At 38.6% G+C, this 144,179-nt stretch overlaps 2 protein-coding genes across 8 annotated transcripts; one reads left to right on the plus strand and one right to left on the minus strand.

Moving 5' to 3' along the window:
* Window positions 1-9,014: 9,014 nt before the first annotated feature.
* On the minus strand, window positions 9,015-63,085 carry cnot7 (CCR4-NOT transcription complex, subunit 7). 7 transcript variants are annotated; one of them, XM_028802048.2, is made up of 7 exons: window positions 63,035-63,085; window positions 61,464-61,687; window positions 58,083-58,276; window positions 56,496-56,657; window positions 46,479-46,623; window positions 26,061-26,171; window positions 9,015-10,420 (listed from the first exon to the last, which is right to left on the minus strand). In XM_028802048.2, exons 2-7 carry the CDS (start codon window positions 61,578-61,580, stop codon window positions 10,289-10,291), a joined length of 861 nt encoding a protein of 286 aa, XP_028657881.1. In that variant the 5' UTR covers window positions 61,581-61,687; window positions 63,035-63,085; the 3' UTR covers window positions 9,015-10,288. The 7 variants fall into 7 exon arrangements, with proteins under 7 accessions (XP_028657881.1, XP_028657880.1, XP_028657883.1 ...); XM_028802047.2 differs by having other exon boundaries at window positions 62,934-63,075; XM_028802050.2 differs by having other exon boundaries at window positions 63,032-63,052.
* A 204-nt stretch (window positions 63,086-63,289) lies between these two features.
* vps37a (VPS37A subunit of ESCRT-I) lies at window positions 63,290-120,642 on the plus strand. The gene is made up of 12 exons (XM_028802052.2): window positions 63,290-63,696; window positions 76,005-76,079; window positions 82,954-83,071; window positions 88,815-88,915; window positions 99,793-100,006; window positions 100,713-100,783; window positions 100,951-101,078; window positions 101,383-101,441; window positions 112,063-112,131; window positions 117,420-117,563; window positions 119,956-120,051; window positions 120,340-120,642. Exons 1-11 carry the CDS (start codon window positions 63,587-63,589, stop codon window positions 120,034-120,036), a joined length of 1,170 nt encoding a protein of 389 aa, XP_028657885.1. The 5' UTR covers window positions 63,290-63,586; the 3' UTR covers window positions 120,037-120,051; window positions 120,340-120,642.
* Window positions 120,643-144,179: the final 23,537 nt, after the last annotated feature.

A 144,179-nucleotide genomic window follows, 5' to 3' on the forward strand; every position in this document is an offset into this window, starting at 1 on the left:
AGTACATTACACAAGTTTGCTTTTAGTTCAGAATGGAAGATGGGGTATACATTTAGCAAGCTAAAACAGAACAAAGCAAATCATGTCTTAATGCAGGGGTCCCCAACTCCAGTCCTAGAGGGCCCCAGTGGCTGCAGGTTTTCATTCTAACCCTTTTCTTAATTAGTAACCTGTTTTTGCTGCTAATTAAATTCTTTTGAATTCATTTTAATTGACTTGCTCTTGAAGACTCCAACCCCTTCTAATTAATTTTCCTTAATCAGAAGCCAAACAATAATGAGATACAAAATTAGCCAAAACATGACCAGCAAACTGGTGTTGATCATACAATATCTGAAAATAAAGAAAGATGAAGGTCTCAGGAATGTTGATCTTCTCAGGTCCTCAAAACATTTTAACAGTGCTCTTAGAAAAGAGAAAATCAACCATTTTGGAAACGTCTGCTATTGCACAATGAGAGCAGCAACAAGCCATGGAATTAAAGAACGGGTTTAATTAACGACAAGAACTGGCACCTCATTAAGAAACTGGTTGGAGTGAAACTGGATGGCGTTTCAGACCCTGACTTAGTTGGTCTTCTGTTGGCTCCCTCACTTCATATTTCTGTTTGGGTGCCTGTAAGAAAGTTAATGCTTTAAGTAAAACTCATAGTTGTGTTTGCTTAATTTGAACAGAATAGTATTTTCTCTCATAGCTATAGATTATGATATACCCTTTACCCCCTGTAGTTAACGTAGAACCTTCTTGGCTATTTCTGTATTACAGTGTGTTAATTAAGTCAGTGTGGAATTAGACTCATTGCTATCATGGACTTGTAAGCCCATTTGCAGTTTGTCAATTTGATAGGCACACAGTTTTCTGACCGTTTAGAAATAGTTTGACGGTATCAGCAAACAGAGAAATGATCAGGGCCACTTAAGGAAAGAAATGACGAAATTTAGGGGAACAAATTAAATTGACAGGAAAAGGAGTTCAATTAGCAGCAAAAACTGGTCAGCAGTTGAGAAAAGGGTTAGAATGAAAACCAGCAGCCACTGCGATCCTCCAGAACTAGAGCTGGAGACCTCCACCTTAATCCATTCTGAATTAATTCTCATCATATGCCTGGCACTTTCTTTGCAAAACAAATGTCATGCTACATAGAACAATCTGAACCAACTAAAATTTAACCAAAATCTGCGTGTGTACAAAACTTAGCCCAGCTTCCCCTTAGCTATAGAGGGCCTACTCCAACCACCCAACTTCTAACCCTAATTCCTCCTTTTCCAATAGTTAAAATCTCCCATTAGCACAGGGCTTTCTGTGTTTGTTTAAAGGGTGGTACACAAATGAGCCCTAAATGAGGCTCTTACAAAAATCAAACCAAAGCCAAGATTTACTTGCATTTCAAACTCCTGCTCCTGTAAAGCAGATGAAACAGAATAAAGTAGGTCAATAAAAATACATTTAAGCCCTAGGCTACATATTGCATTACAGACAACATGAGTGTATCGAATTTAGATTGACCCAGTTTTTACTTGAGTTTAAATTAACTATTTATCTAATGATCTACTATTGATCCACTTGTGTTCGTCATTGAAATGCATGTTGTCCTGTTTTATATGATTTTAAAAGTATTATATTCAATGTTTAAAAGGATGCTGTATCATTTTTAATATTTTAACCAAAATCAGGATGGTCCATAACCACCCTTTTGGTTATCCCACTTCTGGAATCAAACCCCAGGCCTTGTTCTCACAGTTGACAACCTAAAATATGATGTCCTATAGCCCTGGCCATGGCTGTTCGTTTGTCTGTCCAGGATTTTAAATCACCTGTAGCTCACAAATTGTTTGACCTATTGACCTGAAATTTGGTACACATATACAGTGCATCCGGAAAGTATTCACAGCACATCACTTTTCCACATTTTGTTATGTTACAGCCTTATTCCAAAATGGATTAAATTCATTTTTTTCCTCAGAATTCTACACACAACACCCCATAATGACAACGTGAAAAAAGTTTACTTGAAGTTTTTTGCAAATTTATTAAAAATAAAAAAATTGAGAAAGCACATGTACATAAGTATTCACAGCCTTTGCCATGAAGCTCAAAATTGAGCTCAGGTGCATCCTGTTTCCCCAGATCATCCTTGAGATGTTTCTGCAGCTTAATTGGAGTCCACCTGTGGTAAATTCAGTTGATTGGACTTGGACATGATTTGGAAAGGCACACACCTGTCTATATAAGGTCCCACAGTTGACAGTTCATGTCAGAGCACAAACCAAGCATGAAGTCAAAGGAATTGTCTGTAGACCTCCGAGACAGGATTGTCTCGAGGCACATATCTGGGGAAGGTTACAGAAAAATTTCTGCTGCTTTGAAGGTCCCAATGAGCACAGTGGCCTCCATCATTCCGTAAGAAGAAGAAGTTCGAAACCACCAGGACTCTTCCTAGAGCTGGCCGGCCATCTAAACTGAGCAATCGGGGGAGAAGGGCCTTAGTCAGGGAGGTGACCAAGAACCCGATGGTCACTCTGTCAGAGCTCCAGAGGTCCTCTGTGGAGAGAGGAGAACCTTCCAGAAGGACAACCATCTCTGCAGCGATCCACCAATCAGGCCTGTATGGTAGAGTGGCCAGACGGAAGCCACTCCTTAGTAAAAGGCACATGACAGCCTGCCTGGAGTTTGCCAAAAGGCACCTGAAGGACACTCAGACCATGAGAAAGAAAATTCTCTGGTCTGATGAGACAAAGATTGAACTCTTTGGTGTGAATGCCAGGCGTCACGTGTGGAGGAAACCAGGCACCACTCATCACCAGGCCAATACCATCACTACAGTGAAGCATGGTGGTGGCAGCATCATGCTGTGGGGATGTTTTTCAGCGGCAGGGACTGGGAGACTAGCCAGGATAAAGGGAAAGATGACTGCAGCAATGTACAGAGACATCGTGGATGAAAACCTGCTCCAGAGCGCTCTTGTCCTCAGACTGGGGCGACGGTTCATCTTTCAGCAGGACAACGACCCTAAGCACACAGCCAAGATATCAAAGGAGTGGCTTCAGGACAACTCTGTGAATGTCCTTGAGTGGCCCAGCCAGAGCCCAGACTTGAATCCGATTAAACATCTCTGGAGAGATCTTAAAATGGCTGTGCACCGACGCTTCCCATCCGACCTGATGAAGCATGAGAGGTGCTGCAAAGAGGAATGGGAGAAACTGGCCAAGGATAGGTGTGCCAAGCTTGTGGCATCATATTCAAAAAGACTTGAGGCTGTAATTGCTGCCAAAGGTGCATCGACAAAGTATTGAGCAAAGGCTGTGAATACTTATGTACATGTGATTTCTCAGTTTTTTTATTTTTAATAAATTTGCAAAAACCTCAAGTAAACTTTTTTCACGTTGTCATTATGGGGTGTTGTGTGTAGAATTCTGAGGAAAAAAATTAATTTAATCCATTTTGGAATAAGGCTGTAACATAACAAAATGTGGAAAAAGTGATGTGCTGTGAATACTTTCCGGATCCACTTTATACTACGTGATGTCTACTAGCTTTCGGGTGATGATTGACCTCCAAGGTTAATCCTCTTTTTATTTTTATTTTATTGTAGAATCAACTCTCGGCAGCGGGCAGCAGGGTGGCTGTGCGGCGCATGCATACGGACACCATTCTCATCCCTACCACCTTCGCCGTCACTTCCCCTACCTCTTCATATCTTGAATCATTCTTGTGGCAGATTGAAGACTTAAGTGCCAGCTTAAGTGAAAAATTAAAGAAAACATACTAAGTAATTGCAACACAAACACTGACTTAATCAGTTTCAACGAAAGAAGAGAAGAAGCGGGCTGCTTGGGTGGAGAGAAGAAGAGCTGCTCAGGAAGTAGCAAGCGCATCAACCTCTGAGCAAACGAATGCTAAACGTACAGAGACAGAGCATAAAAACTATGCATGCTCAAGTCAAGTGTATTCACTGCACGCTATCGTGCAGTGCACCGTTACTGGTATTTCCATATTTACATAATACATTTTGGAATTTATAACAATTCTATCAAAATTGTGTTTGCTTATTTTCTTTATCCAGTACCAATCCCTCCGGAATGGCCTCATACACCATAGCAGATATTCATTTTACCTTCCAAGTTGGTCTTCATCAAAAAATGTATGAAACACCACCACACTGATGTACAGTCTCCTCTGCACTTCTTCAACAGCCTTATCATGACAGCCCGGGTCCATGAAAACTGAAATCATCTCAGCCAGTGGGTGAATCAGCCCAGAACAGGGGTAGGCAACGTCGGTCCTGGTGAGCCGCAGTGGCTACAGGTTTTCATTCCAACCCAACTGCTTAATTAGAAACCAATCATTGCCAATCTCAGACCTTATTTAATTTTATGGCTTGTTAGTCTGTGCAATGTAAGGCTCTTATATCGTAGATTTTTTTCCTTTCCAAGGATATCATCCAAATGATATGAAGCCTAAAACAGATCATTTTCAGTCTGTCACATTTTTCTGTTAAGTGTTTTATTAAATCAAACAGTGCATGATGAACACACACAGATGTAATTGGAAAAAAGCTAGCTGGAGAACTGCTGGCTGCTTTGTCTTTTACATCTTATTGCTAATAAGGAGCAATTAAAACACTGAATGCAGCAGTTTAAGATTGAAATAAGCAATTAAGGTTGGAGAACCTTAACAAGCGAGACCACTAAAATGAAGCATCAAAATGTCACTTAAGCAATATGTGCTTCATCAGCAATAATTGAGTTCTCGTTAAGGAACCGGGTTGTAACAAAAACCTGCACATACTGCGGCTCACCAGGACCGACATTGCCTACCCCTGGCCCAGAAGAAATGTTTGACGAGTGTGTGTCTGGGGAGTGATAACTGCTAGGCCGCCTCGTGTTAGCATAACAGACTTCAACAGAGTGTAGAAGTTCTCTGCTTTACGGACAAGCACATACAAGCCATTATTTTTGTAACATTGCCATCACATAACCTTCTTTAAACTGTGTACAGATATAAACCCCATTTCGATCAGGTTTGGATAGAAATTAATAGGACTTATAGAATTTTTAGACTTGAATGATACTAATAAGTTCATACTTTGGGCTCTGAGAGGGAAAGAATTTAAATGTATCAACACAGATGGACTTTGCCAGTAAGCTTTTTAGCTAATTACGACAAAATGATGGCGCTCATGGCCACCGTTTTGAAGCTCAAACTAGATGACCTGAAGAAAGCATGCAACCCACTACATTATGTCTAGACAAGACCCTCTGAGTTGGTGCACGATACGTTTTAAAGTGATGATGCTAGGATTGATGCTCTGCATTTCCAATGGGTTTTCTCAGTTGCTGGTGGCAATTCTTGAAAGTTAAAGCCTCAGTGAAACTACCTGATCAGTCCAACTTGCTGTCATTTCCTTTATTAACTTCTATTAGGGGTGGTGGGTGCTCAGGGGGTTAAAGGAAACTCCACCCAACAATGATATTTCGATCACTTGTTTGTAGTGATGGCCAAGAAAAATGTTAATCTTATGTTTTCATGAAGAAGAGGAATTACAAAGTTTATAATACAATGGGCTTCAATGGAGACACATGGAGGGAGGAGGCAATAACAGCAGCAAACAATTTTAAATTCTCCATGAAACCACATTGTCAGTGCACTTTTTTTTATTCTTCATAAGTCAGACCCCTCAATGCTCTTTTTTTATATAAAAAAACCATCTTTTTTTACCAGGGGTCTCATTTATAAAACTTTACGTGGATTTGAATGTGAAAATGTGTACACCAGACAAGAAGAAAATGTGAACTGCAAAAAAAAAAGAAAGTCTGATTTATAAAATCAGGCACATTATGCACATTTTAAGCAATTTATCCTTTATAAATCATAGTATGTAAATATATATATATGTGCACACTTCCAGACCCCAGCCTTGCTGCCACCCTGAAACAACCATATAAAGACAATGCTAAAAAAAAACAAAAAAAAAAACTCTGTACACATTTAATCACAATATTGCAGGACTTTGATTAGTTGGTAGAGCAGCCCCCCAGCTTAGACATCGAGACGTCAAAGTCCTATGTGACAGCCTGTCCTCTGTGTTCTGTCGGAGAAGGGCAAAAGGTGCCAGCCTCTGAATGGGTAGGCACTATCACCTGGCACATGTAATGATCTGATTGATGTTACAATGAAAAGTATAGTCAACTGTATATGAAAAACTGAGGGTTCAGCCAGATACAGTATTTTAGTGTCAAAGCCAGCCATCATGCCCACTGTTTTCCGGTGCTATTTTGCTTCAAAATAAACAAAGTATGGAATCACAGATGGCTTGTGCATTCCTGGAAAGTAACTGTTTACAGTTAGCAAAAGCAGCCTCCTTCTCGCTAGGTGCCCTTATTGAAATGAGTGCAGTAAAGTGCTCCAATTACGTTAGAAAAATCATACATGGCTGCAAATTGCCTTATGTTGGCAGAAACGTGTTATGTTTTATGTATGTACACTCACGTCATACAAAAACAAAGTAGGACCTAGTCATTTCTCTGGGAGCTAGCTGGCCGACAACAGGTAGTCCCATATAAACTGATAAAACAACATAAATAAAATTATTCAGGGAAAATATTCAGCATTGGTCCATATTTATAACTTTTGAGGTTTAACAAGTTCCTCAGGTCAATGGCTCGGTGATATGAATTATACATGTGAGTGGTCAATTAGTTGGTTTAGCAGTATTTCACTGCTTAATCAAGCGCGTCTACATTTCTCAGTTTCTCCGAAATACCACAGATGCATGGGCCAGAGCGGCCATGAATATCTGCATGCTTTCATGTCAAGTCTTCTTTTGTAAATCCCGACATTTGCGAGGAAAGGTGCGTTCACACATTTTGATCCTCTTTTTCTTTTATAAATCTAAGCAATGGTCTTTTGTTTGTAAACTCCATACTGGACTTTTTAGAAATACAGTATAACTACTGGATATGTCCTTTTTAGTATCATAAAAAAATACAAAACTACAGAGGCCAAGAAGGCCTCCACACCATTCCCTCTCACCTCCCCAAACAAGGTTGAGATGCAGTACTTGAGACTTGCAGTCACTTAACATTCCAGACAGTTATGTACAGAAGAATTAGTCAATTATCTATTGTATTTCTGTATGTCTATTATGCTAAGTGAAACAGTATTATTCCAGACATTATCAATTTAAAAACAAAATTAATTTATTTAAAAAAGACATTTTCATATTTAATAAAAGAATAAACTTTTTTCATTCTCAGTATGCAAGAAAGAGATTGTCCTTGATGTATTCTGTCACCTTTCATCCTTCTCTGTATTCAATCTGTAAAATGAGACGCTCTCAGTCTGGCCAGATATGCAAGGCCAAAGCATATTCATAACTGGTGTGTATGAGAATTAATGCCATTATTTGTATCTTTTGTGCCATTTTGTATTGCTATTGCATGTTTCTGTTCTAATGGGATGCACCATTTCCTATATAGTTTCTAGATTTTAACCAGAGAAAAACTGAAGTTTTGATTTTTGGTCCTTCCGAGGTTTCTGGTATGACCGCTAGTAGTCTTGGTCCAGTGGAATAGTACTGGACATCATCACCTAGAAATGGGGGTGTTACTTTTGACAGCAGTCTTAAACTGGACAAACAGATTCAACTGGAAAAAGCAGTTTTTAACAACAGAATTTGACTGTTGGCAAAGGTAAAGCCTTTTCTTTGTTTTTCTGACTTTGAGAAGGTCATAGATGTTTTTATTTCATCCTGCCTGGATTACTGTATTTCTCTCTACACAGGGGTCAGGCAGTCCCTTCTGTATTGCTTATAGCTCATTCAAAATGCAGCTACTAGGCTTTTGATGAAGACTTGGAAGCATGCACACAATACTGGCCTCTCTTCATTGGCTACGTGTTAATTTTAGAATCAAATTTAAGCTTTAAGATGCTTGTTAATAAATCTTTAAATGGTTTAGCACCAGTACAGTATATCATACCAATCGTCTTAAACCATTTGTCCCGTCTTGGTCTTTAAGATCATCTGACCAGTTGCTACTAATGGTACCTCAGACAAGACTGAAGCATAGGGGTGATCGTGCATTTGCGCTGGCTGTTCCACGGCTCTAGAACGACCTACTGCTGCAGATTAGATCTGCTCCGAATTTGAACATTTTTAAATCCAGATTGAAAACATATCTTTTTTCCCTGGCTTTTAATTCAAATTAAAAGGTTTGCTGGTTTATATTTTATGTATTGGATTATACATTTGATTCTATTATTTACTGTATAACAATATTAATAACTTGTCAACAAAGCAGACATTCCATTGTTATTCAGTAAGTTAGAATATTGTACCGGTGTAGGAGATAATCAACGGCTAAGATGCTACTGTTATTAGGACTCTTACAATATAATTATGTTTTTCTGCTGCCCCTAAAGTATGCATTGTTTAATATATGTAAAACATTTTGCAATAAAACCTTTAGAGATTCTCGTTTTGGTAATATCTGTATATGTCTGAGTCAAATACAATCATTGATTAAAATATTTTTTCTACTAAATGTAAGTTAGAGACTTTGCAGAAACAAACTGGTTAACTTTCCTAATATTTCTTTACTAATCTACTGCCGATGTTTTACTCTTTAGCTTCAATACAGTTATCATTTAAAGCAATGTACAAAAATAGTTTAATACAGCATCAAGAACACAATCTTTCAATTATATTTTCAGATAATAAAAGAAAACAAACTTTAAATAAAAAAGTCTCAATATACATAAAAACACTGTTCAACTTAGCTCAAAAGTACACACACTACACATCACTTTTTACTGAAGATTGTCAAAAACGTACCCAAACAAGACTGCACCTTTAAGGCATTTTGTCAGGCACCTGCTTCTTTGGGTCATCTGTTCTGAGGATGTTCCCTGCTTAAAAATAATAACTAAGACACATTTGGTAAACTGGCTGTGAAGCTGAATGACAAGCATGTGAATATTTATAATACATCTGGAATATTAAAAAAGACTACATATAAGAAAACAATTCTGAAGCCTTTATTTACAAAAGCTTTAAAAACAAATGCCCTTTCTTGACAAATTTCTTTTCTTTTTTTTTTTTTTTAAAAGGGACAATCAAATTACAAATGGGTTCTGGAAAGGGGGAAAAAACGGATTGGTGGTAAACTGAGGATTCTGAAGAGTTTCCTGTTCATCCCTGGTGGTATACATACAACATTCATGCAATCCACATTTTAAAGTAAATGTAATTATTGGTTACATATGAATTTTGAAAAATGCATTTCCATACATGCAACAATACAGGAATAACAGTGGGGGAAAGCATTATAAACAGCACTGCACTTTTTTAGCATTACAAGTAAAAATGATTCCCAGCCAAAATGTCTGCATTAAGATCTGATTAAGATCTGCACTAAGAAATATTGTTTCCTAAATTAATAAAACCTTTTTTAGTAAAACCCTACAAAATGTACAAGTTTATTTTTAAATAATAAAAAATAGATGTTAACTGACAAACATTTGGATTTACCTAATATACCTCTTGTGCAAAGTTCTAGTTTTGTTATGGAAGCATGTATGTAGTTTTTTTTTTTTAGTTATTATTAACCAAACTGATAGAAACACTGACATCGAGGTTTAAATGTGGGGATGAAATGTCAGCACAAAAAAAAAAAAAAAGGAATGAGTACACATGTAGGTGAAAAAGCAGCAGATACAACACAAAATGGGATTTGCTTTTTTTAAGGCAAAACTTTGGAAGATGAATTTAACTAAAACATATTTGAGTTCTCCCTAAAACAAATCGAGGGGCAGAGAATGGTTAAGCAGAATGAAGAAAATGGCCACAAAAGTAGATAAAATACAGAATGTAGGCTGATGTATAAAGTGCATATTTGCATGGTCCTCCTTTCTGAAAAACTAAAAGATAACACTTTTTTTAAGTGCTACACATGAAATGAAATGAGTGAACAGCCAATTTATAATGATTGCCAAACTAGAGAAATCTGAACCAGATGGAAATCAAGGTATTAGCAATTTGCTATCTTCCTTTCAAAATACATTTGAATACCTATGAACAAATAACAAAGTTTACTTTCCGTCTTTCTTTGCAATAAAGTCTGCAGCAGTAAAATAATTGTAATTCGTCTTGCTGTTTAACATTCTAAAAAGAAAGAAAGGAAAGAGAATATGCAATGTTATAAACAAAAGGCCTTATTTTCGCATCCTCCAGAAATAAAGTTAAAATGAAATGAGCGAAATGCAGCCTTGTAAGTGTAAATCCATCATGTCATGATTGTTGTTTGTTAGCCTCTTCCTCATATGCATTGCCAGTGCCATTCTGAACATAGGATGAACCTGAACCAAGACCATATAAATGGCCACAGTACTTTGCATCATCAATATGATCCTCAAAGAACATCTGAAAAAGGACAAAAAAGTACAGTTACTGCATGTTTCATACTAAGCTTACATAACTGTATAAGGCTTAGCCGACACAAATATACAGTTAAACTAAATAGGTATGAACTGCTTGCAGAGGAAGCAGACATTTTACATTCCTTTATTTTGCATTCATCTGAGAATATAAAGCAGCATGTTTGTGATGGATGTTCTGCTTTTTTGCAGAATATTACATAAATCTTGTCCTTTATTACTACTTATGTCCCCAACTAACTAAACATATGTATGAAAAACATACCATGAGTTTCCACTTGTTACATTAATCTACTGCTATATACAACAGATTACAACAAAAATTAAAAAAAAATCGAAATGAAATAATGAAACACACATAAAAAAAATCAGTCAATACGCCCTGAGCACAAAACCTTTTATCACTTCTGCAAAAGACTCAAAATTACTCAAGTATTTTCAATGCACATTTAGTGAAATGAATCAATGTGCAAATATTTGTGGCTTGCAATAGTTAAACTCCTAATTGTGCCAATAAAAACCAAGAATACTCACTGCATTGATGAGCCTTATTAGATTACAATTAATATTGTAATTGTATTGTATGAAATTAATGCAGCCTCAGGTTGCAAAAGCAGTGCATTGCTATCTACCCAAATTGCCAAAACATTTTTAAAACAAAGAATACACTTTTTGTCAGTTTTAATGGATACTGTACTTCTGGATACTACACACAAACCGTATCAAGGCTAAACAAATAAAGTATAAAACACCTAAGCTGTATGCATTTTTTGGTTTTTATGTTCAGCATTTTTTATGTGTTCTAATTTAACTATCCTGTATTTGTAATGTTGTATAGTGTATTGTGCTTGTAAGTGGAAATGCACTTAATATAAAACATAAGAAATAAAGTGAACTAAGTTTCTTTTTTTTCCATTTTGTAATACCGTGTGAACATTTCTTGTAGTAAAATGGGCAAAAACCAGGGCAGAATGAGTCTGTCTTAAAAATAAGAATCTATGAAGAGGATGGTACATCTGACAAGTTTACCTCATAAAAGAAGAAAAAAAGCTGAAGACACAGTGAAAAATGTACAGCAAAATGCATGAAAGACTATTCACTTTCTAATTTAATTCTTTTATATTTTTGGGTGGTGGGGCTTAACCTCTAAGTCAGTGATTTCCAACATGGGGTGCAATTTGATTTTTTTAGGGGGGCAATTCGAGAATTTAGGTATGTTAATTTATAAAATGAAAAAACAGAAATTCACTGTTAAAAATGATAGAAAAAAATAAAGAAATAATTTTTATTTTTTACAGAGACATTTGAATATTTACTGTATATAAACATAGAAGGGATGGTGAAGAACCCTTTCATTTATGATTTTACAACCGGCTTGGGTTTTTCTACTTCGAAATCATTTTTACCATTAAAATAATATGAATTGTAACAATGATTATAAAATTTTGCAATATACCAAAAATATAAATTGATCAAAACATTACAGAAAAAGCTGTCATTAAATTTATTTTAAATTTATGAATATCATGTCTCTTATTATATGTTTTCAAAACTGTATTTGCTGTATTTTCATATTACTTCATATTATATATATATATATTTTTAACAATTTCTTAGTGATTTCTTTGTCAGTACTGTACTTCAACTATCCTTTCCCTCTTTTGTTTCCATGTTCTTCAGAAGCTTGCTTAGACCAAATTAATGACATTATGGACTTCCTCCACATGAGTAGGAGTTCACTTTTTTTGAATACGTAATAATAAGAATAAGGTATATGTTACAGTGGGGGCCATCATGATTTTAGAGAGGCCTAGGTGGGGCATGAACAAAAAAAACGTTGGGAACCACTGCTCTAAATGGATGTAAGACCTTAAGAATAATCAAATAAAACCACCACAACCACTACGGAGAAAAAACAAACTTGTTTGCCATCTAGTGGCTTAAAACAAAACTAAAACTCAAAATAAGGCTAACTTCTTGGGCATAACACAAAGTTTCAAAGTCCTTAATTAATTCATTCATTATATTAAATAATTTAATTTATTCATTTAAAGCACCCATATAATCAAAATAAATAGTCCCAGGGCCCTGATGTACAAATATTTAGGGAGAATAAAAATCTAATTTTTTAAAAGATGTACAGATCCAGTTATAATTACTGAAGGGTAATTCTTAAATACCTCAGAAAATCTACTAAAATGTTATATTGAGTTTAGTTATATAATAATAATCTTAATATGCTTGTTTGATTAAACATATCCTTTAAATCAACACATATTGAAAGTTGTCATATTTCCTCTTCACCTTGTGCAATGTTCAAGAATTAAAGAATGCATTAACACGAGACAAGATTTGGCCCTGCTTATAAAATTGTGTTCTCTGTAATATGAATCGATAATGTACATCATTATAATCACTCAAGGAAAGGAGAGTGATGTAAAAATACATTAAAAAATAAAACAGAACATGTGTTGGATTACCGAGTGTCACTACAAGTGTAGAGAGATTGAAGAATGCATATATTTCTGGGAGACATGTTTATCAAAAACATACAATCAGGTCCATACCAGAATGAAATGAATGACATTTTGGAAAGGACTACAAAAAGTCTAGACTAGAATAATGCTGACGTACTGTAGCAGGACCTCAAACATAGTGCTGTAATATACTGATCAAAAATTTAATAAAACTACACCTGCGTGGTTAGGCACAGAAAGGGACTACTACTCAAAATAATCTTTGTATGGATTGCTCTGTGCTTTCGTCACCACTAATTATCATCATTGGATGAAACGGGGGGTTGGGTGGGCTGACAAAGATGCAAATGTTTGGCAAAATTTAAAAGAGAAGTTGTTTTAATGTCTTAATGAGTTCTTACTTTTTTTATTTTATCCTTCAATTAAAATAGACACTTCTTGTCAGATATATTTATTGATCATCAAGGGGAAATTTACATATGGAACCAATGAAGCACATGATAAGGCAGAGAAGCTTATGTGTTGCCCCTATACACAATAAAAATCAACACCTTATTTAACCTATGCAGTATTCAACAAACAGAAGTCTCAATGGACTGTGATATTCAGAGGTAATGATAATGGATTTATATACAGTATTTTGAACTATGTTGCCCCAAAATGTAATCTTTCAGCAAAACTCTTTTATAGGCAAATCAGAAGCAGTGACAAAAGCAAACTACCCACATTCCCTCATTTTTCATCTGTTATGTACCCTTGGGGTGATACTGGCTAGTTTGGACGAAGACTGACAGCATCTCCCAAGAATATCAAAACATCTCAAGGTACGATGGCAAGGGGATCTTTAAATCAAAATGTTACAAATGGAACCTAGCCTTTCATAAAATAGATTCTAGTTCAATATGCACTAAAGCTCACCACAGTTCCACTAAAAATTGTGCATTGTTTACAAATACTGTATCTTGTCATATCACTTGGTCACATTTTGGGAATGACATACTCTTTAAATTGTTTTGGGCCAAAATATCTGTTCACCTCTCAGACAGCCTTGAATTTAAAATCACTACTAACACCTTAGCAACAATTTTCCAAGCAATGCAAGATGTGATAAAGGCATTAACATACTATTTACACAAATACATATTTGTCTCAACTGAAGAATTCCAGTCAACTTTCTGTAATTCAGTGTGAAACATTTTTTTACATTAAATCAAGCAGGAAAAAATCAAGTTAACTTTATGATGATCTGTTCAGAATTCTTTCACAATATGGCAAGAACTCATGATGTAATCATGCAGGGCTTGTGCAGTGATGAACCTTTATTTTATTTACATAAATTATTGTATTTATGTTCTTTTCATTTGATAGGATTATGTTTTGTTATTATGTTGTGGTTGTGTAAAAAAAAATCCCAAACTACAGTGCAATGTCTTTAATGACAAAGCCGCACAACCACCAATTTAAAATGTAAGCATCCATAGAAGATTTAAAGGTTTACAAGCAATCGGATTGGTATTAAAAAAGAGAGAGAGAGCTGCTGTCTACTACATTTGAGGTGTTAAGAACAGTTGCTGAGGAATATTCAGAGCCATCCCATCAGACTGAAAGGTTCAATTGTGGCTTCTCCCACCTACACCTGCAAACTATATGCCTCATCTCCCATTCAGGGTACTTTAATCATACCACCTATCTACTCCTCTAAGGAAAATTCCATAAACAGACCCCCGACAGTATTATCAGAAAGGCTATGTAAAAGATATACTGCCAACAGTCATTACATAGTGGACAAATTAAGTAGTCTATCAGACCTTTAGTACTGTTAAAGTTAGTCTGACTGGAAATTTTGTTACCTTAGTGTAGCACACTACCACCAATTGAAGGCCCTGGGGTCATGTCACATTCTTTTGATGAATCCTCTCAAAAAATGCACAGTTCATTGTTTTCTCAGTGATGGCGTCTTGATCAGGTTCTTTTCCAGCAAAGAATCCCTTATCGTGACCATATTTGACAATGGTAGTGGGTATGCGTATAGCGTGAGGATTTTCTCCACAGAAAGGAGTACAAGATATCCATAAAGTTCCACTTTAACACTAGAATTATCAGAGTCTACGAAAAAACTCGTAGATTCGGCCCACCTTAAAACCGTTCTCACCTCTCTTTAGTCTTCTAAATGTGCCGATTAACACAAGCAGCAAGCAGTCGGGTATTCCATCCCCCACCGCCGCAGAACGTTCACTAAGTTTTCCCAGCTCATGCCTTGTTTGATTATCTGGGAGTGACTGAAGTGCTGGAGTTTTAGAGTGGAAATGATAGATCGCTATTTGGAACACACGCATTTCATGTGTGTGCCGTTTCTACAGTAATCTGTGTAAACCCATTTTTAAAACAGAAACATTTTTCATATTTTAGTAGTAAATGACAAAATGTAGGCATAAACTATATAATGTATGAAGCCTGAAGTCCAAAGATCAAGTAAATACTTTCACAAAAGATTCAAATAATAGACAACAGCTTCATTGGCATAGCGGTAAGATTTGCTGACTTGTAATCAAGAGTCCCTGGTTCGATTCCCACTCACTCCTATATTTGCCATTTTCAGTAGTGAGCTGCCCCTTTTGTTAATATTATACAGTACACACATACATTTGGTTTGCGTCTGTAACACACGGTGTGCATTTACATGACTTGTAAAAGTTACCGGTTTTTTTTTTTTTTAAACTTTTATTCTCTCTAAATCACGATCACGATACATACTACCGCCCACCAACTCAGGGATCTGACGCTGTTATTTTTCATTTGAAACGGAATAACTGGAGATGTGAGTGGTGTTTTGAGACAATGGAACTGGACATTCTCTCATCTGGAGGGATAAAAGCTGACACACAAACGCTGGCGAATCTGCCTTCTTCGTATCTCACCGTCACTTGATTTTTTTTTATTTTTTTATTCGGTTTTATTGAGTGTTCCTGCTCATGCTGAATTAGTGTGCACCTTATGGTGTATGATGTCAAAAAAACACAGACGTAGGTATATATGATATTTGGAATTATTCGTTTTATGACCTTATATTAACATTATTCATATTCATTCGCATAATATCTTGCGGTCTGTAATCAGTGACTGCATGTTTTTTTCCCCCAATCTTGCCAGTCCCCACATGTTGCTGTATGCGGTTTCTTTTGTACTCCAGGACTTGCAGAGGATAGAATAGTACAGAGCAGTAAGTTCAGCGCTATATGCAATCATCAGATTCAAATGTTAACTGTTCACACACACGCAAGGATCGTCTTTCCTACATTTACAATGTGTGTACCTGTTACAATGTACACGCTTCTCTCTATGCTGTGGTTCCTATTACACACCTGAAAGAAAGAGACAATATATGTGAAAACATCATCGCACTAATGCAATATTATTTGAAAACGAACAGTATCAGATCGAGTGTGGATTTATGTTGCCGCTATTACTGAAAGAAAAAAAAGATCAACATGTGCGTTGATCCTGCAGCATTGAATGAGCTCACGCGAAATAACCCCAATCCCCCTGATCTGACTCTAAGAAACAGCGCAAGTACAGACGCAAACCAAGTGTGATCAAGAGTCCCTGGTTCGATCCCCACTCACTCCTATATTTGCTGTTTTCAGTAGTAAGCTGCTCTTTTTGTTAATATTATACATTACACTGGCGTCCTTCAACATCTGCAATAAGATGCTGCAGATTTTCTATCAGACAGTTGTGGCGAGCGCCCTCTTCTACGTGGTGGTGTGCTGGGGAGGCAGCATTAAGAGGAAAGACGCCTCACGCCTGGACAAACTGGTGAGGAAGGCAGGCTCTATTGTTGGCATGGAGCTGGACAGTTTGACATATGTGGCAGAGCGAAGGGCGCTCAGCAGGCTCCTATCAATTATAGAGAATCCACTGCATCCACTAAATAGTATCATCTCCAGACAGAAGAGCAGCTTCAGCGACAGACTGCTGTCACTGTCTTGCTCCACTGACAGATTGAGGAGATCGTTCCTCCCCCAAACTATGCGACTCTTCAATTCCACCCGGGGGGGTAAACGTTAACATTTAACATATACAAAGTTACTGTCTTTTTTTCACCTGCATTATTATCATTCTTTAATTTAATATTATTTATTGTATCAGTATGCTGCTGCTGGAAAATGTGAATTTCCCATTGGGATTAATAAAGTGTCTATCTATCTATCTACACACATACACTTGGTTTGTGTCTGTGCTTGCGCTGTTACTTAGAGTCAGATCGGGGGGGGGGGGGGGGGGGTGTTAGAGCGCGTGAGCTTATTCAGTGCAGCAGGAACAATGCACATGTTGATCTTTTTTTTTCTTTCAGTACATGTGCCTTCCCTCTTTATTTATATATCTAGTGACTTTTCTGCCTGTCTGTCTCTCTATTATGAGGTGCTCTGTCTGTTTCTGTGTGTTATGGATCTTAAAAATAACAGTTATAAGGACTCTTGTTCATGTTAATTGCAGTCTCAATTATTAAAAAATATTTTAAAAGGAGCATCCCACATGAAAATATAACGATCTCATTAACTGATAGTACATACCAATTTATAAATTTTATGTCCGTTTGAAGTTAAAAACACTTTCTCCTCAACGGGGAATCGAACTCAGTTCTCTGATGGACAGTAAGCCTGCTGCGCTCTGAGACAGCAAATCTTACCGCTACGCCACGGAAGCTATTGTATTGTTCTTGAACCTTTTGTGAAAGTGTTTATTTGATGTTTGGACTTCATGCTGCTTCACACATTCTATAGTTTATGCCTACATTTTGTAAAATTTATTACCAAAATACGAAAAAGTTTCTGTTTTAACAATGTGTTTACACAGATTACTGTAGAAACGGAGCACACATGAAATGCGTGTGTTCCAAATAACGATCTATTATTTCCACTCTAAAACTCCACTTCACCCCCAGATAATCAATCAAGGCATGAGCTGGGAGATGCTCGTGCACGTTCTAAGTCGGTGGGGGAATGGAATAGCCGTCTGTTTGCAGCTTGTTTTTATCGGCACATTTAGAGGACAAAGGACACTGGTGGAGAGGTGCATATGGTTTTAAGGTGGGCCGGATCTACGAGTTTTTTCATAGACTCAGGTAATTCTAGTGTTAATAAACATATAAAGTGAAAATTGTTCAAGAAATCTTGAGGATCATTTAGGTGCATTTTGGCAAACATAAGACGAACATTCAGGTTCTTATTTGTCAGCAGAGTGTTGCACCTTTTTACATGCATAAAGTGTGTAGCGGTGCCACATAAATATAATATGTTTTTCTGCTGTCGATCGGGTGTTGTGGGGATCTTTCTTACATTCTGAGATTGACAGCAGTGCCCCAGAGGTGGAACTTCCGGTTTCTTGTTTCTTTTTTTTTTTTTCGGGGAGTGATTTCCATAAAGCACACCGTTTAAAAGAGAGGAGAGGAAAAGAAGACGAGGGGGAAAGAAAATCGGAAAAAAAACATATCAGCTACTGCACGGGCCACGTGACGAAGTCCAGGAGCTCCTACAGTCCTGCCAGAAGTGCGGAAGTTATTTTTTTTGGCCGGGGAATTGAACGTTCCACTATTTTCTACAGACTCAGGTGAGCTATATCGAAGGACTTACTGTATTGTATCATGGTGCAAGACTGACTGTATATCTTTTATGGCGAAGATTTGATTGCTGCTAGGAGTCCGCAATTGACAGAACTCCTTGTTTCGCCTGCCGGCATCAGGGGGGACAGAACTGTGGACTTATTTACAATCTCTGGAAGGGGAACTGGGGGAAGGAATATTGTTATTGTATATATACAGTGGGTACGGAAAGTATTCAGACCCCCTTCAATTTTTCACTCTTTGTCATATTGCAGCCACTTTTAAAATCATTTAAATTAATTTTTTCCCTCATTAATGTACACACAGCACCCCATATTGACAGACAAAAAAAAAGAATTTTTGAAATTGTTGCAGATTTATTAAAAAAGAAAAACTGAAATATCACATGGTCCTAAGTATTCAGACCCTTTGCTCAGTATTTAGTAGAAGCACCCTTTTGAGCTAATACAGCCATGAGTCTTCTTGGGAAAGATGCAACAAGTTGTTCACACCTGGATTTGGGGATCCTCTGCCATTCCTCCTTGCAGATCCTCTCCAGTTCTGTCAGGTTGGATGATAAACGTTGGTGGACAGCCATTTTTAGGTCTCTCCAGAGATGCTCAATTGGGTTTAAGTCAGGGCTCTGGCTGGGCCATTCAAGAACACTCAGAGTTGTTGTGAAGCCACTCCTTCATTATTTTAGCTCTATCTTGGTCTCATCAGACCAGAGAATCTTATTTCTCACCATCTCAGAGTCCTTCAGGTGTCTTTTAGCAAACTCCATGCGGGCTGTCATGTGTCTTGCACTGAGGTATGTGTAGAGACAACCAGGCACTGCTCATCACTTGTCCAATACAGTCCCCACAGTGAAGCATGGCGGTGGCAGCATCATGCTGTGGGGGTGTTTTTCAGCTGCAGGGACAGGACGACTGGTTGCAATCGAGGGAAAGATGAATGCGGCCAAGTACAGGGATATCCTGGACAAAAACCTTCTCCAGAGTGCTAAGGACCTCAGACTGGGCCGAAGGTTTACCTTCCAACAAGACAATGACCCTAAGCACACAGCTAAAATAACGAAGGAGTGGCTTCACAACAACTCTGAGTGTTCTTGAATGGCCCAGCCAGAGCCCACATGGGGTGCTGTGTGTACATTAATGAGGGAAAAAATTAATTTAAATGATTTTAGCAAATGGCTGCAATATGACAAAGAGTGAAAAATTGAAGGGGGTCTGAATAATTTCCGTACCCACTGTATGTATATATTTGTAGCACCACATAAGGGTTATTTAGGGTTGGAGGGGGGGTGCATATGTAAGGGGTTGTATTCTTTTTTATGTAATGCATTCCTCATGTGATATTTGAGATTGACTATTAGTTTTTTGTGGGCTATAAATGCTTTGGCATTAGGGGACTGAACTGTGTAGAATAAGGGGTATACGGGAGATTTATTGGGGTGTGATATTGGCCTATCCTTTTATCATCTGCCGTCACTTAGGACGGGTTAGTGGTAGCGATTGTCTCGTGTCAGTGTGCAGGACGAATTGTTACAAGTGTCTTATTCGTAAATGGTGTTGTACTAGGCTGACTGACATCAATATTTTTCTAGATATTTTCAGCATTTTTTTTTCCAAATCGTGCCTCAGTAATCTATAAACTGACATTATGTTCTGATTCATATTAGGATAGACATGTTCACAATCTTTATTCAATTTATTTATATTTACGGTAATACGGAATAATCCTATAGATTATACACTGAATTTAAATTTATTTTAGCAAATTTTATTGCCTTGCTGCACTGCATATGTGTTTGAATTATTGACAAGATATCAGAATACAAGCTATACATCAATAAACAGAATGCATGCTTTCAGCTAAAATGAAGTGAACTCGGCTTCAGAGTATTTCAACTGAAATTGTGATAAAGTTCACTGCACATGGTGTCTTATTATTACAGTAATCCCTCGCTATATCGCGCTTCGACTTTCGTGGCTTCACTCTATCGCGGATTTTATATGCAAGCATATTTAAATATATATCGCGGATTTTTTGCTGGTTCACGGATTTCTGCAGACAATGGGTCTTTTAATTTCTGGTACATGCTTCCTCAGTTGGTTTGCCCTGTTGATTTCATATAAGGGACGCTATTGGCAGATGGCTGAGAAGCTACCCAACCAGAGCACGTATTATGTATTAAATAAAACTCCTCAAATATATTGTGAGCACAGGGGCTGTTCGCACCCCTAGAAGATACGGCCACTCCTCAAAAAACACTGAAAGATTACCTTCACATTGCTCTCTTCCTTGCTGGGCTTAAATGTGGCTGTTTTGTCAAGCGATATGCCTCCTGCATGGTGCTTCGCATACTTAAAAGCTCAAACAGCACGTATTGATTTTTGTTTGTTTTTCTTTGTGTCTCTCTCTCACTCTCTCTGACATTCTGTGCTCCTGACGGAGGGGGTGTGAGCAGGGGGGGCTGTTCGCACCACTAGACGATACGGACGCTCCTCTAAAAAAAATGCTGAAAGGCTACCTTTACATTGCTCCCTTCCTAGCAGCTGCGTTGTCCGGCGGTGCTTCGCATACTTAAAAGCCAAACAGCCCTATTGATTTCTGATTGTTTGCTTTTTTCTCTCTCTCTCTCTGACATTATCTGCTCCTGACGCGCACTCCTTTGAAAAGGAAGATATGTTTGCATTCTTTTAATTGTGAGACGGAACTGTCATCTCTGTCTTGTTATGGAGCACAGTTTAAACTTTTGAAAAAGGGACAAATGTTTGTTTGCAGTGTTTGAATAAAGTTCCTGTCTCTCTACAACCTCCTGTGTTTCTGTGCAAATCTGTGACCTAATCGTGACAATATAAAAATAACCATATAAACATATGCTTTCTACTACTACGCGGATTTTCACCTTTCGTGGGGGGGTGGGGTGGGGGGGGGGGTCTGGAACGCAACCCCCACGATAGAGGAGGGATTACTGTATTCTGAAACACAAAAGCAGCTAATCAAATATCATAGGATGGCTTACCAAATTTCTTAATATGGAGAAACATCTTACCCAAGGAAGCCAGTGCTGAGAGGTTTTTTTTTTTTTGATAATGTACAAAGCACTGTGGCTGCTAATGTACTCACATCTGTGAAATTGGCTTTGATGTCATGTTTCTCTCAAACACTAAATATCAAGGTCAATGACATGTATCTTAACTATAGCAAGAGGCTATGTGGTTCTGCCTAAAACATTGAGACTCTCTGTTTCTTTTTTGTTTTTGTTTGTTTTTTTTTTTTTTTTAAGATATTGTTGTGAGGGCTAACTAATACTTTCCTCATATGGTAATTCACACTTGCCTGACCAAAAATAAAAAATCATGGTACAGTGATCCCTCGCTATATCGCGCTTCGCCTTTCGCGGCTTCACTCCATCGCGGATTTTATATGTAAGCATATTTAAATATATATCACGGATTTTTCGCTGCTTCGCGGGTTTCTGCGGACAATAGGTCTTTTAATTTCTGGTACATGCTTCCTCAGTTGGTTTGCCCAGTTGATTTCATACAAGGGACGCTATTGGCAGATGGCTGAGAAGCTACCCAGCTTACTTTCTCTCTCCCTCTCTCTCTCTCTCTCTCTTGCACTGACGTAGGGGGGTGTGAGCAGGGGGGCTGTGTGCAGCTGCTTCCTGAAGGACATGCTGCACGGAGCTTCGCATACTTAAAAGCTCAAAGGGCACGTATTGATTTTTTTTATCTGTCTCTCTCTATCTCTCTCTATCTCTCTTCCTGCTCCTGACAGAGGGGGTGTGAGCTGCCGCCTTCAACAGCTTTTTACCGGCAGTGCTTCGCATACTTAAAAGCCCTATTGATTTTTTTTTTGACTGCTTGCTTTGCACTCCTTTGAAAAGGAAGATATGTTTGCATTCTTTTAATTGTGAGACAGAACTGTCATCTCTGTCTTGTCATGGAGCACAGTTTAAACTTTTGAAAAAGAGACAAATGTTTGTTTGCAGTGTTTGAATAACGTTCCTGTCTCTCTACAACCTCCTGTGTTTCTGCGCAAATCTGTGACCCAAGCATGACAATATAAAAATAACCATATAAACATATGGTTTCTACTTCGCGGATTTTCCTATTTCGCGGGTGGCTCTGGAACGCAACCCCCGCGATGGAGGAGGGATTACTGTATCAATACAGACAAACACATTTGAAAGGAGGGCTGTTTGCAAATATTTTTTGTGCCTGTGTTAAATGGCATGCATCATAAAATGATACAAATTAACACATTCAAGGTGCAGCAGAAAACACACAAACCGTGCAGCAACTGCTTCAGCTCTGCTTGTAAGCTGCAACATCATGACTGCAGCACTCCACTCACTGGTAGCAACACACACCAGTGTCTCAATGTGCAAAATATGAAGATCATAATTCTTTTTTAAGCAATTACAACTAAATAAATGCAGCAGAGAGATGCTATTTTTTCTATTTTGTGTTCACAGGGGCTAGCCCAGTTCAGCTAGGGGCTAATTTCTGGTTTTGTTTGAGTCAGGTGAGCAAAGGAAGCTCTTGTGAACTTGTTTGTAACACTGCTCCTTCAGCTTCCCTTTGCAGGCTTTGCAACTTTGAAAAGATATGTGATAACAAAAAAAACCTTGTTTCTGCCTCTTTTTAATTTATAAAAGATTTGAAACTGAAAAATATACTCAAGATAAGAAATCAAGTTTGCATAGTTTTAAGATACTGAAACAAAACTGGATTATAAAAGGTTAGATTCTTACAATGTTAATAGCTGAACATTAATGATGATAAACTTTATAATACAGGAATGTACATCAGAGGCTTTGATGGACGTCTTTGAGAAAATATTTTGTGAGTCACATGGTGAGGACATTGTGGGACTCAACCACTGTATCACATATTATATCAAGTTCTGTGTGGATAACAAAGTTCCTACAAAGACAATATGCTGTTTTCCCAACAACAAACCATGGATCATAAAAGACCTAAAAACCAATTGAAGAAGAAGAGGGCCTTCAGGTCTGGAGATAAGAGGGAAATCAAACTGTGCAGTCACAACAATACACACAGCTCTGTAAATGGAAAGCTCACTACAGAGACAAAAATTTTAGCACAAACTATAGCAGAACAAAGTGAAGAAATGTGGAATGGGATGAGGACCATCACTGGCTACAAGTAGTCTATAAAACCTGTAGAAGAAGGGAACAAGAATAGAGCTAATGAACTGAACCAGTTCTTCAAAAGGTTTGACTCACTCTTGTCAGTCCAGGCCTCCCCCAACACTGCTAGCCTTTGTGTGCAAGCTGTGAAGTTTCCAGAATCCAAACTTCCATCATTACCCTGCACGACCTCCCCATACAATGACATCACACCTGTAGTTTTCAGGCCCCTTCCACCTCTTGGACTGTCTTTCTCTGCCAAATACAAAAGGAGAGAGCTGGGGAACCTCTGCATGAACAAGTCTGCAGGGCCAGAAAGAATCAGCCCCAGGGTACTGAAAAAATGTGCCATCCAGCTCTGTGGGGTCTTTTAGCACCTGTTCTCTCTTTTCTTGAGTTCGCAGAAGGTTCTGCAGCTGTAGAAAACATCCTACGCAGTGCCAAACAAAAGGCACTCAAGTAGTCCCAAGGACTTCAGACTTTTAAGAGGGTAGTCCTGAAACTGCTATGATCCCTGGTTTCAGAAAACCTTGTTCCCCTGCAGTTTGCTTATCAGGCACATACAGGTGAGGTATGAAGGGCACTCTGATCTATATGGTCCACACAGCCTACTCTCAATTGGACAAAGCAGATACCATAGTCTGGATAATGTTCTTTTTCCATTTTAGCTGAAAGCACACCATTTTGTCTCATTGACGGAATAAAGCTAAGGACAATACATCTGAACACTCCCAGAATCTCCTGGGTTATGGACTACTTGACCAACAAACAGCAGTTTATGAGGCACACAGACTGTGTGCCAGACATGGTGGCGTGTAACACTGGCACACCAAAAGGAACTGTCAGTCTACATAACACACTTCCAGTATAAAATCATCGCACCTACAGAAATTCTTAGATGACTCCCCCACCGTAGGCTGCATCAATAATAAGGACAGGTCTGAGTACAAGAGGCTTATGGTGGTCTTCATCTTGTGATCCAAATATAACCACCTGCAACTCAACATCAGCAAGACAAAACAATTGGTAGTGGACTTCCGGTGTGCCAAAGAGCCTGATGCCAGTCACCATTCAGGGTGAAGACACTGAAGTGAAGCTGAGCTACAAGTACAAGGGGGTTCAAATAAACAGCAAAGTGAGACTGGTCTGACAATACAGTGGTGCTGTACGAGAAAAGCTAGAGCAGAACAAACATCAGAAAAACTTGCTCCATCACATGAATAACCCTGGACACACTGAAAGCTGTTATGGAGAAGAGGATGGTGGCAAAATTGGATAACATCATGAAAAATCTCCTCTATCCCCTCCAGGAGGCGCTCTCTTGGAGCACTTTTAACCACAGGCTCATTCCAACACACTGTGCTATGCAGAGCCTCTGGGGATCTTTTCTGTTCACTGTTATCAGGCAATTCAGTGCTTCCTCCTGATATCCCAAACTAAATGCTTATACATTAAGCTAATTTTGCAATTTCTTTAAATTTACATTTATTTATCTAATTGATTGCATGGATAACTGGCTTTGCCCTACAGCTACCCAAGTCCATTCCTTACAAAAACTGTCTGTAATCACTGCATACCAACATAGATTTACTTTCAATATACTACAACATTCTTCCTTACAAATAACATATGGAATCCTAACTACACATTATGCTCCAGACAGAATTAAAAAACCCTTGCCTTGGCTAATCATTCCCCTATGGTTTAATGATTATTAAGGGTTTTTAAATATTCTTAAAACACAGCATTTGAAAGTAATGTCTTGGTGGCACCCAAATTACAAAACAATAGGTTAAGACTAGGTTTTATTGTGTTGCAGTGTTAGCATTTCTGCCTTGCAATGAGGATATCAAGGTTCATGTCCCAGTTCCTCCCCAAGTGGAGTTTTTATGTTGTCCCCATGGACTTTATCTCGGGGCCTTGTTTTCCTCAAACCACAATCTAAAGACATGCAGGTTAGGAAGATTGGTAATTCTAAATTAGTGGGTAGGTGTGTGACTGTCTGTATGCTCACCTTGTCCTCTGCCTTGCGCTTACAACACTGCTAAGCATAAAGTGGGTTTAGAAGATGGATGGATGGATAAGGACTGATAGTGCATAAGGAGAAGGATAGGCTGGATTGTAGGTTTATTTCTGGCTGACTAAAGATTGGAAAATTTTCAGAGGCTACTTTACCATTCTGTTAATAGCTAAATATACAGTTTATCATACTGATCAATATTTCTTGCAAAAATAGCAAAAAATAAATAAAATTAGAAAAGCTTTATGTTCCGTATTTCACAACCAGAATAAATAACCCTTCATGTTTATCCAATGAAAATGATTTACTACATGATAATCTGTCATGAACAATACAAGAAAACTAGAAGTTCCAACTTACCTCTCTCATTTTAAAGAAGGCCATGCCCGTAAGTAGAGAGTCTGAGCCAGCTTGGTGCTGCGGCCCTATTCTCTCTAATTCTAACTGCTCTGCAACTTCTTGCAAGCCACCCTTTTTAAAAATACAAAATATGACAATTGATCAGAAAATAAATTGAAGCTTCAAAGAAAAAAAAATCAAACAACTACATTAACAAAGTAAAATTCCACCTTTAAAATGTATCTTACATAATTTATTGATGCAAGAGAGCAGTATTCAAAAATTAAAAATAAAGGTTTTTTGTTTGGTGTCATCCTAAGGTGTCAAGTAATTTTGAGTATGTAGTATAATACGGTAAAAATTCAGATTTAGTTTGAATTTTGCTGCTAAAGTGCAATAAAATAGCCATTTTAAAGGCTTTTCTGATTTAACTACTTTTTAATACAGAATTAAAGAGCAAACTCAAACTAAATGAAGACTAGAAGCAGATCACACCAAAGAGGATATTGCACTCTGGATTCCATCTATGATTTACAGTCCAAATTGGTTATAGTTTTCTAGACTGCTAATGTCACCTGCTACTACAGGTATGCATATGACAAACAGGACCATATTTGAGAACCCCCTACAGTGAATCTATTTAGCTTGAATCCAGAATAAGGAGAAGCCAGGTTTGCTGTAGTTTTTGTTTCTTTTATTTTCACTTTATTTTTCTTGTTTGTACAATACTTGCATGAGGCAGAGCCCAGAAACAGGCAACAAAACTGACAATAGTCTGATTATCTAAAAAAGAATATGATAAGAACAGGCTATAAAAACCTCTTCTGCTAGTCAAGCAGTACCAAATAGAACATAAAGAACATTTTCAAGACAACACTGCATAATTTACATTACAGTCAAAATGGAAACAATATTTGGGTAATAAGGGACCCAAGAGTTTACTTGTAATCTGAAATAAAGAGACACCAGGCCTTAACTGTTTTATTTTCACTACCAAGGTTCCTTGAATCACCTGAGAATTTTGAAGCTTGTTTTGTTTCTGCTCAGTATGTGCATTCTGTACAGATCTCAGACGACCTTTCAAGACGCCGTGACAGCATCATAGTTCATAATAAGGTTCAGATTATGAGGACATGCTGGAAACAAGACTACTGAAAGTACTGCTTATCAGAGCAGTGCTTTTAAAACTTTGGCACAATGGGTAACATTTGTTTTGTTCAGTATTTTTTTTTATGAATAATGCAGCTGTATGTGCACTGGACTGCAGACAAAGTCCAGTTTTTATTATGTGATTAAAAAAAATAACACAGACAAAGTACAGTTTTTATTATGTGAATAAAAAAAACCTTTAATATTAAAAAAGACAGACAAAATTATAGACACAGATGCAAAACACAATTTCTTTATTAAAAACAAACATTTAACAGATGTGCTTCTTGATGCAAAGAGTTTACTTTTTCATTTGTTTATCATTGCACCATAATTTAGAAGTTATAAGAGCAATAATAAATTTACTAAAGTTATTCTTTAGCCTCTGATAACCGCTTTAAAGAATTTTTCCACCTTCTTCCTTACCAGCCTGCTTTAACTGCTCAAGATTTAACTGCATGACTGGCCCAATTCAGGCTTTGTCCTGGCAATTTCATTGGCTTTTAAGATCTGGACTTTGACTCAGCAGATTTGAAATATTTAATTTCCTCATCTTAATACATTCTTTGGTAGGTCTGACATAATATTTATGATCATCATTATTCTGTAAGACAAATAGCTCTGTCAACTTCATGTTTTGGACAGGTGGTCGATGGTCTGCTCCTCAATATTTTGACATGATTTATGATGCCTAGTTTCCCCATTTATGGTAAAATGCCAGTGTCAACAGGATGAAAAGCAGACATAAATCATGACTCTCGCCCTCTCGTGTTTGTCAAAAACCATTCTTCCAACATTTTGCAGGTATGTTTGTAAGCTTAGTGTTATTAATATTCACATCCCAGGGAGCCTTTCCATTAATTCCAGCCACAGCATAGTAGATTGGAAGTCCTTGGATAATATGCTCTGAGATTACTTTGGATGAGACTTCTTACAGCTGTAATGGTCATACTAAAGAGCACTTGCAAAAGTCATCCCAACGTCTTCAGAGAATAGGCAAGCACGGTGTGTTGAATAGGTCTGACCAAAATTACTACTCAGTTTCTTTTATATAGGCTCAAACACAAAATACCCTGGTGACTGGCTCTTTAATTGGGTACCTAACCACTTCAGCTTCTGATTATTTAAAAACAATTTTTGACTCTACTAATCAACATTAAGGTTTATTTAATTCTGCAAATGAGTCAATTCTAATTTTTCCTTTTACTGCATGTATAAATTTAACAATGCATAGAATCACTAAATATAAACCATTTCACTTAACCATTTAAGACCAAGATGTGCACAGGACATCACCATATTTCAAAGTTGTTTGCATACAATGTAATAAACTCACAAGTTAATCAAAAGTAATAATAGTGCTTTTACATACCCAAAAGTGTCTTATTTCAAATAAATCCTAAGTTTCCATGTTGTCTGCTCTCTTTCATTATTAACATATGCAATTTGCACACATATACCCTTCGGAAAGCAGTGCATCACAGCCGAGGTTAGTCTGATTTTATCAAATATCCTTCTTACACTGAGCTACTTACAGTGAAAGACTCATTACCACTGGATAGCTGAGTTTCAGAACATCCTAAGGATGTATAGTTGCCAATGATGGGTTTAACACTAGAATTACCAGAGCCTATGAAAAAACTCGTAAATCCGTCCCACCTTAAATCGCGTCTTAAATCCGTTTGCACATCTCCGCCAGAGTCTTTTGTCATCTAAATGTGCTGATAAACAAAAGCTACTAGCAGCCAGCTATTCCATCCCCCCACCGACTTAGAATGAACTTCTCCTAGCTCATGCCTTGCCTTGATTTGATTATCTGGGATTGAAGTGGAGTTTTAGAGTGGAAATAATTCTAGCGTTATTTGGAATACACGCATTTCATGTGTGTTCCGTTTCTATAGTAGTCTGTGTAAACACATTTTTAAAACAGAAACGTTTTTCATATTCTAATAGTAAATGACAAAATGTAGGCATAAACTATATAATGACAAAATGTAGGCATAAACTATATAACGTATGAAGCCTGAAGTCCATATATTAAAGAAACACTTTCACAAAAGGTACAAATAAGAGAACATGTGCGCTTTTATTCAAAAATATAACTGCACAAAAAAAAAAAGCCGCGTTAGCATGCCACATTGACACTCTTACTACAACTGCCGCGGTGGCGTAATGGTATCAGTTCCTGACTGGGAATCAGAGGGTGGCGAGTTCGATCCCGCACGGCTCCACTTCGAGAAATGAACTGCTCTCATTCTTACAATTTTAGAATAACAACATAAATTTGATTTCAGTCTGTAACAGCCGGTGTAACTTATGATACTGCTGAAGGTTAGCTTTTTTTTTTTTTTTTTTTAATTCACTTTTCATTCTCGCAGTCGCATTCAGAATCAATCCATACAACCCCATCTGACACAGCTGGTTTCACAGAAATAAAAGTGCACTTTTATTCAAGACTATAACCGAAGAATAAAGAAAGCAAGTTACAGTTGGTGGTTGATACGACAGCTTGCGTGGTGCAATGCTAAGAACTGCTGATTTCAAGTGACGGTGAGATACGAAGAAGGCAGCTTCGCCAGCGTTTGTGTGTCAGAACCCTTTTGGGGTGGGGGGGGCGGGCGGTAGTATGCATCGTGGTACACTGCAGACCTATAGCGCGTCTTTATGTCAGATGGGGTTGTATGGATTGATTCTGAATTATTTCCACTCTAAAACTCCACTTCAATCCCAGATAATCAAATCAAGGCAAGGCATGAGCTAGGAGAAGTTCATTCTAAGTCGGTGGGGGGATGGAATAGCTGGCTGCTAGTAGCTTTTGTTTATCAGCACATTTAGATGACAAAAGACTCTGGCGGAGATGTGCAAACGGATTTAAGACGCGATTTAAGGTGGGACGGATTTACGAGTTTTTTCGTAGGCTCTGGTAATTCTAGTGTTAAACATATGATACACGTGCTTGAGCCACGCTATGATATTCCGTCGCGCACTTACTTCAGTGACAATATCGTCCCAAGTATGCATGAGCAGGAAAAGTCAAAAGTTATGGCTGAACTGTCCCAGGCATCTTCTGTGACCCTAACTACAGACGGGTGGACCTCCAGGGCAACAGAAAGCTATGTGACCGTGACCGCTCATTACATCACAGCGGAGTGGGAGATACGAAGCCCTGTACTGCAGACACGCCCCCTCTATGAGAGTCACACTGGCACAAACCTGACACACGTATTGACGGAAGCAGTGGCAGAGTGGAGGATAGAGAGGCCCAATACTAATATCCCAGTCACAACAGATAATGCCAAAAACCAAATAAATGCGGTGAATGAAGCAAGACTGGGCCCACAGATAGGGTGCTTTGCACATGCAATTAATTTAGCATCCCAAAAGGGAATGAAAGTGTGTAAGATGGACCGCCTCCTTGGGAGGATCAGGAAGGTGGTTTCCTACTTCCACCGAAGCTAACAGCTGCTCATGTGCTTAAGACCAAGCAAGTAATGCTACAGCTGCCTACTCATAAGCTCATACATGATGTCACAACAAGGTGGAACTCCCACTTATGATATGTTGGAGCATTATCTTGAGCAGAAGGCAGCTATATACTCTGCACTAACAGACAAAACCCTGAAGAAAAATGCCAGAGACATCGTCACCTTTTCTGATCATGATGTTAAAGTGGCAGAGGAGGTCCTCCAGCTGCTCAAACCACTCAAAATGGTTACAACTCTGTTGAGCACTGAAACTGCACCATCTGTGTCCATGATCCTGCCTCTGAAAACAAGGATCCTACAATCCATGGCCCCAAGTGAGGAAGACAGCACCATCACAAGAGATGTCAAGACTGCCATTACAGAGGACCTGAAGCCCAGATGCACTTCACCACCAACCCTACAGGACTACCTTCACAGATCTACTGAACTTGATCCAAGGTTCAAGTCGCTGTCTCACCTAGACCTTGCCCTACGCCTGAGGACATACAGTGATTTCACTACTTGTGAGCAGTCTTGGCACTGAAGACTGTCAAGAGGTAAAGAAAATAAATATTTTGAAATTATATATTTTTTATGATAACATTTTTAGTTAAGTTTATTAAGTTATTTATTAAGTTATTGCCACATTTTAATGTCTATGGAAAAAAAAAAGTTTTAATCAATAATGTAACTTTCCCTGCAGCACCAACAGGAGCAGACACATCCCCTCCTCAAAAGAAGTCGGCAATGGTGGAGTTTTTTGGTGAGACCTTTGCACAGAAGGACATGGTCAGCAAGGCTTTTGCTGACACCATCAAAGAGGAGGTGGTATCCTATGAGGCAGCAAGTGGCATTCCAGTCGATGGTGATCCACTGACTTGGTGGAAAAGCAACGAATGTAAATACCCTCACCTTGCCACAATGGCAAGACACCATCTTGCTGTGCCTGGCACTTCAGTGCCTAGCGAGAGGGTGTTCTCAACAGCAGGGGACATAGTTACAGCAAAGAGATCTACACTTTCCACAGAAAATGTAGACATCCTCATGTTTTTGAAAAAAAATGTGAAATTATAAGCTCAGGTTTGCTTTGCTTTCTTTCTTCTTTTTTGATGATGTGGACATAAGCTAGTTTTTATTTCTCTCTCCATGTTCAAAGTAAGAAGCAATGATGCCTTAAATTGCATTTAAAGTTGTTTTTTATTGTGTCCACATTAAAGGAAATATCATGCCCTATATTGCACCTTAATTTGTATTTATATAATTAAGCGTAATGAGTCTTGAGTTGAATGTTTTTTAATAGGCAAAAAATACTTAATTAAAAATTTGTCTTTTTTTTTTTTTTTGCTGATCCGAAAATTGATCCAATCCGTGCCTTAAAACCGTGATCCGAACCGTGAGTTTTTTGATCCATTGAACCACTACTCAAGATTATGTTTGATTTGTTAGTACTGCTTTTAGTTTAACTCTGAAGCACTGCAGCATGCAGTTTTAGGGCTCATTTATACTTCACGCTCAGAACTCATACTCGTATGCATCATGGCTGCCATGTGTTCCCAGCGCTCATTCGACGCATCCTCTGAGGAGGTCCTCAGAAATTAACGCGACGCGTGTGCGAGTTACAGTACCAGCAAAAAGTCGGGGGGCGCAGTGTGATAAAAGTTGGAAAGTGACGTCAGAGTCTCTGTTTACTATCTACATGTGACAGAAAGCCTCTATTCGGATCCTACAGGATCGATGTGTGCGCTTCTATGTTTGATGAATGGTTCGATGTGGTGAAGCAAAATGCCGACATACAGATACATTCGTGGTGCTTTTATATTCAAGCGTTGCATATTCTCGATTGTAATGACATGATACATTTTAAAAGTCTCACATACCTTTTGTGCCGTCTTTTTTTTTTTTTTTTTTGCAACTTCACAACAGCAACATAATGTACAGCGCTGTATTTGAGCCACACAGAAAAAAAAATTAAGGACATGATGAAAACATGTATTTTGTGATTAAAGTGGAAATTTCGGCTTTAACTTTAATCTCGAAATGTCCACTTTAACCTCGTAGTTTACTTTATCATTAAAGCAGACCGTCGTAAACATCATCCCAGTTTTTAATCGTTATGAGCTTCTTGGACTTCGTCCTGACCTGACAACAGCGGCAAGCAGCAATAGATCACCACACAGAACACATTAAATGTATTATATTCCAACTCTCTGCACAATTTAGATTTATACTTGATATCACTTTCATGATGAAATGCATTAAAGTATGTATGTTACATTTTACAGATAAATCATTAATTTTGTTTAAATAATGAGTACTGTTAATAACTACACACATGGGGGTGACACGGTGGTGGAGCGGTAGCACTGCTGTCTCACAGGGAGTCACGTCGGCTGGTATTCCCTGCTTGGAGTTTACTTGTTTTCCTGCTGTGTTTCCACACTGTGCTCCAGTTTCCTTCCAAAGATATGCAGATTTGGGGATTTGGTGCAGCTAAAATGACTCCAGTGTATGTGTGTGCTTGTATTCACCTTGCGATGAGCAGAGGCCCCGTCCAGGGATTGTTTCTGCCTCGTGTCCAATGCTTGCTGGAATGGACATATCGTTGGATTGATGGATTTAATCATTGAACATCCTTTTCAGAGATATTACGGTAATGTGTCATCGGAATTTAATGGGTGTTCCAGGCAATTCACAACACAGAGAAGCCGAGCCTGTTCTCACCATGATATCTCACACGGCCACCTGCTGGATTCCTCCAGATTTACGTAAAGTATGTGCACAAATATAAACAGTAAAATGCTTGCGTATCAGGAGCGTCCGCTGCAGCATGCGTCGCATGAAGTATAAACCCAGCCTTTACAGTAAATGCATCATGGGTTCAATTACCATACCCAGAGATTGTCTGCTGCATATTCTCCCTATATTGTATAAAAATAATAATAGTTATAATATGTGATGACTTCAGCCATGTGACTTTGGAAATAAAAATGGCAAATTTATATCAGGGAAATAATAAGCTGGACCTGCTGTATTCAAATGTTAAAAGATGCCTCAAGTGTAATCTACTGGCCCCTTTAGATAACTCTGACCACAACCTGATTCATCTTATTCCCAGATACAAGACTGTTATTAGATGGCAACCTGTTACCCACCAGAACAGTGAGGAATTGGAGCCTAGAGGCTAAAATGGCTCTGAATGACTGCTTTCAAAGGATAGAATGGGGAAATGATGTATAAGTCACATGGGGACAATATTGAGGGACTCTGTCATTGCATCACACACTATATTAACTTCTTTTTAGACACAGTGCTACTGAGAAAGAGTGTTGAACTTTCCAAATAAGTCCTGGATTAACTAAGGTGCCAAAAGGTCTCCTGAATGAGAAAAAGACAGCAATCAAATCTGGCGACAAAGAGGCTCTGAAGGATGTACAGTGTGCACTAAAGAAAAATCTGAGTGAAGGAAAGGATGCTTACAGACCTAAAATAGGAAACAAACACACTCGGAAAAACATGAATGATGTGTGGAATGGACTGGGTATAATTATTGGACTCAAAGCAATCCAGGAATCGGGTGCTAGAAGGAGATGTGAACAAAGCTAATGCCTGAACCAATCCCACTGCCACTTTCTTCCAATGACCAGTCTCCCCACACCATCCCTACTACATCAACAAATCCAGTCACATCAACTGGAATGTTCTGCCCATCATTATAGATGCCTTGTATACCATCCATCCATCCCTGTTAAGGAGTAAACTCAGAGATACGCAAGTGGATGAGCCTATGGTGTCCTGGATAATGGACTGTTTGGCAAACTGCAGTTTGTGAGACTCTAAGACTGTGTTTCTGATAAGGATGTGAACAACACTGCAGCACTACAAGGAACAGTCCTGTCTCCTTTTCTCTTCACTCTATACACCTCCGAATAATAATATACATATCAGGTCACGTCACTTACAGAAATTCTCTGGATGATTCTGCACTTGCAAGATACCTTTACTGTCACTGTACAATACAATGAAATATTGTTTATGGTGTGTACAGATAAAAGGGATGAGACACAGTATAGGAGTCATGCGTAGAACCTTGTTTCTTGGTGCAAATAGAATTATCTGCAACTTAACATCAGTAAAACCAAGGAACTGGTTAGTGACTTGCTCCGCATCAAAGAGCCTCTATGTCTGTTCACTACTAAGTGGTGGATGTAGAGGTGGTCCACTCCTACAAGTACTTGGCGGTCCACATTAATGACAGGTTAGACTGGTCTCAGAACACAGAGGAACTATATAACAAACAGCACAGCAGGCTTTTTCCCCTTAGGACACTGTTTTCCTTTAATGTGGAAAATGACATCCTTCACATCTTTCATAACTCTGTGATGACCATGTGATTTTATACACTGGTGTGCTGGTCTGGTAACATCACTTCAAGAAAGGCCCATTGAATCAACAAGGTAATTAAAAGGACAACCTCAGTTATAGGACATACTGTGGACCCGCGTGGAGGTAGGAGAGAAGAAGACAACTAAAACAAAACGGAGTGCCATTACGAAAAATGCTGCACATCTTCTCTTTGACACACTAAAATTGAGTATTTTCAGCCAGCGAAATTTTCAGCAGAAGTGTGTCAAGAAACTCTACTGGAGCTCCATTATAACAACAGCAATATGTCTGCATAATGCCTCACTGCGATTGTGACAACCTAGTCAGAAATCTTCTTTCTTTTAGATTTTCTTGCTTTATTGTCATTCTGGTGTGTGGGTGTGCGTGTGTGTGTGTATGTGAATATGTATTTATTTATTTACTTATTTATTTACCCATTTATGAATTTATTTATCTATTTATTTAAAGCCAAATCTCCCTGTAGGGACAAATATAGTCATTTCTAGCTATCTATTAGTTTTTTCAGCAGTGCTCTTTAAAGTTCAAGTTCAACTTGAAGAAGATCTGCAATGTTTCTTGGCATACCAATGATTAATTATTACCATACTTGTGCTTCTGGAACTTTCATGGAAGAACCCCACTTTCTCCCACCCCTGCCCAATCGAATGTCACTTGTATTATGCCAGCAGCATTAAAAATATATCAGGAAAAAAAAAAAGTTACTCACAGTAGAAAACACAGTAAACCTCACCCTATGACACCGAAGGGTTGGACTTCATCGTAAAGCATTTTTTATCCGGTTTCTAATCATGTGAACTTCACCCCTTGCTCCCCCACCAATGCCACCAAGGAAGACAGAAATGAGAGTGATTACAACAGGGAAATAAAACTGAACAGTGGTCATGGGGGTCAGGGAGGACAACTGAAAATGGTATAAAAAGCCTTGCAAGGTTGTGTTAGTTCCTTTAGTGGTGCTGCAGCAAAAAGTTGGGGACAGATTATACCATGAACAAATCTCTTGCTAGCAGGTGATGGTCTCCTTAGACTCAAAAGCGACTGAACCACTGGTTTAAGTGTACAGTGGAACCTCGGGTCACGAACGTCTCAGACCACGTACAAATCGGGTTACGACCAAAAAGTTCGCCAAACTTTTGTATCTGTTCACGACCACACACTCAGGTGACGAGTGTGTATGTGCCGATGATTTCTGCACGTGTTCAGTCTCTCTCTGTGCATTCCCTATGCAGCGAGCGAGCGAGAGAGAGAGTGAGAGGCCAAGCAGAAGAAGTAAACATTACAGAAGAAGTAAGTAAACATTTAGTTTACTATTACACTGTGCATTCTATGGTATAATTAACTATTTTTGTTCTTAAAAATCTTTAAAAAAAATATATTTACATATAGCTCGTACGGTCCGGAACGGATTAATTGTATTTATATATAATCCTAGGGGGGGGAAATTACTTCAGGTCACGACCAAATCGGGTAGCAACCAGAGCTTTGGAACGAATTACGGTCGTGACCCGAGGTTCCACTGTATCTGTATTTATTGCAAGCTCTGTGATCAGGGTTGCATGTTTCCTGCTGGACCCAGGCTACCAGCAAAGGCATTGTATCCACTCCCCTATTCCAGCACTGGAAGAATCTGGTATAAAAATGTACTTTATGTATGTACTTAGTTTATTCCAAACATGAAATGTAAGATAAACAAATAAATAATGCACTGAACTTCTGTAGGGCAACTGCAATAGAAGGCAGGAGATGATGGGTGAAATGCAGCACAAAACCTCTGATTTATTTTACAAAATGCAAGCTTCTTAAGTGGCAAACAAAACTGTTCCAAGGAATGGCATGAAAAATAATTTTAAAAGTAAAGGTTTGGATGAGTACATAGTTATATGTATATTAGGTCTGCAACAACTAACCTTCATAATCATTAATAACCACTTATTAAAAATGTTGGAAACAATCACTTTAATCAATTAGCTGATTACATCATTACGCCGAGTACTTTGCAATTGGTGTCACTACATTATTCAGTTGAAAAAAGTCGGATTATAAACAAGTGCCAGAAAAGACTGTGTGACCTAAGACTAAGAATTTGGGAGCACTTTACTCTGAACTCAGAATGGCATGTGAGCACAACGAAGATGCACAAACATTTCAACATACTGTTACAGGCTCTGTGGCAAAGGAAGACTCTCCGTCATCAATGTAAGTTGAATGTTACTTCAGCTTTATGTGATACAGATATATGAACTCAAATGTTTGTTAGGCATAATGAAGTGACTTTCACTTTGAAGTGGGTAATAATTTGAGTCATAGTCCAGCCCTCTACAATGCGAATAAAACACTAGCATAAGCGACAGAATTTTATTATAGGTGACAAAAAATATGTATAATTAGTCACTAGCTAGGAAACACTCAAATTTTCACTTGTTATATTTGGGTGTTTTTTTTTTTTTTGGTCACTCTACTAAATTATGCTGCTGCATTACAGGCTTGCAAACACATGTAATACACATAAAATGGTGGCGAAACTTAACTCCCTGTCCAAGTAGAAACTATTTTTTTCAGTTTCATGTGCAAAGAGAATGAAAAACTCAGTGACAGTGCACTGGTGAATCCAATAGTATTTCATCAGTGATAGAAAGGTGTATCGCTCATTCAGAGTCAAAAGACAGGAGCAGGGTAGAAAAGTGTAAGTTCCAGCCTAGTTGCCTAACAGAATTCAACTGACTTTTATACAATCTGGAGGAAGATGCAATGATGTGCAAGTACTGCTGCAACAAGCCTAGTTTAGCAGGAAAAACAGATATTATGGCAGGATCACACAGTTTCAAACAAACAAATCTCACCGCAGACTCCCAACAGGAAATGACATGCAGCAGGGTGCGACAGTGTGTTGGCTTCAAGCAAATATACCAAAGAATCCACAGTGGTAAAAGGTTTCCAGACACAAAAAAAGATAAATGATGAAGCGAAAATATGAACTTTCAGTTAAAATAAACTCTGCAAATAGCAAATTTCATACAAATTAAGCCACTTGTTTTGCTGCAAAATGAAAATAGTCCTCAACATAAGGCAATGATGTTTGTTGTGCTAATTTTAAACATTACTACAGACAGAATAAAAAAAAAAAACAACCACCAAACAAAAAGGGACTAATAAAGTCATGATGGTGCAAAAGATTCTTCTGTAGTGGTCAAATATTTACATGATGCTTTAACAGTAAACCGTCTCTTTCACAAGAAATGAAAAAAATAAATAAATAAATAAAACCCTTAAAACTTAAATTACGTTTCATTTTAAAGTGTTGGTTTAATGCGATTCTGAATATAAAAGCCATAGTTAATTTATTGAAAACTGTTGTGTTTTTAAGGATGTTGTGTGTGTTCATTGCACAACCAGAGCCAGAGCTCCTACTGTTTTATTCCAATTTATTATTTTCAATGTATTATTATATAAATATTATATAAAAACATAAAAACCTACATTTTGTTTAAAATATCTACAAGTAGTTAATTTTTTTAAAATACACATTTCTGAAAAATTTATACAAACCCGTTTATTTGGTGAAAAGTTCCATATCATGTGCTTTATGTGTTTAATTTTAAATGAATTTTCTTTTACAATCCAATTAATCACTTAATTGACAAAATAATCACCAGATTAATTGATTATCAAAATAACCATTAGTTGCAGTCCTAACATATATAGTTTTAAATTGTGTACTTGTTTCGTCAGAGTGATACAAGATGTTTTTGAGTAAATATAGATTTTTTCCTAAAAAATAAAACAAAATGTAACTGCAACTGCAATACTTGTTTCAAGAAATAGTGTATGTTCAAGAGACTAAATGTTCCCATAAGGGATGATATGTTTTCAAACAGGGGACACCTTGTGCCTAAACAGTATAACTTTGCAAACCTATAGGATGTAACATCTAAACTTGGTACAATGATAGCTGACAGATTGGGGTACATAAGAAACTTGATACTAGGGTTGTGTATCATAAAATGGCTTAGTTATCAAAAATATAAATCTATAAAATATAAATCTTATGTATAAAATCCGGGTGGCACGGAGGTGCAGTGGTAGCGCTGCTGCCTTGCAGTAAGGAGACCCGGGTTCGCATCCCGGGTCCTCCCCGCGCAGAGTTTGCATGTTCTCCCCGTGTCTGCGTGGGTTTCCTCCGGGCGCTCCGGTTTCCTCCCACAGTCCAAAGACATGCAGGTTAGGTGGATTGGCGATTCTTAATTGGCCCTAGTGTGTGTTTGGTGTGTGGGTGTGTTTGTGTGTGTCCTGCGGTGGGTTGGCACTCTGCCCGGGATTGGTTCCTGCCTTGTTCATTTGTGTTGGCTGGGATTGGCTCCAGCAGACCCCTGTGACCTTGTGGTTAGGATTCAGCGGGTTGGAAAATGGATGGATGGATGGATGGATGTATAAAATCCAATTTTTTGGAAACGAATCCGTAAAGCACCAAATTTTTTGTGTTATTTAGTTGATACTAGTGTAAACAAATATTTTTAATCATATAAATACTTTCTTTCAAAAATCTGAAATGTTGTACAGTATGTCCTCTACATACAAACGAGTTCCTTTCCTAGAGCATGTTTGCAAGTCAAATTTGTTTGTAAGTCCAGCAAAGTTAGCCTAGGCACCCAATGAACAAAATATATCTCCCACAAACCTCAACTCCTATAGAAAATATGTACATATACAGCTATTTGTAAATAAGAAAAGTGCCTTTAAAAGTTAACATTTAAATTTTGTTATATATTTCTAGTACATTTTAACAACTAAAAATTATTTTTTTAATTCCCATTGTTTTCCATCAGCTGATCTCAGTAGATTTGCTTAACGCTACTGAACAAGCCTATGTATGCAGACCTATACCTCTCTCTCCTCAATTCTTATGTTATTTGTGCTGTATGTACAGTACAAATAGCTTTTAAAAGTTAATATTTTTACTGTAAGATTTTTGAGACCCCAACAACCCCCCCCCCCGCCCCCCCCCCCCCCCCCCCCCCCAAATGTGCTGTGTGCCACAACTCTGTTAAAATTGGAAGGGATCAGTTGTCTGCTGCCGGTGCAACTGCAAGCTCGCAGGCTCTCCGAGCAATCCATCTGTCATCCACTGGTTGATGCGGGGAACATTTAAAACCAGCTGCTGACCGTGCTGTGTGCTCACTGTCTGTTTTGTCACTTATGCATTAAATCTTTTTGCTCTTTTAATCTGAGAAGGGAGCGACTGTAAGATGACAACAGTGTCACTGCGTGCATGATAGATTATCTGAGAGTGCTTAAGACAATAAAACGGATCTTTATTAGAAATTTGGACTCACCTTCTCTCTTTTGTAAGTCTGTGACCCACATATTATTTACATACAATATGTTTGTATTGATTTTGAGTACATTTTAACAACAAACAACCAAGTTCTATTTTGTTTTTTCCTCCATGATTTCAATTAGCTGATTTTGGTAGACTCGCTTACAGCTAGCTAGCTGGCATATACAGCAAAAATATGTTCCATGATCCACAATCTTGTAATTGTTCTTTAGAATCGTGCCAATGGTGCATGTTATACAAACGAGCGACTATGACCATCTTTTCACATCGCTCTACTCTCTCAATTATTTTCACTTTTGTTTCAATTGTTATTTTCTCTTGCTTCTTTGCAGTACATCACTGCTGCTTTAACAATTAATTACAGACATGTTGGGCTTGAAATAAAGTGTGTTAACATCTTTAGCACAACCACCTGGAGAGGATGCATGCATGTGACTGAGAATGTAAGCAATAATAGCGTGGGCTTTGCACTCCACATAGTGGCAGACATACAAACTAATGTATGTGCTGCCTCGAAATTTGGAGTTACAGTACAATTTTTTTTATTTTTCACTTATTTAAATAATTTTTAATTTAGTGGACAAGCATGAGCACATCTTTGAAAGTTCGTAACTTGAAGGTTTGTATGTATTGTACTCGCTACTCTTCAGCCATTTGCAGCTCCTTTATTACAATAAACGAGTAGCAGTCGTTGATTTTTAGGTATGTAATTTAGGAGTAATAATGCCAAAACACAGTCCATAAGGGGTCAAAAACACAACAATTTGTTTTATTTAAGAAAGATATAATATGAAGTTCATAACAAGATAAAAAAAAATCTACAATACAGTTTTACTCATTTCAAGCTGGACTGCAAATTGGTTATACGATGGGAGCACCTTTAGACACTGCCCGTAGGCAGAAACTGTTTGATTCATTGGGGGCTTTCCCTTATTAGGTTATAAATACAAAAAAGCGGGCAGCCTTCTCCAAAATGAGTGTGTCATACGAATGCATTCTAAAAATATACTGGTGCAGTTAAACGTTAATAATGTTGGCAAAGTATTAAAGCAATCACAAACAGATGGGGCTCCATGTTTTTTTTTTACCTAAAGAGATGACATGTGTCATTTGATGAGATTAATATTATAGATGTCAGACTGTGGTGTATTATTCAACAACAGCTTCAAAAACCTTTATGTAATGTTCCCACACAAAGTAGATACATAGTCTGAATGCCTATATAAGTTTTATCTATTTGAATGAGCATGTATGCCACTGTTTTAGTGGCTACCTGTAGACATAGTGTGCTAAAATATAAAGATTGTAGTAATGTTTATAGGAAGAAAAAAACACAAGGAATATAGTGCATATAGATGCCATGTTCTAGACAGTAAACATTTAATTAAACAATGAATATTTATCTTTCAAATAAACATCAAAAAAGCACTAACTGACACAGCAGCGACAGAGTAACATAAAAAAAAAGACTGACTTTTTTTACTGAAAGGCTTATATTTGTTTCTTATCTGGTAATGTAGTTCTCATTCCTGATAACTACTCCTCCCGGCTTTACATTTTAAAATGTTATTATTGCTTAGTGTCCAAATATACATTGGTGTGTACTGCTCCCACTTTTTCAATCAAAATCATCCACTTAATTATGAGAGAAGAATCACTGAAGACAGAAGAGACACCAAAAACTGTTACCCCTAAAATACTAAGGCCTTGTTGCCTTACTAACTATGTTATCTGACTTTACTCAGGAAATTTCTCAAGACTATGGGCCTTAGTTATAGTGCTGAGGGTTAATGGGATGTGTCACAAGTGAACATTACAGAGCACATATCTGTATACAATATTTGTCACCCCCTCCCACAGGGCTAATATTACTAGTAAAATGGAGCTTCTTAATCTTGAGCATACCGTACCATAACATTTTCTAAGGCCACTTAATTCCAAGCAGGGTTATGGGAGAGCTGGAGCAAATTCCAGCAAGCATAGGACACAAAGCAGGAAAAATCTCTGAACGGGGTCCCAGGCCATCACAGAGAGAAAACACCCCCTCCCCCCTCCCCCCCAGCTAATCCACCTAATTTGCATGTCTTTGGACTGTGGAAGGAAACCAGAACACCAAAAGGAATGCAGACATGGGAAGAATATGCAGACTCCACTCAGGGAACTGAACCCTGGTCTCCTTACTGCAAGGCAGCATCGCTGCCACTGAGCACATTCCTGCCATAGACCAATCTTTGCCTTTTCTAGTGACGTGGCACGTTGATGGTCACTGCAAAACAATTTTAGAAGAAATTGTATACTTCTGAATTCAAACATGTAATCAGTGGGACTAATGGAAATTTTGGATATAAATATACTTTCACCGTGTAGCATATCCTGTAAAAATGGTAGCTTCAGTCATATTTGAATGTAACACTTTGGTATGTAATCTTGTACCGTTACAAAGTTTGAAGGGTTTAAATTAACAGCAATATACACTTGATCGTGCCATCTTATTACATACAGAATTGATGTTTACAGGCTGCACATGTATGTATCCCAATGAATGAATTTAACATTTTAGGTACTGTACAAAGAACAACAGGTTAAAAAAAAAAGAAATAATATTTTGAACTATGTACAATGTCCATCTTCTCAATGTTGTGTCTGTTGAGGACCCCTTTACTGAGCTGTGCAAATGTTTAAACTGACCAAGACATGCCAACACTAATGGCTGGTATACATTTTGCTGGACGGCTGGGGCTCTTGCCCAGCCGGGACACTCGGAGGATGAACGGACCGGGAAAGAGACAATACTTCCCCTGGGATGTGATAGGGCAGCCCCCCTGGTTTGCATCGGGGCCAAGGGATTGGAGCTTGGAAGCTCAACCCTATTGGGGACCATGGCCACCACCAGGGGGCGCCTGGACAATCCCAGAGCCCTGCACTGCAGCACTTCCGCCACACCAGGAAGTGCTGCTGGAAGAGAATCCGGGAGCACGTGGAGTGCTTCTGTGTACCCATGCAGCACTTCCGCCACACCAGGAAGTGCTGCAGGAAGATTGTCGGGGAGCACCTGGAGCACATCCGGTTGAACATAAAAGGGGCCACCTCACTCCATTCTGGGAGCCAGAATTGGAAGGTGGAGGATAGAGCATGCGAAGGGAGAAGTAAAAGCGGCAGAAGAGAGAAAAGTAGAAAGAATAGAGAGAAAAGAAGAAAAGGACTGAGCTATTTCTGGTGATTTTGCACTGTGCTATGCAGAAAATAAAATAAAAAGCGTGAGCTTTTTTTAAGTGTACCTCTGGTGTGTGTCTGTCTGTGTCGGGCTGGTTGGCTGGCACGTCCCCATAGTGTTGTCACACTGGCATAGTCGGCAGGATTCCAGGCTGTATTGTAAGGCAGGGACCTGGGAAAATCTTTGTGTGACGACCCGAAACATCAGTGCGAAGCATGCGCGCTCCCCCATCACACACACGCTCCGCAGCAGTGGCTCACCTTGCAGACCGCCAAGGGCTCACGGAAATCACCGCGCCTGCCAATGTGAAGAAAGAAGGTGAGGCATAACCTGAAGACCGCGGGGAATCTGAAAAAGCCAGTTGTCGGCTAAGGGATTGGTTTGCTTGAACAAACTGCCAGGCAAGGGAAGCTGCCTCTGGGAGACAGGATCCAGGAGGTAGGTAACCGACCCAGGGACTGTTTGCCCTGGGAGTGTTGTAGTGCTGTTCCGTGTGCCTACCTCATAGGGGGAGACTGCCCAAACACGTATTGCTGGCCGTAGGATGCCAATTGCAGGGATGACGACGGGACGAGGTCCCGCTGTTCAAGGAGAAACTGCGGCTGACAGGAGAGCACCTGAAACCTTATCCCAACGGAAGTAACATGTCAGAGGAACGGGTGGTGGAGAGCCAAGAAACTTTTCTGGAAGCAGGTAAGAGGACGGAGGGTATGTACCGGGATCCCACCGCCAAAGTTGTACAGGTGGGGATGTTGAACCTCCACCCCCTTCCCCGAGAAACACACAACAGAGCCTGCATTGGAGGCGCAAGACAGTAATGGCTCCCGACTAGTGGATTCGGACAAGAGAAACCAGAGTTCCCTGCCGGTTGAGGATATTAACTTGTTGTTGGCTGCACAGGAGCTGGAGGCTATCCATCAAAACCATGCAGTCTTTGTTGCAAGTCCCGAGTCTGCTGCAGCAGACGATTGTGGGGCTGGAGAAGAAGGTTGATGAGCTCCTGTCAGCAGTGCAACAGTGGTTGAAGCGGCGCGGTGCTGGATTCTCCAGCCAGAAAGATGTGGCAGTACAGGTAGGGGAAACCTGTACCATATATGGAAAAGCGGTGCAGTATGAAATGGCACCGATAGTGGTCAGTTCCGGTCGTCAAGTAGCCGCTAGCCTGACAATGGATGCAGCTGTGATGGCCAATTGCATAGTGGGGGTGGAACTGGTGGAGGTGCGTGCGAGGAGCCGGCTTGTAAGTGTCGGCTGCCAGAGCGCACCGCCCCAAGTGCTGATGGCAATCTCGCTGAAGTCCATGGGGGCACAGACAGCATGGGGTCTCTTTTTATCCCAAAGGAGACCCAGACTGTCGTTGTGCCCCAGAACAGAAGGAAGACTCGGTGAAGGAAGACTGGATCTTCCAACAAAGTGCAGCGTGAGCCAGTGTGCTCTCCTGCATTTAAGGGCCGCTCTCTGCAAGGGTGGAGAGAAGTCCCGAAGCTGGCTGGGGACAAGGAGGAGATAGAGTTACATGTCCTGTTTCCAAGTCTGAAGGGCACGGGGACTTGGAGGGAAGCGCCGGTGCTTTAACTGCCAAAATAGAGGTCACGGGTGGAGATGCTGTGTCTCCCTGCCCTTTTCTGAGTTTTCCTTTTCAGGGCGGACCCGTGAACAAAGTCATGCTGGTGCCACGTCCTGCCAGATGGCAGCCCTCGCAGGACGGATCGCTTCGCCCTACGAGCTTCAGCGGAGGGAGAGGCAGTGTGGCGGACAGCTGGGGCTCTTTCCCAGCCGAGACACCTGGAGGATGAAAGGACCGGGAGAGAGATAATACCACCCTTGGGACACGAGAGGGCAGACCCCCGGCTTGCATCAGGGCCACGGGATTGAAGCTTGGAAGCTCAACCCTGTTGGGGACCGTGGCCACCACCTGGGGGCGCCTGGACAATCCCGGAGCCCTGCACTGCAGCACTTCTGCCACACCAGGAAGTGCTGCCGGAATAGAATCTGGGAGAACATGGAGCTGCTTCCGGGTGCCCATGCAGCACTTCCGCCACACTAGGAAGTGTTGCAGGAATATCATCAGGGAGCACCTGGAGTGCATCTGGGTGAACATAAAAGGGGCCGCCTCACTCCATTCGGGGAGCCAGAGAAGGGGGGTAGAGGACAGAGCTTACGAAGGGAGGAGTAAAAGCGGCAGAAGAGAGAAAAGGAGAAAGAATAGAGAGAAAAGAAGAAAAAGGACTGAGCTATTTCTGGTGATTTGTGCACTGTGTGCTGTGCAGAAAAGAAAATAAAAACCTGAGCTTTTGTAAGTGTGCCTCTGGTGTCTGTCTGTGTCAAGCTGGGTAGCTGGCACACCCCCGTAGAGTTCTCACAACATATAGTTTGAAGTGGGCCAGTACACTGTACCAGCAGTTTTCTGTTTATGCTTTCAAATCAAAGTCCAGGGAGTCTACCAGAACATGGGGACACCAAGTCTGACGTCCAAGGGAACCCTAGTTCTCTTCAAAACTGCATGTATTTTACCACCATGCCATCCCCGTAACCCCCGGTTCTTTGACATTTATGTACATAATAGTGCTTGACAATTAACTCCGACTTGAATTTGACTGTATTTTATACCACACTGTGAGAGGTAACAAAGAAACCTATAGAATAAGGAGTACTGTACATACCCAGCATCAAACAACTTTAGGATGTTATTTAACAACTAAATGTGCTAGGTAAAATAAATGCAGATTAACAATTAAATACATTTTCTGGGGGCTCACTTAATTAAGTAAGCATAGCTTTAAAAATAAACACAAAGAAATAACCACTAAATAATGTACACCTGTAAGATGTATCCTATAGCTGAAAGAGTAACTTGTATCTGGTGACACACCTACCTTGAGGTTTTTACAGCTCTTCATGAGGTACTTCACATCATAAATGACAGGAAAAAATAAACGGAGGATCTCAAAAAAGTCCAATTCTTCCTCTGGCAAATTGGAATTGGACAGGATTTTGACTAGGTACCCAAAGTCATAACCACTAAAAGGAAAGTAATATTTTAATAGTTAAAAGAACAGCAGTTTGATTAATAACTCCATTCTTGAAATTGAGGAAATACAATGCTGCATTTTTGAAATGTACACTTGAAATAAAATCTCTGCAATTATGTATGAAGTATTTACTCAAAGGCCAACATTGAAGGTAAGTACTAGAATTTTGGTTGCACCTTTGGCATCAAAAATATTACAAACAGCAAAAGAAAGGTTTAAAATCTGTGCACAGTATTTCTATACGGCAATTTCTGTGTTTAAATTTTTTTATAGTCTTGGAAGAATTTAAAATCCTAATCCTCATTTAGACTTCTCATTTGATTTCACACAGGAAACTTTAAAGTTGGGACAAACCAGACCTGCATATTGTTACAAAAAGAGCTTTAAAGAAAATTTTAAAATGGAAATATACTGAATTATCTTGGAATAGCACTAGGGTGTTGTACTGTGTTAGCCATTATGGATGTTGTGAGAAGTTAAGCAAAATGACACCATGCAGGCATCTGAAGAAGGGGCCGGAGTTGCCTCGAAAGCTTGAAAATTGTAATCTTTCTAGTTAGCCAAAAAAAGGTGTCATTTTGCTTAACTTCTCACTACTTGGAAGAGCACAAATTCAACAACACATATATAATGCTTGAATTTGTATTTTTATTATTGATTTTACGCAGTATGTTTCAGGTACTGGAAAGAAAATTTAAAAGAATAAATTTAAAACGTGCATACGTTAAAATTTGGCGATTCATGAGGACATCACACTTTATAAACTTTATTTTGAAATACCCCAAGATTACAAAGCTTCATTTTGTTTTTTGCTACACTGGGAGAATCTCCCATCTCTGCCACAAATTAAATTTGATATTTATGCATCCCAATGCTAGTTTAATTAAATAATAGTTGGGTAACTACTTGATGAAAATACCAGTATTTTAAAACTGTTGTTAATGTTAGCACTTATATACACACTGTCCCAAAAAACATATACACACTTTCCTACAATATCCTAGAAAATCTGTTTGGCAAGCGGCTCATGAGATAGGGATTTCAAAATCGAGCATCCATTTTATTTTGAAGTACACCCATTGGAAAAGTTTTATTCTAACATTCATCCACATCTTTAATGAAGATGTTCCTGACTGGAGAATTTAACTTTGTGAGAATATACATTTTTTTGGGATACAGGTACAGTATTGTTCACTTGAATAATGCAGGTACTTCAATAAAAGCCACTGAATGGGCTTTCTGTTTTTGCCATGGTATCAAAAAGGAATCGGGTATCATAAAATTTCACAAGTACAGGTATTATGTACAAGAATTCTGGTATTGTGACAGCCTTAGTTCCAACCATTTTCACAATTAGGAGGGAATCATTTTACCTTGAACTGATCTCATTTAATTAGCTGGACTTTTTTTCTCTTCTCTTATTGTGAATTCAGAAAAGCAACACAGTGTAACTTTTACATTTGTAAGACATTTAGCACGTTGAATCTACTAATGTGTAATATTTATTGGGCAGCAAACAATTCTACCCTTGTAAAGAAAATCTATCTTGTCCTTGATACAGTATATACTAAGGATCCCCTTAAGTGACACAGGGAAAAAAATTAATTTAGATGGGTTAAAAAAAAAAAAAAAAGGGAGAAATATTTGCAAAATAATAAGTGTTTTAATTTAGTGCCCAGATCCAGGGGGAAGACATATTTCTGATATTTTATTAACCAAGCCTATGAAGCCCACCTATTTTAAGAATGTTAGAATATTCACATTATGTGCTCATTATGGATGAAATGAGCACTTTAAAAATGGTTGTACTTTACTGTTGAATAAAGACAAATAAGTCATTGTGTTGTGTAAAGACTCTATTCTTGTTCCGGACCAGTTACAAATGCAGTAACTTCACTAATACAAGCTATTGTTTCTTGCACAATGATTTTAATACAGATGTTTGCATCTTCTGCTATGGATACAATGTTAAAATATGGGGAATAACTTTCTGTAATCCATTACACACATAATGCTGTTAAGTAGCTAAAAAAATTCAATGAAACACAATGCAGTCAAACACAAATATGGTTTTAACAAATATTTATTATATGCAGAAAAAATAAAAATATAAATACTCCTTTAAACTGTCACAAAAGGAAAAAATGAATCTGGATTTGAGCTCATTTGCTTTTACCATCAGTTTATATTCATTTAAAATTTGATAGTAATTTCCCACACTGATGTTTTTTTTAATTGATTTTTAATTGTTGTCTGATGTATATGGAAATGTGTCAAAAATGTAATGATTTTTTTCATTGGAGCAGTTAACCAATTTGTGTTTTGTTGACAACTGTTGCTAGGCCAAGATTTGTCAATGAAACACAAATTGGTTCACTGCCATGTATGGAACTCCTACCGCAACTCTGCGGTGGCTAGATACTGCTTGGTGATTTCATATCCTGCAAGTACATTCTTATCAGTTTTTCTAGTGTATCTTAAAAACAGGACCTTTCTTCCAAAAAATAAGTACTGGAAACTGACAACAACAATGAATGTCATGAGGAGTTTAATAGGGCAAATTGGAGTAATAGATGGACAAATTTCAGCAGATTTGTTTGTAGAAAGTAGCTCACATTACATTTCTAGGTAAGTGTAGCTACCCTGTTTTTAGTTGCTGGGAAAACAAATTCTGTTTGTAACTTTCCAACTTTTTTCTCCTCTATGAAATGATTAACTATGGAAGAAAGAAAGTCTAATACCCATCAAGCTGGGAATTCCATGTAATTCTGAGTAGTTTCTAGGTATACTAGAAAGTAACCCAAAAAACAGACTTTTGTCATTGTCACCAGTACTTAAGTCATTACCTTCTGATGCTTGTAACATGTCTTTTAAGTAAACTCAAGGTCAATATGTGTCAATTATGACAGGACAATGCTTTTGTCATGTTCACTTTCAAACAAAAAATCTGTATAGGGTTCAAGTGACAGAGACAGTGGCAGTTCTTCTAGGGGCAAAGCAAAGTAGTTGTTTGGCAGGTGTGTTACATGAATATCTAAATCACATTATACTAAAGCCGGTATGTAAACCAAGCTTGTATTCAAAATTATACCCTGCATCTTATTCTTTTGCTATCTAGAAGCTTGCTGTTTTTTAAGTCTTCAATCCAAAATTTTGATGTGAGATGATGCATACCACCATCGTTTATATCCATGGTGACATTAAATTTAACAGCTTCACCAGCCATCTTTAACCTTTAAGCAACATGGTGACCACCAATAATAAGTACAATTACGAACATCTTAGAACAGTTACCTTTCCAAAGGTAGCTGTTTCCAAAAGCTATACATAGAAAATGTTAATATTTCCAAACAAAATCTTAGGTAATGTCAACAGGAAAAACAGGACGGAAAACTTGGAAATATCAAGATGCAAAACTACTGTGATCTTAATGAAGGGTTTCTGAAAAACTCTTTTTTTGTCTAACCTAATCTTGCCCATTTTAATATTTGAGACCCATTCATTATTGACTACCTTGGATAATCTTAGCTAATCGTCATAGTGAATTGTGAATTTCCCCTTGGGATTAATAAAGTATCTATCCATCTATCTATCTATCTATCTATCTAGTGGGGTTGGAAGGCGTATTGGTCAACCTGGGAGAATCATTGCCTATCTACAGAGTGGGGTTTTCAACTTGGAGAATCACTGCCAATCATTAGATATGTGGGGGGTACCTCCTTGGACAATTGTGGACAATCAAAGTGTTTAGGGGGGTTTCCCCTGGCAGAACCAAGAACGATCATCGCATTAATCAAGGACTATAGGAGCAATGTTATCCCACCGCAACCCAATTCACACAACCATCCATGACACACCACCATTAAACACAACAGTAACTTGCCCCCATAGTTTCAGAAACCCAGTCCTAATGGCTTTAAAGTCAAATATTGGCTGGTTCATATTTTATACAAAGTTTAAATGAACTTATTTCAGCAAAACAAAAGCAATTTAGCACTGTGCAAGGAGGGAAATAGCTACTGAAAGAAGGAAAATTCTAAAATTAACAAAGGTAAAAAACATTGGCACCTCTGCACTTTTTAATAAATCAGATATTGCTCTAAAAACATTTTAAGCTAAGAACACCAGGTTTCTACCATACTATTTCACTATTAACACTGCAGAACTAGACACAATAGAACACGACTTAATATGTGGTAGCACACACTTTGGCGAGAATAACTGCAATTGAGTGCTACTTTCTAAATCTTTCTACTGGCAAGCTGAATCACCCTTCTTTAGCAAGATGCTCCAGTTATCCATACTGCAGTTTTCAGATCTCTCCATAAGTGATCAAAGGAATTTAGATCTGGACTATTTTCTGGCAACTTTTTCTGTCCAACATTTTATCTTTAATCATTCCTGGGTATTTTCTAAAAATTGTTTCAAATTACTATCCTGCCAGAACACTCATAATCCATATTCATGTAGACCCAGCATTCTGACACTGGTTTCAATATTTCAGTCCAAGATGCCTTACTAATCATCTTGTTTCATGAGGCCATGCACAGACACCCACGTCCAAGTCACCAAAGCAGCATGAAAACATTAGCCCACCTTCTACAAAATTGACAAGAGAGATGGTGTTCTTTTCTTTGAAGTCTTCATTTTTTTCTGTTAACAAAACCACGTTTATTCTTTACCATAAAGATCTCATTTGGTCTCATCTGTCCAAAGGACATTTTCCCAGTAGGATATGGAATTCCTCTGGTGCGTTTTGGCAAACACTAGTTTGGCTTATGTTTCACGGTGAGCAGTTAGGTTTTTTCCAGGGTCTCCTACCATGTAGCCCCCTCCCACAGCATTGGCAGCAGATAATGCAAGTTAAAACTCTTGTGCCTGACGATCAGTCTGAGTCTATCTGGTGACTGAGGCTCTTTCATTTCAAGATTTTTGCAGGTGGACACATAGCCTGTCTTATATTACAATCACCAGCAACTTATCAGAGGTGAGTTTACTTACGAATTAAAGGAGAATTACCTGCTTTAAATCTAAATATGTATTACAAGTTCTAAAATCTTCCAGCACTTTTGTCTACTTCATTTTAGAATTTCTGTGTGGTATAAGATTAGATTTAGTATTTTTTTTTTCAAATTTTTTGCGTTGTTCCACTGCTAACAAAAGAACCATGGTACATATGCAACTGTCAAAGCATTTACAATTTTCAATAATTAAAAACTGGAGCATTATTTTTGCACTTTATTTATATTTTTTTTTTTTTAAAGAAACAATATTTTTTGTCATGAAACGTGTGATTTTGGTATAAAATGTGGTGAGAAATGCACCCCAAGGCATATGAACTGAAAATTGCAGGGTTTATGTAGTATTTACTCCTAATCTGGCACCTACATATGTCACAACCTTCAACAATATGTGGTTTTATTATGCCACATAGTCTTTTAAAAAAAATAAGAGAAATGTCTGTTGGATTATGAGGTTGTTTTAAGAACATTTGTCAAGTTAATGTCAATCACTTGAAATTTGTGTCTGGAATCGTATTTTATCCATAAACCAAAACTCAAATGCATCATAGACACAGTTATTAATACTGTACTTCATGCTCTTTATGTTACTAAATTAAAATGAAAATGAGGGACTCCTTTTTGTGAAATAGAATGACATTAACTGCTCTACACATTATATTTCCATTCATATTTATCAGTTGCATAAGTACACTTTTCTCTTAATTCTGAGGAAGCACTTAGATCAATGTACACCTGCAGTGTTCATGGTGGTCCTTACTCCTGAACACTAAGAGGGTGTAATTATAAAATTACAAAAATGCTAATAAATATGACCAATTTACAATTTATAGTATCAGTAAATACCAACATGGGCAAAAGTATTAAATATCATTCCACTATTAAAAAAAAAAATAAAAATAACAATTCTCTTTGAAATAAGTTGAAACTGACAAAAGTAATTGGCATTCACCACTCTTTATTCCATGTTACATAGAGTAGACACTTTAATTTTAATTTTGGACTTAGCATATTATTAAAAAAAATAAAACAAATGAAAATAGCAAAGACAAAATTAATGAAACCCCTTAGACATTAAAAGATGCAAATGAACTGTAATATCTCAAGAAGACTAATTACTCTGATTAGAAATACATGTTCCTTCAAGTTTAAGTCTGAAGGTTTTAAATGTAGTGTACCACACATAAAAGTGTCTACTTGGGCAAAATAAAAATTTTCAAATGCATACATCTACAACAATAGTAGCATTATATCTTAATGAAATTATGACTTGATTACTAATACCCTTTTAAGGTTAACCTGCATGCACCCATTTTTTGTGGTTGTTCTTTTTTTCAACTGAGCAACACATGGCTGGAACAGACAGCTCTGGAGTCAAGACCACAACAATAATATTACATTTTAGTTTAACATTAACTATTACATTCAACAATTTAAATTGACAACCAAAATAAATTTCACACAGTGAAATAAATAAATAAAAAAGGAGATTTCTTTACAACATTTTTAATTAAAATAATGAAATCTCTTCAACACTCACTGATGTAGAAACTACAACTGAAAAGTGACACCTGCTGCACAAAAACATAAAGCATACACAGCAATACCAAGAGCAAAATGAAAAAAAGCCCACTTGGGGAAAAAAAGAAAGACAAAGTACAGCCTTCAGCTCTCTTAACCTGTATTATTACAGTATGTGTGTCACGGCAGGGTATGGACACATCAAGTAATCCCTTCCCAAATTCCTTTCTCAAACCCCTAATCATGCATGTTTTTTTCTGTTTAAAAGTTTAAAATAGCTGGCAGACCTACTGAGAACCAATCAGCTCCAAGTTTTTTCCCCTGCTTACTGCATCCATTGGCTGTAGGCCTTAAGTATAGAATGGATCCACCAGCTGACAGAACAGCAATATGTTCAACGAAATTTCACAAGCAATAACAAATCAATGTATAAATACATACATATGCTACATGAACATACCTTTGTGATGATTATTACATTAGCAAGGATGTCATTAATATGGTCATTTTTTTACACTTAGATAATTTGTCAGGATGTAAAACTAATGTGAAAATGGTGCTGAACACTGTTTTGCTATGCACTAAATACAGAAAAAAGTTTTGGAATACTTAAGCATTGGAAATAACATACCACAATGTACTGCAATTCCACAACACACAGATTTTATATACTGCTTGCAAATTCACATACACACACACACATGCCCCTCTTAGATTATATGCACTCCCGAAGTACAGTAAATGAGGGGAATTCTGTAGATTGGGAGGATTTCAGTGTAGACTTTATAAAAAAATATGATAGTTATGCATTTAGCTTACCTGATTTATCTTACCAGGTGCATGCACTATTTATTCACTAGCATTCTCTTTCAGTACTTATAAAATATATATATAAAATAAATACTTCTATTTTATAAATTCTATCAGTGCCACATGAATTGGACAATGCCAAGGTTATCTGGGATAAGTTAATTTGAACAAATGATTTAATGCTACTTTAATATTTGTTTATCAAAAAATAATAATAACTGATTTGTGACATTTGTCGTTTGTTTATGCTGGAATCAGTATGTGTAGGAAACATCAGCTGGATAAAAACACTAACTAAAGAGCAAATTAAATCAGTGGTTAAATGTTAAAAAAATTCTTATGCTTGAATTTTCCACATTTTTCTCTCCTCCTTTACATTTGTCCCAACTTTAACTTATCATGTGAATTCGAACTTGTTAACTGAAGTAAGAAGTAACTTGTTACTTAAGAATTTATGACAAACAGACTTTATTCTGTTATTTTCAAGATTGCTTACATAAGTAATAAGACTGTTATGGTTTATGCCTACGTAAACAGAGGTGGACCGACCTTACCTACAGTAAATTACTGCACATTTAAATAAGTGATCGGATTGTTTTTACTATGTTAATTACATTTTATTTGTTATACTAATAAATAATTTAACTTCAAAAACCTAATTTGATGACCAAAATTTAGTGCTTACTGATTTGTTTTCAGTAATAAAGTGTGCAGTTTTAGCAGACCTGTTAACTACGTGTATCTATGATTATATAATTTGCATTAATGCATTACAAGTTGGACTGTTAAGGAGAGTTTTATCTTGTGCTTCAGTGCATCATGAACTGAGCCATAAGCAGGTTTGGTCCATATGAAAGTTTTGAAAGACTACATTTTTGGAACAAACATATAAAACAACCTATTCAGTCACTGCAGTAGACTAGCCACAGGTACAAAAAAACCCACTTTATTTGAAACTTGGCTATATTTCCACATGCTACAACTGTAACTGACACTGCCTATGTGGATGTTTATGTGCCTACTCATTTTCTCCCACATTTCTAAGACATACAACTTATATTATCAGATCACTTAAAATTGGCCATAGGGGATTAATTGTGGATATGTGTGAAATGGCACCCTATAGTAGATGGGGTCCAGCCTTGCAGCTAGTGCACTAGATAATCCAGTCCTTAAAAGACTTATGTAAACAGCATCACTTTCAGATGAATGTGACATGCGCCACTTGAAAATAAACCCCTATCACAAACCTAAGACTTCGATTCTCTACACAGATTTATACAATTCAAGAAGCATACCATGGTTTACATTCCCTCTTTTTTAACTGTAATACATATAAGAAACTCAGTCAAGGCCACTTGTGAAGGCTGAACACAGTAAAACTAATTAGTGACTTTCCCCGTTAGATTTTTCTGTTCTGCCAGAGGCAAGGAAGCATAATTTCACTGCTCACCTCTCTTTTATTCAAATTGATGCACATTCAGAATGTAATTGCTTCACAAATTAAAAACATAAATTCTGTAATGATCAGTGAGAGCTCCCGTAGCTTTATTTAGCAGAAACCTTAATCTAAGGCATCTTACAAAAAAAAAAAAAAAAAACTAAAAAACACTGTATAATAAAATGTATATAAGTGATTATGAGTAAAGCACAAAGGTTACACAGCTTAGTCTGATTAATACTAATCTAATAAAAGTGCAGGTGGTGGATGCTAGATTTAATGAGGCCTGAATTTAAACATTTTAAGGCACAGGACACTAGTTTTTCACTGAGTGGAAGCAAACCATCAATGAATAACATGCCTTTAAAAATTGTCTTTTTTTTTTTTTAAGCAATTTCCAGTTGTTACAGAATTGTAATAGAATTAGAATCAAAGTTTTAGCTACACCTCATTGTGTCCCTACAATCTAATGTCCAGACTCTCATTTAGGAGTTCTGTAATTAATCAGCATGTAGATACCCACACACACTCTGCTAAATACAATTTGCAAAATCATTTAATGCTACTGCATTTTCAGCAAAAGAGGAACCATACCCTCCTATTATAGTCCTCGGATTACACCACAGTCTTTACATTGCTACTGATCTGGCTTTTACATGACTGGTATCCCAAGAAGCAGAACATTAATATATTAGAAAAGTTTTCAATTTTCATATTTTACCTGTTTAAAAAAAGAAAAAAATATTGTACTCTTCATATTGTGTAAGGTGGGCTTGTAATATGAAAGCTATCCAAAAAGGAAACCATACTATATAATTTAGCAAAAAAAGGAATGAATAAATTATTTTGTAACTGAATATATGTGCATGAATGCACATATTACAATATTGAACACTTGGCAATATTTGGCATGTTTATTTAGTATTCATCCTGAAATATTTTAAACAACATGAATAATATAAATTATGGGAATTTAGGAAATTTGTTATTACTATGTATAGGGTAAATGGTAAAGAAAACAAAATTATATTCATCTAATTATTACTATTATAACATAAAACAGCTTACCTATGAAAAGACAGCCATCTGACACCATCACAGAGTACTACACCAGAGGTCATTAAAAGCTCTGCAAAGTAAAGTGTTTCAATTCCCTCTTCTTCATGTTTTTTAAACTGTATACCAGATGTTGTTAGAAGCTCTATAGAGTCTTGTGCATACATGTCCTCTCTATAGCAAAAATATTTTAAAAATCTAATTAATAACAAATACCCAAAATGATTAAACAAATCAATCTTTGTTGTCCCCCCCCAAATATCAAGTCTGACCAGGAAGAACTTAAATATTAAAGCATATTGTAAATTATTGTACTACCTAGTTGGTCCCTGCTTAAGTTAATGACATCCTAAAAAATAATTTTGCGAAAGTGAATGCAAACATTGCCTAATTGGGTTTAAAAATACAACATATTGCATTAAGGCAAAAGAAATATTAGATCACAGCGTGCAGTAGAAAAAAAGGATGTAATGTCAGATGGGTGCACAGTGCTTACAGCTTCAAAAGAAAGATAAGAAAATGAAAAAAATAACTACACTTACATGCTTCTGTTTATAAAAGTAACTTGCCTGCTTAAATACTACCTCTATATGCACTTGTATTATCCCCTTATTGAAACAAATAGCATAGTTAAGCCGAAAATACTTCCTTCTATGCAATATTTTCTACATCTAAAGTATCATTCATGAGTCTTACATATAACTTATCAATGCTCTAAATATATCAACAACTTTTACCTTCAGAAACAGTTATGCACTTTAGGAAAAGTCCATTTTAATTTTCCCATTAAACAAACTTTATACAATCAATACTCGACATATTTAAAAAATAAGATTTTTAAAAAGTGAAAGAATTCTAAATTTACTATTTTTTCATGCACCATTTTATTGAAATTGGAAGAGTACAAAAAGAACATTTTCTGATTTTGTATACTGTGATGCATATTTGACTGACCAATATTGGATTATTCGTGTCAGTAGCAGCATTCTCTAAAACAAGTTAGCGTGTCAGTAGCAGCATTCTCTAAAACAAGTTAATGTATGTACATCTTGGTGGCCAAGACAATCTATTACATATTACATTGTTATGGCTACAAACTCATTGTACAACTCTTACAAAATCATTACATTTGCAATTGTTACAACTGTAGAAATCAGACATTCAGTAGCTTTTATGTTATTTTGATCCTTTGACTGCTTTGGTATATTCACACAAAAACATCTGATAAAATTTCAAAAATCTGCACAAGATTTCAGTTATATCTTTCATATCTAATACATACTGGTTACAAATATTTTCAAATATGGTTGAAATATTTTTGCTTTGCTTTCAATATTTAAAAAATATTTCTCTTTAACAACATGAAGTTCAGGGAAAATAAAACATACCGTTAAAAACAGAACAAATTAAAATAAAATGTTAAATGATGTTTTCTATAAGACAAACAGAAAAGTACAAAATGTAGGCTTTTCATTTAAATGACTTATCATTTAGGAATGACCACCATTTATCTCAAGCAAATTTGACACATTTACCTCTATAAAAATATTATATAAAGAAAATCTTGTCTGTAACAGATTTAAAAAAGAAAATGCTTACGTGAGGTTAAATTTAAAATTGAATTGCCATGTTGAAGTGCCAGGTGGATACTCGCCCTGCTCATTCATGAAAGTGAGTCCCAGTTGAATTATCTTTAACAAATCTACATTACATCTCAGTAATTGGTATTGGTAGTCAGCATTGCTTCTGAATTCTCCAATTGGCCTTGCTACTACCCCTGGAAACTCTGTGTCCTTTCAAAAAAAAAACAAAAAAAAACAAATTACAATAATAATTACAATTCCAGGGCGAAATAAAACCACAAGAACAGTTTTGTTTTTGCGTGTGTGCCTCTGCACCATTAGTGATTACAATGTACTTTTTGGTATGCTATCAAGATGATCAATAGATAGAAGGTTGGTTTTGGCAATACTGATTGAACTACCTGATTGTATGATCAGTAAGCAAATTAAAATTCTGTATTTTATGTATCAAAATGCACCTATATCTATTATCAAATGTATCTTTGATATCAACAAAACCCTTAAGAAAATTACAATACCACTCAAATTTACCAACACTGACTAATTATTTAAATTTTTTCAGAAGATATATTATGCACTACAGACAATTTGTTTACTCTCACTCTAATGCATTGAGAGCCATTGGATTATAAAACAAATGTTCCGCCATATTGTAAGAGCAGAAGCAGCAGCAGTAACAATTCAGTATTTGCAACAAATCTTGTTTCTGTTTGAAATGGCACATAGCTCTCTAGAGTAAGAAACTTAGCCGTCTTCATTAATTTCAAATTGTGGTGTGTGTCTTGCTCTACTGAAGTCCACATGTCCCTTTTTTTTAATGATGTATAAGGGCTAGGCCAGGAGAGAACAAAAAGAAACGCCATCTAAAACCAGCCACCTCAGATCATGGCTATATTGTGAATTTCCCCCTGGGATTAATAAAGTATCTATCTATCTATCTATCTATCTATCTATCTATGATGTTGTATTTTGGACTGCACTTTATAAAGCAAATATCAAGAAAGCAGGGTTTTTGTTGCATAACAGCAGATGAATCCTCTTATAGAGAATTTCTGGAACATTTTCAATTTCAAAACTATTACTGACAAATTGTACTTAAAATTATTCACAGGTATAGAGCAATTTGTGCAATGAAACACTGGCATCCCATTAACTGCACAACCTTGTTTATTGTTTGGACAGATCTCAATTCTGTACCCTTTGCATTCAAACCTTTAGGTTTTAGATTTCACTCTTATAATAGCCATTACAGTAATCCCTCGCTATATCACGCTTCGCCTTTCGCGGCTTCACTCTATCGCGGATTTTAGATGCAAGCATATTTAAATATATATCTCTGATTTTTTGCTGGTTCGCGGATTTCTGCGGACAATGGGTCTTTTAATTTCTGGTACATGCTTCCTCAGTTGGTTTGCCCAGTTGATTTCATAGAAGGGACGCTATTGGCAGATGGCTGAGAAGCTACCCAACTTACTTTTTTCTCTCTCTCTCTTGCTCTGACATTCTCTGATCCTGACGTAGGGGGATTGAGCAAGGGGGCTGTTCGCACACCTAGACGATACGGAGGCTCGTCTAAAAATGCTGAAAGATTATCTTCACGTTGCTCCCTTCTGTGCAGCTGCTTCGTGAAGCGACATGCTGCATGGTGGTTCGCATACTTAAAAGCTCGAAGGGCACGTATTGATTTTTGATTGTTTGTTTTTATCTGTCTCTCTCTATCTCTCTCTGCTCCTGACGGAGGGGGTGAGAGCTGCCGCCTTCAACAGCTTTGTGCCGCGGTGCTTCGCATAATTAAAAGCCAAACAGCCCTATTGATTTGTTTGCTTTTCTCTCTCTTTCTGACATTCTGTGCTCCTAATGCGCACTCCTTTGAAGAGGAAGATATGTTTGTATTCTTTTAATTGTGAGACGGAACTGTCATCTCTGTCTTGTCATGGAGAACTGTTTAAACTTTTGAAAAAGAGACAAATGTTTGTTTGCAGTGTTTGAATAAAGCTCCTGTCTCTCTACAACCTCCTGTGTTTCTGTGCAAATCTGTGACCGAAGCATGACAATATAAAAATAACCATAGAAACATATGGTTTCTACTTCGCAGATTTTCACCTTTCGCAGGGGGTTCTGGAACGCAACCCCCGCGATGGAGGAGGGATTACTGTATACTGTAATTTAATGCTTAAACTGACATGAAATTAACCTACTTTTTCAATAAAAAATAAAACAGGAACTGTACCTGTATTGTTTAAAGGTATAGTGAAGAATTAAAGACTATGAAAAGCTGACACCTTTAATCTAAAAATGTTGTTTGTAATTCATGAATGAGGAAAAGACATTCTACTAATTTATTTCACTTTAGAATCATGGAAGAAATGAGTAAACTTTACGCATAACCATCAAATATTGGCTGGCGTTTATTGAATACAATGCATCAGTAAATGATTCTCAGATAAAGAACCAAACTAAATTCTCAAGAAACACAGACAACAGGGCATGTTGCCTGTGAAGAATTTGGCTATTATTAAATGTTATTTTTTACAGGTACAAAAATGCAAAAGGATAGCATGCATAATGTAGTCAAAGAGGCAACTTGTTTAATGCCAGTTAAAAACTAGTAACTTGTCCTTACCAAATACTGCACCACGGTGCTATGCCTTAAAAACAGCTGAACATTTTCATTAAAAACAACTACATAACCATTAGGATGCACATTATTGAAAAGCAGTTGCTTTAAGGGCATCAAGCAAGGCTACAGTTTATTGTATAAAGTCTAAATATTTTAGATCAATCAGGGTTTCCTGAATACTATTCTGGATGACATGCCTTAGTTATATCTTCTAGGATTTCAACAGAAACTTCTATTGCTTCTGTAGCAAACAGGGTAAAGCAGCCTTGCTGCTCTGCTACTGTCTCTACAATATTCTTCACGATTGTGTTCAATAATGTCACTTGAGATCAATAACTGTTTGATATTATACAGGGATTAGTAAATGACTAGTTTACATAAAACTCCAATTTAAAATAAAATATCAAATGAACTACTATGTATGATCTGAACTGACACAATATTGCAGTACAAAGCTATCTTTTGACAATGTGAAATTTCATGCAACTTCTTTTTCGATGCTTAGAGTTGCAAAGAAGGAGTGCTTACATAAAGTAAAACATCTAAAGGTAGCAAAATATTTGGTCAGTGGTATTTTTTTAGCTTAGATGTAAAATGTGTAAATACTTAGTAATGTAACACTGCTGCAAAACACATTAAATAATGACAGATCTTACAAACTGGCACAAGTACCAATGCAACCCACTTTTTCCCCTCAAAATGCAACATTCTGACACCAGTTTACAAAAAACTTCAAAGCAAAAACACTGCTCAACAAGAACTTCTCAACATACCTACCATAGCAATGTAGTTATATTTACGTATAACTTGCCGAATTCTCTTCAGCTCTTCATCCAGGTTGGAAGCCCATACTTCACAGATTCGTTGACTGTGATCTACAGTTGCAGCTGGCATAATGCCAATTTTATGTGGCAAGCATCAAAAATAACTCACTTTCTGAAATGATCAGATTCATAGGTTTGCAGTAATGTACTCCTTTGCAGTTCTGCGTTGTTTGCTACCTATAATTGAATAATAAAAACAAAACTATTAACAAACTGACACAGAAGTCAAGATGCTGGGAATTTGCTTTACACCAATATGCCATCAGACAAACATGAACTTACATTACCTTCATACTGTATTATTTCTAAAACAGCAAGGTAACCATGTACAAAAAATGATAACATTAAAATGTTTAACTAAAATGATAAGTGACATCTGCTTTGCAACATATAAAGTTAACCAATGCATTACTTTTAACATGGGCGCTACTCAATAGCTGGAACAAATAAAGTCCTATTTACCTTGTACGTGTGGTTTACGTAAAAGACGTGGATACTTTCCTTAACAAATCTAACACAGCCAATTGATCTTTTAAAATAGCAGTCTATCCCTTATAACGTCATAAGAAATGAACTATAGCATTTTATCTCAAAATCTGCAAAGCTGCTATATTATGAAAGTGTATCAAATATTCACGTAACCACGCCCCCCATCCTTGGTTAACATGACTGGCAAAAAGTGTGCGATTTTCCAGCTCAAAAAGTTAAGATTTATCCCGTTACCTCCCATGCGTTTTATTCAAACCAAATATAATTTTTTAACTTTAACCTGCATTTGATCACTTGGTCGAACTGTGACATAGGCAAATACCATTTTATAGTCGCTACTATGCAACGTAATTACAACTGGATTGTTGATGTAATTTTCACATTCACAATGGTGCTTAATAATAGAATTTAAAAACCTAAACATCCGTTTACGTGCCACAAATCTGTTAAACCAGTTCGCAGGCAGATGCCAATGCACCCGACAAACTTTTGGTTGCATGCGTCCCACGGCACGATCCCGCTCTGCAAGTCCCATGGATCTGACATATTGCATTATTACGGCGCTGCGCCGACTAAGCTGGAGTTCCGACGTTCGCTGCCTCCAACAGCTTGTGTAGGTCGCAATGTGGGAAATGGAAGTGAACCTTTAGCGAGAACCAACAAGTGAAGACTTCCTCCACAGCTCCCTGTTGCCACGCTTCGGCATAAACCTTTATATCAATGGAAGTTCCCTCTCCCACCCCCCATGTCGTCTCACCGTGCGGAAAGACAAGCTAATTACGCACAGTTGTGGTGTTTGGGAGCAGAACTAGACGAATCGCGCATCCACCCCCCCATGTTTGTTTCACTATAACTTCGTTACCGTTTAAAAACAATATGCAAAAAATAAATAAATAAAAAACCCCGCACGCCACTAAATCACTCATGTATTTACCTTGCTTATAAATGGACGGGGTATATCATGTAAACTGTAACAATTTTTAACGTTTTCTTGTTTTTATTGAATCAATTTTATAAATAACGAAAACACACCACCTTCCACCTCTGAACTTCCATTACGGTGCTCTGATGCCCTGGTGACGTCATGACCCAGAATGTTTTGTGACCTTTCAACTTAAAGAAAAGGGGTCAACAAAAGAAACTTTGTCGGTATTTTTAAAGGCATTTACTGTACTAAAAAACAACAGGAAATAATAATCAATATAAAAAATATTTTCTCTGAGAATAAAACGTAAATTATTTCACACGTCAAACACGTGATTACGTCATTACGCAATCAACACACCGGAGCTTTTTTTTTGTCAGCGAGGGGTGGAGGTTGAACTTTCTAATTAGGCGGAGCTATTTCTTTTTTGCGTGAGAAATTGGAAAAGGAAACTAAATCAAAAACGAATAACGAAAATACATTAGGTCTTTAAAGTATTGGAAGGGATGTGGCGTTTATTTGCCCAGCGACATGACGGAGCATAAAAAGAAGTTGCGCTGAGGCCGTAGCTTGTGTTTGCGAGTTCTACTAAAAAGCCCGAAAAACGCGTATACTGTTTTACGCACACTGTCGCAAAAGTCACCACCTCAGATTAATAGAGAATGAGCTGGATATTTTCCACATCTAAAAGTTCGGGACCTCTTCCACCGCTTACAACTTTACAACAGCAAAGACAGCGGCAGATCGAGTCTCTGAAGGCAGCTCATTCCACGTAAGTAAACTCGCCGGTGACAGTGATATGTGACTGACATTCCCCTGCTCATTGCTTGTCCTGCTGTTGACACTCAGTCTGATTCCTAAAAAAACATGTATTTTTTCTTTGTGACTTTTATTGTCAATTAGTTAATCCTAATTAAAATTGATCACTTTGAAAAAAGCGTGAGTTGTTTCCTGCTTGTCCGCTTCCTTGCTCCTCAGTTTTATATTGATGTTCATTTTAAATCGCCTTTGTCAGTTTCAGATTTATTGTGCTAGTTGAATCGAGTACGTGGAAACTCTCGAGTGTGTTGCATTAGTTTTGGGTACTTAACGTTTTTCTCGTGATTGTTGCCGTACATAACGGAAGCATTCTGAAATTAAAATTTCACTGTGTTCATTCCCGTGACGTACAGCTTTGAAAAAATTGAAAGAGAAAACATATACCAATCAAATAGTAAAAAAAGGAGGGTCTTTATGCTGTTCTGGAATATCTTATGCTTTAAATGTGGGGGTCTAGATATAGGTACATGTAGCATTAACGTAATACTGTAGTATTAGATCTATGAAATGCGACTTTAACCCATTCCGCTATCATGCAGTTTAAAAATTCCAATTGGCACGGCATCCTAACTTTTAAAAAGTCCAGCGTAAGATAGAGTTAGAATTACATAATTAACGAGTAGTTGCGTCGTATACTTAAAATATTAAAATGTAACCTTTTAATTAAAAAAATTTAAATCTAAATACTGACGATTGTTAGACCTTTTTCACCCTCTCAAATAGGTCTAGATCCATAGTAAAAGATCAAAAACAACATAAGTAATCACTGAGTTTGAAATAATCTAAAATTATACCCTATATTCTTGTTTGAAACGTGTCATTTTCTGCCTTCTAGCAATGGTTCTTAGAGGGCTAGAGACACTGGTAAAGAAACAAATATACAAAATATTATATTCGTGATCTGCAATCTCGGAATAGCATGAAGTGACACTCCACATGCCTGTATTACCGATCTACATTTTTTTCAAAGTTATGTGAAAAAAATCACAATCCCGGTGACGGATTAAGCCCTGTGGTTGAATAAAGTAGCATACACAACTTCAGAGTCATCAGATCATTTTTAAGAGACATCTATTGGTTTACTCTTTGTCTTAAGGGTGTAATTTCATGTGCAAAGTATGGTCCAAAAATGGTCAAAAATAAAGTTTGTTTTTTTTTTTTGCATCTAGAACACCAAAAATAGGGATGGACCCAATGTCTTGCATTGCTCATAATGGCATTTAGTTTTGTTTTCATTCTCCCCTGTGATACTGCCTCCAGGGGGTAGAATGTGCTTTCCAAAACAGTCTGTCTTTTTAATTGGCTTGTGGATTCAGTGGCCCTCTCTTAAGATGATGTAACTTGCACACCACACCGCAGTGCAGAAAACTGCACTGGCCAGCACAGAGTTGTAGAATATGTAAAGGATTTCACTGCCCATATTAAAGGACTGCAGTGTCACAAGAAAAAGAGTTTGCTCTGCCCTTTCTTAAATAGTTCCTCTGTGTTACTAGCTCAGTCCTGCCTGTCACTGATGTGGACCCCTAAGTACTTGTGGCAATGCACCACTTCTACATCCACTTCCCAAATAGCAACTGGTGTGAAAGAAATAAAATTGTATTAAAGAAAGAGTTTTGTCCTCAAGTAGGACCTCTTTGAGTCAGGAACCAGACAAGAGGAACCTTGTTCTACACATCTTTAATTTCCTCTCATGAAGAGGGAGCACCCAATTATAGCAGTCCACTAAGGGACAGTGCTCTGAGCAGAAGTTGTCAGCAAATTGTCACTGAACAAAGACATAACCTCATACTTATTGTTAACTGAATTTACATAATGGTGTGGAATTAATCCTGGCATTTACTCCGATTAGTTCATTGGCTCACATCATCTGAATATTTATTCAGTTATGTTAAATTACATGATATGTACTTGGCAGAGAGCATAGCCATCTTGCATACCCAAAAAAGTCTCCTTCTAATAGATTCTTGTAAGTTCAGCTATTACTCTTTTATGAAAACTGTGTATGTGACACTCGGTCTTACTGGGCATATGATATTGGCCAGTTCCTTAAGCCATCAGGCTAGAACGCACTCTCTTTTTACTCAACCCTTTAACCAGTCTCTTCCTGCTATTTCTATCTTGCGACAGCTGAATATCCAGGGAAGCACATTTCTAAATTACAGTCACACAGAAACGACTAGGTGCCTGTGGTGGATGTGTTGCAGACAATTGTGCCGCAAGCCAGTCAGTGCTCTGTTCCATTGCTTGACTGCAGCAATCACAAGTTTGTGTTTTGCCAAGTCCAATAAATGTTGCTTCTCTTTAAGCAAGGGGATAGATGTACTGCTACGGTGGAAAAAGTTTGCAACACGCCTCACCTGGCAAAGCAAGTGGTCAATTGCTGGAATTTTCAGAGTAGCCTGCGATATTAATACGAGCGTGTGAACAGCAGCTGATGTGAAGTAGCTCCATAATAGCTGTGTTATCAGTGATGATGGCCTGTTCTTTTTGTTTTATGTCCCATTCATTCAGTGTCGCAGTCAACTCTAGATCCTCATTTTAAAACACTTCCTTTTCTTGTGAGAACTGTGAGGACACATTTTCGAGACTTTTTAACATGACTGTTACAAGTGAGCAACTGAAGATATGTGTAACTTTTAGAATTATAGAAGGACAAGAGTCTTCCCACTATATGTTTAATTTTGACCAATTCAAGATTATTTTAAATGTCCAATAGGGGAATAACACACAAATAGTTTATTGAGTAACATTTAATATTTAAGAAGCAATATTTGATTATTTTATAGTAATATTATTTGCAAGGTGATATAGAAGTTTTATAAAGTAGATGCCATAGCATTGTATTAAAGCAAGAAATCCCCCCCCCCCCCCATCATAATGTGTGGACTCTGATGTGGCTATACATATGTTAAGTAAATTATGGTGAGTGAAAGAGTGCAGTGCTGTGGGAAAGTTTTTTGTTTTTGTAAAAGAGCAGTGATATATTGTTCTACATCTTTCAAATACTGATATTATCTGTCCATTACTAATCAAGTATTTCTTCTAAAATGTCATTCCATGCTTCTGCATATGTTATGAAGTCACTATGTAGAAACCCTTCAAATAAAGAGTTACTGAAATTTTCTGTATTATATTAATATTATCTATGCATGTTTAAGTAATTTAGAAAAAAAGCCACCACTTCAAATGTCACTACATCAGTCAAGATTAAATCAGTATTGAATCGGGGAACTGTGAATCGGAATTTAATCAAAGTGAGACATCATTGCTGATACCCAGCCCTAGTCCCCTTATTTCTGAGCTTCTCACCCTTTTACAGTGAATGAGCCAAGTAAACCTGTATAAGAACTTCACTTTTGCTGCTTATCTTTGCAGTCTCATTCATTTCTTCATTGCTTAGAGCTTGTGATCTCATTTGAGGCAACTGTGCAGTACAACTTAGCTATTGATATTCCGTCAATATTGTGGTTACCTTTACCTCTATTATATATGCAGCATATACAGATGGAACTGACAAACTCTCTTTCAGCAAGAGTGGTTCACCATTCCAGAGGAAGGATGAAGTGTGCATTGTTCACTTGGGTTTGAAACTATCAAAGGAACCTCTGTTCCAGAACTTGCCATTTGCCTAAGTTGTGATCCATAAGGCCAGACTGGCTTAAGAGTAGGGCCTGTCAGAAATCAAGGCAAAAATACAACTCACATGATAGTTCTAATAAGAAAATCAAACAGAAACTTTTATGGAACACAGATACTGTGAGCCACACTCTGAGCACTTTTGGAGTATTTGGTGTCTTGGCATTTTTTTCAGTGAATTCAGTATGTGAGCAAATACTTGTAATTCATCAAACATTCATCTGAAATCAATGAACATTTTTCGAGGTTAGAAGAAGTTAATTTGTTTAGCTGATAGCTACATTTTCTCAATTCCTCACATGACTCCGGCGACGCCCCGAGCGGCAGCCTTTCCAGCAGTTCCATGTACGACTTTATCTTTCTACTTTTTTATCTATTTCACTGATCACTCCTACCACTTTCTTTTATGTGGACTCGTTCCCTGGACACTTCTTACTATTTTTTAGATAGATACTTTATTAATCCCAAGGCGAAATTCACAATTTTTACTACTTGGATATGGATTTTTACACGCCGAGACTCATCTATTCAGGTAGTCAACTTCAAGCGCTAAGAACAAATGCCCGCGCCGGTGTGGTTCCCTATTTACCTGACGAGGTAAGAAGACGTTATCGTGGCAGCAGAGGCAGAGCTAAGCTAAAGGCGAAGTGGTGATATAAGCCTTTGGTGCCTTCTGTGATCCTGGGAAATGTGAACTCACTTCCAAATAAGATCGATGAACTGGCTGCGCTGGTGAAAAATGACAGGACCTACAGAGAATGCAGTTTGTTGTGTTTTTGTGAAATATGGCTAACAACTACCATCCCAGATGCTAACGTGGAGCTACCCGGGTTTAGCACAGTTAGAGCGGACAGAGACGCAGATACCTGCGGGAAGCAGAAAGGAGGAGGACTCGCTCTCTATGTGAATACAAGATGGTGCAAGTCTGGACATGTAAACGTCAAAATCTCCACTTGCTGCAGGGACATCGAACTGTTGACCGAAAGTTTGCGTCCCTATTACTTGCCCAGAGAGTTTGGACACGTCATTGTTGTTATTGTTTACATCCCTCCTTGGGCGAACATGGAGATAGCGGGTGACATCATACATTCCGCTGTTGCTAAACTGCAAACGCAGCACCCGGAGGCGCTGGTGCTAATTGCTGCAGACTTTAACCATGTGACGCTGGACAAAACTTTACCTGCCTTCTCCCAGTATGTGGATTGTAACACCCAGGGAAATAGGACTATTGACCTACTGTATGCAAAGATGCATATAGCACCACCCCGCTGCCTGTGCTTGGGAAAGCAGATCATAACCTGATTCTGCTTTAGCCTCACTGCAAACCAAGAGTGCAGGAGCTACCTACAACCACATGCTCATTCAGGAAGTGGTCCCCTGAGGCAGAGCAGGCTCAGAGAGACTGCTTTGGAACTACAGACTGGGATATCCTGCAGTGATCATATAGTGAGAATATTGACGAAGTTGTTGACTGCACTACTGACTACATCAACTTCTGTATGGACATTGTAGTTCCAGTAAGAACAGTTACACTGCTATGCTAACAACAAGCCATGGATTACAAGTGACATCAAGGGCCTTTTGAACCAGAAGAAAAGGGCCTTTAAAGGCAGTGATCAGCATGAGCTCAAGCACGTGCAGAAGGAAATCCGAGTCCAGCTCAGGGTGGCAAAGGAGCAGTACAGGAGAAAGCTGGAGCAGAAGTTGCAGAATAACAGCATGAAGGAAGTGTGGGATGGGATGAAGATCATCACTGGCTTGAAGCGAGGAGCCACCATCGAGAGAGACGTGGAGAGAGCAAACCAGATGAACAACTTCTTTAACAGGTTTGACCACCCTAACCCACTCTCATCTCAGAGTACTGCACCCTCCACCCATCCTTCTGCTGATACCAGCATAGGAGAGAGTTTCCCCCCACCCACAATTACAGCAGCCCAGGTAAGCAGAGAGCTGAGGAGACTTCGTGCCAGCAAAGCAGTTGGTCCAGATGGAGTATCGCCACGACTGCTGAAGGCCTGTGCGCTGGAGCTGGGGAGTCCTCTACAGCGCATCTTCAACCTGAGCCTGGAACAGGGGAGAGTCCTGAGGCTTTGGAAAACATCTTGCTTCACCCCAGTCCCAAAGGTATCATGTCCTAGTGAGCTGAATGACTTCCGGCCTGTCGCTCTGATGTCACATGTGATGAAGACCATGGAGCGGCTGCTGCTTCACCACCTGAGGCCACAGGTCCAACACGCCCTCCACCCTCTGCAGTTCTCATTCCAGGAGAAGGTGGGAGCGGAGGATGCCATCATCTATATGTTACACCAATCCCTCTTCCACTTGGACAGAGGCAGTGGTGCTGTAAGAATTATGTTTCTTTTTTTTTTTACGGGTGGTTGGGGTAACCAGAACTGTACAGAGTAAATATTCCAGGTGCACACACTAACACTTTAAGCAGTCTGAATATAATGTTCCTTTATTTATATTCAAAAGTTTGTACCTTTTAATTAACAAATCAAATAAAATTTGTTTCTGCACTTTGGCCACAAAAGGTTGCCTTCTGTTCTTTTTGCCTGTGTGTAGAACTTTGCATTTCAAAGTGTTTGGCCACTTTTGAAGACTATCCAAATACAAATGGGTAAGTTGTAGTAAATGGTATATGATATATATTTATGCTTTGTTTTTAAATATCTGAAATCCTTTGTTCATTTTAGAAACATTACAGGTTTCTCTGACCAAAATAGCTAGAATGTATAAGTATTTTAGAAAGAACCAGGCTTAAAGATTTCTGGTGTATTACCATTTTTAGATTCCTAACAATTTTCACTGCTTATTACGTCATTTAATTAAAGGAGCAACATCTAGTGAATATAAAACACAAGAATGCAGACTTTTGTTTTGGGAACATTTTGATGAATCATGAAATATTTTTCTTGCAATTATTAATGGTCTGTCTGAATTTACTGGAAGCATAATTTAAAGTCTAAATTCAAGATCACCAGGAAAGACACAAGAGTGATGTGTTACAAAGAAATGAAGGTGAGCTTTGCTTCAGGAGAAGAGGTAAAGTCAAAGCCTTGGCACTTGGTGTTGTCCGGGGTGCTGAATGCATTTTCAAAATGATCATCTCAGTGCATCTATCTTGTTTAGGGTTATGAATGTTTACATTATTGTGCAGTAATTTTCATTCCTTGATTTGATTGTTTTAGACCTCCCAGCAATCTGTTTTGTAGTTTTCTTGATTTATGTTGTTGTTAGCTATGAAGAAAAACTGAAGCACCATAAACTTTTTAATTGTTTAAAAATGTATTTATTTAACAAGGAAATACTACATTTGTGTTTTTCATTTCAGTTATTGCACTAGTTAGATGATAATTTGTTATTTGGGTGGGGGCGGGTTAAAATATTCTCATTGGATGTGTTCACTAAAATCTATTGCATTTCAAATGTGTGGCAAAAGGAAGTGCTTGAAATGTGTTCATTGTTTACCTTATAAATATAAATGTTTTGCACAAATGAATTTTTGTGTTGCTTCAGTTAGTTTTAGTGATAACCCCTGGTCCAAAATGAACAAACTCCAGTCTAAATTTGTAGTCTCAGGAATTTTATTGTTTTTGCACCTTAGGAGAAACAGCTTTGTGATTTTTAACCAGTGGACCCGAATAAGATTTTTGTCATCGCCATTTTTAATCATTTCTTTAAAGGATAAGTGCTCAAGATGTATAAATGTAGAAGACAATGTTTATAATGTATTTTAAGTTTACTGAATGCTTACTATTTAAGTGACCTGACACAAACTAAGATAAAAATTAGTGTGAATTTAATATTTTGAATATGCAAGATAGCATGGTACGTGGTAACCGAGTAGTCATCATAGCATATGTGATATATACTCTGTTGTATTCATGTATTGTAGCAACAGATTGCTCACTTTTGAGTTTTGTGAGCAATATCAAAAAGCAGTTATTAAAGTCAAATGTAACTTTACATACATGTACAGTACACTGACTTTCCAATTTATTAGGAACAGCTATAGTAGCCTGTACAAGTAGCACCTCCTTTGGTTCATCAGGATGCATTGCTGATGAATACTTTACTAGGTGGAAATGAGTGTTACACAGTTGCTGCAAATTCAACAGCCATGAACCGACCTTTTCCTCCACATCCTTCCAAATAGAATCGTGAACCAGGGACTATGCATGAAAACTCTGTCATGTTCCTGGAATATCATTCTGAAAGTATCATTCTAAGTGTAATCTGTAGCCATGAACGTAATTAACTTTTGTCAGCAACGATTTTCAGATGGGCCTTGCCATTCAAAATTTCTTCAGTGGGTATTAGGAGCCCTAATATATGCCAGGAAAACATTCCCCGCACCATCACCACTGGCCTGTCCTGTTGAAACCAAACAGGATGGCTGTATGTACATAGGTTGACTGTGTCAATGCTAATTCTTAGATCAGCGTGCAGAAAGAATCTGAATTTGCTTGACCAAGCAACTTTTTTCCCCTCTTCATGTGAACTGATAAAGGACAATGCAGGATAGATAGACAGCAATGATTCAATTTCATATGGTATGTTTTTAATGTAATCAGTTTAATTTACAGGATATAGCAATTGAAAATTCATATTAACTCGAGATGTTATTATCCTTCTACACAACTAAAATTGTATAAAGTAAAAACACATTTTAATACATGGAAGTAAGGACTTAATTTTGTGACTATTTACAATTTTATAACAATATGGGAAATTATTTTTTCTTTTATAAGAGGTAATTGTATAGTCATTTTATTTTTGTTTTCCATTATACATAGTGTTTAATTCTTCTGCATTTATTTTTCTATTTAGAAACATTAAGGTAAACATTAAAAAAACGAATGCAGTCTGGATGTGAACCATGATGCTGCTAACTTAGTCAGTCCTTCTACCATATGAGCTATTCTGCAGTGGCAATAGGCTGGCACTAGTATTGCACTTTCTGTCTATTAAATTAGATGCATCTTAGTGGTTTTCTCCTTTATTTTATTTTTTACGATTAACTTAACAAATTGGAGAGATCAAAATTTTCTGGGACTCTGGGCCATGAGTTTGATATATTAATGAAATCCTTTTTTCCTTAGCCTGGAAATAGCCAATAATTTCTTGTCAGTCAATGAGTCAATTAGGGACGTCTATATATATATATATATATATATATATATATATATATATATATATATATATATATATATATTATAATATATACAGTTAGGTCCATATATATTTGGACAGAGACAACTTTTTTCTAATTTTGGTTCTGTACATTACCACAATGAATTTTAAATGAAACAACTCAGATGCAGTTGAAGTGCAGACTTTCAGCTTTAATTCAGTGGGGTGAACAAAACGATTGCATAAAAATGTGAGGCAACTAAAGCATTTTTTTAACACAATCCCTTCATTTCAGGGGCTCAAAAGTAATTGGATAATTGACTCAAAGGCTATTTGATGGGCAGGTGTGGGCAAGTCCGTCATTATGTCATTATCAATTAAGCAGATAAAAGGCCTGGAGTTGATTTGAGGTGTGGTGCTTGCATGTGGAAGATTTTGCTGTGAACAGACAACATGCGGTCAAAGGAGCTCTCCATGCAGGTGAAAGAAGCCATCCTTAAGCTGTGAAAACAGAAAAAACCCATCTGAGAAATTGCTACAATATTACGAGTGGCAAAATTTACAATTTGGTACATCCTGAGAAAGAAAGCAAGCACTGGTGAACTCAGCAACGCAAAAAGATCTGGGGCGTCATGTATAAACGGTGCGTATGCACAGAAATCTTGAGTACGAACGTTTCCATGCTCAAATCGCAATGTATAAAACCTAAACTTGGCGTAAAGCCACGCACATTTCCACGGTACCTCATACCCTGGCGTACGCAATTTCTCCGCTCGGTTTTGCAGACTGGCGGCACCCAGCGTCAAAGCAGTGCTACTTTTCCTGTGTAGTTTCCCTTTCTTTCTTAGACCCACATTCCTGACGTGGCTTTATAAATACACTGAAATTAACTGCATATTGTTTATTAGTGTAATGCATCTGATTGTAATTAACCTGTAGCAATATAATGGTCCAGGGAATAGCCATAGTATTCCAAATACCATAACTGCTAACTGTATCTTCTTCTTCTTTCAGTAGCTCCCGTTAAGGGTTGCCACAGCGGATCATCTTTTTCCATATTACTCTCACTGCTCCACTTAGAGTATTTAAGGATAGACGGATAGAATAATTAAACATGTACTATGAAAATATTTCAATGTTCCTTAAACGTTTTGAAGAATTGGCATTCTAAGCTTACAGATGGCTTAACGTCTATTACAGAGCTGATTGTGTGGCGATTGGGTATTTGGAGACAGAAAAGTAAGGACAGGAATTGGAGGTGAGTACGTTTGAAAGAGACAGTACTTCTGCAATTATTTCATCGAAGGTCGCGCATGGCGCAGCAAGCTATGAGCCCCTCATAGCAAGCCTCTTGCGTGAGATATGAACAATCACTGCGCCACCGTGTTCCCATGTTTAATAACATGCTTTCATTCCTATCATCATGAAAAAGATATCACGTATACATCTCAGTATTTTAATTATTCAGAGAGCTGTAATATCACGAATGTAATGGATTCTGTGTCCTGTCGGAGAAAGAGAAAGAACGGAAGCACGTAGCGATTCACACACACAGAGCACATAGAAGATCAAACACAGAACAAAGCATTTAATGTGCTACTTTAGTTACGATGGGATTTGAGAAACTAGTAAAATAAACTATTTTAAGATGAAATTTATGATGTTTTACTTTAATGACAAAATAAACTACGTGATTGAAGTGGAAATTTCGAGATTAAAGTTGACATTTCGTGCTTTTTTCCCCACTGTGTGCCTATTTTTTTTCTCTGTATCCTAATAAGCTTTCATATGACACTCAGACGGTGGGCTGCGAGTTGCCTTTTCACGCCGACTTTGATATGTGACAACTTTTTTATTTCAGGCACTGTGCGACTTTGTGAACTTGAGCTTTCGAGTTTCTCCGGCACTATGTCACTCGATCAACTTCCTTTTGTTGATTATACCACTGTTTAAACCAGCAAATAGTATATTTTTCCTTGCCTCCACTTGGTATTCACTGAAATTCTTATATTTGCCCCCGTGCTTTTCCCATTGTCTTTTCACAGAAGACTGAGCTTAAGGGCTATTTATATTGATTTGCATCTTCAAAGAGGCGTAATTCTGGGAGGAGTTGGGGCAGGACAGAAGGCGCATGCACGTGCGTTACTTTTGACACTGATCGGGATTTATGTAGTGGAAGAACATGGAAGTTTGCGTACACACAGATTCCTGCATCTGGATTTTTCTGTGTGTACGCACATTCCCGCTTTTGTGCTTACGCCATGATATAGTGTGAGTTCTACACACGGCATTATACATGAGGCCCCTGGACGTCCACGGAAGACAACAGTTGTGGATGATCACAGAATCATTTCCATGGTGAAGAGAAACCCCTTCACAACAGCCAACCAAGTGAGCAACACTCTCCAGGGGGTAGGCGTATCGATATCCAAGTCTACCATAAAGAGAAGACTGCATGAAAGTAAATACAGTGGGTGCACTGCAAGGTGCAAGCCACTCATAAGCCTCAAGAATAGAAAGGCTAGATTGGAATTTGCTAAAGAACATCTAAAAAAGCCAGCACAGTTCTGGAAAAACATTCTTTGGACAGATGAAACCCAAGATCAACCTCTACCAGAATGATGGCAAGAAAAAAGTATGGAGAAGGTGTGGAACAGTTCATTATCCAAAGCATACCACATCATCTGTAAAACACGGTGGAGGCAGTGTGATGGCTTGGGCGTGCATGGCTGCCAGTGGCACTGGGACACTAGTGTTTATTGATGATTTGACACAGGACGGAAGCAGCCGAATGAATTCTGAGGTATTCAGAGACATACTGTCTGCTCAAATCCTGCTAAATGCAGTCAAATTGATTAAGCGGTGTTTCATGATACAGATGCACAGTGACCCAAAACATACAGCCAAAGCAACCCAGGAGTTTATTAAAGCAAAGAAGTGGAAAATTCTTGAGTGGCCAAGTCAGTCACCTGATCTTAACCCAATTGAGCATGCATTTCACTTGTTGGAGACTAAACTTCAGACAGAAAGACCCACAAACAAACAGCAACTGAAAGCCGCTGCAGTAAAGGCCTGGCAGAGCATTAAAAAGGAGGAAACCCAGCGTCTGGTGATGTCCATGAGTTCAAGACTTCAGGCTGTCATTGCCAGCAAAGGGTTTTCAACCAAGGATTGTGTTACAAAAATGCTTTAGTTGCCTCACATTTTTATGCAATCATTTGGTTCACCCCACTGAATTAAAGCTGAAAGTCTGCACTTCAACTGCATCTGAGTTATTTCATTTAAAATTCATTGTGGTAATGTACAGAACCAAAATTAGAAAAAAGTTGTCTCTGTCCAAATATTTATGGACCTAACTGTATATACACACTGTAATTTCCTTATGTTGTTCTTTTTTATATGGATTAATCCATTACTACTTCAAATGATGTGCTTTCTGGTTGGTATAATAATGGGATAGTGAACTTTTCGTGTTTTTTATTCTTGTAGCCTTGCTGAAATCCACAAGGATGTTGAATACAGAATACCCTTTACTGTCAACAACACGACAATTAACATTAATATGTGAGTATTTGTTATAAACGCAAAAGTAATCAACAGAAAATTTTAAAGTCTCTTCATTGGTGACAACTCTTTCCAGTCACAAGGCTCAACAGTTTTAAAAGTGATTGCTAGGCTTGGCCATCAGGCATCAGCTTTTGATTGCTAAAACTGTAAATATGGTTGATGTTTTCAGCAGCTTATGTTTGGAATAATTAAAATACTTTGCAATTATACTGTACATCAGCTTATTAATGAAACAATGACATAATTAAAAACTTTCTTGCTCTAACCAAACTATTTTAGTGTGTATGTTTTACCTGCTTCATTCAGCACTTCAATCCAAAGTGTTAGTATTTAATATGTAATTAAAAAATAATAAGTTTTAATGTTAGCCCTCAATCCCTGGTATGCAAAGTTCCACTAGTAGAGCAATTATTTTCATGGTGTGCACAGATCTTGCAAAAATGAATCCAGCAAATTGCCGCTTTTTTGTTCATCCAATTTATGGCAGGTTGCTAGAGAATCTCTATAGAATAAGTCAACAGTATAGGGATTCCTTGCAGGCTGCAGCAGCTTTTCAGTAATGTAAACATTTTTGATGCATTAAAATATTATATTTTTTAAAAGATTCAATATATGTATGTACACACTCTGTATAACAAACATTATGTAAATGAAAAACAGTAACAGTCCTCCAGAAGTTTTTAATGTACAGTAAATCTGAGAACAGCCTGAAATTGAATGATGTAAACTGAAATTTAATTGCTTGCAGATCTTTATGACAAAAATAAATATTTCATCTGACATTCTCTTGCTTTTCTCATCAAATAAATAAAAGGTTGCCCTAGAGCATCTTTTTGCTCTTTATATTCATGTGTAAAGCACTGCAAGAGAGAGGAAGTTTTTCATATTGGCTTCTCACTACATGGGAGTTGTTCACTTCTAGGCAACAGTGGTTCTGATAAGTAGGTTTGCAGTTGCGGTGGTGAGGAACTGCTCGAATGTAAAAATTCTCCAACCTCTCCACCAGCATCTAGGTCTGAATTGCAAACTGAGGACTTAAGAGGCATTTACTCTGAAGGTGCTTATGTGTAAATGTAATCTTTAACTGTTCACCTTCTGTTTAACATCATTTCTTCTCAAATATTGGTTTTCTAAATATCTATCCTTGCGTATTTTATACAAACAAAGAAATATCATTATTAGTAGTAGTAATGTTGCCAGTAAATTGTTTATTAACATTGTAGTACTTTGATAAAACAATCCAAAACAAGTCAACAAATGTGTCAAAGACCTGTTTTTGCTTATATGTAATGAAAATCGGTGTATATTGCTGTGCATTGTAATCATAAATATTTTCATTAAATATTTTATCAGTTATATAGCACTAAACATCTTTGTTTTAGTTCCATCAAAGCTGACATTTTCCTGGCACATGTTGCAGTTAGTACCTCTTTCATTTTCATATACTTCGACACAGTGGTTCTCAACCTTTATTCTTCCAAGGTCTTCCAGTGAACCACGAGAATATGTGAGGTCCTCCCTACACAGGCCATGATATTTACCCTTTTTGTACTTTTGCTGCAGTCTTGGCCAAGGCGCTTGTCTTTGAACTTACACTTATATTAACAAAAGCATTTTGCTGCTAGTGCTAATGCATGGCTTTATTTTTTTAAACCATAGTATGATATTAATAGGCCAGTTCAAAAGCAACCTAATATGTTTTTATTTAATAAAAGTATTATATAAAGAGTAGGCATTTTTAAGGGATAAGTAATGTCCAGTAATGACAAATACAGATTTTGTCACTGCAGATATTTTGATAACAAAATCTGCTGACTTAATTACAGAAGCTAGTTTGTTATCCTCTGGATTCCGCATTGATGTGTTTTCACCAGCAGTAGCTACATTTAACATGAGTGAGAATGCCAATGCATTTTCTATCCAAAAACAACATCAAAAAAGGCAAAAGAATCATTGATGGCACCTGTGCAGCATTTAAAAGTGAGTCCAGTGTTATTACAGACATGTGTAAAGTTGACTTTCCTTCAAAAGACTGTCCAGTCTTTGCTAACATAGTAAAACACTAAAGCTCTGGATAGCAGTGAGGTATGTCACTTTCTTTTCACTTTTTCCTAATGGGTCATAATGAGCAGCCTATTCCCATTCTAACTACAGGTTTGTAGCTGCGATGCGCTGATGAACTTGAGTGACCTTTAAACCCCTGAATTGCTGTGCGTATGTGGGGAGTAAGTGTGATCTCTATCTGAACATGATGTGGACATTTGAAATGCATTTTAATGTCAGTTGTAATCTGATCCAGGTAAACTAATATATATCTACTAGTCATTTAGCCCGTTACAATAACGGGCGCTAGAACAGTAGTGCATAAACATTAGTAGGAACAGTCTATATTAAATGGCAAGGGACTTTGACCGCATTCTTTTTGTTGGTCGTATTTTTCTTTCTTTCAGCCTTTCTTTTGTTGATGTTTACTTGCTGAGCTGACCGTTCTTCGTGGGCTGCCGCCGTGTATTGTGTGTCTTTAATTTTCTGTGACAGTAATACTGTCTTGTACGGCTCTGTTCAATAAGGGCGCGCACAAAAAGGCGAGCCTCAAAAGGGTGACCTCAATCGCCTTTTTGTGCGTGCCCTTATTGAAGGATACCGTCTTGTACGTCCGCTGGCTTGTACGTCCGTAATATACCTTTAATTTTCTCTGGCGGTAATACAGGCGTGCGCGTCGGTAATATGCCTTTAATCTCCTCTGACAGTAATACTGGCTTGTATGTGGCTGTAATATGCGTCACTGTATTGTGTACCTTTAATTTCCTCTCGCAGTAATACTGGTTTGTATTTCCGTAAAACGCCTCTAACTTTCTCTGACAGTAATATCGCGCGCCACACCGTGCCCCGCGCATGCGCACTTCACCAGAAGACACCCACACACGGACACCTGGACGCACATAGGGATTTATTACTGTGAGAGGAAATTAAAGGTACACAATACAGTGACGCATATTACAGCCACATACAAGCCAGTATTACTGTCAGAGGAGATTAAAGGCATATTACCGACGCGCACGCCTGTATTACCGCCAGAGAAAATTAAAGGTATATTACGGACGTACAAGACAGTATTACTGTCACAGAAAATTAAAGACACACAATACACAGTGGCAGCCCACGAAGAACGGTCAGCTCAGCAAGTAAACATCAACAAAAGAAAGGCTGAAAGAAAGAAAAATACGACCAACAAAAAGAATGAGGTCAAAGTTCCTTGCCATTTAATATAGACTGTTCCTACTAATGTTTATGCACTACTGTTCTAGCGCCCGTTATTGTAACGGGCTAAATGACTAGTGTATGTATATATGCATATATAATTAATATATATACAGTAGAGTCCCGCTAATCCGAACCCCGCTAATCCAAAAATCCTCCTAATCTGACTAGGGGAAAAAAATAATTTTTATAAAATTTCTGAACTGGGAAAAGTAAAGAAAACAAGTTTTTTCAAGTTATGTCGTACGTTTAATGTACATTTAAGAAACTTGTCATTTTTCAATTTCGCTGTCTAACTAAAAATCCAAAATACAGCCTTACTTAAAATTGAAACAAGTTCGAATTTACTCACATATGTAGAATCCATGTTCTGTACAGCATTTACACAAAACATAAAAAGCAAACCATTATCTAAGAGATAAAGTCAGTGATCTTCTTCTGACGCAACGAACTAAAACGGCTTGAAGAAGCAATGTTTCGCCAACGCCGCATAAACATAAAATCTGTTGGGGTTGCATCGCCGTGTTGCTCAACGTAGTGCAAAGCGAGATCAAGGGCACTGGCTGCGGCAGTGTGTGGAGCAACATCAGTTGGCGCGTCCCCTTCCTCCTCCCACATTTGGTGGGAGAAAAATAGCCTTGATATCATCGCAAACAAGTTGCATTTCTTCTGGATGTGACGGAGCATTGTCTATAAGCAACAAAGCACGAGGAGGCAATCCATTTTCTTTGTTAAACGCCTTTACTTTTGGCACAAATTGCTTGTCAAACCATTCTTGGAACAAGGCACGATCCATCCAAGCTTTCTTTTGATTTCTGTAAAAAACAGGGAGAGAGTTCATGTTCTTAAAACAGCATGGTTTTGCCGATTTGCCGATAACCATCAGTGGAAGCTTATTTGTGGCAGAAGCATTGCTGCAGGCCAACACAGTTAGGCGCTGTTTATCCATTTTAAACCCTGGTGCAGATCATTCCTCTTGTGATGCAAGACTTTTGGTAGGCAATGCTTTACAGTTAAGTCCTGTCTCATCTGCGTTGTAAACTTGCTGGGGCGAGTAGGAAGAAGTGATGCATTTGAACTCCTCAAGGTATTCAACAGCTGCTTCATTGTCCGCTGACAATTTCTCCCCAGTTATTGTAAGCTGCCTGATTCCATGTCTTTTCTTCCATCGGTCTAAGAAACCACAACCAGCCGTAAATGATACGTCACCGTCCATGAGCTTGTTCAATTGAAGCGCCTTTTCTTGAATTAGAGGGCCAGTGATAGGGATTCCTTTCTGTCTTTCTTGTGTAAACCATAAGAAAAGTGCTTTGTCCAATTTTTTGTAAGAAGACACTGCCGTCTTGCTACGTTTTTCAATCGTTTTTTCACTTGTGGTAGTGCAAAACTGCTCAATTTTACCTCTGTTCTTTTTCCAATCGGAAATTGTTGCTTTCCCGACACCAAATTCCTTCGATAACTGAGTGGCACTTTCACCTTTGTGAAGTCTTTTTAACACTTCCAGTTTTTCTTTTAATGTACACGAGTTATGTTTATGTTTGCTTGCCATGATGATTAACAGCAGGGACAAGCACAGAATGTAAAGAAACCACACTACACACCACTCACAAGGACTCACAAAACACAGGGCAAGTGCGCGCACACGAACAATACCATTGCACAAAACACATCACTCAGCAGTAGCAGGTGGCACACTGACTCAGTGACTCATAGTTTGGGAACGGAAATCAAGAGGAATGCGTAGGTCTAGGCGGGGGGTCTAGGTCACTGCCCTTCTGCTACTACTCACGTACTGCCCGTCATATCGATTTTACCTCCGATCACAGTCACACTACAGTGCAGTTTAAATTGCAGTGTACTAGAATACGTAATTTCTTACCTTTAATTCTTGCCACATCAGACGCTTAATACGCCTCATAAAGTCAATATATGGCATTATATGACAAAACTCCGCCTAATCCGAATTTTCGCTAATCCGAACAGGGTTCGGTCCCAATTAGTTCGGATTAGCGGGACTCTACTGTATGTATGTGTGTATATGTATATATATATATAATATAAAGATAAAGCCAAATACCACTGATTCACTCATCACGAAATCTTGCGAACCATGAGGACTTGGGACTTGAAATTTGGAATGTAGGTTACCCTTGGTCCATAGGTGCTTGCTAAGAAACAGATTTAAAAATTTTGTGGTCCAAGCAGGTTCTGTCTGTATGTCTGTCCGCTTTTCATGAGAGAATTACTTAACATTTTTAGATCTGGTTGTTTTCAAGCAAATTATAGAACTTTCCAGTTGATTTTGCAACTTCTCTCATCGCGCTAAGTACCATAGTTCGCTTGCGGTACCGTTGTATTTATGAAAATCCTACAAAGTGGCTGTGGGCAGAGAGCTAGGGGTCTTCCTCATTCACTCGCCAGCCTCTGTTCGAGTTGGTCTACGTCTTGCCATGTGTTGGAGTGCACCTTGCCTCCACTTAGCTAGCGATACCTATTTGTTCAACAGACATTATCATCTACAGATTGTTCAGGAATAACGTTTGACGTTTTTGAGAGAGAGATCAGAGCTCCATGTGTTTTAAAGGGTAGCTGCTGATTGCCAGAGATATGTCAGAGCTGAACACGATCAGATATAGTGCCAACGTCTATTGATTTTTAAGGTTTGTCCTGTTTCATTACTATGTTGGCGCAGCCACAGGGTATAGCTAGTATACATATAAAATCTATATATGAAGCACACTTTAAATGTGGTCTTTGAGAAAACTAGTAGTCATCATGGACCATATGTAACATGTTTTGAATATTGATGAAGAGGGATGTTTAAAAACATTTCAAGTTTGACACCCATGCTGTAGCTTGAATTTTAGTGATTTAATTATGATGCTGCTGTTATATGTTTATTTTCATCTGTCTTGTGGTTTCCTTCGGAGTTTACTGTAGTCGAGGTTAAGTGCTTTAATGCACTTCAATGCTATTTTCTGTGGGATTTTTCAGCTCCTGTTGTTCATCTCCCAGCTGCATTCATACTCTGTTGCTCCAATTACAAGACAGGGACATTACTGCCTAGCTAAAGGAGACTTTTATTATTGTAGTTACTTGCACAATTGGCTGCCACACCATTGCACAGTGGCCAACTGTTACACTTACTTACCTACTTATTTACTTATTTATTTATTTATAACTTGCCAGCTTTATTTAATGCAGGTAAAACAAGTGTAATATGCACCTGTGCATCTTACATTTTTCAAAAATCAAATAGCATTTGGCAAACTGTATGCCAATCTACTGATTATTTATAATGAGCAAAAACCAGCTAGTTTTGATCAACTTCCGAGAAAAACGTCTGCATCACTAAAGTGGCTGCCATTAATTCAATCATTGGCCAAGAAATGGTTTGCAGTTGCCAATAACAGGCTGGCAACTGTTAATGTTGAGCCCTGAGGCATGGAATAAATTAACAAATATTGCCATTTCTGCTTTTGTACAATCTAAAGTGTATTGTTTAATATTTGTATAGATGAAGTATTTGGTATGTAGTTATGATTTTAAAGAGTTTGGTAATTATAATTACCAGTTGTGTTTTGTTTTTGTTTTTTTTCCTCCCCTAAAGCTTACTTCCTCCACAGTTTCCTCAAGATAAACCTTCTGTTAGTGTATTCCCTCCAGTAAGGCATCACTTGATAGATAGCTGCGGTGGATCTATGGTGATCAGCCCTCTTATAAACAATGTAAGTAATGGTGGTGTTAATCTTCTTTTTATTTCAGTTTAGCATCATGCTTCTTAAATAGTCCAAGTTCAATACTAAGCATGTGTTGCAGCGCTACTGGATAATTTCAGACTTAGCATGCTTTATGGATAAAAAACACTATGATGACTGTATCCGAAAAAAGTCGGCTGTATTTTTTAATATACTGTATAAAAATATCATCAAGGCCTTAGAAACAGTGATCTTAATATACCCAAGCTCTTAGGAGAACAAATTAACATAATCATACCTCCCAAACATTTTAAATGCCTTTGTTGGAATTTAATATGAAAACTTATTACCTACATTCAAAATAAATAATAAATAAAAATTGCATAATTTCACAAAGATTGCCTTTGGGGTCAATAATAACATTGCACGTGCATGTGTTTCTGCCGTCAGCTAGTGAGAAGCATGTGCGTAACGTGCAATTGAGTAATATGCATATATTTAATTCTGCATGTTCTGAGGAGTAAATTTAATCTGTACAGTTTGGGGTCACTGGAAGACGGTGGTTATTGCAGCAGCACTGGGTATAGTTTCATTGCTAAGCTGATGACACACAGCTATATCTATCCACTAAATCCACTTCTGTTTTCCCTCCAGATGCCCTTATGGCATGTCTCCAAGACATAAAGATATGGATGACTCACAATTTTCTCCAACTAAACAGCAATAAAACTGATGTGCTCCTCATTGGCTCTAAATCTACACTTGCTAAGGTTAACTATTCTTCTATTTTAATCAACAATATTAACGCAAACATTTCTTCCCAAGTTAAGAGCCTGGGCGTTATTCTTGACAGTACTCTCTCTTTTTCTTCCCATATAAGTATAATTTCTCGGACTGCCTCCTTCCATCTCCGAAACATTTCTAGACTTCGCCCTGTTCTTACCAAGCATAATACTGAAGTATTGGTTAATGCCCTAGTCACCTCACGTATAGATTACTGTAATGCTATTCTGTCTGGCATTCCACAAAAACTTATTAATCGCTTACAATTTATTCAAAATTCTGCTGTCAGGATAATAACCTGTTCTAAATCCACTGAACATATTACACCTATTCTCTCTCAACTTCACTGGCTCCCTGTTAACTACAGAATACAATATAAAATACTGCTCTTAACATTTAAAGCTCTCCACCACCTTGCTCCTCCCTACCTCACTGATCTCCTCCATATTTACACTCCCTCTCGCTTACTCAGATCTTCATCTGCAGCTCTACTTTCTGTAGCACACATCAAACTCAGTTCTATGGGAGCTTGAGCATTCTCTCATACTGCTCCTCAACTCAGGAATTCTCTTCCCTCTCGTATTAGTCAGCTTGATTCAATAGCACAGTTTAAAACTACTCTCAAAACTTATCTTTTCAAGCTGGCATATCAATTGTGAATTCTACACAGTTGCTGCCTGTCATATTTGTTTGTATACTAATTTATTTCTTTGTGATTTATCATTTTCTTGTTTTTATTTTATTAATTGTTGTTTAACTTTATTGTAAGGTGGCCTTGAGTGATAAGAAAGGCGCCTATTAAATAAAATGTATTATTATTATAAGGCAAAAAGCAAACATGGTAGATGGTACGCTAGTCCTTTGCAGGTCACAATCAAACACCAAGTTAGAACAGAGTTTGTTGTGTCCAATCCAATGACAGAAATCTGTAAGTAAAGTATTTATTTAGTTTTAATTCAGTTATTTGAAAGCATGTGTTCTGGTGGCACAGTGGCCAATGTTCATACCTCAAACATGTGGGGGCTTAGGTTGGAGATGGAAAAAGGGAACGGACGTTAGTCCTTCGAATGCTGTTAAATGAATAACAATTTTCTTACTGAACAGGCATTACTGGCACATTTCCAGTGTTCGTTGTTAAACAGGTAATGATATCCAGTTAAGCAAATTCACTAATGAGAATCAATCCAGAAATGCATTTTAAAAACATGGAAACTATATACAGACCCCAACAAAGACAGGGAGTAATGTTAGCTCTTTGCCAACACTCTGCCTGTATTGAAACGTCTGTACTAAACTTGAAACTAATTAAAACTAAATGTATACATATAACGTTTGTTCAGTTCTTATAATTTGATTGCCGTAATGTGTGTACTTAATATTTAGTATCAATAGTAGATAGCTGAAACAAGTGCATGCATGATGATAATGGGAGCAACAGGCAATACTTTTGTGATGTAATGCAATAAAATGCTATTTTTTAGTTGTGAAAATTCCAAGCTACTTTTCAGAAAACAAAGTCTTCAAACAAAACCTAACATTGGACATATTAGAATTAAGGTTAGGAAAACAAGATCATAAACATTTTGTTTATTTGAACGTGTTTGCAGTTAAAGCCACTAGAGCGCTCAAAATCCAGTTATCATTCAATCTGTGTTTATCAAGTACACAATCAGGTCTGCAGCAAAAACTAATAATGCTAATGGATGATCAGTCTCTCTAAGCCTTCCATGCTCAATGTTATCACCATTCATGGTTTCCAAGTAGTGCACAGCATTTTGCAGACCTTTACTGAATCACCTTATTGCCAGAATGCACTGTAATAATAAAAAGCTATTAATCACCAAGGACTAGTTTGTCCCCATATGGATTAGTCCTCTTTACACAGTTCAGTTTTTTTTTCTTTTTCATTTTACTTACCTAATGCTTTACTTGAAAAGCTGATGAATGATAAGAACAAATGGGATAATGATAGTCATTGCAAGAAGTTGTCAAATTACATACTGATACAATACATCAAAATGGCACAACTGAATCAAGTCAAGTAATATAAAAAAAGAATACCAACCTCTGATAAATTAGGCAAAATGGGTTGTCAGACTATTCCTCATTGGTTTTCTTCATTTTGGGTGCACTGGTGATGCACGATAAGATCTGAATACAATAAATGTTATAACCTTTTATAACACAGTCATGGAAGCAACAGTGTGGTTATAATCAGGCATCAAGCAAGAAAGGTCGACAGAGGGCTTGAGACTGAGATACTGTAGTGTGTACACTGAGAAAAGAAGTGTTAATTTTTGGATTCAGGGTATATTATTGTGTGTATAAAAAGCATTGTATATCATTATATATAGCAGGTGTCAATCTATGAGCTTTTGATGCTTTTTATAAGTTATAACCATTGATAGCTTGTTTTTTAGTTGGTCCGGTTTTACTGGATACAAAAAAATTGTTAGTAGGGTTTGGCAATATATTGAATTTTCAATTTGATTTTCTATTTAATAAAAATTAATATGCAAAAGAGAGGAGGTTCAGAAGAGGAAGCATTTAGAACAGGTAGGGTTAGCGCTGCTGTTAGCAAATGGTTTAATTTTTCTAGGATGACAGTTCAAGCAGTACAGCATCTAAAGATAGCAATGGTAGTTTTGTCTTACATATCCCCATGTTGTGGCAAGTCCTACTTCAAAACACAGAAGAGATCATGCAGTGTCCACTATACCACATTTTTCCATATACTTTCTATAATTATTTGTCTGGTAAAATAGTAAGGTGGATGCACTTGTCTCTGACTGAATATTTTCTTAGTTCTGGGAGTAATGAATGATATGGGTGATATATTTGTTTGCATGGGATAGTTTTTTTTTTTTTTTTTTTTTGTTTTGTTTTGGTCTGGTCTCATGACCCCTTTAGCGCTCAGTACGCAAGAATCTTTCAGTTACTTGAAAAGTTGGAATATTGATATCTCACTATACCCCTTTCTCAGTGTCTACTCAGAAAAAAAGTAAGCAGTTGGGCAAGCTTATAAAATACACAGGTAACCACTCACATTGAGGCCTGTTGAGGTTTTTTTTTTTTTTTTTTTTTTTTTTGTTTACTGTAAATTAGCAGTTCTATCAGTTTCACAACAAATTTAGACATACAATGTCTCAAATAAGTAAAGTTAAGTTAGCAGCAGCCCCAGGCAAAAGTGATCTTTATCGTCTGTAAAATTCGTCTTCTTTCCCTTCCTTTATGCCCGGTGTTTAGCATTTTTTGTGTTTTTTTCAAATTTATTTCCACAAAAAATGTCAGGCTAAATTCTCATGTGTCATTTTTTTTTCTAACATGCACATCAACCATTGAACAGGAGCAAAGACTTCATACGCATGTACTCGTCTCTTCTCTGCTAACAGTGAAATAATCAGCAATTGCTTTACATATGACAGTGCATTGTTCACATTATGAAGTTCTGTGGAAATGTATTTTAAGTGCCATAGAATTAAAGAGGAAACTTCATACACAGTATAGGAAGCAAAGTAGATAACTGACAGATATGTTTTTATCCTCTTTAATAAAATCCCTGTGTGCGTCCATGTGTGTGTGTCTTCTGATGAAGTGCACATGTGCGGGGCACTCTTTAATAAAGGACATCATTGTTGGGGAGAGTGCTGATTGGGTACTCACGGCCACGAACAAAAAATCCGTTGCTGGGGAGACGCCATACATACAATAATCAGCTGCATGCCAGCACAGATTAAAATACTGGGGAACTGCACGGTACTTGCTGGAGAGACGCCACCGCCACGATTATCAGCTGCACGGCAGACATTACATCAGTTCCTGGGGAGACACTGCTGATTGCCCACTGTTGTGACAGAAAACTAAACGCATATCACGGACAAGGCAGAAGTACAGGGAAGGGTGAAATGAGTGGCATTCACCGGCCTCTAGCAGATGCTTCAAAGGCCGCCTGACGCGTCACACAAGACAGAGAGGGCGGGACCTATAAAATATCGCGTGGCCGATCCAATCACTTTTCGGTAAATGAGGTAACACCTAAAACATAAGGCACGAAAAATCCAATCGGGTACTGAGACGCGGAGACCAGCTTCCCCAAAGAGGTGGGACGTGAATAGCACCAATCAGAAAACATCATCAAAGTAATGCAATATTATTTGAAAACGAATAGCATCAGATTGGGTGTGATTTATACTGGCACTGTTACTTAGAGTCAGATCAGAAGCTGAATAAGCTCCTGTTCTGACTCTAAGCAAAAAAGCATGAATTAATCAACAGAAATAACCGCTATCGACATTTTAAACTTAACTATTTACAGTGCATACCACTTTATAAATTTTATGTCCATTTGAGGCTACAAAGAAAAAAAAAACACTTCCTCCCCAACAGGGAATCGAACTCGGGTCTGTACGACGCGGCAGGGCTGCCGTGCTCTGAGCCGGCAAATCTCAGCGTTACGCCACAGAAGGTGTTGTGACATCCTTAAAACTTTTGTGAAAGTGTTTATTTGATGTTTGGCCATCAGGCTTCACACATTCTATAGTTTATGCCTACATTTTGTGACATTTATTACTAAAATATGAAAAAGTTTCTGTTTTAACAATGTGTTTACACAGATTACTGTGGAAACGGAGCACACATGAAATGTGTGTGTTCCAAATAACGATATATTATTTCCACTCTAAAACTCCAGTTCAGTCACTCCCAGATAATCAAACAAGGCATGAGCTGGGAAAACTTAGTGAACGTTATGCGATGGTGGGGGATGGAATAGTCGTCTTAATCGTCACATTTAGAAGACAAAAGAAAGGTGAGAACGGTTTTAAGGTGGGCCGGATCTACGAGTTTTTTCGTAGACTCTGGTAATTCTAGTGTTAATAAAAAAACTGTACTCTTCAATTCATAAATTGACTTTTTCTCTTTAACTTTTCATTTTTATGAAGTGCAACATAATCAAAATTACTAACACGTTTCATATTTTCTATTTCCTTAGTTTTCAATGCACTCAGATTTGGGCAAAATAATACAAAGTATTCTGGATGAGTTTTGGAAGAACCCCCCAGTTCTGGCAAATGCATCTCCTGGTTTACCTTTGTAAGTATGACATTTCTGCTGAAATAAATGTCATTAAATGTTTGCGGTCGCGGTGGTGGTGGTTGTTGATTAAGGTAGGGCTTTATCGTGATTTCTTCAGAGCCTAGAGAGTTGGCGCATGTTAAAGGTGCTTTCTATTTCTTTGTCTTGATGATTTTTTTCTTTTCTTCTGTCACTTTCTCTTCATTTTTCTTGTCTTATGATGAATAGCTTTATAATATGGCCAAGACAAATGTGTTTGCTTTATATATGTTGTTTACTGCTTGCGTACCTCTATGTCCTTTAGTGAGGCTGGGCTTAATGTGGTAGCCAGGACCAACTGTATTACAGAGCAACTTCCACAGCTAAGGTATAGCATTTGATTGAGCCCTTGAACAGAAGGCTCATCCAGTCTGTTACTGCTGGCAACACCCTGTGTAATAGGGATTTCTGCTGTGGAGCAGAAGTTAAACTCTGAACATAAGTGTTCTTTGTCCAGATCTTTTTTCTGTCTCCGTGTTTCTCTTCATTTCTCTCACCTTATGATGAATAGCTTTGTACTGTGGTTGTGTAGTCATTATGGTCTCACACAATGATCCTCTTTTGTGAAATTGAAATAACATCTGCTGACAGATGGTGATCAATCAACCCTTGCATTATAGATGACAAATGTGTTTATTTTATGTATGGTGCTACCTGCTTGCGCACCTTTCTAACATTTAGTGAGACTGGCCTCAATGTGATATCCTAGCCTAACTGTATTACAGCGACTTCCACTGTTAAGGTAGAGTACTTGATTAACCCTTGGAGCGGAAGGTTCACCCAACCCTATGTTGCCAGCGACACCTTAGGTAGGAGGGATTTCTGCTGTGGAACAGAAGTTAAACTCTGGGTATAGGAGTTGCAAAGGGAGTGGGTAACAAGTGTGGACACTGGTTTACAGAGGAAAGCAATGGGCAGGTTTGCAGCTACAGCAAACATTTCACATGCCACATCAAAGAAAGGAGTGCTGTACAGTAATCCCTCGCTATATCGCGCTTCGCCTTTCGCGGCTTCACTCCATCGCGGATTTTATATGTAAGCATATTTAAATATATATCGCGGATTTTTCGCTGCTTCGCGGGTTTCTGAGGACAATGGGTCTTTTAATTTCTGGTACATGCTTCCTCAGTTGGTTTGCCCAGTTGATTTCATACAAGGGACGCTGAGAAGCTACCCAACTTACTTTTCTTTCTCTCTCTCTCTTGCGCTGACTATCTGTGATCCTGACGTAGGGGTGTGAGCAGGGGGGCTGTTCGCACACCCAGACGATACGGACGCTCGTCTAAAAATGCTGAAAGATTATCTTCACGTTGGCTACCTTTTGTGCAGCTGCTTCCTGAAGGACATGCTGCACGGTGCTTGCATACTTAAAAGCACGAAGGGCACGTATTGATTTTTTTATCTGTCTCTCTCTCTCTCTGCTCCTGACGGAGGGGATGTGAGCTGCCGCCTTCAACAGCTTTGTGCCGCGGTGCTTCGCATACTTACAAGCCAAACAGCCCTATTGATTTGTTTGCTCCTTTGAAGAGGAAGATATGTTTGCATTCTTTTAATTGTGAGACTGAACTGTCATCTCTGTCTTGTCATGGAGCACAGTTTAAACTTTTGAAAAAGAGACAAATGTTTGTTTGCAGTGTTTGAATAACGTTCCTGTCTCTCTACAACCTCCCGTGTTTCTGCGCAAATCTGTGACCCAAGCATGACAATATAAAAATAACCATATAAACATATGGTTTCTACTTCGCGGATTTTCTTATTTCGCGGGTGGCTCTGGAACGCAACCCCCGCGATGGAGGAGGGATTACTGTACCACTTTGTCCTATAGTGTGTAGTATATGCAACACCTGTCCTTCTCATTTCACCCCTGCTGCTGGAATAACTGTAGCAATCTTTAGGTAGAGTTTCTTTCACTTTTCTGATTCATGTACTGTGATCACTTAATTTTGCCTTGTTTCATATTACCTAATGAGGATGTGATTGAAAGGGAAGGTAGTTATACTCTCATTTCAATTACCTTAAAAGGTGTGTGGCTACACCTGGTGTCAAGCTGTATTTTACAGTCAATCTGGCCAGTACACTTCTTTGCCTCCCTGCAAAAAGAACTAGACAGGCACAGAGGCATCTGGAATTCTCAGTCCTGCTTATAGTCATTTTCACTTTAGTCCCAGCATGTTTGGAATGAGTATATGGAGTGACTCTGACATTATGCATGTTTTGATTATGACAAATTGATTATAAATTTTCGGTGTACAAATTCTTAAAAATAGTTTCTAACTAAAATTACTTTTTGTTCATTACACTGAAGCCTCTTCTTACCAGTTAAAATGTACTGTGTTATTTTGCAATGATATTGCCTGCTTGCAGCTGCTATCTCTGTATACATGTGTGCTTCAGTCCTCATGCGACAGGTTATAACAGAGATGGATTCCGCCCTCATGTAAAGTGCAGTCAAGTGACAACAACTGAACAGATGATATAGATATACATTTGTTTTAATTATGTTAAACTTTATTAAGTTCAGTAAAGATGTTTTAACATGGGGTGGAGCAGTATACAGTGCATGCAGGGCTGTTCTATCTAAGATGGCTTGGAATCTTAAATAATCAACATAGATTTTATTTGATACATGAGTTGTCCATTTGGTCTGGTATAATAGTACACAAACTATCCCTTTCACAGGCAGTGGCTTTTTCCTCTTTGGATAGAGCCACCTGTTTTTACCACTTCCTCTCAAAATTTGTGTCAATTTATCATTATTTCACAGAACCATTGGCCACTACATGAAGTTATCAGTCATTAATTAAACTTGTTCACGTGGCCTGAACTGGTGCAACAATGTCAGACAAGAGAATAGGCCAGTAAGAGTAATTTTCTTATTTTTAGACCCTCATGTGGTATTTGTATTTTCATTTTTTTTTTTTGACACATGTTTTTCCTATTTTTGCATTTTTTCTTCCTATCTCTAGCAGCCAGACAGATACGTAGACACTTGTTCTTTTTTTTTTTTTTTTTTTTAAAGTGGATTATATCTTACTGCTTTTAAATATAATTTCATCACAAGGAATTTTTATAGTTTGATACCTTTAGATAACAATGACCTATTTTGCACATGTTTTAACAAATAATATCCACCAGTTTTTATATACGAGGGCAATCCCAAAAGTAAGATCTCCTATTTTTTTTAGAAAAACAAACAACCGTTTATTTTCTATAATGTTTATATCATTTTAAGGGTTAAAGACTTATTTATTTTTCTACATAATCGCCATTTCGGTTGATGCATTTTTGTAGACGCTGTGGTAGTTTTAGAATGCCCATGTCATACTAGCTCGCCGCCATGTCCTTCGGGAAGCGTTGAACCTCATCTTTCACCTCTTCGTCAGAGCAGAATCGCCTTCTGGACAAATGTTCTTTCAATTTAGGGAACAGGTGGTAGTCACTGGGTGCCAAGTCCGGACTATAGGGTGGGTGATGAAGTTCCAACCGCCGATCTTTACGCATGTTTTCCTCAACCTTCGCGACTGTCTCGTCAGAAATTGACGGTCTCCTGCGCGAACTTCGCACTTGGCGGTAGCGTTAAACGGGAACTCCATTTTCAAGGGCTGCCAAGCCAAGATTGAGCATCCCAGCGAAGCCGCACATGCTTGTTTGGGAGTGGAGGAAGCACCAATCACAACAGTGTGGCCAACAGCCGTACGAACAGTTTCTCTACGTCCCCACCGCTTTGGGGACCTTACTTTTGGGATTGCCCTCGTATGTCATATTACTAGTTTTCTTCTGCAAACTGTTGTAATGCATTGGAAGTTTATTGATCTTTTTTGTGAGCCAGTTATATTACCTGGTTCATGAGGAAGTTGCCTATTCTGCCAGTTTCATGTGTAAAGCAGAAACCAGAATACAGACTCACTGACACCTGCTGTATGTCTAGTATGTATCAAGTTCAGACTTGACGTTCGGTGTAAGCCGCACATCTTTGAGATATTTGTGTATGAGAGAGACCAATTTTTTTAAAACCCTCTTTAAGCATGGGGAAGATATGTACTGTATATTTCACACGTATGAAGATGGGTTTGGAATTTGAACTCGGCTGTCTGGAAGTGTGAGGCAACAGCTCTAACTGTTACATCAGTCACATTGTAGTCATCAGGTCATTTAATGGTCTTTGTATTCTTGTAGCCACATTTACACATATGTAACAATGACACTTAAAAAAAATTAAGGGAACACATAAATCACACATCGGATCTCAATGAATGAAATATTCAAGTGGAAAATCTTTTTTAAGTAATACTGTGTAATTCCTTGAGAACAAAATGATGCAACAATGGTCAATGGAAAAAAAATCAGCAGCCCATTGAGAGCTGGATTTTCACACGGAAAATCAAGGTCAAAATTTGAAATCACAGGCTGATCTAACTTGCATGAATTTCATAACAGCAACTCATAATGTGACCGAGAAATGTGTATAGCCCCGAAATTCCTGTGTACACTCCCGAAATTATATGGGCATGTTCCTGATCAAGACATAAGTGAACCCCTGGACAGTCTGTGGAGCTACTTGGTGGCATTGAATGCACTGATACATAACGTCCTAGAGGTTCTCAATTGGATTCAGGTCTGGGGAATGTGTGGACCAGTCAGAGGCATTAATGCCTTCATCATCCAGGAACTACCTATACACTCTGGTCACATGAGGCCAGACATTGTCCTACACCGGGATGAACCCAGGGTCCATTGCAGCAGTGTAAGGTCTGACAGTGGCTCTGAGAATTTCATCCTAGTACCTAACAGCAGTCAGAGTACCATTGCCTAGCACTTGGAGGTCTGTGCGACTCTCCAAGGATATGCCTCATCAGACCATCACTGACCCACCGCCAAACCAATCATGCTTGATGTTGTTGCAGGCTGCATAACACCATAGCATCTCCAGACTCTCATGTTTGGGATATGTGCTCAGTGTGAACATGCTGTCATAATGGGAAGAGAACAGGGTGCCAGTGGTCATGCTGCCAGTTATGGTATTCTTTGGCGAATGCCAATTGTGCTACATGGTGCTGGGCTGTGAGCACAGGTCTCACTAGAGGATGTCACGCCCTCATGCCACCCTCATACAGTTGATTTCTGACAGTTTGGTCAGAAACTTGCACACAAGTAGCCAGCTGGAGGTAATTTAGTAGGGCTCTGGCCTCACAAAAAGGAACAGATACCTGTACTGCTGCTAGGATGATGCCCTCCTACAGCTCTGTTGAGCTTTGCTTTTGTAATGGCCCATCTCTTGATATCTCCACTGTGATCTTAAGACTGTGCTAGGATACACAGCAAACCTTTTTGCGATGGCACGTATTGATGAGTCATCCTGAAGGAGCTGGACTACCTGTGCAATCTGAATCAATTACAGGTACCATGTTATGCTACCAGTAGTGACAAGGACAGTAACAAAACACAAAATTAGAAAAGAACGAGTCAGGAAGGAGAGAGCAGTTTTTTGTGGCCGACACTGCAAAGCCATTCCCTTTTTGGAGGTTGTCTGGCTGTTGCCTCTCTAGTGCACCTGTTGTCACTTTCATTTGCACCAAAGCAGGTAAAGTTGATTCACAATCACTTATGCTTCCTAAATGGAGAGACTGATATCCCTGAGGCTTAATTGACTTGCTGTCATTAAGTGTCCCTTAATTTTTTTGATCAGTGTATTTGAACTTAATCTTGAACAGATTTTGTAGTAAATGTCCATTTAATGCTAATTTAAGCTATAATTTTATATGTTGTTCTTGCTGTTTGCTAATGCTAACAATATCATCTATCTGTACATTTTCCAAATCTTGAAAGTATATTTTACTCAGTGAATTCTTATTTTGATTATTTCTTTCAAATACTTTTGAAGTCACTAAGTGAATTTTTGCCATATATATACAGTCATATGAAAAAGTTTGAGAACCCCTCTTAATTCTTTGGATTTTTGTTTATCATTGGCTGAGCTTTCAAAGTAGCAACTTCCTTTTAATTTGACATGCCTTTTGGAAACTGTAATATTTCAGCAGTGACATTAAGCTTATTGGATTAACAGAAAATATGCAATATGCATCATAACAAAATTAGACAGGTGCATATATTTGTGCACCCCAACAGAACTATTACATGAATACTTAGTTGAGCCTCCTTTTGCAAATATAACAGCCTCTAGACTCCTCCTATAGCCTTTGATGAGCGTCTGGATTCTGGATGGAGGTATTTTTGACCATTCTTCCATACAAAATTTCTCCAGTTCAGTTAAATTTGATGGCTGCTGAACATGGAGAGCCTGCTTCAAATCATTCCATGAATATCATCGAAAATCTAAGTCAGGGGACTGTGACGGCCATTCCAGAACATTGTACTTCTCCTCTGCATGAATGCCTTTGTAGATTTTGAACTGTGGTTTGGGTCATTGTCTTGTTGGAATGTCCAACCCCTGCGTAACTTCAACTTTGTGACTGATGCTTGAATATTATCCTGAAGAATTTGTTGATATTGGGTTGAATTCATCCGACCCTCGACTTTAATAAGGGCCCCAGTCTCTGAACTAGCCACACAGCCCCACAGTATGATGGAACCTCCACCAAATTTGACAGTAGGTAGCAGGTGTTTTTCTTGGAATGCGATGTTCTTCTTCCGCCATGCAAAGCGCTTTTTGTTATGACCAAATAACTAAATTTTTGTCTCATCAGTCCAAAGCACTTTGTTCCAAAATGAATCTGGCTTGTCTAAATGAGCATTTGCATCCAACAAGCAACTCTGTTTGTGACATGAGTGCAGAAAGGGCTTCTTTCTCATCACCCTGCCATACAGATGTTCTTTGTGCAAATTGCGCTTAATTGTAGAATGATGTACAGATACATCATCTGCAGCAAGATGTTCTTGCAGTTCTTTGGAGGTGATCTGTGGGTTGTCTGTAACCATTCTCACAATCCTGCGCATATGTCGCTAATGTATTTTTCTTGGCCTGCCAGACCTGGGTTTAACAGCAACTGTGCCTGTGGCCTTCCATTTCCTAATTCCATTCCTTATAGTTGAAACTGACAGTTTAAACCTCTGAGATAGCTTTTTGTAGCCTTCCCCTAATCCATGATACTGAACAATCTTTGATTTCAGATCTTTTGAGAGTTGCTTTGAGGATCCCATGCTGTCACTCTTCCGAGGAGAGTCAAAGGGGAGCACAACTTGCAATTGACCAATACCTTTAAATACCTTTTCTCATGATTGGACACACCTGTCTATGAAGTTCAAGGCTTAACGAGCTAATCCAACCAATTTGGTGTTGCAAATAATCAGTATCGAGCAGTTATATGCATTCAAATCAGCAAAATTACAAGCATGCCCAAATTTTTGCACAGCCAGTTTTTCACATTTGATTGAATTTCATACAACTAAATACTGCTTCACTAAAAATCTTGGTTGGGAAAACACCCCAGTACTTAGATGTTCCTAGGAAATGAAAGACGTGACCACAGTGGCCCCATTTGTAACAAAGCTGACCCCCTCCATTTCGACTCCTGCGGGACCGGAAGCAGGCAGGGAACCCTTGCCCCTTCGTCCACTATGTTGAGGGCTCGTGGTGTCTCCGCCCCACTGCAGCGTAGCCATCCAGTGCCCTCAAGCAGACGGGTTTACGCTGCACTCTATCCAGAGTTCCCGTTTTCTTCTTCCGGAACCACCTCTTTCTCTGGGGTGCACTGAGGGTCTGGGTCCCCTTATGGGAAGAAGGGAGGCCCCTTACTGTCTGCATCACTTTTGACACCCACGAGGCTGATGCTGGCAGTTGATGCAAGGTTGTTTGGCAGCCGATGTCTATCAACTGCCTCCTTGTGCTCTCCTCTGCTGCGCTGTCAGTCATTGCGGCTGTGTCTCTCATAGGAGGCAGGGCTGCTTGGCAAGCAGAACTGATCACTGCTGCCGCTGTTGCACTCCGCCCTCCCCTTTCTTGTACGGCACAGGCATCACTCACCTGTACCGCTGCACCCTACAGGCTGGAGGAACTCGCGCCGCGTCGTTTCAGCCAATCGGTGATGGCTCCTAACGGTGCACCAAGTTTCTTCTTCAGTCCTTCCTTCATCTCCTGCAGGACCTGAAAAACCTGAGCCATGGTCTGCAGGGTTAAGAGGACGGCCTGCACTAGGGAATCCATTCCCAGGATTCCTGGACATTTTTCATTCCTGCATTCCCGGGAATTAAACTGCTGTAATTCCCGGGAAAACAGGAACGGCCAAGCTCGCATGTATAGCGTGTAAAAGTGTAAACATCGATCAAGAAATAACAGAGTTATAATTGAAAATAATTAAGTGGCACGTTTTTTTGGCCCACGGTGTAGTGTGTTGCCGATTAATTCAGTCAACAACAGACCAGCAGCAGTCAATCTCCCAGCTGACTGAGCACAGTGGACTGGGAGGAGTCTGCACTCTGCAGTGCACGAAAGCTGGGACGGGGCAGAGTTCATTGACGTCTGTGCTGTTGGCAGCTTTGAACAGCAACTTGAAATTGCAATGCGTCAGTCTGTTGCATCCGCATTATCTGTGCTAAGAAACTTATCAACACAGAATGATGACAAGAAACTGGATGCATCAGTAAAAGCTGAAACAGCGGTGTTTCACAGCAACGGCAAGCATGGGCATTGTTTAGAACAAGTGTATCGGTATCTGATGACTCTGCCGCCTACTTCAGTGGAGGCAGAGCATGCTTTCTCAGCGGCTGGCGTACTAGTCTGCACGCAGGTACGCTCTCACCTGGAAGACTGCACGCTCGAGACGTTGTGCTTTCTACACTCTTATTACCGCAACTAACTAGATACATGTACTTATATGACAGCATGAACTGCTTGTAGTTAAGGTTAGTCTTTTATTGGTGTCAACATATTGCAGTAGTTTTATTAAAAATAAGTGTCGTTCATTCTAAAACCGTTCACATGTGAGATGCCCGTGCACTTTGTCATTCCCGGGAAGTACATGCGGGATTCCCAAATTCCCGGGAATGGATAAACCCGTCCGGGAATGGATTCCCTAGCCTGCACCTCCTGTGCAGCCCCAAAAAAGTTAGTTTCACTGGTCAGTGGTAGACTTGGACTCACCTTGTCTCCATCCGCCAACCGTGAGTCACCGAGGCCCTGTGTTTTCTCTGCAGGCGCATCCAGGATGTCTTCGGGAGCTGGGTGGAGGTTTGTCACCCCTGTCTGTACACCTTTCTAGGTGGGCAACTGACACGCCCTCCACCCCCTTACCTGTCACAGGGAGGAACTCCTGCTCTTCCACCGGGAAAACCGCACCTGGCATGTCATCTGGGCTCTCATCCCCCGACCGTTGTCCGGAGTCGAACAGGGGGCCCAGGTCAGCATCGCTCCCATCGGAGCTCGCCCCACCATCACGCCATAGACAAGCATCTGCAGGCCACCTACAGGAATCCGGCTCCATGGCGCCTAGGAGGCAGGCAGATGAAAAAAAGCATACCTCTCCCAGGGTGGATCATCCCTGGGCCCGTTACCGACCTCCCTGTTGATCCCGTGGCCCTGAACGGCATGGCTGCGCCTGGCCGCCGGTTTACGAGCCCACCCGGTCTTCATTCTCCCCATCAAGTGTGGTGGTCCCTCAGCGCTGTCGCGGGGGTGTCTCTCCTGCGGCTCCCTGCCGCTTGTGTAAAGCATGTGCCTCTCGCTGCTGTGCTGCCTCGGGTGCACGCTCTCTGCCTCGTGCGCACTCTCCGCGCGGTGCTATACATGCTCTCCCGCTGCTGTGCCGGGCAGTTACACAATTTTACTACAGGTCCTGGCCCCAAAAGATGGACTGGAATCCTGCTGGCTATGCCAGTGTAACAATAGCGCCTTCTTGCGCCCGACCCGGCACAGACTCACACGGAGGCATGTATAAAATAACACAAAAAGTTTATTTTTCTTCACCTGTGGGGCACGTCTTTCCCGTGAACTCCACAGGCACGACACAGTCCCAAATAAAGCACAAAAGCAAACCAAAACACGACCTTCTGGCACCACCACTCCTCCCTTGAAGCGTTGTCCTCTCCTTCTAACTCTGGACCCTGAGTGGTAGTGGCTGGCCCCTATATATATATATATATATATATATATATATATATATATATATATATATATATATATATAATATTTATGGATGGAGGAATGCAAGCAAATTTACCCTTTGATCTTTCAAAAAACGTGCATAGTGTATACACGTAGCATGGGGTTCAAGCCAGGAATCAGTCTGGGAAAATGCCCTGTATTACAATGGGCGCATTCACGTAAAAATATTACATGGCTAAGAATTAAACCTGAGATTTGCAGTACACTAGCCACTGCTCCTCTAGATCACCCTCTTTCAAAATAGTATCTATAGTAAATAGCTGGATTGAAAATAAACTAGATTGCACATAGCACACTTTTTCCTACTTAGGTATGTGATTGTGCTCTGTAAAGGACTGGTGTGCTTTCTGCCATAGTTGCTTCCTGTCTTGTACCTAGTGCTAATGGAATAATAACTGACTTCCTGTGACCTTAATCTGGATGGATTATATTTTCTTCCCACCACATATAAATTGTATGCATTTGTATGCCTAGAGTTTCTTTTCAGTTCTTGTGATGTGATTGAACACTGCACGTGTGCAGAATCTGTCACCAGACAAAGCAGGCATGTACATTATGATCCCAGCGGCAGGCAGGTAGGCAACAATACTTATGCAAAATAACACAGTTTGAAACCCCCTTTATATTTTATATAAGTTCATGAAAATATTTTAATCAGCCTTTTTATTTATTTAAACTTCACAATTCATTTAAACATTTGTTAAACAAAATAAGAACTTTTTTTCTCTTTTTATTATAGTGTGTATAATAATCCATCTGGAATTCCTCCATTCTCTTCACCTGGTTTTCATTTTGTCCCAACATTCCCCCTTCAAGACATCTCCCGGCCAGTTACGCCAGCATCTGTACAAGTCCCAGCCCCAGATAGTGTTCCATCATCAGCTAACACCAGCCGGCCAGCTACTAGTAACCTCATTACCGACACACTATCTGTTCCAACTGCTGATATGCAGGTAATATATCTTTTAAACTTTTTTTTTGGAGTTTTTTTTTTGTCAGAAAGAAATAATTGATATTAATGTTATATATTGTCACTGTACCATTACCGTTACAGGTAAAGTAATTTAATTATGCCTCTCTTTTAAAAATTAACCACTTTATACTAATTCTTATAAACTTTAGTGTCACAAAGGTTTGTGAGCTTATGTTTGGCAAAATATGGTGTGTCCTAATACAGTAGTGCTTTAAATGTGCTTTTTAATTGTTTTAGTCATAATTAAAAATAAAATATTAGTGATTTTTTTTCTCTTGTGTAAGCAGAACCCTTTGCATAAAAACTTACACAGGTTGCTCCCCCATTCCACTGAATATTAGTTGAGATTCATTTTTTATATCATCAGCAGTTGCTTGACACATTCACATTATGTGGGAGATGCAGGGGGTAAGGCACACTTCAGTGGTACTGCTTATAAGATTACATTTAAGACCTCTAGTCTTATTTATATCCATTTATAAAACTTTAAGGGTAAGGAGATAGGCTGTCTGTGCACCCTACGACTGTAATGGGAAAAATTCCTTTTTCAAAATGGGACTTAGTATAAAAAAAACTGGTTAAAGCCTTTTTTTTCTGTGCTAAAGAAGGCATTTGGAGTTTACTTCCATTATAATAAAGCTGCATTTTTGACTTTTTGTATTCTTTTTTTTTTTATTTTTTTTTAGACTGGTCTAAATGGATATGCATACAAGATGCCTGAAATTCCTGACTCCTTCCCAGATTTGTCAAATCTGAGGTATTTTATTAATTCTGTTGTAATTATCCACGATAAAATTGTCAATCTAAATGGGAAAAATAAGCATCTTGTTCCACAAATAAAGCTACATGTTTATTTTATTTCAAAGTGTTACAGTCTCTGTGATTGGTGGTGTTAATTTATTTTTTATATTTCATTTTACTTAGTTCAAATCAGTTAAAAGAAATGAGTGATCAAGAAGATATTCTCCTTGAACATTTTGTAAACCTGCCTCAACTAAAACAAATTACTTCAGACAAAGAAGAATTGGTCAACAGCATTATAGAGATGGCAAGTGAGTATATCTGACTTGCACCATTTTAAATATATTGTGGCATGTTTGTCATTTGATTTAAGTTACAAAAGGTAAAAATCCCTTTTCAAATAGTTTTTAAAAAGTGTTTTTGTGTGACTAGTCTTAAGGTTTTGAAACAGTATTTATTTATTTATTTGTTTATTTATTTATAATATACACACACATACCTGTATAAATTACATTGATCCTATGATTCTTATAAATGTCTGCTTGATGTAAATGGATGACTGCTAATTTCTGATTGTAGTAAAAGGTTTGTTCTTATTTTTGTCATTTGTTTTAGAAAAGAATTTACAACTTGAACCACAGCTTGATGGGAGAAGGCAGGATATTTTATATAAAGTAAGTTATTTCTTGTAGTGTTTTAAACAGTAATACCCATCTTAATGCTGCCCTGTTTAGTGCTGTTACGTTACAGCATTATAGCTATCGCCACATGCTCACAAAAATTCCTCCAGAGCACTTTATGCAGAATACAGAAACACAATTTAAGAAAAACCCTTTATTAATTTGGGGGGTTGGAACAGAGACGAACCATCACTGGTTGTTGGCTAAGTAATGCAGTTTTATTCTGGTACTATGAAATATACAATAAATAATATTTAGAGAATGGTACCAGTTAGGATGTGCATATCTTAAGTAGACAGAATGTTTCATACACGTATATCTAATTGTATAGCCTTTTACTTCTAACAAAGCATTATGCAAAATGCTCACTTTTCATGAAAGATATGCATTTAGACGGTGTGTGTGTCTGCGGACAGAGGTTAAACAGCTATTTCATCATGTGGACTAGAGTAATTGTGTCCTGCTGTGAATCGATTTGCTACCCTACAACAGAGCAGTTGCATCCTTGTACACGACAGAGTGCTGTGGCTGTAAACCCACAGAGAAATGGGACAGCTGCTTTATGCAAATGAAGGCTGCCACTAGCATTTGAGCTAAATGTTTGCAAATCTCCAAGTCTGTTGGCTTCTCCTTACTCCTCACAGTGCAGTATGAAATACATGTAAGATTGAAGAAGGTTGCGGTATATTTCTCTCTCTTGGATTGCTGATTGTGCTTATATACATATACTTCAAAGAGCAGGGTTGGGGCGGACAGCCCTAGGTTGTTAAGTACGTGCAGTATTGCAGAGAACTGGCGTGTTCCCTTAAAGGTCAGACCATAATATGCTGCTATGCTCCAGCTAGCAGGGCAGAAACAATGCCCATTTCAAGTTTTGTGCGACATAAGCCAGGAGAGACTGCATGCTGTGGTGAGTTGAAATGCTCATGCAGCTCAGTAAAGGGATTCCCTACGGACAGAACGTTCAGGAGGTGGATATTGTGCATAGTTCACCATATTACTTCTTTTAACCTGTTCTTTTCCACTCAATGCTTAAAAGTTCGATTTATTGCAGTGGCCTTGTGCTGTAAATGTGCAGCCTGTACACATCAATGCTGAATGTAATAATAAGTTAAACCATGATTCAGTGTATATTGCTTTTGATCTAAACCTTCCAAAACCTGGTGACAGTATAATATTAGAAATTAAAGCATTGCATTCAAATTTGACTGACATTACTATTTTTACAAGATGTGCTACACGAGAAAGTATACCCAATATTTCCATTATCCCTACTAATTACCTCTTTGAATTCAAAAGAATACAGCTTTCTGTAAAATTGTGTTTTCCAATGACCATGAAGCAAAGGTTAATTAAGGTCAGTCACTAAGAAAAGTAAGAATACTCATTGCCAGTTCTGTCTAGCATATTCCAGTGTAAGGAGCTTGAGTGAACTAATAATATTAGTCACTGGTTGATAAAAGGGAGAAAAAAACACAAATATTGTGTGTATAAAAGTACTTGGTTATATCGCTGTCAGTTAATCAAATGTATCAAAAGTACTATGTAACTAAGGCCCATTGTCCTCTGGCATTTTCTGAGGTTTATGTAAGACCTCTTCAAGGCTGAATTATCTTCAGATATAATTTAATAACTCATAATAATAAATACTCATAACTTCAGTATTATTTTAGTGAATTTTGTATTTTCACATATCGCTGAGTAATGTTCAACTGGATTTGTATTTCTATGTTCACCTATCTAATAAAACATCCATCCATTTTCCAACCCGCTGAATCCGAACACAGGGTCACGGGGGTCTGCTGGAGCCAATCCCAGCCAACACAGGGCACAAGGCAGGAAACAATCCTGGGCAGGGTACCAACCCACCGCAGGACATACACAAGCACACCCACACACCAAGCACACACTAGGGCCAATTTAGAATCGCCAATCCACTTAACCTGCATGTCTTTGGACTGTGAGAGGAAACAGGAGCACCCAGAGGAAGCCCACGCAGACACGGGGAGAACATGCAAACTCCACGCAGGGAGGACCAGGTAAGAGAACCCAGGTCTCCCAACTGCGAGGCAGCAGCACTACCCACTGCGCCACCGTGCTGCCCCTAATAAAACATCATTTTATAAATCTATTATCTCCCTAATGCAGACCTCAGAGTGTCAAAAATCTAAAACATTATTAAAATTAATAATTTATTTAAAGGATGTGTTTGGTGTTTTATAAATCAAAGTTAGTTCTTCGCAACCATTGTATATATTCATTTGTCACATAATGCTTTACTTTAGAATACATTTTTTTTTATAAATATTGAGATTACTTTAACTGTTCTTGCAACATACAGTGGGGCTAAAGGGTATCAAGGTCCATAGGTGAATGAAAACCCTTAAAACATCCAGAATATGTCCACTTTGAAATAGCACAACTTTTGATTGAAAAGAACATGCCTTCGTTGTTTATGAGGCATCCTTGTGGTAACGAAAGGAAATTGGAAATAAATATTTCGTATTTATATATTCAATCTTAACTTGCTAATGGTGCCTTTGCCTTTGGTTTGCTGTCTCCCAAACCAAAAACATTGAAAATGATTTTAAAATGCAATATATTTTTAACTTTTTTACAGATACTTCATGGACATCTTCATATAAATATGAATTATTTAGATGCATGTATCATAGTCGTATTTCTTTTTTTTTAATATTTTTATTTTATTAATTTTCATTGTAATCATTCCATACAAACAGATCAATTTATAACCCAACAAATTTGAAGACTAATCAAACCCCACCCCTGAGAAGGAGAGCTTAGCTAAAGGAAAATTGCTTTAGGCTTTTTAATAAGGCAACATTAAACAAAAGAAAGGCAGAAGTAAATATCTATGTAAATAAGAGATGGAGAAGGGAGTTAAATGCAATAATAGTTATTTCTCTTATTCTAAAATAATATTGATTAAATCCTGCCATGTTTTGAAAAAATGTACAGATCCTCTAACTGAAAATTAGATTTTTTCCAATTTCAAATAATATAAAACATCGGTTTCCCACTGACTTATAAGAGGAGAATTAGGATTCTTCCAATTTAACAAAATCAGTCTGCGTGCCAAAAGTGTAGTGAATGCAATCACCGTTTGCTTGTCCTTCTCCAATTCAAGTCCATCTGGAAGAACCCCGAACACAGCTGTTAATGGGTTAGGAGGGATTGTGATACCAAGGCTGTCTGAGAGGCACTTAAAAATTTTTGTCCAAAATGATGTTAGTTTGGTGCAGGCCCAAAACATGTGACCCAGTGAGGCAGGAGCTTGGTTGCAGCGCTCGCAGGTTGGATCCTGCCCTGGAAACATTTTGGACAGTTTTAAGCGAGACAGATGAGCTCAATATATAATTTTTAGTTGAATAATTCTATGCTTTGCGCATATAGAACTCGAGTGAATTCTCTGCTTTGCTACCTTCCACTCCTTTTCTGATATATTGATTAAGAGATCTTCTTCCCAATGTCCTCTTGGATCTTTGAAAGGTAGGGACTCTAATAAGATTTTATATATTGCGGAAATAGTGTTTATTTCCTCGAAATTGAGCAGTATTTTTTCCAGCATTGTGGAGGGTGCAAGGTGGGGGAAATCGGGCAATTTCTGTTTAACAAAATTTCTAATTTGAAGATAGTAAAAGAAATGTGTAGCTGGGAGGTTAAATTTTGAACGTAATTGTTCAAAAGATGTAAATATATTGTCTATATAAAGATCTCTGAGCATTTTAATCCCAAAACTTTTCCAGGTATTAAAAACTGGATATACTTGCGAAGGTTGAAAGAGGTGGTTCTCTTGCAGAGGTGCCACTGATAAAAGATTTTCCATCTTAAAATGCTTCCTAATTAGGTTCCATATTCTGAGTGAGTAAAGCACAATTGGGTTATTAGTATATTTGCGATAACTTTCATTTATTGGAGAGCAGAGCAGGGAATATAAAGAAGTACTACAGGATTTTACTTCTATTGCGGACCAAGCCTGTGTATGTGCATTTATTTGTGTCCAGGTTTTTATGGCTTGTATGTTTGCTGCCCAGTAATAAAACTGAAAATTAGGTAAAGCCATGCCACCTTCTGCCTGAGGTCTTTGTAGGGTCGCTCTTCGGATACGTGGGTTTTTTGAGTTCCAAATGAATGAGGTTATTATTGAATCTAACTGTTTAAAAAACGATTTATTGATATATCTTGAAATGTTTTGAAATAAAAAGAGAAGTGTAGGAAGGATATTCATCTTAACAATGTTAATTCTTACGGCTAGAGTGAGATGAAGGGTTGACCATCTATGCAAGTCTTGCTTAATTTTTTCCATACAGACGCCAAAATTTTGTTGATAAAGAGCTTTATGTTTACTTGTGATATTTACCCCTAGGTATTTAAACTGATCTGCTATGGTAAAAGGTAGGGTGTCTAATCTAATATTATATGCTTGTGAATTCACTGGAAAGAATATACTTTTATTCAGATTAATTCTAAGACCAGATATCTTTTGAAATTCTGTTAGTGCTGTTAAAACAGCGGGGACAGTGTTTTCTGGGTCTGATATATATAAGACCATATCATCTGCATATAGAAAAATTTTCTGTTCCAGTCCTTCTCTGACAATCCCCTTTATCTGATAAGAATTTCGGCAGTGAACCGCCAGTGGTTCAATAGCGATTGCAAACAACAGTGGCGACAAGGGACATCCTTGTCTGGTACCACGTTCTAGTTTAAAGTAGTCTGAGCAAATGTTATTAATACAAACTGAAGCTTCTGGATTGGTATACAGTAGTTTGATCCAAGCACAAATATTCGGGCCAAACCCAAATTTCTCCAATGCAGTGAAAAGGTAATTCCATTCGATCATGTCAAATGCCTTTTCTGCGTCTAATGATAGTAATATCTCTGGGGTGTTTAATTTTGCTGGTGAATATATAACATTAAACAAGCGTCGGAGATTTGAAGATAGGTGTCGGCCTTTAATAAATCCAGTTTGATCTTGTGATATTACCGAGTGCAGCACTTTCTCCATCCTTCTAGCTAGGATTTTTGAGAGTATCTTAACATCATTGTCCTCACAGGTGGCGCAGTGGTAGTGCTGCTGCTTTGCAGTAAGGAGACTGTGGAAGATTGTGGGTTCGTTTCCCGGTTCCTCCCTGTGTGGATAGCGCTTTGAGTACTGAGAAAAGCGCTATATAAATGTAATGAATTATTATTATTATTATTATTATTATCATTATTCAGGAGTGAAATTGGTCTATATGATGCACATTGTAACAAGTCCTTATTTTGTTTAGGAAAGACGGTGATTAATGCTTGTCGAAATGTTTGAGGTAGTATTTGGTTGTCTCTAGCTTCTGTAAATGTTGCCAATAAGAGTGGAGCTAGCTGAGTGGAGAATTTCTTATAAAACTCTACGGGGTAACCATCAGGGCCTGATGATTTCCCGCTTTGTAGTGACTTTATAGCGTCTAGTAATTCTGTTAGCGTTAGAGGTTTATCCAGTTCCTCAGCACTTAAAGCATCTATTTGTGGTATTTGTGAATTATCCAGAAATGCATTAGATTGTGTGTTGTCTTCTTTGGGCTCAGTGGAATATAAAGACTTATAGTAATCTCTAAATGTGTGCATTATTTTATTATGGTCGATGATTTCTTCTCCATTCTTGTTGGTGATTACTGGTATTGCATTGTGAGCTTCTTGTTTATGAATTTGTTGAGCTAAAAGCTTATTAGCTTTTTCTCCGTGTTCATAGTAAATAAATAAGTTGTTCAGTTTCTTTAGTTGTTAAGATGTTAAGTTCTGTATGTAGGGCCTGCCTTTTCCTGTGAAGAGCTTCACTTGGACGCCTGGCTTGTTCTTCATCTATTCTAGTAATTTCATTTCTTAGCTCTGACACTTTCTTGGTTTCTAATTTATTTCTGTGGGAAAGATATGAAATAATCTGTCCTCTTAAGAAGGCCTTTAGAGTTTCCCAGAGTGTTCCTGCAGAAACCTCTGTGGACGTGTTTGTCTCTAGGAAGAAGCTGATTTGTTTGGATATAAATTCTGTGCAGTTCTCGTCTGCCAATAAAAGAGGGTTAAGACTCCATCTACGAGGTGAGTGTGAGGGGCTTAATGATTTTAGCTCCAAGACTAGAGGGGCATGGTCAGAGATAACAATTGTGTCATATTTGCATGATTTAATTGTAGGCAGAAAATTATTATCTATAAAAAAATAATCAATTCTTGAGTAGCTATAATGCACTGGTGAGTAGAACGAATATGTTCTTGAGTTTGGGTTAAGAAACTTCCAGGGGTCTGACAAGTTGTGATCATTCAAAAACTTTGTAATTATCTTTGCAGTATTAGATGTCGTCCCCCCTGTCACAGGAGTCCTATCTAAGAGTGGATTTAAAACACAATTAAAATCCCCAGCCATTATAATTTTATGAGTGTTCACATTGGGAATGGATGCAAATAGATTTTGCATGAATTCCTTATCATCAACATTGGGTGCATAAACATTTATCAAAATCATTTTACTGTTATATAAGTTGCCCATGACCATCACATATCTCCCTTCAGGGTCCGACACTACATCTGATGCTACAAATGGAACTGTTCTATGTATGAGAATTCCCACCCCTCTAGTTTTCTTTATAAAGCTAGAATGGAACATTTGGCCAGTCCAGTCTTTTTGTAATCTGAACTGATCCTTGGTTAGTAAGTGGGTCTCCTGTAGAAATACTATTTTAGCGTTTAAGCCTGTTAGGTGAGAGCATACTTTCTTTCTCTTTAATTCGTGATTCAGGCCTTTAACATTCCAGCTCACAAAGTTAACTGTCCCATCATGGAGACATTGATTCTAAGTTTTTAATGTCATTATAGTTTTAATTGGTAATATGGCAGTTTTAATCTTAGTTTCAAGATTCCCCATGAGTTATTGCATTTTAGCCTATTGTTGCATTGATATTTATAATTATAAGAATTACAAGAATAGATTAGATATAACCTGCTCTCCTTCTCTCCCCCCTTTATCCCCCCACACCCCCATTTTGCCTCCCCACATGAGGCTAGATCCCACTTCGCGATGTTCCAGTCCTCTGACATACGAAGAGACAGAGCACGTCCAAAACAAAACAAACCCCACCCTGCAGCGGCGTTACAGAATTAAAACAGAGATATCTTTTGCAGTTAAATTCTTAATACTATCTGCCGAAAATGTTCTCATTAACAATATTTAAGCTTGAAATAATCTTCAGCGCTTTTAAGTTAAGATATTAAGATTAAAAAAAAAAAAAAAGAAACAACCCTGGGAATGATTTTAAAAACTAGTCTAGGATAAACCTGGTAATTCCTACTGTAATAGTATAATGGTAATAGTATAAATAGTAGAAAAAGCAATAAACCAAGGGTATGAAGTTAAACAGTCTACTTTAAGGTATAGTAAAATTAAAAAAAAAGGAAGAAGAAAAAAAAAAAAAACGAATCCTACTTTAATTACTTCCACATTTTCACACTCACGTCTATAACTCTATAACTCTGATTAAAACATAAACATATAAAGTCCAGATAAAAAAAAAAAAAAAAAAAGGGATGTATAATTATAATACCAGTCTCTTTAAACATGGATCCAGAGAGCAGATCATAGGTCCTTCCCGTGCCTTGATAGAATACGGCTCCTTATTAACTTTCAAAAAGTGCTGGAAACAGCTTCTTTAGTTCTTTTTCAGCATCTTCTTTGCTGAAGAAAATATAATGTCGATCTTGAACTTCCACTTTCAGTTTGGCGGGATACAAGAGGCTGTATTTGATACCGGCTTTCCGTAGCAACTTTTTAATGTCGATGTAGGATCTGTGTTTTGCAGCTGTTGATGGTGAGAAGTCGGGAAAAATACGAATAAGATTATTTTCGAATATAATCTCTTGCTTGTGTCTGAGAAGTGCCATCACATCAAGCTTACATCGTAGTCGCTCGAAGCGGACAATAAAAGACCTAGGTTTGAAGGCGCTTGGTATCTTTGTGCGATAAGCCGTGGCTATCTCAATGTCGAGTTTAAAGTCATCTCCAATTATTTTAGACAGTAATTCTACTGCAAATTTCACTGGGCTTGAGCTTTCTCGTTTCTCAGGTATACCCTCAATTCTTATATTATTTCTTCTGCACCCATCCTCCAGGGCTGCAAGTCTGTCTCCAAGTTTTTTGCATTCCGAGTTCGCAGCTGTGGCTTTTTCATCGGCGTTAGATGCCAGTTGTTCCGCTGTTTCCACTCGAGCCGTGAGTCCCTGCTTAATGTCTTCCAGCTGATCTGAAACGTCATTAATATGGTCATCAAGCATTTTCAGTTTTGAATTAGTTTGTTCAATGTGTTCCACTAATTTCTCCAACATGCCTTTAAAGTTCACATCAAAACGTTTAAATAGACGCGTTTCCTTATCTTTGTTATCCTTCTTGAGCTCAATGGTCACCTTCTTAAGATCATTCATGTTATCTTTCTTAAGCTCATTCTTAAGCTCATTCATGGCCGTAACCATGGTAGTGGCCAGTGTAGCGATCATCTCTTTCAGTTCGGACAGTTCTCTTCGGCTTTCGTGCTCCGCGAGTGGAAATGGAGCCCCTGTTACAGTAGGTGCTGCAGGCTCGCGATGAGGAGATGAGAGCACGTCCTGCAGAGCCCTTTCTAGTCTCGAATGATCCTCAGAAATCGACGATCCATCGCGACCTGTATCACTTGCACCTTCGCTCCCATTTTCACTCTCGACTGGAGACGATACAATGGAGCGGGGTCCCAGGAATTCTGCGCATTCGTCTGCCTGTTCCAGGTCAGTCTCCGTGAGGCCATACCTTGCATTGCACTCAGGCCGGAAGTCTGTCCAGACTTTGATACAGCTTTAAGTTTCTTTTCCGGTTCTTTCTGACTTTTCTTCTTGTTACTCATGCTTGTATATTGTAGTGGAAGTTCCTTGGTCGGGTTAAATACAGGATATCTCTAAATAATATGAAATACGTGGGAAAATAAAGCCGCTGCTAGCGGAGCTCTGTTTCAGACGTCCATCTCCTATAAACAGACGAAACCAACCATCATAGTCATATTTCTTATGTGGGATTCCTACATTTGATGTCAGAAACATCTAAATATCTTTCCATAAGAAGAGCATGGGAAATGCTAAATATTTTAGAGGAATGAATTCAAGCCTGAATTATTAAACTTTTTGGGGTACCTAATATTCTTTGATATTGCTTAGAAAAAAACAACATAGGTTTCAGATTCCTAGACTTTCTTGGTTTGCCTCTAGACAAGTTATATTTTTGGTTTGTCATTCTTCAGAAGTACAGTGGAACCTCAGTTCACGAACGTCTCGGAACACATACAAATCGGTTTATGACCAAAAAGTTCGCCAAACTTTTGCATCTGTTCACGACCACACACTCGGTATACGAACAAGCCAGTTTCCCTTTCTGTTTGTGCGCACCGATGATTTCCGCACATGTTCAGTCTCTCCCTATGCAGCGAGCAAGAGACACACACGCACGCGAGAGAGAGAGAGAGAAACGCACACACCCACGCGTATGCGAGAGAGAGACGCGTGCACACACACACACACACACACACACAGACCCACACAGAGAGAGTGCTGGCCGCATATGGGCTTGTTTTTAAAGAGACAGATTCCAGCATTGTTTTAACCTCGTTGTATTTAATGAAGACTTTTTCTATTGGATTTTAACCTCCACTTCACTTCTGTTTACAGCGATCAGTTCGTAGCGCCCATTGTTGCAATGTTACTTTTCTTGGTGATTTATTAAATTACGAATTTTTCAAATGTTCATTTTTTCCCTGTGCTTAAAACTCATTTAAATAAAAGTGTTTTTAGCGAGGGGTTCGTAGCGCTATTGCGCAAACTCTTGCAGTGTTAGTTTTCTCTGTTGTTCAAGGTTTTCTCAGTGTTATTCAATGTTTTTACATTTAGTTTACTATTACATTCTACATTCTATGGTGGTATTAACTATATTTGTGCTTAAAAATCTTTAAAAAATATATGTTTACATACAGTTCGTACGGTCTGGAACGGATTAATTGTATTTACATACAATCCTATGGGGGGAAATTACTTCGGTTCATGACCAAATCGGGTTACGACCAGAGTTTTTGAACGAATTATGGTCGTGAACCGAGGTTCCACTGTATAAGGTTTCAGAATTTATATATGGAAAATCTTTATATCAAAGAGAAATACTGAAATGTTGTAGACATATAATTTAGAAGTCTAACTTGTGTTTTCATTTAGGTCAGTGTTTTTTTTTTTGTTTGTTTGTTTGATTCAGGAAAATTCAAAATATCTCTCCTTAAAAATACTAAAGGAAATATTAAAGCTATGAAAGATGCTTCTGAAATTTAATATGTAAAAAATCCTTTTTAGAATACCATACCATGAGATTTAAAGACCTGTGTCCATTTCATGATAAGGTTAATTTATGACGTACAGCCAGCAATGCTGTTAATGCTGTTTAACTGCATTTAATTAATTATTATTATTATTATTAATCACTATTAGTTGTGTTGGTAATCTGAGTATGATTGTAGAAGTTTCTTTATAATATATATATATATATATATATATATTTTTTTTTTAGTATGAACAGTTAACCCAGATGAAATCTGGCTTTGAAATGAAAATGCAGAGACAACATGAACTTAGTGAGGTAAGCAAAAATTATATATAAAAATATATAAAATTGGAAAATCTTTACTGAGTAATACTGTGCAATTCATTCAGAACAAAATGATGAAACAACGGTCAATGGAAACAAAAATCACCAACCCCTTGACAGCTGGACTCAACATCACACCGAAAATCAAAGTCAAAAATTGATATCACAAGTTGATCCAACTTATGTGAATTTTTAATTACGGCAAATCATAACAACATAACATAACAATGACCGCCACCAGTACTGTTAGCCAACAGGGTGCTGGCAGAAATTGGACTACTGTTGGCCGAAGAAGGTGGGGAGACATCTCCGGAGGCAGGAGGAGAGGAGGACGGTAAAGAAAGTGGAACTGAGGGTAGGAACTTTGTATGTTGGTAGTATGACTGGTAAGGGGGGGAGAGTGAGCAGATATGATGAAGAGAAGGAAGGTTGATATATTGTGCGTACAAGAGACTAAATGGAAGGGGAGTAAGGCCAGGTGGATTCAAATTGTTCTGTCATGGTGTGGATGGGAGGAGAAATGGGGCAGGAGTTATTCTGAAGGAACAGTATGTCAAGATTGTTTTGGAGGTGAAAAGAGTGTCAGACAGTGATGATTATGAAGCTGGAAATTGGAGGTGTGAAGATTAATGTTGTTAGTGCATATGCCTCGCAAATTGGGTGTGCAATGGATGAGAGAAGATTTTTTGGAGTGAGGTGGATGAAGTAATGGACAGTGTACCAAAGGGAGAGAAAGTGATGATTGGAGCGGATTTCAATGGACATGTTGTTGAAGGGAACAGAGGAGACGAGGAGGTGATGGGAAGGTATGGTGTGAAGAAGGAATGAAGAAGGTCAGAGGATAGTAGATTTTGCCAAAAGGATGGACATGGCTGTGGTGAATACGTATTTTAAGAAGAGGGGGGAACATAGGGTTACATCCTATGCAGAAGAGTCAATCTGAAAGAGATTGAAGACTGCAAAGTGGCGGCAGGGGAAAGTGTAGTTAAGCAGCATAGGATGCTGGTCTGTAGGATGGTGTTGGAGATCAAGAAAAGGAAGAGAGTGAGGGCATAGCGAAGGATCAAATGGTGGAAGCTGAAAAAGGAAGACTGCAAGGTTGAGTTTAGGGAGAAGGTGAGAAAGGCACTGGGTGGTAGTGAAGAATTACCAGACAGTTGGGAAACTACAGCAGATGTCATGCCAAGCACCCTTCTTGCTGTCACCAATACTACATCTGGACAGAGGAAGGAGGAAAACGAAATCTGGTGGTGGAATGGGGAAGTACATAGAGGGAGTATATAGAGGAAGAGGATGGCAAAGAAGAAGTGGGATAGTCAGAGAGATGCAGAAAGTAGCCAAGAGTACAAGGAGATAAGGCACAAGGTGAAGAGAGAGGTGGCGAAGGCTAAAGAAAAGGCATATGATGAGTTGTATGAGAGGTTGGACACTAAGGAGGGAGAAAAGGACCTGTACCGATTGGCTAGACAGAGGGACCGAGCTGGGAAAGATGTGCAGCAGGTTAGGGTAGAAAAGGATAAAGATGGAAACGTACTCACAAGTGAGGAGAGTGTGTTGAGCAGAAGGAAAGAGTACTTTGAGAGGCTGATGAATGAAGAGAATGAGAGACAGAGAGAAGAGGTTGGATGATGTGGAGATAGTGAATCAGGAAGTGCAACGGATTAGAAAGGAGCAAGTAAGGACAGCTATGAAGAATGGAAAAGCCGTTGGTTCAGATGACATACCTGTGGAAGCATGGAGGTGTTTAGGAGAGATGGCAGTGGAGTTTTTAACCAGATTGTTTAATGGAATCTTGGAAAGTGAGTGGATGCCTGAGGCGTGAAGAAGAAGTGTACTGGTGCAGATATTTAAGTATAAGGGGGATGTGCAGGACTGTAGTAACTACAGGGGGATACAATTGATGAGCCACAGCATGAAGTTATGGGAAAGAGTAGTGGAAACTAGGTTAAGAAGTGAGGTGATGACTAGTGAGCAGCAGTATGGTTTCATGCCAAGGAAGAGCACCACAGATGCGATGTTTGCTCTGAGGATGTTGATGGAGAAGTGTAGAGAAGGTCAGAAGGAGTTGCATTGCGTCTTTCTGGACCTGGAGAAATCGTATGACAGGATGCCTCGAGAGGAGTTGTGGTATTGTATGAGGAAGTCGGGAGTGGCAGAGAAAGTACGTAAGAGTTGTACAGGATATGTATCAGGGAAGTGTGACTGTGGTGAGGTCTGCGGTAGGAGTGAATGATGCATTCAAGGTGGAGGTGGGATTACATCAGGGATCGGCTCTGAGCCCTTTCTTATTTGCAATGATGATGGACAGGTTGACAGACGAGATTAGACAGGAGTCCCTGTGGACTAGGATGTTTGCTGATGACATTGTGATCTGTAGCGATAGTAGGGTGCAGGTTGAGGAGACCCTGGAGAGGTGGAGATATGCTCTAGAGAGGAGAGGAATGAAGGTCATTAGGAACAAGACAGAATACATGTGTGTAAATTAGAGTGAGGTCAGTGGAATGGTGAGGATGCAGGGAGTAGAGTTGGCGAAGGTGGATGAGTTTAAATACTTGGGATCAACAGTACAGAGTAATGGGGATTGTGGAAGAGAGGTGAAAAAGAGAGTGCAGGCAGGGTGGAATGGGGTGGAGAAGAGTATCAGGAGTGATTTGTGACAGACGGATATCAGCAAGAGTGAAAGGTAAGGTCTACAGGAGAGTAGTGAGACCAGCTATGTTATATGGGTTGGAGACGGTGGCCCTGCCCAGAAAGTAGGAGACACAGCTGGAGGTAGCAGAGTTAAACATGCTATGATTTGCATTGGATGTAACGAGGATGGATAGGATTAGAAATAAGTATATTAGAGGGTCAGCTCAAGTTGGACAGTTGGGAGACAGTCTCCCAAAGAGAGAAGAGATTGCGCTAGTTTGGACTTGTGCAGAGGAGAGATACTGAGTATATTGGGAGAAGGATGCTAAGGCAGGAGCAGCCAGAAGAAGAAATCATAATGTGAATGAGTAGTGTGTATGGCCCTCTCATACCTGTATGTAGACCCGACAATATCTGGGCATGTTCCTAATGAAATGGCAGATGGTGTCCTGGGGGATCTCCTCCCAGACCTGGATCAGGACATCAGTGACCTCATGGACAGTCTGTGCAGTACTTGGCAGCATCAGATGCACTGATCTATAATGTCCCAGAGGTTCTCATTTTGGTTTAATGTCTGGGGATTGTGTAGGCCAGTCAATGGCATCAATTCCTTTGTCTTCCTGGAACTACCTATGCACTCTTGCCATATGAGGCTGGGTGTTGTCCTGCACCGGGAGAAACCCAAGGCTCACTGCTGCAGTGTTAGGTGTTACAGTGGCTCTAAGGATTTCAACCTGGTACCTAACAGCAGTCAGGGTACTGTTGCCTTGCACGTGGAGGTCTGTGCGCACCCCCCAGCCTTGGATATGCCTCCCCAGACCATCACTGACCCACTGCCAAACCGGTCATGCAGACTGCTTAACATTCACCACAGCATCTTTAGACTCTTTAACGTTTGTCACGTGTGCTCAGTGTGAACCTGCTCTCATCTGTGAAGAGAACAGGATGCCAATGATGTTAGAGCTACAAGGTGATGGACTGTGAGCACAGACCCTGCTAGGAGGACGTCGGGTCCTCATGCCTCCATCAAGGAATCTGTTTTCTGACAGTTTGGTCAGAAACATGCACTCCAGTAGCCAATAGGAGGACAATTTGCAGGGTTCTGGTAGTCCACCTCCTGTTGCTCCTTGCCCAAAGGAGCAGATACTGGTCCTGCTTCTGGGTTGATTCCCTTCTATGACCCTATTCAGCTCTCCTCGTGTAATGGCCTGTCTCCTGGTATCTCCTCCATGTTCTTGAGACTGTCATGGGAGACACTTGTAGAGGACCTGGAATACTTGTGCAGTCAAAATTGGCTGCAGATGCTTGAGTCTCTGGAAACTCCCTTGTGTTGCACATTATGTTTTGTTTCTCTTGAACATATAATGTTTAGCAGTGACTGTGAAGAGTGTGGTGTGGGCCTCATGTTGAGTACTAGTTGTTAAGTACATGAAGGTTTTGAAATTAATTTGTCTTCTATCTGAAATTCTGCATACCAAAAGTTGAAGTCTGTCATGCAGAAAACAGAGCACTACAACAAGTCTAATTGTGCTAATGCTTATTCAAGTTTTAAAATGTCACAAAGTAATAAAAACAGTCTCAGCTAAGTTTGTTGAACTTGCAGGATCTCAAAATCACTTTGCGATTTATGATGTGTGGTGTTATGGGTCCACAGCTCCTTTAGCAAAGGCCAGTTTGTTTAAAATAAATAATCACCGCACTCGCGGCTTAGCGAGGGGGGCGTGGTGGCTGTAGTGAGCCGCAGAGCGATCTGCGGTGTGGGCGTTTCTCACCTAAGTGCACAGGTGAGAGACTGCCCACATCCGTGATTGTTCCTGTGGCTAATGGGCTGCAACTGCTACGGCCCTCAGCATAAAGGGAAGCGCGAGCCAGTTAGGAAAAAGGAGGAAAAGTAAAAAAAAAAAAAATTGATAGGAGTGGGAGTCGAGGAGGCTTTGGACTGGTTTAGCCTCAGCGTGAGTGCCTTGGCCACTGGGGAATTGACCAAAGTCTCAGTGCGGTTGGGAGCCTGACGTAGCCAAGGATCGGAGGGCTACCGGACCTCATTGAAGGGCAGCTGTTCCTGCAGGTAGGCAACTCTCTTGTAGAGCAGCCCAGACGGGAGTAGCAGGGGAGCCGCCAGGGTAACAAAGGACACCGGGCTTTTTTGTTTTAACGTATTACTTCCTGGGACATTTTACCTTGTTGTTTTTAGAGGATTTTTCTATTTATTGGTTTTTAACCTCTACAGGTTTCTTTTATGGATTATTTATTGACTTTTGATTTATTGAACTTTGACTGCACTTTGGACACCTGTTTTGATTGTTCTTTTAAATAAAAGCACTTTGCACATTTATGTAACATCCCCTTGCTACTGTTGCCTCACTGTCTGGCTCAGCTCGGTAACATTATCGACGGTGTAGGGTTCAAGGGCTCCCTAACAGAAGATGGGAGCATGGAGCCGAACCCGCATCGTCACATGATGACAATGTATGACTTGCCCAGGCTGAACAGTAGTCTCAATTTTCAGGTGTCCTGTTTTTTTTTTTTTTTTTTTTTTCGTTTTTTTTTAATTTGGTACACATTAAAATGGTACACTTACTGTATTTATCTAATGTTTGATACACACAAAAATGTATATAGTATAATTTTTTTTTATTACTAAATAGAGTTGCAGTCTTAGTGCCCTGCAGGCCAGGCTAAAGGTAGCAGCTCATGAAGCAGAAGAGGAATCTGAGGATATTGCAGAAGGGTTTCTGGAGGGAAAAACTGAAATTGATGACTTCCTGACTAGCTTTATGGAAAAAAGAACTGTATGTACCTTTACTTTACTTGATTAGTACAAACTCTGCTTTTATTAAAATGTCAGCTGGTTAAAGTGACCTGAAGTGCACCCTGTTGTTCAGTTGGATATTAAATCACATTGAGCAGATTTTTAAGTCTTACTGGGATTTTTGTAGTATGTACGCTTCCTTTGTGCTGAGACTATTATTACATTATTGATGGATATTGATGCTATTAGTTATTAAGTCCTGCGGTGGGTTGGCACCCTGCCCAGGATTGGTTCCTGCCTTGTGCCCTGTGTTGGCTGGGATTGGCTCCAGCAGACCCCCGTGACCCTGTGTTCGGATTCAGCGGGTTGGAAAATGGATGGATGGATAGTTAAGTAGTTTGATTTTTGAACCAAAGTCATGGCACATAAATGTTCATTGTTGTTTAAGGAAAAAAGCATGGAATTTTGCTTACATGCAATACTGTAAGTTAAATACTGGCCTTACTTACTTGGTCAAATGTGAGAAGAAAAAATATAGTAACTACTTTCTCATCAAATTTTTGAATGTTGAAAAAAAAAACAAGAAGTGCTATTATTTTTAATCACATAAAAATATAATGCCTAAAATCATTTTGTAAATCGGTTTAATAAGAGAACTATGTATAGCACAGCATTTTACATTTACTTGGCCTCAAATAGCAAGACTATATAACAAAGTTGTTTATATAATGCTGAAGTTACATTGTACATTGCTGAATGGACATTTATTTACAGATGGTTATCTGCAAACTATTAAATGTACATGTTCACTCATAGAAATCTTTCAACTATTTGTTATCTTTCAGGTTTACCAGGTGGCTTCAATTCTTTCATTTTCTTTAAATACTGCTATGTTTTTACTTTGCCGTGCAGACCTTTTGTGCATTTTTATGGAATCTTAATGATTTGATTAGAGTTTCATTTTGACTTTAAGTAGAACAACAATCCCATGTAATCTGCTGTTTTCATCTAAGTGCAGATAGAAGTAATTGATTCAAACATGAGGAGTCATCTTAGAGATTTGTGTCTGTTTACAAAATAGTACAATGGCAGACTTATTGTCTGTATTTAAACTGTACTATTCTTATGCTATGAGCAAATAAGCAGCAATGGAAAATGAAATTTACCATGTTAAGAAATCAAATAAACCCACGTTATTTATCTGTAGGAGATGCTGGAGGTGCTGTCCTCCTACATCAAGACATAGCACATTAGACCCTTTGTTAGGCCTTTTTTATATTTACTAAAGAGCTGTTCAGGGAGGCATTGGTGTTGCCAAACACTTGTCTGTTGGGCCGACCGTTTCTTCAGCACGTTCACAAGGCACTGGGACATTCATAAATTGCAGACTCCTTGAAAAACCTAGGAGGTTTTATTAAAGGAACACTCCACCCAAAAATGAATTGAAGACAGGACTCTTGACCGATGAAGTAGGGGGAGAGGTGGGTCTTCAGTTAAAACGTGTCATCCAATTTGAATTGACTTTCTGTTTGTGGACTGTATTAATTTTGCAGGAGATTTTATCTTATAATATTTTAGCCCAAAAAAGCATGTGTTTTGCATGTTGTGAGCGTATGACTGGATGATTTGACAAGTTAATTATGTGAAATGAGTAACATGAGGTTTTTTCATAGACATTTTTGATATTGTTTGCTGTGGTGCAGTGTTCATCACCATAGGCTGTCACCCTATCATAAACATTATCTCTGGTCTCCATGAAAACGTGAGATTAAAATTTTTTCTTAGCCATCATTATAAACTGTGTTGGGTAAGTAACATAAAAAATATTGTTTTGAGTGGAGTCTTCCTTTAATGAGTGCTGGTCATTTTACGCTTCTAAAGTTTTGATTTAGGTAGGACACCAGCATCTCCTATAGATAAATTATAAAAAGAAAAATAAATACATTTTTTAATTTATTTTTTAAAATTACATATTTTTGTTAACTCAATTAGTAACATAAGTTCTTGACTTCAGTCTTCTGTTTTCTCCCCATACTGGTTATATACTTTAGTGTGATAGGTCAAGTTGAACTTTATTAAATCATTATTTGGGAAATTCAGTTGAATTTGGTATGTAAGAATTTAGTAACACAAAATATTACAGAAAAGAAAAAAAACATATTTGGGTCATTTGAAAAACAGAAGTTTAATTTTTAATGGGTTTCATTGGAGTTCAGTTATTTTTAGGTTTGTCTGCTTTTAGGCCTGAGATTGAAACTAACAAGTCATATCTATGGCAACATCTGCTATCTGCCTGCCTAGAATGCTTAAATGTATTTTGCAGTAACATCAATTAATAAAATATCTTTGTTTAAGTAAGTTATCAACATATCAGCAGTATGTGAACCATACAGTAGTAATAATCATTATTTTGTTCTATCCCCATTTCCAAGCTTTGTCACTGTAGACGAGCAAAAGAAGAAAAGATGCAGCAGTTAATAATGGCCCATGAACAGTTCCACGCTCCATTGTGAAATGAACATACCCAGGTAAGGAACTTTGAGTCAAGATATTTCTTCTGCAAACAGACAAGACATTTAATTTAAGATGAGCACAGTTTTTTTTCTTTCAAGAAATGGACAGCTTTAATGTTTGCGTTTCGTGTGCCCTTTTTATTTTTATTTTGTGTTTCCTTATTGTCATACGTATGGCCAGACTTAATTTTAAAGTGCTCTGCTTGTTCAAGGCAACAAATTGAAGGTTCAGGTCAGAACCTTTTAAAATTCCCAGATACCTTCTTATTTTTTTAGGTAACATTCATTTTCTTGCCCTCGCAGGTTGTCATTTCTTGCACTGCCACTGGAATTTCCAACCAGAAGAGAAGCACACTTCCTGGACAGAGCTGAAGATGTACCGTGTCTTTATTTTATAGTTTAGACAGAACTTTACTCATCTTACAGTTGCAATTTTGAGCATTGTGGGCTGTGACCTCAAAATTACTTGAAGTGGTATTATTTAAATGGCCCTTATGTTGGGGGAGTACTTTATTTAAAATAATGTTAATAGACTTTATTATAATCAAAGATATAATGTATTCTGTATTATCTAATTTCTTAGATAATAAAATATTCAGAAACCAATTATGTAGTCTTTTTTTTTTGTTTTAAATGAAGGAAGATTAATTAATCCAAAGGTACTTTTTCCTCCAAATTCAGATTTTCAAAACTTGCACATCTAGTCAGCTGGACAAGTACAGCATTCCAGTTTGAATAGCGTCATATTTATTTTAGTTATCCTTTTTGTATTTGTGCATTTTAATAAACCTCATAAAGTTTACATAAAGACACTACTATTAAATTGGTAGTTTCTTCTTTTTTGACTTTCTTCCCACTCTCCAGGATGAACATCTAGATGCAGAAAAAAGTAGGCGTTTTAGGAATTTCTCTCCAAAAAACTGGATTTTACAGTACATACCGAGGCAATTTATGATGCACAACTATGGGGCACAAAAGAAAGTTGATTCCAATCTGTCAGCTTAGATGTCAAAGTTTAGATGTCAAATCCCCACAGCATTGCAAAGTTTCACAGTTTGGCAGAAGGTGTTCCCCTGTTTGGAAACATTTAGTCACGTTTACCTAAACAAGTATTGCAGTTGCAGTTATTTTTATTTTTTAGAAAAAGAAAGTTATTATATATAATAAATAAAAAATAAATAAATAAAGATTGTGGTTTTTGCACATCGGTCCACACAGCTTCCCTTCTGTTGCAGTTGCCTCACCAAAGTTTGTATATTTATGAATGTATGAATTGTGAATCCCAGGGCACATACAGTCGCCCTATCCCAGGCACAAACAGGCAGGACACAACTTTAGTCCACACAACACACGGTTTATTTATAGTTGCCTTCACAGAGCACAACGCGTCCCTTTTGCTGCCAGTCCTTCCATCTTCACTCCTCCTCAAGAGCTTCGTCCACTTCCTATCGACTCAGGCCATCGAGTGGTGGTGACTGGCTCTTTTTATAGGACCACCTAAAAGGAGTCCAGGTGCCCAACGAGCTTCTTTTGGAAGCACTTCCAGGTGTGGTGGAAGCACTGCCAAATGGGCGCCTGGACGTTTAAAGCACCCTCATGGCCATCACCACAGGCCCCAGCAGGGTTGAGCTTCTATGCTCATAACCAGTGGCCCTGCTGTAAGCCAGCTGGGTTGCCTTCTGTCGGTCTGGGGGAGAGACGGCCCTCCCACAGTTCTTCCATACTCGGCTGGGTTAGGGTTCCGGCCGTCCACCACAGTATGTGTGTATAGAGATATGTATGTATGTATGTACATATGAATGTGTGCAAATTTTGAGCAAATACAGCAGTGTCTAAGGAGAATAGACTGGAGTAAGCTTTAAAGAGTAGACAAATGAGGAGCAGTGGAGAGGATTTAAAATGGTTTTACATGTACTGTAGGACAAGTACCTGCCTAAATTTGGAACTAATAGGAAATTTTAAAAAACTCCGCAGTGGGATAATAAAGAGTTTAAAAAGAAGCTGCAAAGGAAGAAAAAACAGTTGTGTAAGGCATATAAGACTAACAACTCCAAAGTGAATCATAGGGCATATGAGAACATGAGGGCAACAATTAAGAAGGCTATTAAGGAGGCTTAAAGGCAGATAGAGAGGAATATAGCAGATAAGGCAGAAGACGAGCCTAAGAGATTAAGTATTTTAGTAGTCGTCAAGGAGGAGGTGAAGTACATTAGGAATAGTAAAGAGGAATTTAGAAATACAGACAGTGAAATAGCGGATGCTCTAAATAAGTATTTTTCTGAGGTCTTCACAAGTGAGGAAGCAGATAACCTCCCAGTGGTACTGTAAACAGGACTAATAGGGAGGTACTGAGTGATTTGGAAATTGTAGAGGGACAAGTGCTGCTCAGATTAAATAAGCTGAAATCAAACAAATCACCAGGACCAGATAATATTTACCCTCAAGATCTTAAGGAGATTAGTAAGTACATATATAAACCCTTACACATTTTTGGAAGTTATTGCACACTGGGGAAAGCCAAATGACTGGAAAATGGCAAACGTTATCCTATTATATAGAAAAAGTGACCGGGCAGATCAAAGTAACTTTAGGCCAGTAAGCTAAATGTACATCACAGGAGTATTAATGAAAGGAATTATTACATACTAGTCATTTAGCCCGTTACAATAACGGGCGCTAGAACAGTAGTGCATAAACATTAGTAGGAACAGTCTATATTAAATGGCAAGGGACTTTGACCTCATTCTTTTTGTTGGTCGTATTTTTCTTTCTTTCAGCCTTTCTTTTGTTGATGTTTACTTGCTGAGCTGACCGTTCTTCATGGGCTGCCACCGTGTATTGTGTGTCTTTAATTTTCTGTGACAGTAATACTGTCTTGTACGGCTCTATTCAATAAGGGCGCGTAGATAATTTAGTTCAAATGGCTCTGGAATATGTGAAGAGCAACAGGTGCAGATCTTTATTTACGCGCGCCTTTATTCGCTGCGCCCAATTGAGGTCGTCCTTTTGAGTCTCGCCTTTTTGTGCGCGCCCTTATTGAAGGATACCATCTTGTACGTCCGTAATATTCGTCCGTAATATACCTTTAATTTTCTCTGGCGGTAATACAGGCGTGCGCGTCGGTAATATGCCTTTAATCTCCTCTGACAGTAATACTGGCTTGTATGTGGCTGTAATATGCATCACTGTATTGTGTACCTTTAATTTCCTCTCGCAGTAATACTGGTTTGTATTTCCGTAAAACGCCTCTAACTTTCTCTGACAGTAATATCGCGCATCGCACCGCGCATGCGCACTTTACCAGAAGACACCCACACACGGACACCTGGACGCACATAGGGATTTTATATATATAGATAAGCTTGAGCAGCACATGGCAAGTACACGAGTTTTAATGAACAGTCGGCACGGGTTCTGAAGAGGGAGATCGTGTTTTACTGACATGCTGGAATTCTATGAGGAAGCAACAAAAGGATACGATCAAAGTGGAGCATATGATATTATTTATCTTGACTTTCAGAACACATTTGATAAAGTGCCACATGAGAGGTTGTGCATCAAATTAAAAGAAGTGGGAGTTCAGGGTGATGTTTTTTGATGGGTGCAGAATTGGCTCAGACACAGGAAGTAGAGGGTGATGGTGCAAGGAACCTCATCAGAATTGGCTGATGTTTATTTATTTATTGCATTTCATATCTGGATTAAACTAAGTACATACACTTTTTCCAGTTCTGGGTCATAGGGTTGAGTCAATGCCTTTTCTGGCAGCCCTGAAACAGTCTTAGACAGGACCCAAAACCTAGTCACACACCCATCACATACACCTGAATCCTTCACACAGGGGTCAATGTGGAGTGTTCAGTTAACCTAAACACCATGTTTTTGGTGTGCAAGTTGAAAACTGGCTTACTCAAATCAGCAGAGTTCAGCTTGCCACATGATACAAGTACAGGTGCATCTCAATAAATTAGAATATCATTGAAAAGTTCATTTACTCATGTAATATATAGATTTGTTAGACACAGAGTGATATATTTTAAGCATTTATTTCTTTTCATTTTGATGATTATGGCTTTCAGGTAATTAAAAGTCAAAATTCAGTATCTCAGAAAATTAGAATATTACATAAGACCAATAAAAAAAAGATTTTTAATACAGAAATGTTGGCCTCCTGAAAAGTATGTCCATGTACGCACTTAATACTTGGTCGGGGCTCCTTTTGCATGAATTACTAAATTAATGCTTCGTGACATGGAGGCAAATAGCCTGTGGCACTGCTGAGGTGTTATGGAAGCCCAGGATGCTTCGATAGTGGCCTTCAGCTCGTCTGCATTGTTGGGTCTGGTGTCTTTCAACTTCCTCTTGGCAATATCTCACAGATTCTCTTTGGGGTTTAGGTCAGGCGAGTTTGCTGGCCAATCAAGCACAGTAACACCATGGTGATTAAAACCAGGCATTGGTACTTTCGGCAGTGTGGGCAGGTGCCAAGTCCTGCTGGAAAATGAAATTGGCATCTCCAGAAAGCTTTTCAGCGGAGGGAGGCACGAAGTGCTCTAAAATTTCCTAGTAGACAGCTGCGCTGACTTTGGACTTGATAAAACACAGTGGACCAACACCAGCAGATGACATGGCTCCCCAAATCATCATTGACTGTCCAAACCTCAAGCAACTTGGATTCTGTGCCTCTCCACTCTTCCTCCAGACTCTGGGACCTTGATTTCCAAATGAAATGCAAAGTTGACATTCATCTGAAAAGTTGACTTTGGACCACTGAAAAACAGTCCAGTCCGTTTTCTCCTTAGCCCAGGAAAGACGCTTTTGACGTTATCTCTGGTTCAAGAGTGACTTGACACAAGAAATGCGACAGTGTGGTGGCTGTTGAAGCACTGACTCCAGCCGCACCCCACTCCTTGTGAATCTCCCCTAAATTCTTGAAGGAGTTGTGCTTCACAATCGTGTCAAGGCTGCGGGTTTTGCTTCCACTCAATTTTCCATGAATATGCTTATATACAGCACTCTGTGAGCAGCCAGCTTATTTAGCAATGACTTTTTGTGGCTTCCCCTCCTCGTGGAGGGTGTCAATGACTGCCTTCTGGACAACTGTCAAGTCGGCAGTCTTCCCCATGATTGTGTGGTCTACTGAACCAGACTTGAGAGAACATTTAAAAGCTCAGGACACCTTTGCAGGTGTTTTGGGTTAATTATCTGAGTCGAGTGTGACACCATGAGTCTTGTGGTTGGACAGACTGGAAACAGTCGAAATGTTGGGACGCCAACCGGGTCGTCCCTTTTAATCGTCACGAGATGAAACAAGCAAAATAGATAAAAGTAACAAAAACAGCACCAATGCACTATCCCGACCAGGGATTTCTTTCTCCTAAGGAATCTTTCAAGAGTCACGTGCTCCGCCGTACGGCTCGTTCTGGTCTCCCAGCAAAAGACGCCTTTCTCTTTGCCGCTGCTGCTTTTATAGCGCAACTTCCAGAACAACCGGACAAAGTGAGCAGTAGTCCAACCCTCGTCTCAGCAGGTAATTGTGTACCTTTCCCCGGTCCTTAGAGGAATCCTCCGACGCCCATTCATGACAGTCTACAATATTGAACTTTTTCACAATATTCTAATTTTCTGAGATACAGACTTAGGTTTTCATTAGCTATAAGCCATAATCATCAAAATGGAAAGAAATAAACACTTGAAATATATCATTTTGTGTCTAATGAATCTATATAATCGATGAGTTTGACTTTTTGAATTGAATTACTGAAATAAATTAACTTTTCGATGATATTCAAATTTTTTGAGATCACCTGTACATTTGATCGAAAACCAGTCTTGCATGAAGGTCCACGTGCCATGATTCAGTGACATGCGCTTGGTAGGTTTGAGATTCCCTATGTGAAACTGAGCAGGTACGTTGCCAGTACTCTTTGAAATTGAAACTGGAAGAGTAGCTGCTGAGAAAACTAGTATAGGGAGATCGTGTAGCAGACGGCCTTCGGGAGTGGTAATTGAACTTGTTATGCTTGTAAAACTGCATGCTGGGACGCTTGATGCGAATCTTCTTCTTGGTCTGCTGCTTTTTTCAGTCTATATGTTGCCATTAAATCTTCATCACCAGGTCAGCGGCCACAGCTATGTAGACGACACACGCCTAATCACCTGACTCTCTTGGCTCTCTGATCCAATGTCTTAGCAGTATTCCTGATTGGATGAGTAAACTAAATAAGCAGAAAACAGACATCTTAGTGATTGGCACACAAGAATACAGTGAGAGTATCAGAAATAAACTTGATCCCTTAGGTTTAAAACTCAAGACAAAGGTGAAGAAGTTAGGGGTAATCATGGACTCTGACCTAAACTTCAAATCGCATATTAACCAGATTATGAGGTCTGCATTTTTTCACTTAAGGAATAAAGTAAAATTTAGAGCTCTTCTAACTTCACAAATCTCTGAAAAATTAGTTCACGCTTTTGTTTTTAGCCAACTAGATTACTGTAATGCACTTCTTACAGGACTGCCTAAGAAAGACCTCAATCGGCTGCAATTAGTGCAGAATGCAACACCGAGAATCTTTAATAAGAAAAGAAAATCTGAGCACATTTCACCAGTTTTCTCATTGTTACATTGGTTACCTGTGTCATTCACAATTGACTTTAAAATACTACTGATGCCGTAAATAATCGCGCTCTATCTTATATTTTAGAATGTCTGTCCCCCTACACTCCAAGTCCTAACCTTAGATCCTTGAAAGAAGGTCTACTTATAATTCTAAGAGCTAAACGTAAAACAAGTGATGAGGTGGACTTTTGCCGTTATACACCCAAAATCTGGAATAGAAATTCACCAGGCTAGCACTGTGGGATATTTTTAAAAAAATTGCTAAAATCTCGTTATTTTAATTTGGCCTTTTCATAGCTACGTTTTAGTTGTATTTCTGACTATATGGGTAGAGAATTGTATTCTTGAGGGATCTGCAATCTGTACTATTCTTTGCTGTCTGTTCCGGTTCTTCTGTGGTGGCGATTTGCTCCACCGCCACCACCTCCTGATCAAGGCAACATGCAGCCCCCTGCGTTGATGGATTGAGGGTGGGTGTCCCAGCTCTGTACAAGACCAATATCATCAAATCCTGTCACATGAAGCCTGAAAACCAAGAGGACTGATTTAAGAACATTTATGTTAGGTAGAATGCCCAGTGGGGGCTGGCTGGCCTTTTAGGCCTTGGAACCCCTGCAGATTTTTTTCTTTTTTCTTCAGCCTAACTGGTGTTTTTTTTTTTTCTGCACTCCTGGCCATCTCACCTTACCTTTTTCTTTGTTGCTTATTCTTTAATATTATTACCTATTCTTATGTGTTATTTTGTTTCATATAACTTTCTTTGAGCTACATTGTTTGTATAAAAATGTGCCATTTAAATAAATGTTGTTGTTGCTTCAAAGTTCTGCTATGAGCAATACTTACAAATCAAGCATACCAGCAAATCTTTCCGGAAGCATGTCATTTTCAATAGAATCGAAACTGATCAGAATCTGACTCAACGTTTTCAAATTCTTTATCACTAGCATTCTGTCGGTTTTCTAGGGCTTCCTTACCCATATGTTTTCATTTTTTGAAGAGTAAGAAGAATTTCTTTCCCTAGTGTAATCTTCAAGTCTCTTTGCGGGTCAGCCAAACAATTCCACATGCACTCTGACTCAAGCTTTGTGCATAATGTTTAAAGATGAGATCTCATACACACAATACATTTCCTGCTTTTTACACACAGCTGTGAAACGGAATATGAATGATAATTCCAACAATTACTTAGAATACTCTGAACCTCAACTATCCAGTAGTAAGGAGCCTTTCACTGTCTGTGACTTGACGTAGGTGGGATCTTTGATAAAGCAGATTCACTTGACTGGGACATACCGTTTGCCTCATCATATCGGTGTGTAAATCACATATTTTACTAATGAATGAGAGCCGACAACATGGACAGGTGAGTTCAGGTTGGGGATCATGCACTGGTACAGCGCGTTGCCGCACCCACCTCCTGACAAAATAGCTTGGGATCCTGGTGGGCAACCCCCCTGGCAGACACACAGTCCTGTCCCACCCTCCGGAAGTGACCCTCTATCTGCTGCAGCCAGGTATAACATGGGCGCCCCCTTGGCCTGGTCCAGCCACTCGAGTCTTCAGCAATGAGGATCTTACGAGCCGGATCACCCTCTGTAAATCACGCCACATGGCCGTAGTGCCGCAACTGAATCTTCTTCACAATGCAGGTAATGTGCCTCATTTGGGACTTCATGAGCAACCGCTCATTCGACACAAAGTCAAACCAGCGGTACCCAAGGATTCTCTGAAGAGACACAGTACCAAAGGAGTCCAGTCTTCATCTCAGGTCACTGGATAGTGTCCATGTCTTACAGCCACATAGCAAGACAGGAGGCACTCTAAAGACTTGGACCTTCATCCTTTTGCATAGATATCGGGAGCACCACACACCCCTTTGCAGCGACCTCATGACCCCCATGCTCTCCCAATCCATCTACTGACTTCATAGGAAGAGTTACCAGAGACGTGAATGTCACTGCCGAGGTAAGTGAACTTCTCAACAAGGTCGACACTCTCTCCGCAGACAGACACACTGCTGAGGGCTGTGTCCAAGAGGTCATTAAAGGCCTGGGGCCTCATGTATAAACAGTGCGTACGCACAGAAATGTTGCATACGAACGTTTCCACACTAAAATTGCGATGTATAAAACCTAAACTTGTCATAAAGCCACGCACATTTCCACAGTAACTCATACCTTGGCATACACAATTTCTTCGCTCGGTTTTGCAGACTGGTGGCACCCAGCGTCAAAGCAGTGCTACTGTTCCTGTGTAGTCACCCTTTCTTTCTTTGCTCCACATTCCTGACGCGGCTTTATAAATACACTGAAATTAACTGCATATTGTTTATTAGTGTAATGATTCTGATTGTAATTAACCTGCAGCAATATAATGGTCCAGGGAATAGCCATAGTATTCCAAATACCATAACTGCTTTAGTGTTGTTACCCTCAATGCATCTTCTTCTTCTTTCAGCTGCTCTCGTTAAGGGTTGCCACAGCAGATCATCTTTTTCCATATTACTCTCACTGCGCCACTCGGAGTATTTATATCACTGTATCTGAGTGGGGAATCACAGCAGCAGCTGTATACAGCATGAAGCAGACGCTGCCTGAGCTACGGCAAAACGCTTCAGAGACTTTCCTGTACAGACTTCGCGGTTCAGAAAAAGTTTCAACCCAAGAACTCTAAACACACTCAATCAGTCCATCAAGTGCTCCTTGTAGAACTGTTTGTACTTATAAGTATAATTACCTCACTGTAAACTTGCACTACAGTTATAATATTGCACAACCTGCGCCACTTTATGAAGCGCGTATTTACATATGATGACGATATCATTTTTAAGATGAAATGCAGCAAATTATGTTGATTATATTATACAGATTAAACTTTAACTTCATTTAAATAATCTGTATTGTTAATAATTAAACATGTGAGGACACGGTGCCGCAGCGCTAGCTAGTTCAGGGATTGTTCCTGCATTGCGTTGTATTATTGCTGGTGCTGACGCGACACTGGAAGGATAGACGGATGTAATAATTAAACATGTACTACGAAGATATTTCAATGCTCCTTAAAAGTTTTGAAGAATCTGCGTTTTAAGCTTACAGATGGCTTCACATCTATATAGGTGATTGTGTGGCGATTGGGTTTTTGGAGAAAGAAAAGTAAGGACAGGAATTGGAGGTTAGTACATTTGAAAGAGACAGTACTTCTGAAATAAACTATTTCATCGAAGGTCGCGCATGGCGCAGCAAGCCTCTTGCGTGAGACATGAACAAGCACTGCGCCACCGTGTTCCCATGTTTAATAACATGCTTTCATTCCTATCATCATGAAAAAGATATCACGTATACATCTCAGTATTTTAATTATTCAGAGAGCTGTAATATCACGAATGTAATGGATTCTGTGTCCTGTCGGAGAAAGAGAAAGCCCGTTTAAGAAGCAGGTAGTGATTCACACATGTAGAGCACATAGAAGATCAAATACAGAACAAAGCATTTAATGTGCCACTTTAGTTACAATGGGATTTGAGAAACTAGTAAATTAAACGATTTTAAGATGAAGTTTATGATGTTCTACTTTAATGGCAAAATAAACTACGTGATTAAAGTGGAAATTTCAAGATTAAAGTTGACATTTCGTGCTTTTTTCCCACTGTGTGCCTATTTTTTTTGTCTGTACCCTAATAAGCTGTCATATGACACTCAGACAGTGGGCTACGACTCGCCTTTTCACGGCGACTTTGATATGTGATTTCTTTTTTATTTCGGGCACTGTGCGACTTTGTGAACTTGAGCCTTCAAGTTTCTCCGACACTCTGTCACTCGATCAACTTCCTTTTGTTGATTATACCACTGTTTAAACCAACAAATAGTACGTTTTTCCTTTGTCTCCACTTGGTATTCGCTGAAATTCTTATATTTCCCCCCGTGCTTTTCCCATTGTCTTTTCACAGAAGGCTATTTATATTGATTTGCATATTCAAAGAGGCATAATTCTGGGAGGAGTTGGGGCGGGACAGAAGGCGCGTGCACGTGCGTTACTTTTCACGCTGATCGGGATTTATGTAGTGGAAGAACGTGAAAGTTTGCGTACGTACAGATTCCTGCATCTGGATTTTTCTGTGCGTACGCACATTCCTGCTTTTGTGCTTACGCCATGTTATAGTGTGAGTTCTACGCACGGCGTTATACATGAGGCCCCTGGACACTTACAATTTATTTGAAAGAAGACAATGGTTATGTCAAAATTTCATGATTGCTTTTGATTTACTTGTGGGTTTATTATAATGGTGCCTCTGAAGCTAGGGATTTGCACTGTCAATTGGAAGGCTGCTGGTTCGAATCCCGTAAATGCCAAAAGAGACTCTACTTTGTCGGGCCCTTGAGCAAGGCCCTTAACCTGCAATTGCTCCATCCTGGGTATAACAATAATCTGCATCCAGCCCTGCATGTAGGCCCTCCAACCTGGGGGTTGGTGGCAGAACTGGCACTCCATTCACAATAAAAAAACCGTCCCACTGTTCCATTCCATCTGAGCTAGTGTGGTGTTTGTCATGTGGTGGGTGCAGCAGTGCGCTGTATCAGTACGTGCTCCTAACTTCTCTCTCTTATTACAATGTACACAAACAACTTTGAAATATTTGTGGCATCCCACCAGCACACCTCGTTCTTAAGTAATTATCCAAAAAGCAAAAAAAAAAGGTCTGAATTAATGTAAACAACCTGATTAGGCCATTCTTAAGTAATGTGCTATGATTTACTTCATGAGGTAGAAGTACATAATAAACAAGAACAGTTGGGTCAGTTTTGAAATACAGTGGAACCTCGAGATACGATCACCTCTGTATACGAGAAATTCAAAATACGAGGAAAGTATGAGCGAAAAATTCAGATCTAAATGCGAGCATTGGCTCGCGTAACGAGCCACGAGCCAGGCTGTGGGTATAGCTCGCGGCTTAGCGAGGGGGCGTGGTAGCAGTTGCGAGCCGCGATCTGCGGTGTCTGCGTTTCTCACTTAAGTGCACAGGTGGGAAACTGCCCACATCCATGATTGTTCCTGTGGCTGATGGGCTGCAGCTGCCATGTCCTCCCCGCATATATAGAGAAGCGCGAGCCGGTTAAGGGGGAGAAGAAGTAAAAGAAAAGAGAGGAGAGAGAGAGCGCGCAGGCAGGCAGGCAGGCAGGCAGGCAGGCGGTGCGGGAGAGCGAGCGAGCGAGTGCAGGCTCGCGTGTAGCTGAACAGTGAGCTGAACAGGCGAGCCAAACAGCTGAAGCAGGACGGTGTAGAGAAGGTCAGCTGCATTAAGAGTGTCTCGCCTGTTGCAGAGCCCGCAGGTGAGACGCTAACAGAGAAGAAGCACCGGGGATTGTCATCTGTTTTTTAAAGACTGCATCCTTTTGACGTTTTAACCTCGTGTTAAAGGATTGTTATTCTTGTGTATTTTAAACCTCCACTTCACAACTGTTTTAAGGATTATTTATTTAAAGATTTATTGAATGCTCTACTGCACTTTGGACACCTGTTTTGATTCTTTTAATAATCAGTTATATTATTTACCAGTGTTATTTATTAAAGGTAGACTACAGTATATATAATTTATCAGTGTTATTTGTTAGGAAAATTGATTTTTATGTTAATATATTTGGGGTGCGGAACGGATTAACTGGATTTCCATTTTTTTCAATGGGGAAGTTTGTTCTAGATACGAGAAATTCGCTATACAAGCTCAGTGCTGGAACGAATTAAACTCGTATCTAGAGGTTCCACTGTATTAAAGTTTAAATGTATGAGGCCAAATTTAATATAATAATAAATACAAATATAAATAATAATATAATAAAGTCTAAATTGTAAGAGAAATTTCCCGCCTCTGTTAAATGTCCATAGAGGTTTAGATCCCTAGTAAAAGATCACAAATAACATCATATTCATAATCACTGGTCTGAAACAATGCGCCACATACCTTTGTTTGGGTTTTGTCGTTTTTAACCTTTTCTTTGATGGCTAAGACCACCAGTAAAAAATCAAATATTAAAAAATATATTCGTGATCAGTAACGCTGAAAAGCATTAAATGACATTTCACATGCCTATATCACTGATCCCCATTTTTATGACGTTTTGTGAAAAGAAGTAACTTTGACCCCTTATATCCCATTAGGGGGCAAAGTTGGTTAATGTGGTAAGCACAATGTCATGTCCTTCTGATCAGTTTTGCTAAAGCCACGTCTCAATTTACTTTTGCTCATAAGGGTGTAATTTCCTGTACAAAATATGGTCTAAAATGGCCTCTGGGCTAGATGGCCAAAAAAAAAGGGGATACAGTACTCCAAAAAGCTTGACATTTTCCATAACTAGACATCAAGATGAGTCAAACAGATCATCATACTGTATGTAGGGGTTTCCTCATACTGATGAGTGAGGAGACACCAGACAAAAAAACTGAAGTGATTTCAAAGCATTTGTAAGTAATTCTTAAAAAATATTGTTTAGACCACAAGGGGGCGCTACTGAGCTCCAAACCCCAGACACAAGTACCAGGTTGCAGTCCCTGTTCAAAATAAGTGCTTTTCACTTGCAAAAGAGTACCTTCATGGGGTTCATATTACCAGCGCACGATACAAATTGAAACAAGGCCTTTCTCACTCCTTCCCACACTTGTCCAGTGAGCATCATCCATCTCCTCCCAATTCTTGGCTCTGAGGTTGAGGTGAGATGCCTCCTTTTATGCTGGACCCCGGAGTACTACTGGTGCCATGCCTTGGCAAAACAGAAGCTCTTCAGGACCATACACAAGCTGCAAAAAACAGGGAGCTCCTCTCCCAGCAGCACCATCTGGTGGCACTGAGGGAACCCAACAGTGTTGCTTTTCTGAACTACAAGTCCCAGACAACCTTGCAAGTGTCCAAACTGGGACTTGTATTCGGGGATTAATTATTCTTCATATATAGTCTCTTCCACATCCTGGCTGGGGTTGTGCTTCCATCCCTGCTGACCTTCTATTATGGCCTCAAGCCTGGGCAGGAGATAACCCTCCATACTGACTTGGGATGCCAGTCCATCCATTATAGCATGTACAATCAGTTACTGTTCATTGTACCTTGCAAAAAACTTTTTTCTGTGCTAAGTTGCCCTACAACAGTAAAATCAGATATAGAAAATAGAGGGATTTTTAATGTTATACATAAAATCAAACACCTTGAAATAAAAAGTTTTATGTATCTATTTAATAGTACTTAACGAGCATTTTCAAATTCAGGAACCAACCCTGAATGGGAATGTCAGCTCATCACATGGCACATTTATCCACACAGACATTCCTCCATAGTGATCCAGTGTAGACCTCCTACATGCACACTGCCAGATTGAGTGTCCCTTCAAGGGGATGCTGCTCCCTCCATGGCTGGTTTCTTGCCTTGGTTTCCTGAGCCGATCCCAGCTGGCATAATGCGTAAGGCAAGAATGTACACTGCACAGGGTGCCAGTCCACTGCAGAGCGAACAGACACACACACTCACAACCCCAACCATGCACTAGAGCTAATTTATTACCACCAGTCCACCTAACCTTCATGTCATTGGACTGTGGGAGGAAATCCATGCAGACTCCACGCAGGGAGGATCCGGTACACAAACCCCGGTCTCCTTACTGTGAGGCAGCGTGCTACCACTGTGCCACCGTGCCATCCTCAGAGTCCAAATGGAAAATCCACAAGGGAAGTCTGCAGTCATCCTTACTTGTTTTCTTCTTTACAGACAAACAAAATGGATTCTCATTTGATAAGGCATGAGTGAAAAGTGCACAATTATTTGCATTTTTCACAAGCTACCTTTTAATGTAAGCATTACAAATATTTATCTGTACAATTTGTGCATCTTACAAGTAAATAGTCCATCCACACTACTACGTTTTCAGTTAAAAACAGAGATATTTGGCTTCGATTTCATCTTTCTTCCATTTTAGCCCCACAATGAAACCACATGAAAGTGAAGACTTTTGGACATATTTGAAAACGCACCATTAAAATTGCAGTGTGGACAAAAACGACACTCCAATCTCGCTCTGCTTGGTTCGTGCTTAATTTAGTTTGTGGCTCTTTCCTGATAGATAGATAGATAGATAGATAGATAGATAGATAGATAGATAGATAGATAGATAGATAGATAGATAGATAGATAGATAGATAGATAGATAGATAGATAGATAGATAGATAGATAGATAGATAGATAGATACTTTATTAATCCCAATGGGAAATTCACATTCTTCAGCAGCAGCATACTGATACAATAAATAATATTAAATTAAAGAATGATAACAATGCAGGTGAAAAACAGAAAAACAGACAATAACTATGTATAATGTTGAATGTTAACATTTATGATTGGATCCCTCTCATTATGTCTCACTCCCTGATTGGTCACCCATTGTGGAAATTAAATACTGTATATTGTAACAGCACGGACAAGTTACTGTAGCTGCTTACCAGTATAAATCTTAATTGCATAGTTTGAAGATAGCATATATGCATAAAAGCAAATAATTTATTTCACGAATGAACAAAGAGAACAAAGTGTCATTTTAACACTTTTATTTAATGACTATTAATAAAATATTTTTATTTAATGACACGACAACTGCCTCCAGTTCCGACTGTCCCTTTTAACTGTAATCAGTGCATTGATGTGACTTATGGGCAACTTGCTGTGCATCTTTTAAGAAATTCTGTCTTACTTTAAGCTGTGAATGCGCTGTCAGTGACATGCAGGTGTTGATAGTTCTGAATCTGTTTTTCACAGTTTTCTGAATTTTTCACTACCGGTGGTGCAGTGGTAGTGCTGCTGCATCACAGTGAGGCAGGGGATATACTTAATGGTGCATGACACGTGAACTTGCCTAAGTGCAGCCTGCAATACCTATGACGTAGGTCAGGTAATGTCTACAGCGTCAATGACAAAACACCGTTTGCGTCAGATAACCCTCCCACAACCCTAACCTTAATCATAGTGTAATGTGATGGGTGTTTTGTGATGTTGGAGCGTTACGTGACTGATCTCATAGGTACTGCAGTCTGTAATTACACTCTGTTGGACACCACAGCTACTCAAGCAGTGTACTAACTATACTTGTGCGTGTACTTTAAGTAAATGAAGATGGTATGTGAGACATTTAAATGTATCGCATCATTACAATGGGGAATACATGATGCTTGTATTGCCTTCGCGAGAAATAAATGAAGAAAAGCACCATAAAGACATTTGCATGTCAGCATTTAAGTTTGATGATTTGCTTCACCGCATCGAACCATTCATGAAACAACAAAGCACGCGCATTGATCCTGTTGGACCTGCAAGCCTGATGTTACATGTTGGTAGTAAACAACGATGCTGATGTCACATACCAAAACTTGAATACACACGCCACCCAGATTTTTGCTGGTACTGCCACTCGCGCAGGAGTTGCATTCATTTCTGATGATGTGCTCAGAGGAAGCGTCAAAAGAATACTAAGAATAACTAAGATTAAAACTGCCATATTACCAATTAAAACTATAAAATGACATTAAAAACTCAGAATCAATGTCTCCATGATGGGACAGTTAACTTTGTGAGCTGGAATGTTAAAGGCCTGAATCACGAATTAAAGAGAAAGAAAGTATGCTCTCACCTAACAGGCTTAAACACTAAAATAGTATTTTTACAGGAGACCCACTTACTAAATAAGGATCAGTTCAGATTACAAAAAGACTGGACTGGCCAAATGTTCCATTCTAGCTTTATAAAGAAAACTAGAGGGGTGGGAATTCTCATACATAGATCAGTTCCATTTGTAGCATCAGATGTAGTGTCGGACCCTGAAGGGAGATATGTGATGGTCATGGGCAACTTATATAACAGTAAAATGATTTTGATAAATGTTTATGCACCCAATGTTGATGATAAGGAATTCATGCAAAATCTATTTGCATCCATTCCCAATGTGAACACTCATAAAATTATAATGGCTGGGGACTTTAATTGTGTTCTAAATCCACTCTTAGATAGGACTCCTGTGACAGGGGGGGACGACATCTAATACTGCAAAGATAATTACACAGTTTTTGAATGATCACAACTTATCAGACCCCTGGAGGTTTCTTAAACCAAACTCAAGAACATATTCGTTCTACTCACCAGTGCATTATAGCTACTCAAGAATTGATTATTTTTTTATAGATAATAATTTCCTGCCTACAATTAAATCATGCAAATATGACACAATTGTTATCTCTGACCATGCCCCTCTAGTCTTGGAGCTAAAATCAATAAGCCCCTCACACTCACCTCGCATATGGCGCCTTAACCCTCTTCTACTGGCAGACGAGAACTGCACAGAATTTATATCCAAACAAATCAGCTTCTTCCTAGAGACAAACACGTCCACAGAGGTTTCTGCAGGAACACTCTGGGAAACTCTAAAGGCCTTCTTAAGAGGACAGATTATTTCATATCTTTCCCACAGAAATAAATTAGAAACCAAGAAAGTGTCAGAGCTAAGAAATGAAATTACTAGAATAGATGAAGAACAAGCCAGGCGTCCAAATGAAGTTCTCCACAGGAAAAGGCAGGCCCTGCATACAGAACTTAACATCTTAACAGCTAAAGAAACTGAACAACTTATTTATAAGTCTAGACAGCATTACTATGAACACGGAGAAAAAGCTAATAAGCTTTTAGCTCAACAAATTCATAAACAAGAAGTTCACAATGCAATACCAGTAATCACCAACAAGAATGGAGAAGAAATCATCGACCATAATAAAATAATGCACACATTTAGAGATTACTATAAGCCTTTACATTCCACTGAGCCCAAAGAAGACAACACACAATCTAATGCATTTCTGGATACTTCACAGATACCACAAATAGATGCTTTAAGTGCTGAGGAACTGGATAAACCTCTAATGCTAACAGAATTACTAGACGCTATAAAGTCACTACAAAGCGGGAAATCATCAGGCCCTGATGGTTACCCCGTAGAATTTTATAAGAAATTCTCTACTCAGCTAGGTCATCTCTTATTGGCAACATTTACAGAAGCTAGAGACAACCAAATACTACCTCAAACATTTCGACAAGCATTAATCACCGTCTTTCCTAAACAAAATAAGGACTTGTTACAATGTGCATCATACAGACCAATTTCACTCCTGAATAATGATGTTAAGATACTCTCAAAAATCCTAGCTAGAAGGATGGAGAAAGTGCTGCCCTCGGTAATATCACAAGATCAGACTGGATTTATTAAAGGCCGACACCTATCTTCAAATCTCCGACGCTTGTTTAATGTTATATATTCACCAGCAAAATCAAACACCCCAGAGATATTACTATCAGACACAGAAAAAGCATTTGATATGATTGAATGGAATTACCTTTTCACTGCATTGGAGAAATTTGGGTTTGGCCCGAATATTTGTGCTTGGATCAAACTACTGTATACCAATCCAGAAGCTTCAGTTTGTATTAATAACATTTGCTCAGACTACTTTAAACTAGAACGTGGTACCAGACAAGGATGTCCCTTGTCACCACTGTTGTTTGCAATCGCTATTGAACCACTGGCGGTTCACTGCCGAAATTCTTATCAGATAAAGGGGATTGTTAGAGAAGAACTGGAACAGAAAATTTCTCTATATGCAGATGATATGGTCTTATATATATCAGACCCAGAAAACACTGTCCCCGCTGTTTTAACAGCACTAACAGAATTTCAAAAGATATCTGGTCTTAGAATTAATCTGAATAAAAGTATACTCTTTCCAGTGAACTCACAAGCATATAATATTAGATTAGACACCCTACCTTTTACCATAGCAGATCAGTTTAAATACCTAGGGGTAAATATCACAAGTAAACATAAAGCTCTTTATCAACAAAATTTTGGCGTCTGTATGGAAAAAATTAAGCAAGACTTGCATAGATGGTCAACCCTTCATCTCACTCTCTTCGGAAGAATTAACATTGTTAAGATGAATATCCTTCCTAAACTTCTCTTTTTATTTCAAAACATTCCAATATATATCAATAAATCGTTTTTTAAACAGTTAGATTCAATAATAACCTCATTCATTTGGAACTCAAAACACCCACGTATCCGAAGAGCGACCCTACAAAGACCTCAGGCAGAAGGTGGCATGGCTTTACCTAATTTTCAGTTTTATTACTGGGCAGCAAACATACAAGCCATAAAAACCTGGACACAAATAAATGAACATACACAGGCTTGGTCCGCAATAGAAGTAAAATCCTGTAGTACTTCTTTATACTCCCTGCTCTGCTCTCCAATAAATGAAAGTTATTGCAAATATACTAATAACCCAATTGTGCTTTACTCACTCAGAATATGGAACCAAATTAGAAAGCATTTTAAGATGGAAAATCTTTTATCAGTGGCACCTCTGCAAGAGAACCACCTCTTTCAACCTTCGCAAGTATATCCAGTTTTTAATACCTGGAAAAGTTTTGGGATTAAAATGCTCAGAGATCTTTATATAGACAACATATTTACATCTTTTGAACAATTACGTTCAAAATTCAACCTCCCAGCTACACATTTCTTTTACTATCTTCAAATTAGAAATTTTGTTAAACAGAAATTGCCCGATTTCCCCCACCTCGTACCCTCCACAATGCTGGAAATAATACTGCTCAATTTCGAGGAAATAAACACTATTTCCGCAATATATAAAATCTTATTAGAGTCCCTACCTTTCAAAGATCCAAGAGGACATTGGGAAGAAGATCTCTTAATCAATATATCAGAAAAGGAGTGGAAGGTAGCAAAGCAGAGAATTCACTCGAGTTCTATATGCGCAAAGCATAGAATTATTCAACTAAAAATTATATATCGAGCTCATCTGTCTCGCTTAAAACTGTCCAAAATGTTTCCAGGGCAGGATCCAACCTGCGAGCGCTGCAACCAAGCTCCTGCCTCACTGGGTCACATGTTTTGGGCCTGCACCAAACTAACATCATTTTGGACAAAAATATTTAAGTGCCTCTCAGACAGCCTTAGTATCACAATCCCTCCTAACCCACTAACAGCTGTGTTTGGTGTTCTTCCAGATGGACTTGAATTGGAGAAGGACAAGCAAACGGTGATTGCATTCACTACACTCTTGGCACGCAGACTTATTCTGTTAAATTGGAAGAATCCTAATTCTCCTCTTATAAGTCAGTGGGAAACCGATGTTTTATATTATTTGAAATTGGAAAAAATCAAATTTTCAGTTGGAGGATCTGTACAAAATTTTTTTCAAAACATGGCAGGATTTAATCAATATTATTTTAGAATAAGAGAAATAACTATTATCGCATTTAACTCCCTTCTCCATCTCTTATTTACATAGATATTTACTTCTCCCTTTCTTTTGTTTAATGTTGCCTTATTAAAAAGCCTTAAGCAATTTTCCTTTAGCTAAGCTCTCCTTCTCAGGGGTGGGGTTTGATTAGTCTTCAAATTTGTTGGGTTATAAATTGATCTGTTTGTATGGAATGATTACAATGAAAATTAATAAAATAAAAATATTAAAAAAAAAAGAAAGAATACTAAGAATAGATAGATAGATAGATAGATAGATAGATAGATAGATAGATAGATAGATAGATAGATAGATAGATAGATAGATAGATAGATAGATAGATAGATAGATAGATAGATAGATAGATAGATACTTTATTAATCCCAAGGGGAAATTCACATACAATATATGTGAATACGTGACAGCCATGAGCGTGAAGTATAAAACAGCCCTAAGGAGACCCTGGTTTGCATTCTGAGCCCTCCCTACATGGAGTTGGCATATTCTCTCTGTGTTTGCATAGGTTTGTTCTAGTTTCCTGTGTGTGTGTTTGACCTGCAAAGGACTGGCACACTGTCCAGGGTTTGTTTCTGTCTTGTGCCCTATGATATCTGCGATAGGTACCAGCATCCCCACTGCAACCTTGTTCAGGACTAAGTGGCTTAGAAAATGACTGACATTCTCTTCAAAGATTTTTCCGTCATATGTGTTTTCAGACGGTGTGTGAAATGTGAAAATGCTAGTATAGATTGAGATTGTTTTCATTTTGAAGCATTGTTTTTAAATGAAAATGCAAATATTGTGGATGTAGCAATTTATTTGCTAGATCATTTTTGAAGGTCTTCACCATTTTAGAGGTGCACATGGCAATTTTGGTGGAGAGTTTATAATTCTTTGCATTTATATAGCGCTTTTCTCACTACTCAGCAATTGCAGGTTGAGGGCCTTGCTCAAGGGCCCAACAGAGCAGAGTCCCATTTTGGCATTTACGGGATTCAAACCGGCAACCTTCTGATTGCCAGTGCAGATTCCTAGCCTCAGAGCCACCACTCCACCTAGTATATAGTGATATATATTAGTTATATATATATAGCTTATATACCCAAATGACATATTTGCTCAATATTATTTCTTTTATATTCTGTTATAATCATTTTGAAGAATGGTTCATTCTTCAAGGGCTATTATTTCTATTGCTCCCATCTCTTTTTGGGAAGCAAATTAATTGTCATTTAAGCAGCACTGTTTTCTGCATTGTTTTCATTTAAAGTAAGCCTTACTTGGTGTATTAACATCTAGCACAAATAAAAATTGTACTAATGGTTATTACAGTTCAATAAAAATATGTAGTTTGTAGTGCAGTGGTCATCTTTTTCAGCCTGTGAGCTGCAGAGTAGAGTTTGAGGAAAGTGTTAAAATGATGGGCTAAACGAGACTTTCCTAAGCTTCATAAAGTGCTGCTACAATCCTTTTTGTAGGGAACTGCCATTGCATAACAGCATCTACTCATAGATCATATGTTCATGGAGAGAGAGAATGATTTTTAGAATTATGAAGACTAGGAACAAGGCTGGAAAGGATTTTAATCAGATAAAGCAGATGAAAGATGAGCAAGGTGTGGTCTTGAGTGAACATGATAGGATCAGGGAGAGATAGAAGAGGTACTTTAAAAAGCTGTTGAATGAAGAAAAGCCAAGGGTAGTATTTGAGGATGGAGTCCCAAATGAAGGGCTTGTACCAAGAATAAGGATGGAAGAAGTAAAGGCAACACTGAAAAGGATGAAAAATGGAAAGGTGACAGGAACGGACAAAATACAAGAAGAAGAGTGGAAGAGTTTAGGAGATGAGGGAGTAGATGTGTTGTTTGATCTAAGTCAGAAGATCTATGGACAGGACAGGATACCAGACCAGTAGAATGAACAGTGTAATTGTACCCATTTATATGGAAAAGGGTGATATTCAGGATTTTGAAACTATAAAGTGATAAAATTGATGTCACATATGATACAAATTTGAGAAAGAGATATAGAGAGAAGGCTTAGGGAAGAGTCTACCATCAGGGAGGAGAAATTTGGTTTTATGCCAGGCTTTGCATTGAGACAACGCATAGAGAAGCATCAAGAAAAACATACAGGTTTGTACTGTATATAGTATTTACTGATTTGGAAAAGGCTGATGATAGAGTGTCATGTCAAGAGGTCTGGAGGTTCATGAGAGAGAAAGGAGCACCAGAGGATTGTCCACGATATGTATGAGGAAATGAGGAGTTTTGCTGCGGTGGGGTTGGCACCCTGCCCGGGATTGGTCCCTGCCTTGTGCCCTGTGTTGGCTGGGATTGGCTCCAGCAGACCCCCGTGACCCTGTGTTCGGATTCAGCGGGTTGGAAAATGGATGGATGGATGAGGAGTTTTGGGGTAACAGACAAGATCCCAGTTAGACTAGATCTACACTGGGGACCTTCTTTAAGTCCTTACCTCTTTGATCTAGTTTGGGGTTACTGAGTCATAGTATATGGTATTAAAGACCAATCCCGATGGTCTATGCTTTTTGCTGATGGCATTGTGTTGTGTAGCACCAGAAAAGAGGAAGTGGAGAGGAAGTTGGAAGAATGGAGAAGGGCTTTGTAAGATATAGGATTGAAGATAAATAAGAAGAAGACAAAGTATATACTGTAAGGTTTAATGATGATCAGGATTCAGAAGTTAACCCGGAGGGCGGGTTATTGAAAAGAGTGGATACATTTAAATACATAGGATCAGTGGTGGTTCAAGATGGAAAATTAGATGTAGTGATAACTCATAGAGTGCAGAGTGGATGGAACTCTTCCATTTCTTAATGATTGTTAAAACTGAAGTCCGAGAGATATTCAGTGACTTGTATATTTTCTGGTCTCCATCCAAGGCTTGTGCTCTTCAATCACCTTTTCATGGCATTGCTTAAAATTCTTTTTGCCCTAATTGTGTAGGTTAGGCCATTATACTGACTCGCCCCAGGTTGGACATTCAAGATAAGGTCCATTTACACTATAATCAGCTGAAACTCCTTGACGGCAGACAGCTGATCTTCATTGAACTAATTGTGTGACTTCTAAAACCAATTGGCTAGCAGTGAAGATTTAGGTGTGAAATATTAAATGGGGTGAATACTTGTCTGATCAATTATTTTGTGTTTTACATTTGTAATTAATTTAGGTCACTTTGCAGAGACTGTGATGATGCGGGTCCACTCTAGACCCCCTCTTCACATATGGGAGCCTCTCTAAACCAACACCATTGATAGTTATGACCGAACTGAGCTGACTAATGGGGACAAATCTCACATGGAGCAAGAGGATGGTGGAAAAGTGCAAAGGTGCTTTTATTAAAAAGAATAACAAAAGAAAACCAAAAACAGTGTCCACAGACCAGTGTTCCAAATGTCAACGAATAATCCATAAAAACCAAGTGAAAAGTGGGGGATAAAAACCATAATAAATAAATCCAGGAGACGTTAAAATGCAGTCACTCGCGCAGCCAGCGGAGACTCAGCAGCCATGAACTTCATCCACCCGAACCCCATCTTGGCTGTCTGAGGTCGGCACTCCTCCTGTCTTTCTTCACGCATCCTCAGTCGTACCTTGGATCGCTGGGGAGGTCCTCTTCCATGCTCGCCCCACTCCACACCATTATTCAGTGGGGTGTACAAGTGGGGCCCCAATAGTGCCACAGCCTACGCTCCTTCGCGGGACCCCAGTTCGTGCTGCCTTTCTCTTACAGGTGGCCCGATCGTCCTCCCGACACTGCTCTTCCATCATCTTTCTATCTCTGTTCTCTTTCTTTCTCTTTATTTTTCCTCGATTTCTTCTTTTCCCCTGTGCCGGCCCATACTTATACAGCTCTGTGGGAACAACATCTTAATCACGCTTTGCAGGAAGCCGATGAAGCAATTGAGAACGATCTCGCCCTAATTACCTCATTAACTCCCCGCGGTTGTGCAATCATGCCCACGGAGACTGACACGGCTATCTGGATTATTTAAAACTGGCCATTCTTTTGAAGTCGCAGACCCACTATACCACAGAAACCTATTTTCAATTTGACATTAAAAAGTCTTTTTCTGTTGATCAGTGTTTAAAAAGTCAAACTAAACCAAATGTCATTCAATGTTGCATAACAATAAAGTGTGAATACTTCGATTGGGGTTAATAA

The sequence above is a fragment of the Erpetoichthys calabaricus genome, chromosome 5, assembly GCF_900747795.2.
Source record: "Erpetoichthys calabaricus chromosome 5, fErpCal1.3, whole genome shotgun sequence".
Lineage (NCBI taxonomy): Eukaryota > Metazoa > Chordata > Cladistia > Polypteriformes > Polypteridae > Erpetoichthys > Erpetoichthys calabaricus.

Coding starts and splice junctions, on each gene's coding strand:
- cnot7 (XM_028802048.2), bottom strand. CDS start 61,580: ATGCCAGCTGCAACTGTAGATCACAGTCAACGAATCTGTGAAGTATGG. Junction 56,658..58,082: donor AATTTTAAATTTAACCTCAC/GTAAGCATTTTC, acceptor TTTTTGCTATAG/AGAGGACATGTATGCACAAG. Junction 46,624..56,495: donor AGATGGCTGTCTTTTCATAG/GTAAGCTGTTTT, acceptor CTTTCCTTTTAG/TGGTTATGACTTTGGGTACC.
- vps37a (XM_028802052.2), top strand. CDS start 63,587: ATGAGCTGGATATTTTCCACATCTAAAAGTTCGGGACCTCTTCCACCG. Junction 100,007..100,712: donor TTCCAACTGCTGATATGCAG/GTAATATATCTT, acceptor ATTTTTTTTTAG/ACTGGTCTAAATGGATATGC. Junction 101,079..101,382: donor CAGCATTATAGAGATGGCAA/GTGAGTATATCT, acceptor CATTTGTTTTAG/AAAAGAATTTACAACTTGAA.